At 46.5% G+C, this 143,176-nt stretch overlaps 6 protein-coding genes across 9 annotated transcripts in view; 2 read left to right on the top strand and 4 right to left on the bottom strand.

Moving 5' to 3' along the window:
• RMND5A (required for meiotic nuclear division 5 homolog A) overlaps nt 1-40,949 on the top strand; it is a 50,772-nt gene extending 9,823 nt beyond the window's left edge. The window contains exons 3-10 of one of the 3 annotated variants that reach the window (XM_080633841.1): nt 1,819-1,953; nt 2,116-2,216; nt 7,472-7,638; nt 8,694-8,859; nt 11,530-11,632; nt 13,796-13,950; nt 15,273-15,359; nt 40,931-40,949. In XM_080633841.1, coding sequence (XP_080489967.1) covers nt 1,819-1,953; nt 2,116-2,216; nt 7,472-7,638; nt 8,694-8,859; nt 11,530-11,632; nt 13,796-13,950; nt 15,273-15,336 — 891 coding nt within the window. In that variant the 3' untranslated portion in view covers nt 15,337-15,359; nt 40,931-40,949. Of the gene's footprint in view, nt 1-1,818; nt 1,954-2,115; nt 2,217-7,471; nt 7,639-8,693; nt 8,860-11,529; nt 11,633-13,795; nt 13,951-15,272; nt 16,874-40,930 lie in introns of those variants that run through there. The other 2 variants (XM_080633840.1, XM_080633839.1) reach the window with 2 other exon arrangements.
• On the bottom strand, nt 17,179-31,501 carry CD8A (CD8 subunit alpha; the record flags this gene model as incomplete). Its single annotated transcript, XM_080638295.1, has 4 exons — nt 30,227-31,501; nt 29,147-29,378; nt 27,002-27,025; nt 17,179-17,264 (listed from the first exon to the last, which is right to left on the bottom strand). Exons 1-4 carry the CDS (start codon nt 30,782-30,784, stop codon nt 17,179-17,181), a joined length of 900 nt encoding a protein of 299 aa, XP_080494421.1. The 5' UTR covers nt 30,785-31,501.
• A 3,244-nt stretch (nt 40,950-44,193) lies between the features above and the next one.
• On the bottom strand, nt 44,194-49,697 carry CD8B (CD8 subunit beta; the record flags this gene model as incomplete). Its single annotated transcript, XM_080638284.1, has 5 exons — nt 44,194-44,234; nt 44,346-44,435; nt 44,840-44,935; nt 46,634-46,984; nt 49,616-49,697. The coding sequence occupies 5 exons, from the start codon at nt 49,695-49,697 to the stop codon at nt 44,194-44,196; spliced, it is 660 nt and encodes a 219-aa protein (XP_080494410.1).
• Nucleotides 49,698-75,148: 25,451 nt separating this feature from the next.
• KRCC1 (lysine rich coiled-coil 1) lies at nt 75,149-92,972 on the bottom strand (the record flags this gene model as incomplete). The annotated part of the gene is made up of 7 exons (XM_080638274.1): nt 75,149-75,950; nt 77,406-77,505; nt 78,992-79,240; nt 79,937-80,108; nt 80,198-80,284; nt 81,922-82,028; nt 92,933-92,972. The coding sequence occupies 7 exons, from the start codon at nt 92,970-92,972 to the stop codon at nt 75,149-75,151; spliced, it is 1,557 nt and encodes a 518-aa protein (XP_080494400.1).
• Nucleotides 92,973-97,025: 4,053 nt separating this feature from the next.
• On the top strand, nt 97,026-125,372 carry SMYD1 (SET and MYND domain containing 1; the record flags this gene model as incomplete). Of its 2 annotated transcripts, XM_080632570.1 has the most annotated exons (10): nt 97,026-97,162; nt 107,930-108,106; nt 108,740-108,953; nt 110,693-110,823; nt 112,630-112,668; nt 115,467-115,659; nt 119,904-119,996; nt 121,923-122,086; nt 123,604-123,772; nt 125,214-125,372. In XM_080632570.1, 10 exons carry the CDS (start codon nt 97,026-97,028, stop codon nt 125,370-125,372), a joined length of 1,476 nt encoding a protein of 491 aa, XP_080488696.1. The 2 variants fall into 2 exon arrangements, with proteins under 2 accessions (XP_080488696.1, XP_080488697.1); XM_080632571.1 differs by lacking the exon at nt 112,630-112,668.
• Nucleotides 125,373-128,585: 3,213 nt separating this feature from the next.
• FABP1 (fatty acid binding protein 1) lies at nt 128,586-133,130 on the bottom strand (the record flags this gene model as incomplete). Its single annotated transcript, XM_080638265.1, has 3 exons — nt 128,586-128,705; nt 131,449-131,621; nt 133,064-133,130. The coding sequence occupies 3 exons, from the start codon at nt 133,128-133,130 to the stop codon at nt 128,586-128,588; spliced, it is 360 nt and encodes a 119-aa protein (XP_080494391.1).
• Between the last annotated feature and the right edge of the window lie 10,046 nt (nt 133,131-143,176).

Here is a 143,176-nt window from a genome sequence, read left to right as displayed (position 1 = left end):
TGAAGATGGTTAAGGTGTGGGTTCAGCTCTGATGGTTGGTAACTACCCAGAAGAATGCAGTTTCTTCTTAGGGGATTATGTTAGCTAGGACTTTAAATTGCATTAACAATGACTTAAAGGTCGATTATTTTTAGATTACTGATGATCCTCACCAGGAACTGAAGTAATAAAAAGCAACTTCATGTGTTGTTAATACTGCCTCTGCTATTTCTTTAATGCATTGTCAGTGGATTTATGTTACCTGATAGTGGTGTTTGGACAGTGATACCAGAATCAGCAATGGTGGCAAACCTTAAAGGCTTCAAAGGGTTGGCGCAAATAAGAACAGTGTTATTTAGTCATCAAGGTGCTTAAGTTTCTTTAAGATATAGCTTAAAGGTGAACAGCATGACAAAGAGTTTACAGGTTAAGACACCCAAGTGAAGATGTTAAATGTGAGACCTGAGTCAATGGCAGTAATCTAAGTGCTCATCTTGCTTCCACCATCTCTGAAAGGTAAAGAGACAATTTGCTAGCCTGAAGTTGCTGTTTTACTGACAGTTTGACCTGAAGGGAGTGGTGCTTTTGAAGCCACATGTGCAGGATGATGCCCCTTTCTCATGGTGCCACAGAGCAGCATCGAAGTGGGTGTGAAGGTGGCTGACGAAGGAAATTAATGAGTGGCAAATAGAAGGAAGGTGCCACGTGAAGCTGAGGAGGAAGGTAGCTAGTACCAGCTTTGTTGTGTTTGCTCTGTGGGCTTTGGCAGGAGGAGGTGTTTGTGCTGGGTCAGTGTTCCTGCCCTGGGCAGGACTGTCAGTCTCACGTTGCTGAGGCACTGCTGTTCTACTAAACTTCTGATTTCTGACGTTCCCTCTTGGAAGAGAACCACATTCATCAGATCAAGCAGCAAGTGACACACTGACTTCTAGACCACATTTCTTTTACAAGAGATTTGTTTTAGGCAATGGATGAGGATTTTCATTCAAATTAACCTGCCTGCCCTTACCATAAAACATGTTGGCAGTTTAAATCCTGGTTCGTATCTTGCATTAGGCTAAGTGTTGCTCTCCTGCTGCCAAGAGGCACAGTGCCAAGCAGTGCCAAGTGTTACTGTAGTCACTGTGACAATATTTTTACCTATTCCTGGAATATGTCCATAGGCCACTGGCCTAAAAATACATGGCAGTAGGATCATCGGGGTTAGATCTGCTAAAGATCTCTCAGATCTTCAAAGCTCATCCCATTGCCTGGATGCTGAGATCTTCAGAGATTTGAATGTCATTGTTGTTTGGGGGTGGGGAGAAGTGACATTTTCCTTTGCCAGCGTTGCCTACCCCCCCCAGCTATGTAAAAGAATTCTTGAGTTAAAGCTTCTCCTTCTAATTTGGTGCACTGTAGTGACAGTGATACATTGATAGTGCTATTTCCATTGCAGTGTAGGCGATTTTGTTTTCTGTTCCCTCTGCATTTTCAGTTTTCCCATATGGAAAAAGCCCTTTTCTGCAGATACTTCCTTCAAAAATGCATCATAGTCTGGAAACCCCTTTCTTAATTAATTACATTTCTAATTTGCTACACTTGTACTTTGTCAGTGTAATTCCTTATAGTGAATAAGATTCAGACTTGAAACAAGCAAACCAAAGGATTTCTTCTTCTGTATACAGGAGATAGTGAAGCAGCTGATAGGTTTCACTTTGAACAGGAGGGGATTGAGGGCTAACTGAGTAAAAGGCAGAGAAAGCACCAGGGCGGAGACATCAGTGTCCTGCATAATGAACGAAGAATTCCCTGGGGTGATTTGTTCCAGCTCATTAACTGTTGATTTGTGTGTTTCAGAACTTTGACTCGGACATCAGCAGCGTGGGGATAGATGGGTGCTGGCAGGCTGACAGCCAGCAGATCCTCAACGAGGTGATGGTGGAGCACTTCTTCAGGCAGGGGATGTTGGATGTAGCAGAGGAGCTTTGTCAGGTAACCATCAGTGTAGATATTGAATGTTATCAACCCTGGAAAACTATGCTTTGTCTTAGTGTCCTTATTTGAATGTTCCAGATGAATATTTAAACTGTCAGGAAAACAGTTTAATCCCATCGGGTTGTGTGGTTTAACTAAAAACTGCCTCTGTTTTTTCAGGAATCTGGTCTATCAATAGATCAAAGCCAAAAAGAACCATTTGTGGAGTTAAATCGAATATTGGAAGCATTAAAAGTCAGAGTTTTGAGACCTGCACTAGAGTGAGTCTCCTCAGATCTTGGTTTTCTATCTTTTTTTTTTTGAATGCTGTAACAAATCCTTAGTGTTTTACTTTAAACACTGTCTTTTAGTATATTTTGATGTGTTCCCCTGTATCTTTTGAATGGTCCAGTTATTGAGTAAACTCCTTCCTTCCTTTGTCCCCTCTTTGTCCCTCCCCATAGGCAGTGCTTAACTAAGGGTGTCTGTCTTAGATTAAAGATTATCTTGAAACATTTCTGATGATGTTTTAAGGTTTCAGGAAGACACATGACTTGGAGGAACAGTTGTCTGCCATGGTGGTACTTAGCCTTATATTAAGTGAGCCTTATATTAAAAGGTCCAATTATGAAGGATATCAGGGCTTAGTAAAGGTGTTGGGTACCACCAGGTCTTTGTGGCTTCACTTTGGGGTGAGCACAGCTTGACTCAGGATCAAAGTTCTCACTTTTTCTCAAGTCACTCTCCCTTTCCAGATAAAGGACCACAGGGTGGGAAGAGGGAATGAAAGGACAGGGGGGTACTTCGCAGGCTGCTGCTGCCAGGTTGATGCTGATGAACGCTGGGTGAGATGTGCGCTGCTGCTGGGAGCCTGGACTGATGGAGAGATCTATTAGTGAGGTTTCTTCTGAACAAAACAGTTCAGTTAATGCAAGTCAGTGGTAATGCTGAACTCTGAGATGAACACCAAGTCTGGGAGTATCTGAGTAACCTTAGACCAGGTAGTTTCTTGAACTTAGTAGACTTTACAATCATTAGACATGGAAACTGGTGCAGAAAGTGACAGTAAGGGGGGAAAGGTGGTGAAATGTCTCATGGGCTACTATTTGATGATTTATAGCAGTGGGTAAATAACTGTGCAGTATCATTCCAGAATTGCTTGTGTTTTAAAAGAAAGAAAAACCCAAATAAACCCTGAGCTGGTTGGTTGGTTGGTTTTTTCCATGTTGTGAGAGCTTTGGTAAGCTTGGGTTAGTCTTGGAAGTAAGGAAAAAAACAACATGAAAACCCAAAACAAGGAAAAAAAACCCTAAACCAAACCAACTCTGTAGTGACCTTTTAAAAATAGAAACAAAGAAACCAAAGCAAATTCATAATCTGTGTTTCATTCCAGAGCATTAATTCATATTCATAAGATCCCCTTTTACATTATTCAGTTAAGCACATCTTCACATTAACAAATACTGTATTTTCCCTTTTAACTTGAACCAACACAGGTATGTGAGTTCAGAGCTTACTGGCATCTAAACCAAGTGCAGAGATACTGTGATATTTGGACCGTGGTGTTCATAAACTAAATCCTGGATTATGCCTCTGGGTCATACAAAGCTTGACCTAAATAGTTGGTCTTTGAATTGGCTTTTGAAGCTCAGGTGGTTGATCGCTGTTGAATTAGCTGATTGAAGGGAAGCAACACTGCAATGCCTGGTGTTACAGGTGAAACAGGGTTTACTGTCAGCTACACCATGTAGTTCTTGCGGTTTAAGTAATAACACAGCTGTTGTGAAGGATCCTCTGAGGATCAGTAACTTGCTGTTATGGCCATTCACTTGAAGTCACTAAATTCATTTAGCACTAGTTTGCCAGGCCTTATGCCTCACTTGTTGCTACTTAGTCGTGTCTTGTGGTTCCTGCAATGTGTTAAATGCTTTTCAAACGATGGAGAAGGCATGGTCCTTCTTCAGTGGAACTCTTATTCCAAAGACAGCTGAACAGGCAGAGAATAGGGTGTATTGTCAGCACAGTTTGTATGCTGGGCTCCTTTCCCCATCCCATCTCATTTCTGTTTCTAATGTTCATTGTGTTTAAACTCCTCAGTGCTGAAGCTGCTTCTCTTTGCTTGCTGCTGGGCACAGAGGGTCCTTATTTATAGAATCATATACTGACAGAATGGTTTTGGTTGGAAGGGACCTTAAAGCTCATCCAGTTCCAACCCCCTGCCATGGGCAGGGACACCTTCCACTAGAGCAGCTTGCTCCAAGCCCCTGTGTCCAACCTGGCCTTGAACACTGCCAGGGATAGGACAGCTACAGCTTTTCTGGGCATATACTGATGCTTATGTAAAATTGTGTAATTATGTAAAATTATAGTGATGCTTATGTAAAACCCATGGTTGTTAGTGAGGAGGACCAAAATGTGACAAAACTATACAGCTTAGATAGTTAACTGATGTCTTAAATGCCTGGTTATTCCACAGAACTGCTGATGCTTGTATTCTCTCACTATTTCACAGCAGATTTGGCATTCAGGAAGAGGGATAGAAACTGCTCCTGGAGGGATAGAAGCTGCTCCGGGAGGGATGGCCTCTGATAGTGTGCTGTTAGGGCAGAAAGCTAATAAATGTCTAAAGCTAGCATCAGTAAATACAGCTTCAGGGTGCATGAAAGCAGTCCCAAATCAGCCCATTCTAGGGTAGCCTAGTGCTGGTCGAGGCAAAGCAGGAAGTGATGTTACTTAGGGATAACGAATTACAGGCTTATGACCCAGGAAGGGGAGTGTAGCTGGGTTCAGCCATGCAGAAGGTTGGGATGAAAACAATAACCAGTCTCTCTGGCTCTGCTGGTGCTCAGCTTAACTCAGTGTTGGAAACCCAAGCAAACATGGGTGGCTCCTGGTCACTGCCATCTAAAAGGAGGTGTCAGATTAATGGCTTTGTGAAAAGACTTTCAAAAGCCTCCCGTGGTAATAGAGAGAAGTTGCCATTCATATCTGACTTCTAGTTGCCCAGTCTGGCCCTGCACCCTAAGCTGTGTAATCCTTTTATCTCTGCAGGATCCCATTAAATTCCAGGGACTTTTTTCACTGTAATTTAATGATGGGGAGGGAAATCCATAGGTTCTTCCTGGGCAGATTCTGGCTCTTCTGGGCCCAGGTGGGTTTCCATGTGGAGGTTTGGTGGGAATGACTTGCAGGTTCAAAGCTGTTGATTGTATTCTCCTGAAGAAGAGATACTTTCTTCTATTGTGTCTGGAAAACAGCAATGTGCACAGGTCCAGGAATTTGCTGGGACCTTTGGGATATGGTTTAAACCTAATTTAATCTTTGTGATTTCATTCTAACTAAATCCCGTGTGGAAGCTAGAATCCGAGAACCGTTTGTGTTAGAAGGGATCTTAAAGCTCATCCAGTTCCAACCCCTGCCACAGGCAGGGACACCTTCCACTAGAGCAGCTTGCTCCAAGCCCCTGTGTCCAACCTGGCCTTGAACACTGCCAGGGATGGGGCAGCCACAGGTTCTCTGGGCACCCTGTGCCAGCGCCTCAGCACCCTCACAGGATACTGTAAACCTTAAAAAATCAATATGTATTTGAGTCTCAGAAGTGAAACCACTCTGGAAGTGTTAGTTTGAGGGGAGGTAGGAACATGGGTGTTGTGATTCCCAATGATTTAATGGTGGTAGGGAGTATGTGGGTTGAATGTTTTAGATGTCACTTGTTGGTTTTCTATCCTTCCATCGGAAATAGGAGCAGCGCATCCTAGACCCAGCACCTCAGACCATGCTTCTGTGGCTGTATGCTTCTGATACAAATCTGTGCTGCCACTCAAAGACCTAAAAATGGCAATCCTGCCTAAAAGCTAATCTAGAAAAATAGACTTGATCTCAGCAAGATGAAGTGTCGTGTCATGTGGCTGCGACTATTGGCAGGGAGAGGATGGATGCTGGTTTGATGCAATACAGATTAATATCTCATTAATGGGACTCTGAACTAGTCTTGCTGTTTATAGAGAACGGCCTTTTTGTCTTTCAGCTGCTTATTGGTCTGTGTTTTCTAACTCCACTTTTCTGATGGGACTGAGCTTTATTGCTGCTATCTCCAGTTTAAGCTGCAGACACTGATCACAACAAACCCACCCATGGTTAGCGAGTGTGTCCCTCCCTCCTGATGGAGGTGACAGTCTTTGAGGCTGCTCATCGGAAACTGCTTGAGATTAGGAGGACTTGTTCTTAGTTCAAAGGCTACACTTTTTACTGTGCCCTGCTGAAAGGTAACTGCTGTCATGACAAAGCCTTTACCAGAGTCAGGCTCCTGACCTTTTCACCACAACAAATTAGATACTTGCTCATTGACACTGCATCTTAATGCACAAGGCTAACATACATTGAAAGGTTTCCCAGCACTCTTAAGAATGCTCAATTCTAGTGTTGGTTGAAAAGAACAGAAGCCTCACATAGCCCTTCTTTTTAAGGAACAGAGATTACCTCACTTCCTTGCTAAAAAGTGAAAAGCTCTTTGCTTAATGGGGTCCCCACAGTGAAAATAGTACAACTAATGAACACTAATGAGAAACAGATGTACTTGAAGAACGTTGAAACTTAGTTCTTAAGAAAAAGATTGGATTGATTTAGGCCTGATTAAATTGCATTAAGAAAACAAAACAAAACAACACACCCCTCCCCCCCCCCCAAAAACACATCCAAGAAAGGGATGGATAAAATCTAAATAATAACTTTTAGTGAAATGCTTTGAAAATTCCAGCTCATTTTACTTGGTGTGTGTTTAAGAATTCTTCATTGTTATTTGGGAGCCAAATATTAGTGTTGTCATGGTGAATGAGACCCAGAAAGTGAGAAATAGTTTTATTGTCCCAGTTGAAAATAACACAGAAAGCAAAGTTTAAGTAGGGTAAAGCATGAGATTTAAACTGATTTTGCTTTCTTTTACCCTATCCCCTGTTCTAATGTTTTCACTGAATCTCCATAGACACACGTTCCCTCTCCAGGGCAACATATGCATACATAGGAACATAGTGGCTTAGGGAAAGTGTTTGGTGAATGAGGATATTGGAAAAGGCTTGGTCAGGCTTCTTCAACATGCAGCTGAAGACTATCTGTAACTAGATACAGAGTGGTATTAATTCAAATACAGTAGAATCTAAGTATTTCTTCCTGATATCATGCCTAATTCAGGCTTTCCTTCCAGCCAGTGAGTGTTGAATCATGGAATGGTTTGGGTTGGAAGGAACCTTAAAGCTTATCCAGTTCTAACCGCCTGCCATGGGCAGGGACACCTTCCACTAGAGCAGCTTGCTCCAAGCCCCTGTGTCCAACCTGGCCTTGAACACTGCCAGGGATGGGGCAGCCACAGCTTCTCTGGGCACCCTGTGCCAGCACCTCAGCACCTTCACAGGGAAGAGCTTCTGCCTAAGAGCTCATCTCAATCTCCCCTCTGGCAGAAATAGATGGTTGCTAATTGTAATGATTTCGTACATTGTGGGCTGACAATTACTCTTGTGTGTCATTGTACCTCTTCTTCTAGGTGGGCCGTATCCAACAGAGAAATGCTCATGGCACAGAATAGTTCGTTGGAATTTAAACTACACAGATTGTATTTCATTAGTTTATTGATGGGTGGAACAGCAAATCAAAGAGAAGCCCTTCAGTATGCAAAAAACTTCCAGCCATTCGCCCTAAATCATCAGAAAGGTGAGGTTTTGGTCACATTAAGGGGATTAAAAGCACTTGGATGTGCACTTCATAGCGAAATATAAATCATGCTCCTAAAGTGTTTTACTCCGTTTTGTATTTATCTTGTGTAACTTGAATCTTTACAATTTAAATTAATTCCTTCTTTTTTTTCTTAAAAGAGGGCAGAAAACTATATTTTCTGCACGTTTGCTTTAATTTAAGGTTTGTGACTCTTTAAATAATGCATACATTACATCCAGAATGGGCCTGCTGCCAGGGTAAAGTGTTAAAAATGCACAGAAATGTTCTTGGAATAGTCATCTGCTATTTTCTGCTGCGTGGGGTAATACAAAGAGAAATGAAACTTGGAAGCTGGGGAATATGGGAGTTAGGTGAATCCTCTCCACTTGAATCCATTAAAGCTTATTTTTTCGCGTACTGTGTGTGACAAAGCTTTACAATAAAGGTGAACCTCTTTGAAACAGGTGGTAAGCAGCATGTTGTGCATGTAGAGGGAAGATAAGATACCCCCCCTCACACACATAGTGGGCTGGAGCTCTTGTAGCTGTAGACATCAGTCATTGTATTTTGGAGAGGCGAGGATGTTATGGATATTGAATCAATTATTGATTTGGTTTATGTCATAGAAGCACAGAATGGTTTGGGTTGGAAAGCACCCTAAGGCCTTAAGTTCCAACCCCCTGCCATGGGCAGGGACACCTCACACCAGACCATGTCACCCAAAGCTCTGTCCAACCTGGCCTTGAATGCTGCCAGGGATGGAGCATTTACCACCTCTCTGGGCAGCCTGTTCCAGTGCTTCACCACCCTCACAGTAGAGAGCTTCTTCCTTATATCTCACCTGAACTTCTCCTGTTTCATTTTAAACCTATCACTCCTTGTCCTATCACTCCAGTCCCTAATGAAGAGTCCCTCTCCAGCATCCTTGTAAGCCCCCTTCGGGTACTGGAAGGCTGCTTCCAATGTGCCTGTTTTCCATGGAACAGCTGAAGCTGTAGCCACTAGCTTTTATTTGTAGTACAAACTAACTGAGTGTTCCTGGTCCCTGTCAGATATTCAGGTTTTGATGGGCAGCCTGGTATACCTGCGGCAAGGAATAGAGAACTCTCCGTACGTTCATCTATTAGATGCCAACCAGTGGGCGGACATCTGTGACATCTTTACAAGAGATGCCTGTGCTCTTCTGGGTCTCTCAGTTGAATCACCTCTCAGTGTTAGGTATGCTGCTTTTCACTTGCTTTTCACATCAGGTACAAAGTGTTCCGGGGTTTATTTCTTGTTCAGGACAAAAGAAATGGCTTCTGAGGAGTAGTCTCATGTTAAATTAAGTGTATAGTTACATTTAGCTCTAGCAAGATCTGCAAAGATTACAAATCAGAGGTTCTCGTGTGCTGGGCTTTTTCTCCTGCACTGTCGCAGCTCAGGAGGAAGCATTCATGGATGGAATTTGGCTTCTGTAACTCAGACATCAGTGTGAAGGATGAGGGTGGCAATCAGCCAGTTATTCCCACAGCAAATGTGTGAAAACTGTCCCTGCTGTTTAACTGCAAAACCCCTCAACACTGTGTCTGTGATTCTGTCAGCATTTGTTCATCACGGTTTTAAATCCCCACGTTACTTTACCTGTTTTTCCCTTCAGAAGAATGCGTAAGAGTGATATTGTGATTTGAGCTGCTAAAAGTCCCATATTGTTTGCTAGACCCATTTGCAAAGAAGAAAGAGGCACTTCCAAGCTTGGGAGCTAATCTGACAAAATGCAGATCTGTAGGAGGCAGTTGGAACTGTGGAGTAAACCTCCTAACCTAATCTCCTTCTCGCTTCTCTGAAGGGAAGAGATTAGCTGCTCTTTAGCCTTTGGATGTCAATTCCTCCAATACAACAGCCAGATATTAAATAGAAAATAAATTACATGTATGTTTCTGGCTAGATTTGGTATTAGCAGAAGCTTCACTGCTTCTTCGTGGTTTTTTTGGGAGGGGTTTGTTTTGGCTTTTTATGATTCTATAGTTAACTGTTTGCATGTTATTACTTACGTGCTTAGTTTAAAGTGCTTCAATTGTCAAGCTTTCTGCTTCTCCTTTGTGCACCTCTGTCACACAGCAGAAGCAGCAAAGGGAGCACTATCAGATTGTCTTTCCACAATAAACATTCCAGGTTTCAATTTGAGGGTTTTATAGATACAGAGAACTTCTGCCTCTGGCTTCTGGCGTTCATCTTCTTCCTGTTGCAGCCAGACAAACAGCAGTGTTTTACATATGAAATGCTCCCACACTGATGCTGTAATGCAGTTTTCAGTGCAGATGGCCAGGAGAGTTTTGGTGAAGTGGAAAATCCCTGTTATTGATGTTGGGGTTGGTTGGACGTTTGCTCTGTGTGTGAAATTGATTGCACTGAAATGTATTTACTGCATAGGTGGTACCAGTACTCTTGTCATAAACAAGACTGTTTTCAGCTGGTGTGACTTTTGAGTGCTGCAAATCCTTTAGAAAGAAAACCAGCTTGAAGTGAAATCCCTCCTATAAAACATAAGAACATGAGCAGTGGTCACTTCTTTCAGGCTGATTGGTTTCTCCAGTATTTATCTAATCCTGCACAGGCCTCATGGGCTGATTTACTGCATGGACTCAGTGGGAAAACTTGTTATACTGAGGGGGTCGTGGTTCAGGATCTTGACAGACTACAGAACACCATTTGAATTCACTATTCACTTGAGTTGTTACAATCTTCAGGGGCTCTTCCAGAACCATTGCTGTGAAACCAGTGTTTTCTGTCTGAAACCCATGTTTCACACAGAGCCATTAAAGCAGTAATGTTTTTATTTCTACAAATACCATTTGTCCAAGCTTTCCACAGGCTTAACACAAGTTACGCTCAGAGCTGAAATAACCAAAAAGCAAAGTGTAAGGGTTAAAATGGCCAGTTGAAGGTGAGGGATGTGACCTCTATTAATATTAGGCAAGAGATCCATAGGTTTCAGGCACATCCCTCACAAGTAAACTAGCTAGAATGTTCCTGCAGAAACATAAAGCGAAGTATCTGGAGGGGCAGAGTGGAGAGGAAGGTCATGACTTGTGGAGACAATAAAACCAGGCCTGTAGTGCTGTTGTTAGACTTAAATCCATCATACATGTGTTAATTTGTGGAAACTCAGTGTCAGTTTCTTCTGTAATACAGTGAAGCATTTCAAAATCATGTGGTGAGTGCTGGTAATGGGTAAATCCCAGAGCAGCTCAACTGTTGGGACAGATGACTTTGGACACTTGTATAGTGCCATTCCTGTCACAGGCTGTGGTTTCCTTCCTTCACTTGCCTTCCTCTGTTTTATCTACATGTGCTTTCTTGCTTTAAGGGGAAGGTGGAAAAACACGTTTCTTTACATGGTAATTACATATAATTAAAGGATTATGGGTTGTGTGTATGTGTGGGTTATACGGAAACTCTTAGGCTGCATGTGCTCTTCCGTGGTTGGGAGCAAGTATCTGCATAAGCTAACATGATGTTTTCTTCCTTTACAGCTGAAAATCAAAGTAGGTGCTATAGAAAATCATAGAATCAACTGAGTTGGAAAAGACCTTTAAGATCATCAAGTCCAGTCTTTACCTCAGGACTGCCAAGTTCACCACTAAAATCAGTTCATTATAAGACTCAAAGCTGGCATTAACTCTTGTTTTCAATCTGGAATGTGGACCCTAGTCTAAGATGCAGGGTAACTGATAACCTGCCCCCAAAATCTTGCTTGTTATACTTGAAGGGAGCTTAAAAGTACAGACAAGAACTGAATGTAGTAGTACAACAACACTCTTGTGTTCCATTTAGCCTTTAAAGTAGAAATATGAAAGTACTGGTTTCCTGACAGGCACCTTATGTTAACATCTCCTCTCTCTGCAGTTTTTCAGCAGGTTGTGTAGCATTACCAGCTCTAATTAATATCAAGGCAGTTATTGAACAAAGGCAGTGCACTGGTGTTTGGAACCAGAAGGATGAACTACCGGTGAGTTGATGCTGAGCTGTCCCAGGACAGGTTTCTAATGGTGAATGCTGTTTTCAGAGGGTTTTTGTGCTGAATGTTAAGGGATGTTATACATGGCCACCACCTCCAGCAGCTCTGCATGTTGGGGCTTCCTGCGATACAGAGACCAGGGGTCTCCATCCCAGGCTGATGGATGTCACTGCTGCTTTGCCCTTCATAGCTGGAACAAGTAGCTAAGCTGAGCCTGAATGGCAGACAAGCGCCCACACACACGCACAAAGGACACTGATACAACCAGCTGCACAAGCTGCCACAGACAAGGCACTGCCTTCAGCAGCACCCACATACAGGACTTGCATAAAACATAAGTATAGACAGCCAAGATCCCTTCCTCCCTTTTGGCCGGTAGAGATTGAAATTCACTGATGAAAGCACATGTGCACCACTCCACATTCACAAACAAATGCATATTCATGAGCCCTCAAATACTGGCATGGCCTTTTCAGCCCCTTTTATACCCCTTTCTGGCCATTCCTCCCCAGTGTCTTTTCCCTGCGCTTTCCTCCTGCAGTATAGTCCTGCTGACCCACTCTCCTCCAAGACCTTGGTTTGTGTTCTTGCCCATTGCAAAGTCTGGGTTTGGTTGCAGTTTCTTGATGTCCAGCGAGGTTGTTTCTTGTTACTGTCTCTGTTGTGTTGTCTGTCAGGTTTGTGTCTCTGGGTTTTGTTTTTTGCTCCCCCCTTCACTTGTTATCCCCTTGCACATTAAAAAGGTCTTTGATCAGATTACCTTTGATCAACACCTTCCACTTAGCCTTGTGCTGGATGTATGAGATGTTTCTGTATAACTGGAAATGCATCCCACTGAGAAACATTAACTTCTTTAGCTACCTTGAGCTCTGCCCACGGGTTGCTTTACACTGACTCTTTATCAGGCAGATAGGAGATGAGATGAAAGAATTAGTGCTGTGTCTGGGGACACAGGAGCTGAACTGGGATCCAGTGCACTATGCTTCCAGCACAACTCATTTATATCAGTTGAAATGAAGTTCAGTTGCTACAAACCCCCAGTTTCCCTTTATAAGCTCTTATCAGGTGTGTGCAGCTCTCCAGTGTCCTGCTCCTGATTTGGAGAGAAAACCTATTTCGTGCGAACTGGGCATGAACTGAGTTAGCCTCTTTGATTGTAGCTGGAAGAGATTCATTTATAGTGTAAGTGCATGTGTGGAATTTCTCCCAGTGATGTTTTCTGTAGTGCTTGAGAGCATAACCTCCAGTTGTGACAGATTCATGCCCTACTCTGCAGACAGGAATGATCAGCTAGGGAGCATTTGGGAGAAGATTGCTGTCAGATGCAGATCAGTTAATAATACATACGTGCCTCCTTGCATTTTCTAAGCATAAGGGTCTCTAGCGTGTACTACTGAGGCAGAATGGGGACGAGAAGCCTTATTTTCATTGTGCAAAGACATAGATTAAGTAGCATGAAAAAATTATGTTAGATTTTGTTGAAGGTTAAACCTGTCAGAACTGAACACTGGTCAGAGCCAGGAGCTTCAGGTAGAGAAGCTGTGATTTTTGCAGTTCTCAATCCCTGAAGTCACAGACTCATTATTTGCTGTGAGATGTCCCTTTCTGAAATCGTTTTGTGTTTGTCCTCTTGTCATTATGGCAAGAGTTACACTGTACCAGTGGTGGCACTGCAAATAAAGGGTACATTTCATTGTTGGCATTACATGTAGGTGTTGGGAGAGTCTTTCAAGAAGCTGTGTAACATTAACATCATCAATCCATGGATTTTTGTCTTTTATTCCCCCCACCTTATATGACATCTGTCATCTAAACCTCTGTGGAAATCACTGGCTAGAAAACACACAAAGTCTTGCTCTGGGTCATCAGTTTGGTTTTCCTGCCAGGGCATAGATCTGCACTAAAATACACACTTGTCTCTTGGCAGAATCCTCTCCTTTGTTGGGGATGGGGAGAAGCAACAGAAATCACCATTTTAAGATCACAGTGAAGTGTATTTTTGGCTGGGAAATTGTCAGGCATCCACACAATGGATCGTGCTGCTTTCACAGCTGAGTTGTGAAATCTGTTAAGTAAGGGCCATGTCCTAAAGGGATAATTGTCTGGAAATGTGGTTTTCCCCAAGATAAATTGTTCTGTTAATTTCTTTCACAGATTGAAGTGGACCTTGGGAAAAAGTGCTGGTATCATTCAATATTTGCCTGTCCCATTCTTCGTCAGCAAACGACAGATAATAACCCGCCTATGAAATTAGTCTGTGGTCATATTATATCAAGAGATGCTTTGAATAAAATGTTTAATGGCAGCAAGTAAGTACAATTCTTTTGTTTCAAGCCACATATACAGACAAGGACACATCTTAAGACTGGAGTACTGTGTTTTGGGAAAACTGAGTCCATCATTGGTGGACTTGTTAATCTTGGAGAATAACTTAAAAGCTAGATGAGCCAGGTTGATGCACTGGAAAAAAGCCTAATAAACCCTCTGATGTTGTAGCAATTGAGGTTCTGTGAAGGAATGCAATGAGCACAGTCATTTTCCAAGTTGTAAGTACCATTGTGTTGTCTTAAACTCAAAATGAAGGCTTTTACACACACAGATTTTCCTTGGGAGCAAGGTTAATAATGTGTGAAATAGCCCCTAAAAGATAAAATGAAACCTCTGGGGAAATAAGTCTTTGTAATTGAACAGGTAGTTGAGTTATCACTGTGGAAATAATCCTTCTTAGATATCAGTGAGGTGCCTACAGGCCTTTGGGAAGGAGGAAATGGGAGGGAGAGATCTATACGGATTTCCTTGAGGAAGAACCAGTGGTAATTTGGATTGAAGACAAGCAGCTTCCGTGGAGGTGGTCAGCTTCATTTAGAGCCAGAAGTTGTGAATTCCAGTGTGCACATAAGTGATGCTGTGAATGAAAATGTTGAGTGATGTTTGCACTCTTTGCCCTGTCAGAAAAGCCTTTGTGAGTGACTTTAGCCATTTGAAGCCACTGAACTTGCTGCTGTGTTATTCCTGTCTCTAATCACTCATCCCTGGTGCTGTCATTGATCAGCTTTAGTGACAGCACAGCTCTGACAGTATTAACTCAGGCAGGGGGGTGAAAGGCCCAAACTTAGAGATGGGGAATAATGGATCAATGCTAGAAGAAATGTTGTAAGCAGATGGAATTGTATCAGTGGAGAACTCAGCAGGGGGAGGCCAGGCTGACCTCTTCAGCTGTAGCCTGCGAGAGCTGGTCTAAGTGAGTTGTAAAATCACACAGCATTTTGGGAACCAGACAAACACTACTCTGGATGCTGAGGAAGTCAAAGTGAAAGCTGGCAGGCTATTTAAAATGCAACAGACGAATTCAGAAGTAGAAATAATGGATGAAGACTCATTTCTTGGTATTCAGTAATTCAGGAGTGGGTGGGTGAAAGGTGAGAAAGTGCCATTAGAAGAAAAAGCATGCTAAGGGCTCTCTGAGCTAAAGGTGACTTTTAATGGAGTCAAGTAAAGCGTTACGGCTTCAGAGTACATTTGTTTCATGCTACAGGGGAAAAAGAGGAAGGACTATCACTGCAAACTCGATACCTTTCATGCTTAGTTATCACCCACTGCCACAATTCTAACACGTTGTCTTTGTCCCCAGATTAAAATGCCCCTATTGTCCTATGGAACAGAGCCCTGGAGATGCCAAACAGATATTTTTCTGAAGAGAAGCTTCTTTATGCAGTTTGTAAGTGACACTCTGGATTTCAGGTGCATTTCAGGAGAGTTCAAACACGCTCGTTCCCTTTTATGCAGCAGACTGAGGACTCCTGTGTTTGTATAAGCTAATGCTACAGAAACTTTGCCAACATTTAGTATATACATACCAAGTGGAAATGCTACAGAAATATTATTACCATAGGGCTTTACTGTACTCTTGGTCTCCATACCTGATCAAGTTACTACACCAGCAGTTGTCATTCAATGCAGGTTTTTGTACTTAATGATATGGTGACTTTTTACTTTTTAAAAGCAGAAATCGATCCACCCCCATGTGTTGACTATTCCTCCTGCTTTTATTCTGTCATTCTACTGGTAACCGTCACCTTAGGGAATGTTTGTGGGCAAAGTTTTCTTTCCCGTAACGTGTATATAATTAAAGGTAAATACTGCAGCAGAAAAACCCCACCAAGTTTGATAAATTGAACAGTGGTTCTAAAAGTAATTTGTATTTTTTTGTCTGACAAAGCTGTGATATATTCTGAGCTTTTTCCTTTCAAACATTTTTCAACTTTTACATAGAATGCAAAGTAAATGTGCATATGTATAAAATATATAAAATCTATAGCCCCCAGGGGCTACATGGTAAAATCCATCACTAATTTATAAGGGTGATGCGTGGCTAAGTTACTACTGGAGCAGAGAGGGAATAGGAAATCCTGTTCCTTTTGGTTTCATGGTGGAGAAGTGTTTGTGTAAGAGAACATTCAATAAACCCTGAAATGGAAATGCTTTTAGTCGATGCCATTTGCTCTCTGGCCTTTGTAGTCATGTTCTTTGAACTTTGTATTCAGGATTAGGCTATAAATGTCATGTTGCTGTATAGTTTACTAGTCATTAGAGTGTACTATTTATAAACAGTTATCAAAACCAAATAAATCGTACAAGTATTCATTGTTGACTGGGAGAGAAGCATGTTCTGATGCAACCTACTGATCACGACTGCACTTGGCAGAACTGGGCCCTACTGCACATCTTAGGAGGTAGCAAGTTTTCTGTAGCTTGAGAACACTTTGCTTCTAGCCTTGTCTTTGTAGTAGAATATGACTGCCATTGCCACTTCTTCTGCTGAATTTGTCATCTTGTCTAGCTAAATTTGTACTCATAACCCAGACGTAGATCCTGGCAGTTAAATCTTTTTGAGTGTGCATATCTTTGTATTTATTGCACTGTCCTATAGTAGGGCGAGCAGCCTTGTGGCATGCAAAGCTACATGTAAAATTCTCTTTCTGTACTGTGTAGTTCAAAAAGGCAACCCAAGCTTATATGGTTGAGTCCTGACACGCTGATTGAATGCACTTAGCACAATGCACTACAGAGAAGACCGTCTTTGATGAGAAAATCTACACCTTTTGAATTTGGTTGTCACCTGATGTGAGAGACTGAGTCGGACTCTATTGGATCAGTGACAATGGACAACCCTAAAGAGACATTGAGAGGAGCAAGTCAAGGCACACAAATTTGAAACTTGAAATGTGTTTGATACATGGGGGGCGGGGGGGGGGGAGGGGGAAGACCAATACAGGTGTGTGATTTTTCTGCAGAACTGAAATTGTATTCACACGAGGTTCCAAACAGCCGCGTTACCAAGTGGTAAAAGCAACAATAAACGGGTGAGGAGATTATTTTCCATGTAGGTTTCCTAGTTGTGCTGAAATAACTCTTAACCTTTTGAGTCAAATTCCTTAATGCTTTGGAGTTTTATGAAATGCCGTATGAAGTATCTAAAAAACCCTTATAATACACTCTCCCCCTTGTCCCAAATCACCCTCTGCATCTGTAAGTGCTTACACCATCTGTAAGTGCTGCATCTCTTGTTCCGTTAACGCTGCTGGTATTTTGGCATCGGTGGATTGTGATGATAGTGTCATTGCTGAGAGTACAAGAATGGCACGGTTATTAAATGCCAATAGGGTACAAATTCAACCTCTACATAATAGAATGTTCTTAATACAGATTGGTCCTGTTTTCGTTTTTGAACAGTGCATGTTGCAGAGCCGTATCTAACTCAAACCCTCAGCTGTTTTCACGTAATTGCATCTCTTTTGCTAGCTCTTACTTAAATAATTGCTTGCAGTTTCGAAGCTCCACCGACAGAGGATGCTAGCGGTTTGGTGTAGAGCGCTTATGTGCTTACGGCGGTGGAATATGGGGCTGGGTGTTCCTGAAACACATCCGTGTTTTCGTTGTTACGGCTATCCAGTTTGCCCTTTGAGGTGGTGCAGCTTGTGTCCTACCACTGCCTGATACGATTCTGGTAACTAGAGAAAGTTTTCAGGGAGAAAAGTGAATAGTACTCTGAGGTTTGTGTACTGAAACTACAGTAAGCACCTGATACACATACATTTTCTCTAACAGGGTTTGGGAATATCCATAGTAAAAAATAATTTGCTTTTAAAAACTACAGTGGTATCTGAGGACTGGCTCTATTACACTTTTGGACCAGATTGTAAAGCCTTTAAGTAGTCCCTTAGTGCCTTTTCAAGAGGCTGCTGTATAATAAGAGACTGTGGACATTTATACCTGTATCCAGATCACTGTGTCGCTTCTGCATACTGCATTAGGCTTGCAACTGTAAAGCATGTCAGAACAGCAGCTCTGCAGCAACAAGTGCACCAGTATTAATGCAGGTGGGCCTTAAGCCAGGAATCTTTTCACCATGCTCATATAAAAGGTTTAATTTAGCTTATGGATATTCCAGAAGTAATGGATGTTTATGATCAGGGTTCCTGTAGCAGCACAGCACCTCAGTAGTGTTAGTTCTGTGTCTGTTAATACACTGAGTTTTAATTTTGTTGAATCTCTCGGGAAGGAAATCTGTTGTATGTTCTTGTGGGGTTTCAAGTTATCAAACATAATCAAACACTACAAACAGATAGTAGGAAGTGAAAGGAGTACCTGACCTTTTTGATCTCAAAGGGTGTTGCTGACTTCTGTAGTACTATGCCTGTCATCTACCACAGAGCTCATACCCTCACCTCCCATTTCTCTGTGAGCGGCTGCTCTGTGAAGTTCTTTTGAATCAGGTGAAGCCTTTTCCTGCAGTGATTTCAGCACTGCATGGTTCAGGTAGTCATGGCTGAGGAGCCAGTCTTCTCTCCGAGAAAGTAGCATTTCTCTACTGAAACACTATTGATTGTTGCCTCTCTTAAATCAACTTAATTAATGTGTGCAGAAGCTGTGGTGTAAGCTCTGTGTTACAAGTAAAGAGTTAGAGCTTCTCATCCCTGCCAGCTCACACCTGCCTCCATCCTGTTGCTTTTCTTCTTAACATTTTACAGGATGGCTGCTGCTCGATAAGGTTGAAGCTGTTTGTGACTCCTCAGAGCCATCTCGCCAGGCTTCACCCAGTAAGTTTGGGTTAGATTGTCCTTGCAAGGTTTGTTTGCCTCCTGCAGGATACTGTGTTCCTTTCGGTGCTTATCACTGCAGAGGTTGATTTGTCTCTGAAGGAGAAAAAAACCACGCTCCTTAATCTGTCCAAATTCTTGTACTTTTCCTTTTGTGAAATGGACACTGCAGTGTAGGGAAAGGAAGAATGAAAAATGAGAGAGGAGCAGCAACGGTCTGTACTGAGTAAAGCTGTAGTGTTACTATTCTGAATTTAATTCAAGCCCTAACATATATAAAGGAAGAGTGATTTACAGAAAGCATACGTATGAGGGAAGAGTGACTTAATATTCCTTATGACTTCATGTGTGCATTGAATTCACAGTCCTATAGGGAAATGTGGAAACTGAAGTTGTTTACAGCCTACCATAAGCTCTTACTGAGTCCTGCTGGGCCTATTTGCAGCAACTGGTGTTTTCAGATCATACTGACTTGTAGCAGTTGTTACAAGACTGCTGTATCTGTGTATTCACATGCAAAAGCCCTGGTAGTGTTGTCCAGTTCCTGTTCCTATTCCTATTGTTCCTATTCCACTTTAGAACAAAGAATTTGTCACATTCTAGAGGGTTAATTTGAATGTAACTGAATGCACAAGTTCCAGCACAGACTGGAACAGACACTCAGCGCTGAAACTGGTGTGTGCTGTGACCTGGACTGGAGTGAGCAGAGCTTACCTGAACTCAGCCTTTGAAATGGATATCCCCTCTTCTCCAGCGTCATTCATCTGCCTCAGGCTTATTTTCAGACTTGGTGACACTGTTCTTGGTTTCCTCCTTATCGCTGTGGGGTTTCCTTTACTTTGGCTAAAGAAACAAAAGGGATGGGAGGATGCAAAGAGTATCTCAATTCAAGTCTTAAGCATCATCCACGAGGCATTTTCATGTTGGAGGAGGAACTAAATAAACACAAACAGCTATTTTGTCTGACATTTCTCCCCCACTTCAGAACAGAAAGTAAATTCCAGTATTTTCCAAGGTTTCTAAATTACTCAGGAGGTTTTCAATAACGTGGAGCACAATCAGATGTGATAGCTCTCCCGTGACAAAAATCACATGTATTTGATTTGCTCAGCTCAGGATGGGGATCCAGTGGTGGATAGGTCATGCTGACCCTGTCACATAGATTTGATTTCAGATGAATCAGAAGAAGAAACCTGGTTACAGGAAGGCTGTTTTCACTGTCTGGTTACTGTTCTGCCAGAGATTACTGTGATTCTATAATGCTTTCCTCACCTTACACTGCTTTTCTGTGCTGAGTGCTGTAGAAACAGCAGCCAGGGGATGGCTTCTGAGCACTTGCACTACATGCACCCCAGCATTAGTCTGAGGAGTCTGGGTTGAGCTTAGCTGCATTCACTGTGCCAGCTCATCTGTCAAGGGAAATACAGGCTTGGACAAAGTGACTTTAACCAACCCTTCCAGTAACTGGCTCTTTTTGGGATGATTTTGGCTGTTATTTATCTGGAGCTTACTTGACTCATCAAAATGCTTTATCACTCAAAGTACTTCAGCATGTGAAGAATAAGAAGCATGTGTCTGACGAGGCTGACAAATTCTGTGTTGTGAGGGGATCTCATGCCTCCCTCAGCTTCACAGGGCTTTCAGTGACTACCTTGTACCCTTTGTTCTTTGTTAGTTGAGGTTATGCTTAAACTGTAAATCAGCTCCTGCTCTTCCTATCGCTAAGTGTTAACTCCAAGGTTTTTGCCTTTAGTCCATTGGCTTCTGAGAGGTTTGAGCTGCTCCAGTGGTGTTTTCAACTCTGAATCAGGTAACTGTCAACCTCTGAACAAACTTAATCCCTTCCACTTCTCTTTGAAAGTCAGTCTATAGCTCATGCTCTTGTCTTGTATTAACCTGTAACAGCTTCCAGCTTTTGCCTCTGCAAAGTCACCTCACTTTGACCTAAAACCTCCTCCCCATGCTGTTAGCAAAAAGCTGTCTGATCTGCAGGGCCTGTCCAGCAACACCTTCTGCATGGGAGAAACAAGCACCCTTGAGCTGCTTCTCTGAACTCCAGCTCAGCCAGTCCTCTTGTTAACCAGTGCAAGCAGCAGGCCAAACATTGCTGCTCAGCCACAAACCCAGCCAGGTTTGCTCTGAACTTGTTTGATGTGCTTGAAGCATCTACGTGCCTTCTCGCTTGATGCTGTGTTAGTCATTCGCCTCTGCAGCAGGGCTGGAGGTGCTTTTGGCTCCTGCCCTTCTCAATGCTGCATTGGTATTTGCATCTGGTTAGTAAGGTTTTAGTGTAAAAGGTGTGGTTTGGGTTTTGCCTTCTTTTGGTAGTTTATTAATAGGGGTGCAAAGGTAAATGTCTTGTGCAAAGAACCTAGGTCTTACTAAGCTGATTGTAAAGAATGTTGTTCTCAGCTCTGCGTGTAAATGGAGGATTGACCTTTCTGAGCTGTAGGTTTAGCTCTGAGGTGCAGCGCTGGCTGCAGCTGACTGAACTGGAAGATGAATCAGTTGTGGGACTGCTTGGAAGGAAATGCTGGTGAAGGAAACTCAGTCTTGCTCTGGAGAGCTGTGCTGTGTCTGCTGGAGGTTCCTTGGTGAAGTCAGGCTGGTGGCTTAAAGCAAACTCCTGGGTGCCTCTGCCCATGAATTGTTCCTCAGTTTTGGGGTATTCAACATGAAGCTCGGGACAGTGACTAAAGAAGAGCAAGTGTTTATTCTGGTGCCTGCTCCAAGCTGTTGCTCCTGGTTCCCTCAGCCTTCTGACCTTCTGCAGAGGTAACTTCGCTGAAGGCAAATCCCAGCAGTTCAGTCCAGCCTATTTGGTGTATTTCCAAAGCACATTTAAATTGCAGTGGTTCATACATAGAAAAGCCCATGTAAGAAGAGATAAGTGAACAACTTTTACCCCTGTGTATCTTGGGACAGACAGCAGTCCATGGACAGGTACTTGTATCTTTCCAGGTCTGCAGGTGGAGAGCTGGATATGATTTTAGAATTAATTCCTTAATAGGTTTATGCTCATGATATCTGTTACAATGGTACAGAGGGATAATATTTCTACTGGTACCTTATATGCAGTTTGGGTGAGCCATCCCTTTAGTTATCTCAGATCCAAGACCTGTCCATCTTAGAGCTAAGAACCAAAATCAGAGACCACCAAGATGTGTGTTTTAAAGAGATCCGAAGACCTGAATGAAGATAAAGAAGATGCTGCCTGGCTGATAGCAAGTAAGAAGCTGAGAGCTGCTAATAGAGTTGAGTGATCAGTCGTGTATTTTGAATAGCTTGATTACCCCCAGTAAAAGCCCTTGTCACTTACAGCTGTGATGACACTGTCCAGATGTTGGCAGGCGGGACAATTTGCACTGTGTCTCTTACGTGCGCTTCCTTTGTACGTAAAACACACCTTCAAAAAAGGGAATGTGCTGTGTGGGCAGTACTAGTGCAGTGCAAGTCCTTTCTGTGCAGTGCTGAAACTGCTGAGAGCTTGCTGGAGTCATGAATTAACGAGTGAAGGCTCGTTAGTGTCGAAGAGATTTCCTTTTCTGTTTCTTTTAAGGCATCTGGCTGTGACCCAGCAGCTGTTAGTTGCTGCAAGGAGTGGTGTGATGGTCAGAACCACTTCTGCTAGGTTTCTGCTCAGTGTTTATACAGTTAATCTAATTGAGTTCAGTTTGCTATAGAAAGTGCATTTTGAGGGAAGTGCTTCCCATGCACTATGTGTGTCCTGTTGTGGGGAAACAGCAATAGGTGGATGCAGTGAGATTGTTTCACCTTCTTCCCACAAAAGCATTTAAAAGAGTTGGAGTGGGGTGGGAAGTTCCCTGTAGAAGTGTGGAGGTGATCTCTTGGCAGAGGATTTAGGTCTGGGGGTTAGTACCAGATCAGGAGGAGCATTGCCTGATAGCCTGGGTTACGGGAACGTGACAGGATGTAGACCAAAGCTGTAGTGTAATGTGAAAAGCTCAGTGTAAAGTGATGGAGAACAGTGAGGAAAGAGAATGATGCAGTGATGCTCCTGCCTCCTGTAAACCGTTCTGCAGAAGCACTTTAGGAGTTAAAGCTTTGTAAGTGAAAACTTTTAGCTCAAAGTAAGTCAGGAGACTTGGGACAAGCTAATAATAAACTTGATGCTTATAGGAGAGAGAGGAAAGGTATGAGCTGTTCATCTGCATGGTTAAAGAGGGTGCTAGGATGAGATTGGACTGATTTAAGTAACTATAGCATATTAAAATGAAGGTAAAGGTTGCACCCAGCCTGCTTAGGAGCAGGTTGATGAGTAGGTCTGCTTCACGCTGTCACACTGCCGCTGCACACTGGTGAGGAGCTGACTGCAATGGGGCAGAGCCTGGCACCACCTGTGCAGTGAGCCCCTCTCTTCTCCCCCGCTGAGCCCCTGGGGCTTGAACGAGCTCACCCTTATTAGATTGAATGAATCTCAGTGTTTCTTAGTGCCTGTGAACTCGGTCATTGCAGTGTTAAGGCTTTTCTGTTACTTCCTACTGATGTAGGTCCATAGAATCATAGAATAGTTAGGGGTGGAAAGGACCGTTGTCCTTCAGTGCTTGCCTGCTGCTGTTTAAAACACCTGGTCCCTGATGTTGAATTAGATATTACAGGAACCTAAGTTTAGAAGAGCTTTGTTTTCCTCTGCATTTCTCTCCTTCCCAGCTCTTTGCAGAGGAGGAGACTAGCAAAGGGTTTCTTGCATTCTTTGCCTTTCCCACCAGGCTTTTATCAGCCCCTTGGCATGAACACCTGAGAACCTCCAGAGCCTTTATCTCCTCTGCCTTCATAGCAGCTCCCTGCGATGGGGGAGTGTTATGGGGCCCCTTTGCAAGTCCCTGGGAAGATACTTTAGATCGTTTTAGGCTGTGATAAGCTGGAAGCTGAGCTCTGGCATCCTAAAGCTCAGGCTGGTGCATAAATCACAGCATCAAACCCGCATTTACTTCCTTCACAAAGGATTTTAGCTTTTCTGAGGCTGGGAAGCAAAGAAAGAAAGAAACATCACTGAGTGTGACTAGAAACTGTGTTTTATTGCTTTGTGTCTCGGTTCATGATTTGCAAGTGTAGTGAGAAGATATTTACATCGTATACAGAGCTGTAAAATCCAGAACTCATTGCAGTCAGTCAGCGTGTCCCAGGTCAGGATGCTAAAAGTCCTCCTTGACCAAAGTGAAGTGAACCACTCAACCATTCCTTCCCACCAGGATTCAGGCAGAACTGCTGCTGGAGTCCATGGCAGTGGGGCTCGCAGCAGAGCAAGGACAGCAGCAGAGGAAGCAGCAAACCTTAGCCCCCAGGACTGTATAAACCCCAAAAGTGAAGTCCTTTAATCCGTAACTGCCTTCTCAGTGCAGTTTGAGGTGTCCCTGCCCATGGCAGGGGGTCAGAACTGGATGATCTTAAGGTCCTTTCCAACCTAAATCATTCTGTGAGATGAAACAGGCGAACTCCCAGGACATACACGGCGTTTATTTCTACCTCATTTTGTAGCAAATTCAATTTGGAAAGAACTATCACAGCCCCTTGAAAGAGAGGTCCAGCAGATATCCTTACTTCTCGTCAGCTTCTCACTGATGCACAACAGCATCAGGATTGACCTGTTCCTTTTGCCTGAGCCACAGAGCTCCATCGCTGCGAATAGAGATGGTGTTTGGCTTTGGGAGTTAATTTGACAGCCTCATGTTGTGGAAGGAGCTGTGCTTTAGTGTGCAGTTCACAGCAGTGCCTGCTTGCTGCCCTTGTGTCTCTGCTCCATCTTCTCTTCAACTTAAGGCAGAGTGCATGAGAAGTAGCATTGTGGATAATGCAGGTGATGGGCTCATGCGGTGCCAGCTCCAGGAGATGGTGCGGATGCTCATGCATGTGGTCCTGGTGTGCCACGTTTTGCGTTGGGCTTCCCTTTTGCAGGTCTAGAGAGGGGAAAAGGGGTTGATTTGCTCTGATGTGAAAGGAGCAAGAAGGTGTTCAACGTACGGCTGCTGCTGAGCTCCTTAACCTTGGTCTGCAGCCTGGGACCTCCAAGAGCAGGCTGTGAAGTGCTGCTAAATCCTCCTGCCTGGCAAACATTTCAACTAGATACAGGCAATAGAAGGAGTTTAGGTCCTCCTTATCCTATTTAATGAAGATAATTAATTGTTACACTAATTAAGAAAGGCTTTTTAAGTACCCTTCTGACTTGTGCACTGTCCTCTCAGTGAGCCTTTCTCCGCACTCAGAAGTGAATGAAGAAGAGCTCAGGGCTCTTCTTGGAGTTAGGGAAGCCGCTCTCAATCCATAAGGACTTTTGCTTGTTGCAACCCAGTTCCCTGCAGAGGAGTTTTAGGGGAGGGTTTCTACACAACCAGTGCGCTCCCAAAATGCTTGGAGTCGCTGGGCTCCAGCAACTGATGGTTTGCTGCTGCTTTAATGAGCTGGGGAATTGGCACCGGTTTGCACTGCAGATTAATTTGTGGGGGGAAAGCGAATCCTTCAGCTGCCAGCAGGAATCCCAGGCCGGCCCCTGAGGCGCTCTTTAATTGAGTGAATTGCGCTATTAACTTCCCAAGAGCTTCATTTCAATAACTGGGAGCTGCTCGGAGCAGCAGGAATTCCCTCTCTAAATAAAAGCTTAAATCTGCTGCAATTGCTTAAACCAGAACTGTGTCACTTCAGTGCTGCTGAAGCAAAGCTGCCCTTGAGGGGATGATTTCCTGAGGCACTTGTAACCCGACTGCCCCATCGGTGCGACACTGAGCTCTGCAGAGTGGTTTTCGCCCTTAGGAGCAAAGCATCTTTGCACAGGGCTGGTAACAGGGATTGATGTAGGTGAAGAATGCAAACATCGCCCTCAAAGGGGCTGCAAGAACAGCTCTTTGTTAGCATTTAGCCCTTGGAAAGCCAGGCAGGGATCTGAAGAGGGCTGGGTGGAATAAATATCCATCATAAACAGGATAGGCTGGTCCCTTCTTCAGCCAGGTGAAAGCAAACACAGATCTATGGCTGCAGCTGTATTCTGATATAAGATTGCACCCGAGGGGCAAAGGCGTTGCTGCTCAGTGCCTCTCTCCTTGAACACTGTTGTTATTATTCTATACCAAGCTATTGTATTATTATTCCAAACCATTCCAAGGTTATTCCAGCAGTGATTTCTGATGTGTTCTGCCTTTCAGAAATGAAGATTGTAGGGATCCGATTTCTGTTAATTCAGGGGGAGGGGGGTTCTTTCTGAACGTACTAATTTGGGCAACTAAACCCCGTATTTTTTAATATGAATCCCATAAATGTATAACAACTGACTGTATCCAATTTAAAAGATGCTTGATTTACACAGAATAAGGCTTCAGAGATGTGAATCAAACCTTCTTGCAACCCAGCTTTTCCAGCCGTGAACCCAGCCAGAGCAGGAGCAGGGATGTTGGTGCTGGAGCACTCCCTTGCCACCAGCCCTGGGTTGGGTGCACTTGGCACCAGACCTGGTTTTGTGCAGAGCAGGGGGTCGATGTGCAGGAGCAAAATGTGAATTCCTCATGGGCAAAAGGGTTTATTTGCATCCAAACAGGCAAATTGCAGCTCTGATTCTGATTGATAGGGTGTTCCTGCTGACTCAGGGGAGGCAGAGGGAGAGCATAAAGAAAGGGTTCCTGTCTGCCCTAGGGAATGGGTTAACTGTAAAGCTATACACATCTGCACTGCTGTCATCTAAGAAAGTCATCTAAGGCTTTGTCAGCCCCTCTGCTGCTGTTCCTTAATGCCTGTTGGGGAAATAGAGGCACAAAGCCATGGTGATGGTGGTCCAAAATAGTGCAGAGGGGGATGTGGGATGCAATAACTTGTATCTAATCTAATCCATGGCTCCAATGATGGTTCTGAATGAACACTCTGGGTAGGGGAAGGAGTGAAATACCATCACCCCAGGCTCAGGTCGGAGGCACATAGGAGCACATTGTGCACAGGGAGCACACAAGTGTGGTTCGTTACAAGCATCAAGCGATGCACAAAGGCTGCCACAAACCCCTCATGTCTTTCTGTTTAGTGTCTATTGCAGAGTCAGTGCTCAGGGATTTGGATTACTTAAGATTAAAGGAGCAGACGTGGGAGAGGAGAAAATTACCTCTCTTTTTTGTCTTTGATTCACTACACATCCCCCTCCCATCCGCCGTACATCGGATGAAGAATGTTTAGGTCGGATTTTGGCACCTGCCTGCTTTATCCCTTGCGGATGAGAGGCTGCCAAGTTTCAAACACCCACCCCCGTCACTTACTAACCTTTTACATCTGCATCTTCGTCTCCTGGTTTCTAAAATGAAGAAGAAAATGTGTCAGTTCAAAGACACCAAATCACAGCTCAGCAAAGAAACGCTGCAGTGAGGTAGGGCTGGTGTTCCCCAGCAGGTTGCTATCTTCAGGACATATAAAGGTGGTTAAACCCAGCTTATTTTGGAGGAAAGCCATGCAAGGAAGCTGTGCTGCAGCTCACATTCCCCTCAGGTTTTCACATGAGTCACAGTAGCAGCATCAGCCTGGGAACACTGACAGGGAATTAGATTTCCTTGCTGTCTCTAGCAGCTTTGGCATGTTGCTGAAAACCCATTGGCATCAATTAATTCCTAGTGGGGATGATGCCAACTCTTCCCATTTTAGCATTTAGGTGGTTACTTTGAGATGCGTTCAGCAAAATACAATGCCTGGACATTCATTTTAGTATAAGGGGGAAATCTGCCCTTGAGGGCTGGGGCTGCAGCAATGAGCTGCAGCTCATGGGTTTTCACTGGGCATTCACATCAGCATTAAAAGGCAGGAATAAATCACTGAGTGGTGTTTGTAGCTTAACTGGGGAACCCTGGTGAGTGCAGAGGGGATTGGCACCAGCTCCAGGCACTCTGCTGCAGCATCAGCCATTTCCCCCAAGGAGATGTTTTGCTGTGGCTCATCAATGTTTTCTTCCTGCATTCCTTGCTATTGCTGCAGGCCCTGATGCTGAGCAGTTTGCAGGGGTAAAGGATGCTAAAAAACAAATTTTCAGCCTTCCAATACCTGAAGGGGCTACAGGAAACCTGGAGAGGGGCTTTGGACAAGGGCCTGTAGGGACAGGCCAAGGGGAATGGCTTTAACCTGCCAGAGGGGAGACTGAGATGAGCTCTTAGGCAGAAGCTCTTCCCTGTGAGGGTGGTGAGGCGCTGGCACAGGGTGCCCAGAGAAGCTGTGGCTGCCCCATCCCTGGCAGTGTTCAAGGCCAGGTTGAACACAGGGGCTTGGAGCAAGCTGCTCTAGTGGAAGGTGTCCCTGCCCATGGCAGGGGTTGGAGCTGGATGAGCTTTGAGGTCTCTTCAACCCAAACCAGTCTGGGGTTCTATGATATTCTATGATATTTCAACTGGCTTGGCTGGTAAATTCATCTCATATCAGCTCCAGGCTGTGGGGAGAGTGAGGATCCATTTAGGTTCTTTGACAGCAAACCCATGGTGTTCCAGGCAAATGAACTGGGCTGGTTTAATGGAATCAGTGCAGCCTCTGGGGTACCTCAAAGTTGAACTGATTTCAGTGAGCACTAAACTGATTTCAATACATTTGCACTCGCTGCTTGCTCAGGTTAGTGAAAGATGAACTTTCAGCACAGGACTTTTGCCTACCCAGAGATTCTGTGTTATGGCTTTAACTGCAGCAGCCTCTGAACCCGTGGGATTAAGTAGCTCATTTGGTTACAGCTCAAGCTGCTAGCAACAGTCCTGGCATTTGAATTCACAAGTTGTGTGCCCAGAGCATGTTTATTCTGTCAAAGTGTTTCAGGTTCTGATACTTTTATCCTCTGATACACCAATATAAGGATGGAAGAGCCAATACAGTTTGGTAGAGTGACGTTTTCTCTACTTATAATCTATTTTTCTTCCTTAAAGATCTTTTCTAACCTATATCATAGAATCATAGAATCACAGAATGGTTTGGATTGGAAAGGACCTTAAAGATATATCCAGTTCCAACCCTCTGCCACGGGCAGGGACACCTCACACTAGACCATGTCACCCAAGGCTCTGTCCAATCTGGCCTTGAACGTTGCCAGGGATGGAGCATTTACCACTTCTTTGGGCACCCTGTGCCAGTGCCTCATCACCCTCACAGTAAAGAACTTCTTCCTTATATCTGACCTGAACTTCCCCTGTTTTAGTTTAAACCCATCACCCCTTGCCCTGTTGCCCCAGTCCCTATGATTCTATGGCTCTAAATTGATAATTATTTCCCAGCCTAAGCCTACTGATGAGTACAATGCAGTGATTTTAGCAGTGGTCCTTCTCTCGGGCTGACTCTCCTGGTTATCTGGTGCCTATGTAAAGGGGATGGTTGGAAGATCTCTTCCCCTGAAGGTCAGGGCTGCGGTTTCAGGCTGAAGGAATGTCTGCAGAGGGTTATGGGTGACTCTTACGTTGGCACAGCATGACGGTGACTGCCAGGGCGAGCAGGAGCAGGAAGCAGGCGGCTGTCATGGGAACCCAGATGAAGATGTCACATAGCAAATCCAGCCCTTTCTCCTTGCTGGTCTCTGCAGGAATAGAGAAAGGGAAAGGTCCACTGTGTGCTGGTGGAGCCAGGGGACCTGCCTGGTGTTCAGTGAGGCTGGTGGTGAAGCAGAGGGCTCCCCCTGGCCCCCCAGTGACCTCCACAAGTGCATCAGTTACTGCTGATCATTTACATCAGCATCAAAAGGCAGAAGTAAACCCGTGAGTGCTGTTTGTAGGTTAACTGGGGAGTCCTGGTGACTTCAGAGGGAATTGGCACAGCAATTCCTGGGAGGACGTGTAGCCAAAGGTGTTCTTGTGTCCCCTACTGAGTCCAAACCCATCCCCAAACCTCTCTCCACCTCTTTCCAGTGTGCCCAGGCATGAGACCCACTCATGCTTTTACATCGTTTCCTACATAGGATGAAACGCTGGAGTTCAATCCTTCCAACTCTGCTAAAGCTCCATGGGTTTTCACACTCCCCACGTCCCAAAATGCCTCCAGGGTCCCCCTCGGTATCAATGGACCAGAGCCCAGCTCTTCCCCTCTCCCTTCATGCAGCAGAGTTACCTGAATCCCAGGTCTTCGGGCAGGGGTCCCTTTCGGTGATGTTGGGTGCTGGGGTGCTCGTTGATGGTAGGGTTTTGGGTGCCACTGTGGAGGTGACTGTAAGTGAAAATGGATGTAGAACACGGTGAATAGCTCCCTGCTGCCCTTGTGCTCTCCTACCCCAGGCCATGCCCCCCTGGCCACAGGGCTCAGGTCTGAGGGGACCTCATAGAGCCCACATTGGGTTGTGACTCCCCCAAGACCCAGTAAGGAGCTGCAGTCTCCTTATTTCTTGCTCTCTGCCAAGGGGGTGGTGATGGACTTATCCCTTAAGAGCCACAAATGGGATGGAGAAGCAGGGATGGGGAGAGGTGATGCTGTGTCTGCCCCATCACCTTTGCTTTTGGCCATGAGAAGGCAGGCAGGGAGCTTCTGGCTACACTGGGCAAGCAAGCACGGACAATGGGGTTTGTGGGAGAGGTGACTGGTTACAACAGGCAGGGACAGGAGGTGCTGGGCATTTTGGCAAGGTTGGGTTGAGGTGCTGCTGACCTGGGAGGAAGATGGGCTGGCCAGGGCTGAAGTAAAGGGCTTGGTTGGTGTTCATGAGGCAGAAATAGTTCCCCTCGTCCTGTGGTGTGAAAGACTTCACTACCAACCAGTAGAACCTGCTGTCTTTCCCTGCCTGAAAGTATTTGGAGGTCCTCATACTATTCTCCCCAAAGGTGGTCCGGGAAAAGGAATTGATGAAGACAATGAAGCGAAGGTTCCCAGCCTTGTCCTGGTGGACCCAGAATACGCCACTGCCCATGTTGTTGCTCTCACACTGCAGCACCAGCCGCTCTCCCATCCGGGGCTGTGTGATGCTATGGATCTTCATCGTATACTTCTGGCCATGGATCCTAGGGCAGCCTGTGGGAGAGGAATCCTTATGGGAACCGCTCAGGAAGAGCCATGTTCCCTCTGGACAAACCTCGTTCCTTCTCCATGAGGTCAAATGCAAAGGGAGGACCATGCTGCCTGGATGAATTGAAGGTTTTATTGGAGTCCTTGCTGGGATTGTGCATGGAGGGTGCTCAGTAATCAGCCACTCGGGCTTTAAAGGTGGGTGCTGCCCTTAAAGCCTTTCAGCTGCCTTCTCAGGGATGTTACCCCTTCCCAGCTTACCCAAACTGACTCCTTAAAAACACTGACTGCTAAATCCCCCTGTTTCCCATTCCCTCTCCCCTCCAGAACCACTTCTCCAAATGGGCTCCCTTCCCAGCACAAATGATGCTACAGCCACCCGTCCATACGTGCCGCCTTCACCTCCACCGAGCCAACCTCAAAGCCACTCTTTTGGGTTTGTTTTTTATGTTCCCTTTAATCATTTAGCCCTATTTCCTGGATTCAGGGGCAGGGATTTACCTGCCCATCCCGGTGAAGGTGATGCACAACCCCATAGCGTCCATACTTACAGAGCCCCAGTGCAAGCAGCAGGAGCAACGCAGGAGCCCCGGTCATCTTCTCCTTGGTGCAGTGGAGCAGAGATGACCTGTCTTGCTTGACTTGGGTAGGCTGTGCTGCTCTTTGGGAAGGATGTGATGTCACCAGGACTCCCTTGGGTGATGTTCAGCATCTGCAGCAAATTGAGGAGAACATAAGATTGCTGAAGGAATCCAGTTCTAATCCAGAATTCGGGCTCATTTATCGTTATCAGTTCTTAACGGTGCCGCAAGGATTTTGCCTCGATGACTCCCCTAGAGATCCAGACTGATGATGCTCATGTTTGAGATAGGATCAGCCCCTGCAGCCGTTTGGGGGTTCAGAGCAGCTCCAGCTCCACACAAGTGATGGACAAGCCCAATGTGTTGGCTGCAGGCCTCAGGTTGCAGGGATTCTGCTGCCTTCACTTGTGCGCACCCAAAGCATCTCATGTGGATGGCAGAGCACACCCTGTTTCACCGCCACATGGGTGTTTCATGGCAAGTGTTGTTTACCCCTGAGCACACGTGTGGCTGCCCCGCAGCTGAGCTCTTCAAGTGCTGCTGGGTTGTTCTCTTTGCAACCCCTCTCTGCAGTTGCTCTGCAGCAGCCGCTTAGCGTGAGGCAGGTGGTCTGTGATGTGAAACCCATCGAGAAAGCCCCATGCCCTCGGGTTGTGCTTTGACATCTTGTGGTTTGCTTCTGGAACCACAGGGTCTTCCGCCCTGCCAGCAAACCCCGGCGTGCTCCAATGGGGAGGGCCCTTGCTGCTGCCTCCAGTGACCACTCGCGCATGGGTATGGGTGATGCTTCCTTGAACTGTGATGCTGGTGGGCTGGTGCGTTATAGATCTTCTGACTGGCATCTCTCGGCTTTCCTGTTGGTTGCTTTTCTGTGGGAGGTGTTTTTCTATGACTCCGTTTCAAAGAAACCCCCCTTTTTCCTTGGTTATGTCAGGAATCAGGTGCTGCTGATGCTGATGCCATTGCTATTGTGGCTGCTGCTTGATGATGAATGAAGGAAAATGGTTTAGGAGCTGGCTTTATTCCATTGGGTTTCAAAGCGTGCTGTTGAGTGAGGAAAGCTGCTGTTAGGCCCTGCTGGGATGTGCGAAATTCATACTGAGGCTGTGAGACTTGTGCTGTCTGCCTGAAATAGAGCAGGTTTTGCAAGGGAAGGATAAAATAGGTTTTATCGGTTAAATGCCATTACGGGGATCTGGATCTCACAATCCCGTCAAGGAAATGTCAGTCTTGAGCTCTGTGTCTCGTCTGAGCACCCCAGCCATCTCCAGATGGGACATTAAGTGGTGATACTTGCATAGGCTCCTCCTGGTTTCAGTAGGCAGCTCTTTCTCCTTATCCTAAGTAGAATTCATCTTCCCTTTATAACGGGATAAGCTGCTCTTGGGAATTCTCTGTCTCCGTAAGCTGATGGAGGAATATATACAAGGAACTGAAATCATGGCCTGCCTTGTAGATGACTGCCCTATAAGACATAATGTCTTATGTTTTCTGAGATGCAGAAGTGAGCTGGTTCCTGCCATCCATCAGGGTTGTTGTGTGGGTGCCTCCCAACTTTGTCACTATTACACCTCAGTGACAACAAGTGGAATTTCAGAAGCCATTTCCAAAGTACAAGCTGAGACCAAAGTAGGAAAATTCCTCATTCCCATTGTTCAGTATAGTTCAAATGGGAGTGAGTTTGCTGGCAAAAGAGGGTGGTTCAGGTGTTTGTCAGGACCAGGTTCTCACTCTGATGTAGGGTGTGGATGCTTAACTACAGCGCATAGTGTGTGTCCTGGGAGATGTAGTGATGGATGTGCTATTAGTAGGGACATCTTACTTCTCTCTTGTCTCTGATTCACAGCGAATGTTATTATGAATCTCAATGGTCTTAAAGGTTTTTTCCAGCCTGTTTGATTCTATGATTCTATGAATCAGTGCAGGGTAACAAACCGGAGCCCAGAGATTCCTCTCCTGGGTGTAGAGGTGTCCTTGATCTTGGTCCTCATGGCTTGAGCTGGTTTCCATGCAAGGCCACCATTCCCTTTGTTACATTCAGACTCTATGTGACCATTCTCCTTTTTCTCTTCATACCTGTATTTGCTGAAGCACTTTGTGACTCACCACTGCATGAATGGTGCCACCAGCCCCTGTCTCTTGTGACTTCTGCCCATTGTGCTGGGGAGTCACAGGAGATGGCTTCAGGAGGAGCTATTCCCTTCTGCTGCCTGCAATAGACTGCTTATGAATACATCCTTTAAAGGCAAGACAAAAGCTTCTTGTCAGCAGAGAGATACAGCTGCAGGGGGGCTGCCACACGTCTTTCTTCTGCATGGACACTCCCTGCTGGCCACAGGGATCCAGGCAAGTGTAGCTCCAATGGAGACATCTGTATATGACCGGACAAGACCACCTCTTTCCTGTCCCTCCATCTCATGTCTCTGAAATGATAAATGAATTGGGGCAAGGATCATTTGTTTATAGAATCATAGAGTAGTTTGGGTTGGAAAGGACCTGAAGATCATCCAGTTCCAATCCCCTGCCATGGGCAGGGACACCTCACACTAAACCATGCCACCCAAGGCCTCATCCAACCTGGCCTTGGACACCGCCAAGGATGGAGCATTCACAACCTCCCTGGGCAACCCATTCCAGTGCCTCACCACCCTCACAGCAAAGAATTTCTTCCTTATATCCAATCTAAACTTCCCCTGTTTCAGTTTGAACCCGTTACCCCTTGTCCTATCACTACAGTCCCTAATGAAGAGTCAAGAGCTTCTGGTTTTTGTGTTTAGCTATGGCTCAGCATGAAGCTGTTCCTATTTCATGGAGTAATAAGGAAAGCTAAAACAGTTGCACAAGCAGGACCTCCAGGAAAAGCTCTCATTTAAAACCAACGCTTGTATAAAGGATTTACATCAGTGATGTAAGTTTTATAGTGATCACCTGGTCCAAAACTGGGAGGAGGAAGTGGCCAATCTAATCAGTTAACAAATGTCTTTCTGGCTTGGGGTTTTGTCCTCTAGATGGTATTTTGCAATAGACTTGTCATTGTTAGACTGGGGGCCTAAGTCAGACCAGTGAAACAACAGCATTAATAACATGTTATTAGTGTATATTAATGTAACATATATTAATGTATATTAATATAACTTATTCTATTGTGGTGCCACAGTTATGACAAAGGAAGAAGGAGAAACTCAACCAGTTGCTTCTGCAGAGCATCATATAAGACGTCAGGGGACCAGAGAGGTTGGTTGGCCAGTAGGATGTAGCTCCTTTGTCTTTTCTCAAACCTAGCTATTTTACTCATAGCTAAGGTTGCCGGGCTCTGATTGCTGGTGAACTCCAACCTAAGTTGCTTTTGACAGAGGTTTATCCTTATATATTAAGACCAGCCTAGGGCTGTATTTAATGAATGTCAAATAATTAAGCAAAAGGAGTCAGGAGAAAGGAGAGAAGAGACAAAATCACGCAGGGAACAGACTGACAAGGGTGTTTGAAGCCATTTTTATTGGAGCTTGGCAGGAGGTGAGTTCAGGATTCACTTTCTCTATGGTTGCTTGAACAGAGAAGACAGGGAAATGAGAGGGAGCTCAGGGCATCAGAGCTGAAGGAGATGCTGAGTTTCACGTATGGTTGATTTCTCAGTCATTTTGTGTAAGGATCTCAGTGACTTCTTCATGGTGGTAAGAAACTCCTCAGCTTCTGAGCATTGGTAATACCAGACATCACATGGAAGCCTCAGAATTCCATGACTGGCAGCAGGAGCACATCTCAGGACATGGGAATCACACTGCAATCAATGGCTGGTAGACATAAAAGGAGCATCAAAATGACCATCTATCAGTTCCTTTGTTCTGTTGCCCATGGTATCTCCTCACAGTGCTTCAGGAGGGCTTCCCATTGCAAAGCACTGATGCAGCATTGCTGATGATGAGGAGATGCTGCTTGGTCCCTGCAAGTGATCAGTGATGGGACTGACCCCGGACTGTGCGTGCTTCAGCAGTGCTGCTTCTTCCTCTCGTTACCCTTTAGAAGATCTCCTTCATGAGAAGGAATGGAAAGTTCTAATGAACAGTTCAAAATCTCATTCCAATTCACACAATCTTGTTTCAGAGGGGAAAAAGAACCTTGAGACCGAAGCACACAACTTTTCCGGTGTGAAATGAAGCTGTGGTTTATGAGCAACTTGCTGCTCCCCTCTTTGCAAAGCTGCACCACCAAAGGGCTTTGTAGAATGTCAAGTGCAACTGTCACACACCAGATGCTATCTTTCCACTGTAGCTGTTTCCAACTCGGTGGCCAACGCTGCCCTTTCTTCTGTGTGTTCTCACACACCTCAATGTACAGTGTGCTGACCACAAACACTCCTGTGCCTTCATCTCTCCATGGTGTAGACCTTTACTCTGGTCACTGGGTTGGGAATCTCCCTAAGCTCCGTGCTTGGTGGTACCCCAGCTTTGAGTTGATAAGGATGTGCAATGAGTTTTCCTTGCACAGGCTTCCCACACTTGATGCTGTGAACTGCACAAGGATCTCTCTGGACAAGGTGAATGTGAAATGATGCATGCAGGGAAAAGCCGTCCTTAGTCTATAAACTGAGGAGTAATGGCTGTTCCACTGCTGCTCTGACTCTTTACATCCTGCATGAAGATGACTTGGAGCATATGTTTTGGTAACACCAGTGTCATTTGAAGCTTGTTGCTCAGGGCAGGAATACACAATCCCAGCCTCAGGAATATTCTGTCTCAATTTCTTTGAAGAGACTGATAGGAAATATCCCAACTTGGATTTTGCATTCGGTGCTGATGTTAAGGCAGAATGTGAAGCTCTGGAGCTGGGTGTCAGCACAGCCCAGCACCTCTCCTTGGTACCCAACAAGTTTGCCTTGTGCTTATGCTGGACAGTGATTGCACCTTAAGCTTTGCTGAGGAACAACAGAGGTTCTGCCTGTGACCCTGCATGCAGGGCCCCCAGCAGCATCTCCTCCCATGGTGGTACCCAAAGTGATGTCAGATGTGGTGGGTTTCTGACATGGGCCATGCTGCAGTGTGGAACAGCAGTGCATACCCATCATCTCCCATGATGCCCTGCCTGTACCCAAAGACATCTGCCCTACACATGGGCTTTGTGTTGTATTTTGTGCTGCCTGCATGGCTCCAGCTCTCTGCACTGGGAGGGAACAACAGGATATGTGGTGGGCAAGATCGCACACATAGCTCTGGGGACAGAGTTGTCTCTTAAGCCACAGCCTTCCTCCCTGCACAGCCTCATGACGGGAGGGTGATGTACCCCGTGTTTTGGTACCCAACCTCTGACTGGATGTTTTAACAACAAGCAGAGAAGAACAGCAGGAAAACCAATGTGGCTGGCACTTTGGGCAGGGTAAGGCTTGCTCCATTGTGCTTGTAGGGTGGAGGAAGGTGTGGGGTGGGATGGGACATGGGGCTGACTGCAGCAAGCAGAGTGCTGGTGGTTGGCACCAGTTCGTGGGCTCAGTGCTTTGCTTTGGGTGCATCCAAATCAGGCAATTTTTTGGTGTTCCCTTGAAAAAGTCAATGCTGTAAAGCCTGGCCTGCAGGCACCCAAGGTTTCTGCAGGATTGGGTTTTCTGCTGCGTGACGCAGAGGCTCAGTCTGGTTTGGGTAAGATGAAATTTAGCTCTTCTTTACTGCCCAACCCAAAAATAGCCAATAGGGTAGAGGAGACAAGCTTATGGGTCCCTGCATCAGCCTAAGGGCTCCTGAACCCTCTGAAGAGCTTTTTGGAGAGGATGGAGAGGGCTTGGAGCAGGTTTCCTTCTCATATTGACTTCCAGCTGCTTTCTGTGAGTGACTCGTCTTAGGGCTTTTTGGGTTTTCATGTTAAATGGACTGAAGTTGGCTGTGTGAGATCCCCATTGCAACAGCACACAGACACGTTGTGCTTGGCAATGAGTTCTGTGCTGATGCCATCACTGGGATATTTTCGGAGTGTTTCACAACTGGTTTCACTTTATTAACAAGATCAGAAAGTGCGAATAGGAATAGTGATGTTCTGCCTGGAAGTGATGCAGTCCCCTTCATACGCTTGTTTATCTTAAAGCCTAGATGAGAAGCTGAATCTTAGCAGGGGAGGAATATTTAACCTCCTATTGCAAACATTTAAGGCATTGGAAGAGCTTTGTTTCATGTAAAAGGAGCCCTGGTGTATAAACTGCAGGGAAGCTTTCCCATAGCAAGGTGGTAGAGAAGCAAAATGCTTTGCACAAACAGATGTGTAACTTGCTCTGATGCGTGTTCCAGGTAAATGAATGCTGGAGTAACCAATGCATGTATGTACTTCCACAGAAGCTGCAGCACTGAGTGCACACAATGTACACACACTGATAGGCACAAATAGCTTTCACTCCAGCAAATAATATTTCATTCAATAACCAGAAATAATATCCAATAACATGAATAATAATATAAAGGAAACAATGTCTGGTTTATATGGAGCAGAAATGGAACCTGTTACTGTTTCTGATTTAGGGAATGAAATGCAGTAAGGGATGTATGGGCAAGAAGTACTTGTGCTGCCTGAGGGTAGCTTTTTGTTCCCCAGTGGGTTTTTTCTATAGGTGTCTGTCAATCCATGTAACTGTCAACATCATATATGGATATTATATAGACAGTAACACATAGATATAACTATATAATTATGTAATACATAACACAATATATGAAATAATATATGATATGGTCATTTATAATATATTTCAATATATGTAGATATATATTTAAATCTAACACAGTTATTTAGAATACATATACCTATAATATAAATTTTTATATTTTAATATTAAAATATAATAATCATAGTTGTAATACATAATAATATAAAATTAATTAATGTAATGATAATAATATAAGCAATGTAGTATTAATAACAACAAATTAACATATGTAATTATATAATTATATAATATCATTAAATAGTCTAATAATATAATTATAATGATAAATACATAATATACAATTATATCACAATGTATTTTATATTTTTTATAAACATGTATATTTATTATATATTTATTATATATTTATTATATATTACTATATACAAACATTTATACATTTATCGTAAACATATATATGCTTACATGTAACATAATACATAACTATTTTAATATATACTATAGTCAACTATAATATATAATTAATATAAAATAATAAAATAATAATAATAGATAGTTAGAAAACCAGTTGCTATAACCGTCAATCTGTATGATGCAATGTTGCTACATTTAAGGCTCCTGTTAGTTGCTTGGTAGCCCAAAGAGCAGGGTACCCCGGTGAGCTGGTGTGCACTGAGGGTGCAGGAGGGCTTTTGCGTGTTGGATGCTTCTGAAAGACGGCAAAGAGACTTGCCCATGCCCCTGCTCATGGGTCGGGCTGTGTCTGTGCGCTAAAGGGATTCAGGAGAAGAAGTGAGAATTGGGCTTTTTTTGCAGTTTCTGCGACTTACCTGGTTTTATGTGGTGGGAGAAAAAGACATTTAGAGCTCCCATTTAACAGGCCTGGGCTGAATGTCCTGCTGGGAATCCATTTTTCCTGCCAGGAGGATGTATTCAATAAGCAGCTGTTGTGCACGGAGCTGTTCTGGCCCAGGATTAATCAGAAGGACTTTAAACAGCACCCATGGATATAGGCAGGAAGAGCGGGGTAACAAGAACTTACGGAGTTCAACAAGGACAAGTGCCAGGTCCTGCACCTGAGTAAACCCAATCCTGGAGTGCAGCAAAGGCTGCGATCTGCCCTGGGAGCAGCTCTGTGGAAAGGGACCTCTGGGTCCTGGTGGACAGCAGCTCAGCAAGAGTGAACACCACGGCTGTGGCAGAGAAACCCAATGGGATGCCAGGGAACATCAACAAGGGCATGACCAGCAGAGATAAAGATGTGATTATCCCACTGTACTCAGTGCTCATCAGGCCACAGCTAGGATACTGTGGTCAGTTTTGGTCCCCACTGTACAAAACAGATGTGGACAGGCTGGAGAGGGTCCAGAAAAGGGCCACAAAGATGATCCAAGGACTGGGAAGCCGTGGGAAAGGCTGAGAGAGCTGGGACTGTTCAGCCTTGGAAAAGATGGCTCAGGGGAGACCTTGTCACCGTGTTCCAGTATTTAAAGGGTGGCTTCAAAGAAGATGGAGACTGCCTGTTTGTGAGGAGCCCCATGGAAAAGGTGAGAGGTGATGAGCACAAGTTATTCCCAGGGAGATTCTGACTGGACACAAGAGGAAAATTATTCACAGTGAGAATGATCAGCCATTGGGATGATGCCCCCAGGGAAGTGGTGACTCCCCAGCACTGAAGATTTGGCTGGACAAGGTCCTGGGACATCTGATCTAGGTCATGCGTTGCCTAGAAAGGTTGGACCAGATGATCCTTGAGGTCCTTTCCAACCTGGGATTCCATGATTCTATGATGTGTATCTCCTTTCCCTTTGCACAGCTTTCAAGTTCCATCACTTAATAGAGATGTTACTCGTCCTTTCTCCATTAGTGTGCCCAATTCAGCTGTGTTTATGACCCTGCAAAATGACTCTTTATATATTTAGGAGCTTTGAAATCAGATTCAACTTCTTTTGTGTCGCTATTGTGTTTTCAATTTAATGCTTTCAGCTGAACCTGATTTGATTTACTTCTGTGTCTTATAAATTCAAAGAAGTAGATATATAATAAAACAAGGAATAGCCACATAAAGATGACTGGGCAGCTTAAAAGAATAAAGAGAAATGGAGCACAGCCAATATTAGATCAGCATCTGACACGTTCTGGTAAGAATGGCAGGGTTTTAAGATCTATGTGCAGAAGTTCTACATGAAGACTACTTACTGCAGTGCCTGAAATACCTTTATTCCTGCTCTGCTCTCTGTCCTTTTAATATCTTAATGCTTTCAAGGTATGCATGCACTGTTACTGAAAGAATAAGCGCAGTATTTTTTTAATACAGAATACATAGAATGTAGAAAAGATAGAATATGTGTGTATATATATGAATATGTATGGATTATATATCTATATAATATGTATATATGTCGAATATGTTCTAGATAGGGTATAGAATATATGTAGAATATAAGTGTAGAATATATGTATAGACTATAAACCATTAAGATAATAAAACAATAACAGCAATGGATCATTGAAACGTGTAATTTTGACCTCTTTTAGAACTCCTTGCCTAATGAGGGACTGTAGTGACAGGACAAGGGGTAACGGGTTAAAACTGAAACAGGGGAAGTTTAGATTGGATCTAAGGAAGAAATTCTTTACTGAGAGGGTGGTGAGGCACTGGAATGGGTTGCCCAGGGAGGTTGTGAATGCTCCATCCCTGGCGGTGTTCAAGGCCAGGTTGGACAGAGCCTTGGGTGCCATGGTTTAGTGTGAGGTGTCCCTGCCCATGGCAGGGGGGTTGGAACTGGGTGATCTTCAGGTCCTTTCCAACCCTAACTATTCTGTGATTCTATGATCCACGGGGCTGGGTACAACACAGGTAATGTTTTGTACTTAGGATCTGGAAAACCCTCCTTGTTCTATTCAAAACCCTCTTGTCTTTGTCCGGTTTTTGGGTCTGTCTCCTTCTGTCCTGTAAGATGACAGCAATTATTTATGCTGGTGTGAGGGTTTGGGGTCATGGATGAAATCCCAGTGTTTTCCTTCCTAGGTATGGATGTTCCCTGCTGCGGGGAGGAAGATGACAGTGGGGGACAGGAGACGGCTGGTCCATCCTCAGAAGGAAACAAGGAATAAATCAGGGCCTCTCGTTTGCCAGGCCACTGTGGCTGGGTAGCATTATGATGGGCAGTTCTGTTACTTGCATCTCTCCTTCCATGGATCCAGGCACCAAGCCATTAGCAGAGATGCACAGAAATATATTCCCATTAGTTTCCATGATGGAATCATCCCTTTTCCCCCATAACTCAGCACCCTTGGCTTTTGGCTGGTATCACCATCGTGCTCTCAGCACAATGACAAGGTAGGAAAGAAAACCAGAGAAGCTGCAGGTATCAAGGGACCAGGTCATTTTCTCAGACATAAAAGCATCTCTTTATTAGTGTTCCTGTTTCTTATGTGTGCTCTGGGAGAAGTCTATGAAATGGAGGTGATCTTTTCCACTGGCTCTCATAGCTGTGAAACTGCTGCTAAAAATCTCTCCGAGGTTTAATGCTGAAACACCCTATTGATGGGTATAGGAATTAGTACAATTTATTGCATCATTTCCATTGGTAAAGTGCCCAAACCTGCGTACCAACAGGACTGCGGACATCCCTGACCTCTCCAGTTCTGACTGCACACAAATGATGTGGAATTTGGGGCTTTTAAGGGTTTTTTCTTTCAAATTCCAAAGGAACAACAAAGTCAAATTGGGGAATTTGAACATTGAGCAAACTCTTCCTGCCTGTTACAGTTATCCAGAGAGCTGAGGGGTAAATTCCCATCCCTTGAATGGGTGTTACTGGAGTTGAGTGGCTGAAGTCTATCAAGGCAAGATGGTGCTGTCCCGGGAGGGGGGGGGGTTTGGTGGGGTTGGACACTGTGGGGATGTCCTGAGCATGGGGATGGAGGGAGAAGGAGTGAACCAGGCAGGGTTATCCCTAAGGCTGCGCGCCTTCCCATGGGAGAGGAGGATTGGGCTGGCACAGCCTGCCTTTTGCTACCCTGGCTGCTTGGCCATGGGAGGGCATCTCCTGTGCCGAGAGGTGAAGCGGGTATGGACATTAAGGTCAGGATGCCTCAAGCATGAGAAATAGAGCTGGGATATCAAAAGTAGCTGCAGGCAGAGGGAAAACTCTGGGTTTGAAAGAATAAACCTTTGCCCATGGGGAGTTCCAAAGGGGTTTCCTCGTATCTGTCCTGTGCAAAACACATACCATAGAAATCATCTGCTCCCGGGGTGAAGCTCTGTGTCCTGAGCACTTGCAAGGTAGAACAATGGTGGGTTTGGCTCATTTGAGCCTTCACAGAGGCTAAAATGTGCTGCTGGTATGGTGTGTCAGAGCAGAGATTCTGCAGGACCCCCACTGCAGCATCTCTGGTGGGATGGGGTCTGGAGTGGCCTGAGAGCCTGGTGAGCATCACAGGCTGGGGAAGCTGGCTCGGTGTGGTCCATTGATGGCTTTTTCACTGCATCACTTGGGGGAAATCCATCCTAGGAGCTGGGTTTGAGACCAAGCCCTCCAGAGAAACCTGTATTAACGTGGAAGCAGCATGTCCCAGCAGCTGGGAGGGGAGGGAGGGAGGCCAGAGGGATGCTGCTGTGCCACTGTGATGCTTTTCACCTGCACAAGCTCTTCCCATGCCTGTGTTTGCCCTGGCCCTGGGGTCTCTGGAGCCACATCAGCCCTTGTCTTGTGGGCAGCTGTAAGGACACGTGCAGTGTGCAGGACAGGAGACCCCAGCAGTAAAGAGAAGCTGCTGGCTTTCCCAGCCACACTGTGCTATCTTCCGCTTGCACTCGCTGTAGCTGATGCAGCCTTGCACTGGTGCCTGTGGCTGAGCAGAGGTGTGTTTGCATCTGAGAGCACGTGTTCCCTCCCTGCGCTCAGCACCATGCTGAACTTCCAGCCCCATGTAAGTCTTGCAGACCTGAGCAGTGGCTGAGCCTTGTTAACATCCCTGGGGGGACCTACCCTGCTTCTGGCAGCACTCAGGGCTGAGCATCCATGGGTAGCACTCAGGACTCAGCACACACAGGCATCACTCAGGGTTTAGGACACAGGGGTGCTGCTTGGGGCTCAGCACAACCGGGGTTCAGCACCCACGGGTATTGCTCAGGGCTCAGCACACACAGGCATCACTTGGGGCTCCGCACACATGGGCATCACTCAGGGTTTAGGACACACAGGTACTGCTTGGGGCTCAGCACAGTCAGGATTCAGCACACAAGGGTGTTGCTCAGGGCTCAGCACCCACGGGTATTGCTCAGGGCTCAGCACACACAGGCATCACTTGGGGCTCAGCATACATGGGCATCAGTCAGGGCTCAGCACACACGGGCATCACTCAGGGTTTAGGACATACGGATACTGCTTGGGGCTCAGTACAATCAGGGCTCAGCACACATGGGTATTGCTCAGGGCTCAGCACACATGGGCATCACTCGGAGCAATCCCTGCTGGCTGCGCCAAGCTACTGGGCTCAGGGCCAGCCCCCGGCTCCCTCTGTTTGTTCCCAGAGGTGCTATTGGCCTTCAGGCTGTGCCAGGTGCTTGTCCTTGCACACATGGCTTTGTCTGCCTCTGCTCTCCCACTCCTGCCTGTTTGCAGTCTCCCATGGGACAAGACTCCCTCCCAGACCTGCTCCCCCCGGAGCCTTTGCTCTGCTTTAACCCTTGCTTGGGCAGAGGCCATGGTTTCTTGCCCTCTCTGCATCCATGTTCCCACTGAGCAGGGCCACAAGACACCAGCTTATAGAGCAAAACGGCGAAGAGATATATTCCCTGTTGCTAACAAGCATGTCTGTACAGAGCCTTTACAAGCTGCGCAGAGAGCTGCCCTCCATCTGCCAGTCGCTCTCAAAGTGTTCATTACCAAAGTCCTATCAACCAGCATTAGCAGGAGCAAAGCAAAAGCACCTTCATGCTGTCCTATAGATGAACATAGAGGAGAGACAAGGAGCTCACAGCATCTTTCCAGCCCACCTGAATCCCTTTGGTACAGCAGCCCCGGTACTCCCAGTGCAGAGCCAGCCGTGGTGTTTGCCCTGCTCAGCATCCTTTGAGAAGTGCTCAGCACACTGCAGAACCCAGCCTGGTCCCTTTGCAGCCGTTGTGTTAAGGAAACCTGTTAAAGTCATGGTCTGTCACAGGGAATAAATGTCTGTCTGGTAGCACAAGCCTATGTCTGTCTCCTGTAACATCCTTCCTGGGTCATGTCCAGGCAGGGGGGTCTGTAGCTTCTTTCTGTCTGCCCAAGGAGCTGGTGGGATTTACTGCCTGTGGATGCGAAGCCACAGCTTCCGCTTCATACCTGGGGAGAGATGGTATCAGTCAGCTCCAGGACCTGCTCCCAGCTCCCCATCCTGCTCCTGGGCTGTCCCAGGGCCTGACACCCCTCGTGGTCCCCTGGCAGGATGCTTACGGTGGAAGCGATGGGCAATGGGGACCAGGCTCAGCAGGAGGATCAGGATGGTGATGGCCAGCGGGACCCAGACCAGGGGGCTGCAGGCACCTGGAGGGAAGGAGAGGACTCAGCACCATCAGCTCTGAGGGATGGAGCATGAAAGGGAGGAAAGCAAGCCAGGTCCTTAGAGGAGGGGTTGGGGACATGACCGTCACCCTGGGGTATCCCTTGGAGGATGCATTACACCCGAGGGCATTGCAGGGAACTCAGAGGTGAGTCATGGTACCTAAACTGAAACACATCCAGGCCCCTAAACACTTGCATATCCCAGGGGAACACTCCTAAAGGCAGAGGTCAGCTCCATCCAGAGTGATGGGTTTAGATAGATCCAGATGCCCACCCCCACAGGGTAACACTGCGATTGCCCCCACCCCAGGACAAGCTGCATGTGAACCCTGGGGACCTCAGGAGCTCAGCACACCCCTTTTGCACTGACCCGGTGTCATTCATACCTTTCCTGATGGGAGCTTTGCTTTTGGTCACGCACAGCAGGGGCTTTGTGGCGAGTGGGGCTTGAGTGCTCTCTGAAGGCAGAGGAAAAGCATCAACTGGTGGGTAAGGAGGAGAAGAGGATGGTCAGTAGGACACTGAGTGCGGTAGGGAGCAGGCCAGAGGGGCTGCAGATTTGGGCTTTTCAACCTGGCCCCATCCAGCGACCCCTGCAAAGGGCTGGAGGGGCCAGGAGCTCGACCTGAACCTTTCAGTGGCCACAGAAGTTACCAAGAGCTTGTAAAAGCATCAGTGAAACGACGTACAGGGCAATGAGGGGCAGGAGGCTGAGGCAGAGGAGAAGCTTGCACTGAGCTCCATTTACTGCCAGCAGCACTGGGGGTTTTAAGGGATCCCTGGATCTTTTCTTATCCAGATCCCTCTAATCTTAGCTCCAAATTCGATTGTTTATTTCTTTCCTGATACAACAAGGGCAGGATTTCTTATGGTGCATCTGAATTACAAGGGGGCACGTTCACCTCTTTGTAAAGGTGGTCAGGAAAACACCCAGGAATACTGCATTAAAGTACCCCAATTAAATGAAATTAAAATGGCATTAAACCTGACTGCTCAAGCTGCACAATTTGCAGTGATTCAAACCTAATTTGTTCTGGCTGAAATTCCTATGGGAACCACTGTTCTTTTACATAGAAAGATGAGGCATTGGGTGCCTGGGATTTATCTGGACTTTTCCCTTACATTATAACAGATTTCAACAAAAGGAACTTACAAACAACCTGTTTTATCATGAGGACTAAAAGGAGGAAAAGCAAAGCCTGATCCTCCCAGAGCACCTGCTGCTGTTTGGGTTTTAATTAGAGCGTCCTTGATGGTGCTGAGTTTCAACCCTGTTTTTCACGCTCTGCTTTGCACTGATATGGGCTCGGCTGATGAAAACCAGTTCTCCTTTATCTGAAAACGGCTTTTCTTTGATCCAGCAAGGATCCAGAAGGGGTTTCTCAGCCAGCTCGAGGTGCAGGGTGTGCTTGTGACAAAAACAACCCAGAAAGTCTGGGACTCTGGGGCTGCATCTTGGTTAAATAAGTGATTTGTCTTCCTAAAAGCCTGGAAGGAAAGGGCTGAATCCTGCTTCAAACACATTAGTTTTTATACATTTTATACTCCTGCTCTGTGGTCAAGGGGAAAATGGGCTGAAAAGGGCTGCATCCTGACCCAGGGTCTGTAAAGCATCATTACCCCCCCCATGCTATCTGTAGACAGCTCTGATTCATGGTCAGAGCTCCCCGGCAACAGTGGCTTTGAGGAATAAATCCCATTTCAATGCTTTATGTGAAGGAGAGGTTTGAAACCTGCAGCCAGAGCCACCCCAGCAATGCGAGGGATGATGTCCTCAGGCCTTAATGCTGCTCTTGTCACTTGGATGGGTAGGGAAGAAACAGGGCACGCATCAAACCTCTCATCCAAAGTACCACAGGGGATGGAGAAAGCCCAGGGCATGGGGGTATCAGGGGATGAGGGTCTTCCCATGGGAATCCTAAAACACTAGGACGACCACAGTGCTCAAGGCATGACCACAGCAGAGCAACTGCTGGTGGCAAAAGGACTATTACGTGCAGCTGACCTAAAACGTAGCTATTATTACATGTGTTTTCTGCCTTATCCAGTCTCATAGGCCTCTTCAAACCCCAGAGCCCCATCCTTGCACCTCAAGATTGGGAAGGGTCCACTGCCACGCATCACCCCTTGCGCTTGCTCATCACAGGGGTATGTTTTGGAACCTCAGGGGTGATGCTTACCCACAGTGAGCCGTGTCCCAGTGCCCAGGAGGAGCTGGGAGGACTGGGAGATGGAGCAGTAATAGATCCCATTGTCCGAGGCATGGAGGTGGCTGATGCGCAGGCTGTAGGAGGTGCGGGTACTTGCTCCCTGGGCACTGAACTTCTCCTGGCTCATGTTTGTGCCATAGGTGGCTTTGCCCATTAGGCTGGAAAACATCAAGAACTCGAAGTTTTGCCTCTCCTGGCTCCAGCGGTACCAGTACACCCCGGCATGCTCCCTCTGCAGCTCACACAGCAGTTGTGTTTCATTGCCAGCTTGGGCTGTAATGTGCTTTGGAGACTGGGTTAAAAGGAGATTTGCACAGAAACCTAAGAGAAAAAGGGACAGGAATGAGGCGTTCTTATTTGCTTCTCATTATTTTTCTTCCATGCTAAGGACAGATGTTCTTTGTGGGATCAAGGAGATCAGGTAGTTACAGACCAGGCGATCACACAACTGAGAAACAGGAGCACTTTTATCAGGATGCTCCAATATTATTTCAGAGGCCTTTTTGGGTTCTCCAGCTGTTTTTTGGTCAGGCCTAGTTAAACAGGTAGTGTACCTGTACTTAAACAGGTAGTATATCTGTAGTTAGACAAGTAGTATACTTGTACTTAAATAGGTAGTATATCTGTAGTTAGACAGGTAGTAGACATGTATTTAAACAGACAGTATACCCACTAAACACTCATCTAGGGTGGAGGCTTAATGCCATGTATGGGGATGGAGGGGTGATTTTAGGGTGTCCTCAGGACTATATGTACAGGGCAGAGCATCCCCACCTACTCCTATGGATACCCCTCTCCCCTCCTTGTCTCTCCCATTTTTCAGAGAGGATTCACCTCTCTTTCAACAGATTTTGTTTGAGCCATTTAACTTATTTGCCACATTTTTGTTCTAACAGATGCAACACAGGTAAACTTCATCTCAGGGGCAGAAAAAGACCCCAAACCATGCAAAACACCTCAAAATGAGCCAATTTGATACTAATTTTCAGATTACATTAGTTTCATATGAATTTCAGGAGCCGGGGAGGGGGAATGAGGGGTGGCGGTGGGATTGAAAGCTTGGGTTTGGCATCGCATCGCCCTGTTTGGGTTTTGAAGCTCCTTTGCTATTATCTGAGTTGTGTTTGGCACAGGCAGATGTGAGCTGTGCCTCTGTGAGAGCCAGGATGTGTCCTTGTGGGAAGGATAACAGCGGCTTGGGATCCTTTCTGTTAAGCAAACAGGCCTACGAAGCTGCAGATAACTCCGAGACCGGGTGAAAAACAGCCCTCTGAAGATAAGGATGCTCCCGCTTCCCCTGCCTGTTTCCCAGACGTGTTTTGAAGCTGTGCTAAAAGCTCAATAAAATACGTTTTTGGGCCTTTTTTACCTTAAAACATCCTTATTCCTTCAAAATCCCAAAGCTGCTTCCAGTAGCTGTTGCAAACAACCTCATGCAGCCTTCAAACCCGGGTTTGCATGACCTGTGTTTGAAGCCCAGGGGCCTGATGTCCCCCATGGGGACAGGCAAAGAAGAGGGCTCTGGTGACTGACAAAGGTCCAGAGCCTTCCTCTGTCCCCACACCAATGACTGCATCACTGCTGGTGCACTGCAGAGACAAGCAGGCTTCAGCCCTAATATTCCAATGCCAAATTCAAGGCAGCATTGATGCAGCCGCAGCATTTCACCACATCCTTTGGTGCTGTGACAGTATAAATGTCTCCTTATTACTAAAATGCATAATCTTCAGGTTTTGGAGTGTAATCCTGGTGAACTTTGCTCTGGCAAACACACGGATGAGAAGGGATCCTGGCAAAGGCTCAGCTCAGCTCTAAGTCAATGGTCAAGCTCCAGCGGGGTGAGCTGGGACAGAGCCAGAGCAGAAAAGCTCATCCTCTGCCACAATTTCATCCCCTAAACCCCCCCGTTCCCTTTCCCAGTGTATATTCTGTCAGGAGACCCCAGGGAATTGGGGTGGGATGGGTTTGTTTCCATGAGTTTAGCTATGCGAGCTTGAAAATGATCCCTTTTTCCTTTGCATGTGCAGAGCAAACCGATTTATAGTGCCTTTCTCAGTGGGGACCCCACTGTATAGATCTATAGGATATTACTACCCGTATGCAAGTGCCTCAGGCTGTTTGCTGCCTGATTAGCTGTGTAATGACCATCACACAATGTGAACAAACAGCCTGCGGTCCTGACAGCCTCTAGCCTTCTTTGGACCCGTGTTGGGCAGCATTTTAAGGGACCAACTTGAACTGTTACTTGACTATATATATTAAATGTGTGTTTCAAGCTTTCAATACTTTCTACCTGAGAACTGATGGCAAAAAATTGTCCCTTAAAGCACAATTCTATCACTTCGCCGTGACACCGGCTATAAATTCAGTTCAAACCTCCTGCAACCTGTCTGCAATAGGCAGAAGGCAGCATGGTTTTATAACACCCATTCCAGCTTGGCCCTTGGGAAACATTCAATCCCTGGATAGATTTAGAGGAAAATTTGATGGGATGCTTATTGTCTTCATGTTACAGTGGTAGCGTAGATAGGTGCTGCTTTGACTTCTCCATCAGCAGCATCCCACAGCCCATCTGCACTAAGAGGGTGCAGGAAAAACGAATTTGGTGGTGTCTATACCATTATATATTGCACTTGGAATAGAGTAGAGTAGAGCAGAGAGCAGACTATTTCAGTTGGAAGGGATCTACAATGATCATTGAGCCCAGCTGCTGACCACTTCAGGCCCCTGCTTCTGCACTGACCAGAAGCTAAACCATGTTGTTAAGGGCATTGTACAAAATCATGCAATGATAGGCAATTAATATAGGTAATAATATCCTGCAATCTATCCTATACTTGAACATCCATCATGCAGATGCTGTGTAAAATCCCATGTGCTAAAGCAGGGTGGAGGAGAGGCTCCAGCACGATTTTAGATGCCCTTAACCCTTAAGAGATGCGTCCCTCTTACCTGGGATCTGGAGGCAGATGCAGAGATGGAGCCACAGCCGGGCCGTGGTGGTGGAGCCAGTGATGGAGGGGTTTTGTGCCATCTCCCCTCCTCACGCAGGGTCCCCTCTTAGTGGTAGGGCTTTACCCCAAGGGGTTCTTCCTCTTCTTGATGCAGATGTCTCACCAGCAGCTACCAAAGAGCATCTGCGGCAGCACCCAGAGCTTCAGCGTGGTCCTTGCTTCTGCGCTGAGCCCCACATCCAGGTGTGCATCAGGGCAGCAGCCCCAAGCACCGTTCCAGCTCAGAATCCCCCTAAATCCACTTTAGGAATAAAACTAAGGAGAACTCACTGATTTTTAATTATGATTACTTCGTATTTCATCACTTTTCCCCTCCTTTATATCTAGCTTCGTGCAATTGAGAAATGACAAATGTAGGAGCTTAGTGCTAAAAATGAAAGCAGGAAGGGATGAGTTTTTGCTGTTTTCTTCCCCACTGAAATCAAAAAGCACTCAAAATAAGGAAAAGATGCAATCTGAGCTGTGCAGTTGTTTTCTTCAGCAGAATCTTTAGCACAAGGTGTTATTCTCTGGGCCTGGAAAGTGATGAACACCGAAGTAGGTTGCCATAAAGGCAGAGGCACGAGGCTTTAAAGCCAAAACCAAGAAACCTCTGACAAATTTAGTGGCTGAAAATCTGGCTTCGAAATGCATTCAGCAGGAAGAGGTTTGAAGCACTTGGGCTTTAGGGTTTGAAGAGTGGAATACGTGATGTGAAACGACAGGGTGAGCTGGTGGCAGAAGCCTCCCAGTATTCCCATGCCTGGGGAACAAAGTAGAAATGATTTATTATATGTATTTATTCACTGTTCCCCTTATATCAAACAAGCAGGGTCTGGTTTTCCCTTAAGCCCCCTGCCTCCTTGTGCAGATACAGAATCACACAGGATCCCAGACTGGTTTGTGTTGGAAGAGACCTTAAAGCTCATCCAGTTTCAACCCTGTGCCATGGGCAGGGACACCTTCCACTAGAGCAGGTTGCTCTCATGGTCCTCACAAAGCCTCAGCATCTCCCCATAGCTGGATCCTGAGCAACGGGGGGGGGGGGGGGTTATCCCTGAGGACTCTCATGTGGGGGCACCAGGAAACCTCCCTCGGGGTTTGAGCAAGCAGGTGAATAGGAAAAGGCGATGTTGCACCTTGTACAGTGTGAGGTTTTGGTCTGTGTTGTATCAGATCTCCCCGTGCTGCTCTAACGCATCCCCTCCCCATTTCAGGTTAAATAGTTTCCTGCCCGAAGCAGGCTGCTAGCCGGAAAGCCTTGCCACAAAGGGCTCAGCTGAATCCCTCCTTAACTCTTTCCTGGCAGGAGAAAGCACTTTGGGTGACTTCAAACACATTTCAGTGCTTAAAAGCTCCTGTTTTCAGAGCTGAGGCCCTGGCATGGGGTGCAGCAACCCCTGCCTCTCCCCTCCTCACCTCCTGCTCGCCTTTCCCCTTTAGTATCACATCACTCCCAAACTGGGACCTCTCCAGAATGGGGTATAAAGACCTCTTTTTGGGGGGTGCATATGCTTAACATGAGAATTGCTACTCCGAGTGTATTTTCCCTTTAGCCCCACAGTGTAGCTGTGAGCTGAGCCTGATGTCCCTGGTTGCAGCAATGGCTGCATCCCCCTTTTCTCACTGCTGCTTTCACCTTGAGCATCTTCTGGCCTCCTGGCCAGGTCCAAAGTGCACATAGAGGTGGCTTTCATCACTGTTAAAAGCTTGGACATGGGGCACGTTACACTAGGCTGCTGCAGGGCTGGTGACACTGGGGTTTCTAAGCAGATATTTTGTCTTTGGAGGATTCCCCAGCACGTTACAGCAGCTTTGGAGATGCTTCCCTACACTGCTTTTACCCCTAGGGTTTCTCCTATGGAAAGGAAAGGGAATATTTGCAATGTAAAAGCATCGTTTGTGTGCTGAAACAGGGCTTAGTTCTTAGTTTTGCTTTGAAGATGTTGTTTCTATGCAGTTGAGCCGTTTCCCAGTGTCCAGACTGTTCTCAGGGCTCAGTGTCGCTCCTAACAGAAAACATTCCAGAGGTGGGATCCCCTTGTCTGGCAGCTTTATCACCAACAAATATAAACCATGGAGGGAACGTGCAGGAGAGCAGCTGCTGTTTATAACATCCCCGCATTGTCTGGGGCTGCTGTCCTGGGAAGAAGACAGGGGAGTAAAACCCGGTGTCAGTTGAACTGATCCGTTAGCACAAACAAGGTTTGTTGATGACCTTGCTGGGGTACAGCGGCTCCTAACCAGGAGTGTTTGGCTCATGGCTGGTCCAAGGGGGGGGAATCGATGAATATTGGTGTATTTGAGTTATTCAGATGCACAGTTTCTAAGGGGGATTTAATCTTTTTATGAAATTAAAGACAACGACCCCAGACCCCAGCCCAGCCACCTCCCTGCCCCATCTCGGTGATTGCCCTATGGCCCATCCCACGGGGAAACAGCCCCTCTCCTTTTTGTCAGCCTGCATCCACTGCACTAATCCTGACACTAATTCCCCATCCTTTTGCCAACTTCATTACAGTTACGGCTGTTTATTGTCTCCCCTATAATGAGTTTCTTGCAGCAAAGTGTTTGGTTTTGGGAGGCTGGAGCAAAGCACTGGGGTGGAAGAAAGGGGCTTACAGAGAACAAGCAGGACCTGGCTGGAGCTTCATTGCTGTTGCAGCAGGGGTAATTGCAGCTGTAAATGCCAGGCTGGAGAAACAGCTCCCAATACATAAGGGAAAATCCAGTCCCTCTGTGCTTTTGGGGCTGCAAAAGGTGATTTTGGGGACTGGGGAAGGCTGCTCGGCCTCAGGCCCGGTCCAGCACAGCCAGTACTGCAATAACTGGAAATAAGGGCCCTTTGGGGATAACAGGATGCTGGTGGAAACTCCTCAGGACTCAAGAAGCCACATTTTTCAACATGATTTATTCCAGGGAAGGATTCTGCAGTATTTCATTAGGGAGAAAAGCAGTGATGAAACCGGAGCATTTCACTGGGTTAGTGTGACAGCAGGTAGAACAATCAAGTGGGTCAAGTTCTCTGTTCTGAACTGCTCTAAGATATGGTTTGTAGGGCAAGGCTGGGGGCTCCGGCTGCCTTCTGCAGGTGCGGATTTGCAGCTGTAATTCAGCTGAGGCAATATCACAACTGAGGCCCCTGACACATCGTGGGGTACCCCCAAGGTACACAGCAGTGTGTGGAGAGCCGGTTTGTGGCATGGAAAAATGCTGCCTTTGAATTCCATGTGCCCAAATGGATCTGAATGAGGAATTGTGTGATTTTCCTGCCGTTTCCTCTCACCTCTGTGCTTGGGGGGGGAGGTTTAGGGGGAACCATGTGTGTTACAGATGTCAAGCGTGATCCCTAAGTGTGATCTCCCCCCAAAACCCAGGTGCTAATGGGGTGCACAACAAGTGGTCGGGGGGGGGGGGGATATTGGGGGCAATGGGGAGGATGGATGCTAAGGGGACAAGCTCCAGCTCTCCCTCTTGAGGGCACTTGGTGCAAACAGAAGTTAGCATAAGCGAGCGCGGCTAATCCTGGCCCCCCCAGAACAGATAAGGGGCAGAGCACCTGCTTCCCTAATCAGTGCCCAAAAAGGATGAAGAAAAACAAGGATAGCGTCCTTGGGAAGACAGGGGGAGAGATGAAACACGTGCAGGGGGGAGACCCGCCATAGAAGTAAACATAGGCATTATCAGCCCCCCAAACCGACCTGCCACGGCTATAAAAACCAGCAGGCTGAGACCCTGCAACCACCTTAACCTTAAAGGTGCTTCAACTGACTGGAACTCTGCCTCGCCTCTCTCTAGATCCCCGGGACTGCCAGGATCCATCCAAGGATTGGTGAGATCTTATTATTGGGGTCCTATACACCTCTGCTCCTCTTCACCCCTTCCCACGTCCCTTCCCCTTCCCCTCCCGGGGACCCCGGTGGGTCGCGGTGGCCACTGCCATTCGTCCCTACCTTCCCTTTCCCCTGCTACCAGGTTTTGCATCCCCCCCTTGCTTTTGGGTGGCTTTTGGCTGGCTTTTGGGTTGTGGAGCTGCAGCTTTCCTCTGCGGGTGGGTTGGTGGCGTTTGTTAGGGTAGTTTTCCACTGAGAAGGAGCCGTCTCACATCTTGTCCCCATCACTATGATGACCGATATCGTTAGCAATTGGAAGCTGGAGCAGTTTGTGCTCCAGAAGTGTCTCCCTCCGGTTTGGTCCCCAGGGTCCTTCCAGGGCCCGGAGGCATACCAGCAGCTCTGCCAGCAGTGGGAGAGCTGGTCGGAGGAGTCCAAAAAGCCCAAACCTACAAACAAATGCAAGAAGCGAGCGGCTCTGCAGGGGTTGTTGATGGTGGGCAGGGAGCTGTCTAAGTTGTTGAAGGAGGCTCTTGAGAACGTGCAGACTTTGGAGCAGGCTAAGGGCGAGCTCAAAGTGCAGGTGGACAACCTGCGTGCGGAGGTGCAGGGTCTGTGCGGGGACTCCCTGCGGAGCGCGGTGGAGATCACCCGGCTGGAGAGCAAGCTGGGGTATGAGAAGCTGAAAACGGAGGAGCTGGAGAAGGAGGTTGGCAAATGGATAGGGGAGACCCACGATGCGCAGAGCGCGGTGCGGGCGGTCCTGCAGGATGTCCAGCGGGACCGCGGCACCGGTCCCGATCACAAAGTGTGCCATGCCAAGATCCAGGAGCTGCAGGCAGAGCTGGGGGTGTCGAGGGGTATTGTGGCTGCCATCCAAGGCAAGAGGGGCCGGTTTGGGAATAGCCAGGGAGAGGACTGCCTGGATCCGCACCCGCCCCACTATGACTATGAGGATGATGTGTGGGGTGCCAATGGCCCCACCAGGCCATCCCCTTATGCTCCTTTGCGGGAGGAGATGTGTCAGATGCAAGGAGGGGAGGTGGAGGCTTCCAAAACTAAAAAGAGCCCCCCCGATGAGCCAGCCAGCCATGGGCCTCTGCAGGCCATAGACACCAACAGGGCTGTGCTCTGGTTCACCCCCGAGCAGCTCAAGACAGTGGGGAAGATGCTGGGGCCACTGACAAAGGAGACAGCGGTCAACTGGCTGTCCAGGGCCCAGCGGCTGCCCCGGTGCCAGAGTGGCAACTTAGTGAGTGACCTGATAGACGTGGTGAGGAAGTGCATGAAACCGGATGATTTCGCTGCTCTGCCAGGGGATGTGCAGATGGGAAACGTCCAGGACATCGGGGATGTCCAGTTGGCCGTGCTCAAGGTGTTCTACCCAGAGATTAACCCCTTAGTGCTGTTCCACCAGGAGAAGCAAAGCCCCGAAGAGCGGCCCGATGCTTATGTCAACCGTAAAAAGATGCTCTATCAGATGGCCGGGCTGCCCGGGTCAAAGGATTCCCCCATTGATTTTGACAGGCCTGAGTTCAAGGAGCCATTGGTGGTGGGGTTGACCCCCCCATTGCGGGTGATTGCTGGGGGGGATGCAGCTAGAAAGCCGTTGGTGGAGCTGGAGCAGATCCTGACCCAGAACTTTGAGCTGCAGAAGCAGGCGTTCCCGGGGTACATGCCGGGGGCGAAGAAAGGGAAAACCTCAGCCACGTCCTACCAAAACGCAGGGATGAGAAAAATGCAAGGGGACAACCGGAAGGATCCCGATGGCAAGGGCGGTCCAGGGAAGGAGAACCAGCAAGGGCTGAGGTTTCAGAAGTCCAACCCTTGGCGCGCCGAGCTGCGGAAGCGCTTGATAAAGTATGAGAAGCAGGAGGACATCGATGGCTTGCCGGATGCGGAGCTCTTCCGTAAACTGGCCCTGCACGAGGCCAAAAAGCACACCAGCTCCCACCCCATCGACCCGGGGTCTAAGGTTCAGCAATAGGGCTGCCAGGCACCCGCATCGCCCCTCTTTGTGGCACCGATTAAGACCGATGCGTGGGGGCGCCTGATAGTTGATATAACTATTGGAGGAGGGGTGCTTGGACAAGTGATGAGAATTGATACTGGTGCCGCTTATTCCATTTTGAATCTGGCCCCTGGCGAAGCCAGGATCTTCCAAACCTGTGAAATTATTGAACTGATAGGGCCCAATGGGCAAAAATCCTCAGTGGCCTTCACAGGGCCTGTACCCTTTGAAATTGGCACTGCCAAAGGGTCTGAGAAATTTGGGAAAATGGAAATGAAAGGGACAAAAACGGGTGTTTTGGCCATCTCCACCCTGACAAAGATGGGGGTGATGGTGGATTTGGCAAACCAAGTGCTGTTGCACTGCCCCCAAAGCGATGTGCCCATCATCCCGGCAAGCCATAGGGTGATGTCAGTGAAAGCCCCTGAGCTCCTGGTCCACCCTGAGTGGGAGCCCCGAGTAAAACGGGTCACAGAGCAGTTCCCCCGGGTCTGGGCAAGGAGCAAGCTGGATTGTGGGCAGATTGATGCTGTTGTAGCAGTGAAAGGGCCGGATCCCCCTCCTCAGCCGCAGCCCTGGTACCCGGCTGAGGCTGAGGCCAGCCTGTGGGGCACGGTCAAAACCTTGCTGGAGCAGGGGGTGTTGGTGGAGCTGGAGAGCACCAGCAATGCCCCAGTGTGGCCCTTGAGGAAAGCTGATGGGAAAACATGGAAGCTGACAGTCGACTTCAGTGCCCTGCACTGTGTCACCCCGCTGCAGACCTCCGCGGTGGCCAAGTACCCCGGCATCATGTCAGCCATCTCCCGGGGATCCGAGTGGTTCTCGGTGCTCAGCCTCACCAGCCCATCCTTCGCCATCCCCCTGCATCCCGAATGCTGGCATAAGTTTGCCTTCACCATCCGAGGACGGCAATTTGCCTTCACCAGGGTGCCCCCGGGCTTCCAGAACACCTCTGCCATCTGCCACACACACGTGGTGAGGATGTGGGAGAAGCTCAGCCATCGGGACAGCGTGATGTCCTGTGCTGGTGACATCCTCATCCATACCCGGACAAAGGAGGAGAACCTGGAGGTGCTGGCGGAGGTGCTGGAGGCTGTGCAGAAGACAGGCTTCAAGATCAGCCCCATGAAAGCCCAGCTATGCTGGAAGGAGGTTTCCTACCTGGGGGTGACCCTAGGGGAGGAAGGGCGCTCGCTGGAGAAGCAGAGGGTCCAGCTAATACAGAAGGTGTCGGCGCCAGCCGATGCCACCACCCTGAGGTCCTTCCTGGCTCTCCTAAGGTTCTGCAGGGAGTTTGTTGAGGGTTATGCAGAGAAAGCTGCCCCCCTTTGCCACCTGCTGAAGAAGGACACCCCCTGGGAATGGGGGCCAGAGCAGGATGAGGCGGTGAAGTCCTTAAAGGAGAGCGTGGCACAAGCCCCTGTGCTGGCGCGTCCCTGTGGGGACAGACCCTATGTCCTACAGCTGGCCAGCACGGGGAGGGGGCTGCAGGCTACCTTGGGCCAGCAGCAAGGTGCCCATCTCCTCCCTGTTGCCCACGCATCGCGCCTGCTGACGCCCGCTGAGCAGCAGTTCAGTGAATACGAGAGGGAGGTTTTAGCCTTGATCTGGGCTCTGCAGCACTGGGAGTACTTGGTGGGCTCAGCTCCAGTGCTGCTGAGGACCTCTCATGCCCCGGTGAGGTATCTGTTGTCGGAGAAGGGGGATGAGGATCCCCTGTGCTGCCCTAGAATGGCCAACTGGGTGCTGGCATTGACCGAGAAGAGGGTCCCTGGGTATCCCTCACCCGGTGCCTACAGGGTGGTGATCAGTGGAGAGAGGGATGCAGAGGAACCAGGGGGTCTCCTGGTTGAGCCCAGGCCGCGCCGGGCACCCCTGTTTGAGAGCAGCCTCAGCCTGCAGGAGGCCAAGGACAGAGGCTACGTTGTGTGGTTTGTAGACGGGTCCAACTACTACGAGCAAGGGGTGCCCTACACAGGCTACGCTGCGGTCAACCAGGGTACCGGGGAGGTGGTGAAGGGGAAGTGCCTGCCTCACTCCATCCAGGCTGCTGAGCTGGTGGCCGTGACGGCCGCCCTTGAGAACACAGCAGCAGACCAGCCCCTGGCTGTGTTCTCGGACTCGGGATGGATGGTGAGAGCAGCACTCAAGTGGTTGCCGCTCTGGAGGGAGAGGGACATGCAGTCTGCTGATGGCAAGCCTGTCACCTATGCCAAAAAGCTGCTGTACCTCGCGAGGCTGGCGGAGCAGAGAGCGCACCCAACCCAGATCATTAAAGTGAAGGGGCACAAGAAGGGAACAGAGGAGGCCAAGTGGAACAAGGAGGCAGATGCTAAAGCCAAGCAAGGTGCAAAGGAAGGGCTGATGTGGAAGACCAGCAAGCCCATGGAGAATACCGCCATGTTGGTGGCTCCCAGCAGACCCTGGGAGAGGGTGGACCTGCCAGGCTTGCAGGCACAAGACCCCAGCATCTGGGAGTTAGCACAGGGCAGGGTGTATAAAGGGTGCAAGGTGTGGAAGGATGTCTCTGGTCTGGTGCTGGCAAGGAGGGAAGGGGCAGACTTCCCAGTCTGGGTGGTGCCTGAGCTGGTCCGGACAGAGCTGGTGGCCCTGGCTCATGAGCAAGGGCATTTGGGGACAGACAAGACCATGGTGAGGCTGCAGAGCGCTGGGTGGTGGCCTGAGATGAGAGAGGATGTGGAGAGGTACGTCAGCAACTGCTTGACTTGCGCGGCCAACAATCCTGACATCAAAAAGACCAAGGCCCTCCTGGGTCATCAGAGGGTTTCTGGGCCGTGGAGCAAGTTGCAGATGGAGTTTATTGGTCCTTTGCCCCAAACAGCCCAAGGCAATAGGTATTGCTTAGTGATCAGTGATACCTTCACCAACTGGGTGGAAGCATTTCCAGCTCGAAACAACACACCCAGCACAACCGCTAATATCCTGGTAGAGCACATCTTATCACGCTGGGGAGTCCCAAAGGAGATTGACTCGGACCATGGCCAGCGCTTCATCACAGAAGTCACAAACGGAGTGTGCCAGGCCCTGGGCATCAAGCAGAAGCTTCACATCACAGGCCACTTCCAGAAGCCTGGCTCGGCAGAGGCACCCAACCAACCCCTGAAGACAGCGCTGAGGAAGCTGGTGAACCAAAGGAAAGACTGGGATCAGAAGCTCCCACTGGTCCTGCTGGCCTTACGGGGGACAATGGCATCTCAAGCACCTTCTCCCCAGAAGCTGCCTCCTGCAGGAGACCAGAAGCTGCTGGGACACTGGTGGCAAAGAGGGGAGCCACCGGATGAAGTGCAGCCCCGTGTGCTGATGGACAAGTGGGTCCAGGACATACTGAGGACGCTGTTGGCTACGTACCACCAGCTCGCCTCGGGGCAGGACACCAACATCCCCAAGATGGATAAGCAGCTGGGAGCGTTGCTGCGCCCCATGGAGTGGAACACAGGGGACCTGGTAATGTATCGGGAGGTTAGAGAGAAGAACCAGGTGCTGGAACCCCAGTGGATGGGGCCCATTAGGGTGGTGAACAAGGCCAGCCCCTCCATGTACCAGGTAGAAATCAGAAAGGGGACCAAAAGGCAGGAAAAGTGGTTCCATTCTTCACAGTTAAAAGCATGGAAGGGAAACTAACGGGGCTGGAGAGCCCGTCTTGTTTATGTTTTGCAGATAAAGGAAAATGGAAGGCGATTGTGACCAGCGGGAAGGGCGAGCTTCGTGGCGTCACCAGCCCTGTTTGCGCTATGGGGAAAATGCTTTCAAATTTGTGGTTGCAGGATTTGCTTTGCTCTCTGGTATGTGCATAGCCCTGAGCACCCAATGCGCCCAACCAACCCACCAGCATCCCAGGCAAAAAGTCAGTCGTTCCCACTTAGAAAGGCATCTCGACACATGGGTCCAGCACAGGGTTAGGAGATACACGAAAACTGAGACCGATTGGCCCTGGTCTCAAGCTCACATAAAATACACAGGAAGCATGGGATTAAATTCTAACAAAGGCTTAAATCTGTCAACGGTGGTGATGCACGGGTCGGAGGTGTACTTGGAAAACGAATGGAGCTGGGACAGCACAAACAGACTTCCACAGCTGCTGGGGACGGTGGGACAAGACATAAAGGTAGGGTGCAGGGTTATCAATGGATCCACTCACCAGCGAGTAAGTCAGATCTCTGTAACCGAAGTAAAAACTAAGAAGAATCAGAAAAAGAGCTGTGCTGTAGAGAAATGGGACTGTTGGTGCAATTTTACTTTGGTCCAGCCAGTCTTTGTGGTCTGCCTCTGGGCACAAAACAGCGTGGGGCTGTCCTTTAAATTCCAGATTAGCACCATGACACACTCCTTTGCTGCCGTCAAGATCTCCAAGTGCCATTTCTTGGCCTGGCACGCAGCCCCATACACTGAAGTTGGCAACCAGGTAAAATGGGAAATTGAATATTCCCAAGAAAGTGTAACTGACCCAATGCAAATTGATGGCACCATCATGACTGTCACTGCCCCTGATGGCCGCAAGTGGGTCATGCCAGTAAAATGCCTCCGTGAGACCAAAACACTTAACAGATCTGAATTAGGCTCAGAAGCTTCATGGTATAATCAGGATTATGGAATCTGTCCACACCTGGTCATAAACCTCCAGGTATGGTGTCGAGGAAGCCTAAGCATAGACATGTCCCCTGAGCTTGGAGGGAAGTGGTGGATAGGAGGTCCTGATGGATTTAAGAAGGAGTTTACCATCATTGCTGTCTTACGCCCCTTTGTTTCCAAAATAGGCCCTTACGTAGTCAAGCAAAATCACATCCAAGAGCTGTTGACGGGGCCTGTCCGATCACTGAAGAAGGTGGTGTTGTCCCTGTCCACTGTTAACATTTCATCCATCAGACCTCACTGTGCCCCCTTCCTCTCCACGCTCCACACGGGCTGGCTGGCATGGCTCCACAGCCGCTCCATCCAGGGCATCCGGGCCAGGAGAGACCTGCTGGCCACAGCACTGGGAGGAGGGGGTGCTGGGCTGGGGGTCCTCAACACTATGAACGTTGAGGTTTTGACCAACAAGCTGGAGGCTGTCACCTCGGGCGTGCAGGGGCTCCTCAGCCCCTTGAATTCATCCCTGGCCAGCCTTGGGATGGGGCAGTGGCTCGTGTCAGAGGTGTTGCCTACCTGGGAACAAATAAACGAGAAAGACCACCAGATGCTGTTGCGAGTGTTGGGTATTGAACAAAATAATGTCTCTCTTGCTCTTAGCTGCATCCAGGCCCAGATGTGGGTGCAGAGTGTCGTTGCAGGTATCCTGAGAGATGGGGACAACGGTATCCTCCCCACCGAGATCCGGAAGATTGTGTGGGATGCGGCCACAGAGAAGGAGCGGCAGCTCCAAGCCTGGTGGAGGCTTGTCAACTTCACCCACGACCAGGTCCTCAATGCAGTCATCACCTACGTCCTCACTGTGACAGAGGCTCGCTTCGAAAAGGTCTACCCCGTTGTGGCCCTGGGGGTTAACACAAATGGGTCTGTGGTCTACCCCCTGGACCACCGCATGTGGGCGAGGGTGTCTGATGGGAAATGGCAGTCGGTAGATTTGGAAGCCTGTATTTTGGAAAGGGGGCTAGGGTTCATATGTGAAGATGATGCCCTTAAGGCAAGTGACGTTTGCTTTGACACCAGAGAAGGGGTGTGCCACTTTGAGATCAGTCCCCAGAGCAGCAATAAGACCGTGTTGGTGTATGTAGGGAAAGGGTGCGTGTGCTTCAGAACGATGTGTAAATACGTGCAAATCAATGAAGTCTATAACCAGAGTGTGTTTAACGACTCAAATATGTGTGCTTGCAATGTAGCTGTTATTAGAGGCTGTGATTTTGTGTATAAACCACCTGTATTCACTAGCCAGTTGCTAATAAGAAACTACACCTTGTATCGTAGTATAACCCCAACCCCTATCGGTATGGATTTGTCACTTGTAAAAGAGATGTTAGAGCATGCAAATTTACAGCAGCTGCTAGAAAACGCTAAGGCAGAAGCTAGAAAGATCCTAATAACTGTACATCACGATGGTAGGGTTATAAAGCAGGTAATGGAACGAATTAAGAGGGTGGGAGAACATCACTGGTGGGAAATTTTCTTTGGCTGGTCCCCCACTGCCACCAGCATCTTCAATGCGTTGCTGCACCCCGTAGTAGTTATATTGCTAATGCAAATCTGTGTGTGCTTTGCCATGGTAGTGACTTGTTACTGGATGAGGCAGGTGAAACTCTGCATTGGTAAAGAGGTGCAAGGACTGAGGCTGGCCAAACGCCTCCTCCCATAGTCAAGGGCAAGACTGGGTTGGCCTCTGTGTTTGCCACCAAGAAGAACCTTTAGCTCCGCTGTTGGCTGCAACCCAGTAGGCGTTGAGCGGTGGGGACATATGCCATGCCAGACCTTGATGTGAGGGATGGCCTCCTCTGGTATAAGAGGGCCATTCAGGAGGGAAGGGCAGGCCAAGCAGTCTGTGGTTGGCACGAATCGCAGAATGGTAGAGGTTGGAAGGGACCTCTTGAGATGATCAAGTCCAACCCCTCTGCTCAAGCAGGGCCACCTAAAACAGACTGCCCAGCCTGTATCCAGCTGGGTTTTGACTATCTCCACAGATGAAGACTCCACAACCTCTCTGGGCAACTTGCACCAGTGTTTCATCACCCTCACAGTAAAAAAGCAAAAGTTAGCATAAGTAACTCTTATAAGTAATAATAATAATAAGTAACTATTGTGTTTGAACCTCCCATCCTCACATGCTAATGTCAAGATGCTGCTCTTGTGTGATTTAAGACTCCTTAAGCAGAAAAGTGGAAAAGGAAAGCCAAGGACTGTGTCTTTGGAAGTAAAGAGAAGGAAACATCATGCTGGAGCTTGGAAACCACTTGCTGAAGATGGCAGGGGTGTTACCAGCCTCAAAGACTTGGAAAGATGATAAAAGATGAGCAGAATGTAATCATCTTGGACTTAAAGGAGCTGAATCCACATGGACCTTTGCAGCATCTATCTTCAGGTTCCCAAGACTCCCAGTGCATCTGGCCAGCGCATTGGTGAGATCTTGGTTTTGGAGCCTGGACATCACTGCTTTGTTTTGCTTTGCTTAGTTGTGCACATACTCAATAAAGTCTATCTGTTAGAGCCTATCTTGCTGTCTGTTCAATCGCCTCCTACCCTGGCTCATGCCTTTGGCTACACTGGTAGAGAAATTATAGTGAAAAGATGTGGGTTTGGGTTTTTTTTCCCCCTTTTTTAGGCCCAAATCCCTCACTTGCTTTCTGCCTGCAGAATATTCACTGAAACACAAAGATTCCTGCCTTGCGCTGAAGAGTGTGCACAAACCCACTCCCCTCCTTCATTCTGCCTTTTCTGACCTGGATCACCCCCTGCCACTAAATGCAGAAGGAGCTTTAAAATATACAAAGGGGTTCTTAAACAACTTAAAACCATTATGAATTGCAAACACTCGATTAAGCACCTCTTTTCCAGCCCATGGGAATGATCTCGGAGGTGCTGCTCTCTCCTCAGAGAAGGTTTACACAGGCAAAAAGTCCTTTACAATCCAGACTGAAATGGGAACATTAAAGAACTGGGCTTTAACCCAGCAGGAACTGCTGGACTAGTTCAAGAAATGCATTTAAAACCTCACTTTTCACAATCACTGGGCTGGGGAGCACAAAGAAACAGCATATTGCTACGGCATACTTGATTTTAAAGAAAACTTCAATATATGGGTTTGATAAAGACACCTCTCCTTAACAAACACATTATTACTGAGCTTAGGAACATGTGAATGAATAAATCACTGCCTAAACCCACAGAAATCTTTTTCCCCTCTCCAAGCACCATGAAAACACCCCCTTCACCCCTGGGATGGGAGGCTGAACTCTCCCTACAACCCTCCCACCCCCCTGGAAAGGGCTGGGGCTGGTCTCTACACTCTGCTGCTCCATTCATTTCACCCATAACAAAGCCTCATGGAAGACACCTTTTGGTTAAAGCACCTTTCTTACTCACCAACACCTTACATGTCTCATGAGAATCCATTTCCTTGTGAATAATTACCCTTTTATATAAAGCCTTTACCCCTCTAATCTGTTTTGGAAGCCTGTGGGGAAAAATGAACCACAGATAATTCGCATTATCCACTCTTTCACTGCAAACTTGGACCGGCACAGTGTGACACAGCAGGGATTGGCCTCAGGATGATGGTATAGCCACCTATACAACCCACACTGGCTCCAATCAAATGCAGAAGGAATGTGAGCCTGGTTTTATAGAATCATAGAATGGTTTGGGTTGAAAAGGACCTTAAGGTCGTCCAGTTCCAACCCCCTGACATGGGCTAGGCTTGTACTAGATTGTGTTGCTGAGAAAAAGCTCAGACTTTGATTTCCCAGCCCAGACAGGTAACAGCCTTGTGTTTTCATAGAAACATTCAAAAGAGCTTGGAATTTTGGGGATTTCTGCCTTCAAAGCCCTGAAGCCTGTCAAGGTTCATTTCACACCTCCTTAGACAGGGCCAGGCTGGTGGATTCCTGCCTGTCACAGCTGCCTCCCCCAGTGCATCACCAGCATTTTGACCCATGTCACTCTTCAGCATGAGCATTCCCTTTCAGGCTCAATGTTTGGACATGGCTCTCCTTTTTCTCCTCTTTCCTCTTCTCTTCCCTCTTTCTCATCTCTATCCCCTTCCTCCACTGTTAAGGAAGTGCTTCTCATCTTCCTTAACACCAGTTTTCTTGCCAATTGAGCGTGACTGTCACTCCAGATCATCCTTCCAGGCCTTCCAGCTTTGAGCAGGATGTTTCAAAGCTCTTCCTTCACCCAGCACCTACACGGCACCTGCACATTTACAGAGAGAGGATTCATCTGGCTTAGAACCTCTCCATGCTGATGTCCTTTAAACTCGTGCATCTTGTAAGTTCACCCAAGGCATCCTATAAAGCAAAAGCAGTAGCAGGAGGACTGATACGCTGGAGGGTCAATCTCGATGCATCAATGCTGTAGAGCTCCAGTTGTGACCCCTCTGTAAGACACCTTTAGGTTGAGAACAAATATCTTACTCTTATCAGCCCCCTAGTAGAAGTTGTTTCTTCTGCTCCCAAGTGTTCTATTCACCCAAGACAACATCAAGTGATTTACAGAGAAGCTGGATACTAACCCCAACTATTTATAAGCTGTAAAACTGCTATAGACACAACCCAGAGCAGAGCAGTGAGAAGGGGAGAGCAAGAAAGCCCTGGGGATGGAGTGATACAGCCAGAGATGTAGTGCAGTGTGCTATATCCTGCCTGATCAGGATTTATTATGTATGGGCAGGATAGAAAAATGAGTTTTAGGAGGTGGAATATAGAAGAGCATCAGAGCTCAGAGGCAGAATGGGGGGAGTTGGTTTAAGAGCTAAACCAACCTCACCGGGGATGTGGGACAGATTCAGGCTTGGGTTGATTCTTTTCTGCTATGTAGAGTCCCAGAGAATTCAGTGATGTGCCAGCACTCAGCATGAAGGGCTTGATTTATTCCTCAGGAAGCGATCAGATATACATCAATCTGGCTGAGAATTGCTCATGAATAACTCAGTAGGGAGCTCATTTACTCCTAGGAGTGATGGAATGACTGATGTTACATCCCGCAGAGGGAAATGCAGGGAATTCTTATGGGTTCACTTATTTCTTGAAAAATGAAACACATTAGAAACAATTTCTAGCTTCGAGAGAGATTCATCGTTAGCCTGATGTTTGGCAAAGCTAACACAAGACTGGGATTAAGAATTAGGCCTTCCATAGCATAGAGCAAATGCCCTTGTTCCTTCAGCTGCTCTCAGCAGTTTTACCAGTGGATGAGAGTCACAGGTACCTGGAAAGGGACATGAGGTTACTTGGAATAGTGCAGGTTAGAAGATGGGGGGGAAAACAATATGAGGGTGCTGAGGCGCTGGCACAGGGTGCCCAGAGAAGCTGTGGCTGCCCCATCCCTGGCAGTGTTCAAGGCCAGGTTGGACACAGGGGCTTGGAGCACCCTGCTCTAGTGGAAGGTGCCCTTGACTGTGGCAGGGGGTTGGAACCGGAGGAGCTTTAAGGTCCCTTCTAACCCAAACCAGCCTGGGATTCTATGATTTTATAACACCAGTTTATGGGTGTTGTCTCAACCTCTTTTTCCCCATCAACTGGTGCTTCTTGCTGCTTTGAGCATGGTGTGGAAAGATGAAAGGCAGGCTGTGCGCTGGTACACAATAAGACCCCCATTCGCAGCTGCACCACAGGCAGCACCGGCTGTGCTTGGGCTGGGTGACACAACACCCTGACCGCAGGCGCAGCACCAGGTTCAGCACAGCAGCAGTGCTAAGTGAGCACAGGTGCTGTGTGTGGGCTCATTGCTTCATTTGCTGAGCCAGAAAAAAGAAGAATAAAACATGAGATGTAAACAAACCAGAAGGCAGGAGCTGGGCAGCATCAGCTTCTCTGCCAGATTTGAGAGGGATTTCTTTTTAATCATAGAATCATCATGGAATGGTTTGGGTTGGAAGGGACCTTAAAGCTCATCCAGTTCCAATCCCTGCCACAGGCATGGACACCTTCCACTAGAGCAGCTTGCTCCAAGCCCCTGTGTCCAACCTGGCCTTGAACACTGCCAGGGATGGGGCAGCCACAGCTTCTCTGGGCACCCTGTGCCAGCGCCTCAGCACCCTCACAGGGAAGAGCTTCTGCCTAAGAGCTCATCTCAGTCTCCCCTCTGGCAGGTTAAAGCCATTCCCCTTGTCCTGTCCCTACAGGCCCTTGTCCCAAGCCCCTCTCCAGGTTTCCTGCAGCCCCTTTAGGCACTGGAGCTGCTCTAAGGTCTCCCCTTCAGGAGCCTTCTCTTCTCCAGGCTGACTCAGCCCAGCTCTCTCAGCCTGGCTCCATAGGAAAGGTGCAACAAAGCTCCTTCCATACAATCCATACAATCCATACAATCCTCTCATTTTGAGGGTACTTCTAAGGAACCTTGGTTCATGCACAGATGTTGCTGCTGAAGGGAAACCCACTTGAGCCGAGTGCATCCTGAACGGTGCCTTAATCTGCATTTGCTTAAAGCTACAGCATCAAAGCATGTACTTTCCTCTGTGAAGTGGTCAAAAGAGCCAACCCTTGCATGCTGCTGGGAAGTCTCACATCTCAGTGGTCACACAACACCTTCCCTGGGTGACTCATGGCCAGAGTCACAACCAGCTTCTTGGTGTTGCGGCAACACGGGAGTGTAAAGCAAGCCAGGAAGCATTAGTGCGGTGAAGCTGAGCAAGGCAAAGTGATCTATGTTTAAGCACAAGAGATGGATTCAGAAAGGCTGAAGGCAGGTAGGGAAGAACTGAGCTGGTGCAGAGAGCTCACACAGCTTCTCCCATAGTGCTCTTGAGGCACAGACTTCATTTACACATGAACTCAAATAAATATAGAGATATAGACTTCAGAGGTTTGATTAACACTCTGAGGAGGACCTGTACATATACACCATGGTACATTGATGTGTTATGTACCACTGACATATCACTGACACGAGGGAGTGAAGAGAAGTAGAAATCATCATTTCTGCTGACTACAACAGGGAAGGTTTTGCTACTGTGGCTCAGAAATAGCATCAGTAGAGACTGATTTAATGCAATTCCAAAAGAAGCATTTAGAAGGAAGAAGTTTAGCTATGAGCAAGAAGTATCACAGCCAGTACGCTTCTCACACAGCACAGTAGTATCAGTAACTGCGATTCAGCCTGTGGAGCTGAATTTATAAAGTAGAGGGTTTGGAAGCACTTAGCTTTGGGGAAAACAGCTTTATTTCTGCTGTTTGGTAGGTGAGTGCTCAGGACATTGCTGTGAACAGTTTCACTGTGAGTTCTAGGAAATCCTATTTCATTGTAAAGGTTTCTTTCAAGTCTCCCCTCCATCCCACACACAGATTTCCACTTTTCCCCACAGCCTTTGGAGAACCCCCCCCCCAAAATACAATGTCCCATTTATTCCACATTCTCCCTGTTGAGAATCTGGGTTTACTTCAGACTATCATACCTCAAGTACAGAAACAGCAAGGACCTGAGCTGTCAGTGCAAGAGGAAAAGCTCTGGGAGCTGAGGGTCTGTGTTTTTGCCTGGTGTTTGTTGAGCATCAATCCTATGATGAAGCTCGACTGTGAGACAAGTGGTCCTCACCATGCTATACAATGCAGGCTCCTGCAGGCAATCAGGACTCCTAGAGGTGTCAGTCACTTGTGGAAATTGGGATTTATGCCAAATTCTTCCATTCCAAGCAGGAGCGATTGCCAGCAGCAAAGCCAAGCAGGCAGTGTGCTGCAGCACTCTGAAATCAAATCAGAGGTTCCTTAAAGTTAATAGGAATCAATGTGTAACCCTTTGCTCTGCCAGAAATAACCAGCTGAAATAGCACTTCATTGCTCTCAACTGTGAATTGAGCTTTTTGAAATAAAGGACATGAGCTTATTTGGGGATGAGGACCACTGCTGATCTTTTTCCAAAGCTTTCCCACAGATTTATGGCTCTGTGCTTATTTATGGTTTCCTATTTATTCATTTTTTTGTGATAAGAAACAGATACAGATGGAAAGTCACTAGCACATCTGACAAGGCTGTAACCTCCTTCCCTCAGCTCATTTCCACCAGCATATGTGAAGAGCCAGCAGCTGTAACATGTGAGGGTTAAAAAGCTGCAGATGAGATGGAAGAGCTCATCTGCACCACCATGTTCCTGGCAAGATGTGAATCACCAGAGAAGCTTGCGGAAAGGCTGGAAAGAGAATCCAGACCTCCCAGTCCTCACCCTGGTGCTTTCATCTTGGTGTTCTGGCTGATAAATACAACCATTAAGCACCCTGTCAGCTTCTGTGTTGGATGGCAGTGCTGGCCAATAGCTGAAATACCTTGATTTAATTAAACTGTAATAATAAGTACTTCAAACAACTGCTTTACACTGTGCTCTGATTCCACAGGTATGTGGCAAATTTGAGATGCAGCTCAAGGCATTGCACTCAGGTGATTTTCACTGATTTCAGCCTCTTGGTCTCTATAGAAATAGGCTTGGACAAGTTACCAGGTTAGACACTGTCCTGGTTTAGCAGTAGCAGTCATTTTTTCTGCTGGTGCAGCACTGTGGTTTTGACTTTCGGCCTGGGAAAAATATTGATAAAGGCGATGTTTTCAGTTGCTGGTCAGAATGTTTACCCTGACCAAGGACTTTGTGAGTCTCATGCTCTGCCAGGGAGGAGGAGAAGCCGGGAGGAAGCAGGGACAGGACACCTGACCCAAACTAACCAAAGAGGTATTCCATACCACAGCACGTCATGCCCAGGATGTAACTGAAAGTACCCGGAACAGCTGGAACACTGGGGGGTGGGGCGAGGTACCGGTTGGTGAGCGGTTGTATTCTCTTGCTTGTTATTTCCTTTATCATTATTATTATTGGTGGTAGCAGTAGTGATTTGTGTTATACCTTAGTTATTAAACTGTTCTTATCTCAACCCATGGGAGCTGCATTCTTTTGATTCTCCTCCCCGTCCCTCCAGAAGCGGAGGGAAGAAAGGTGGGGGGGGGAAGTGGACTTCGTGGTTCTGATTTACGGCCTGGGCTTAAACCACGACAGTTCTTTTTGGCGCCCAACGTGGGGCGGGAAGGGCTGAGATAACAACAGATCTGACCAAGGCACAATGCTGATTTATGGGCTCTCAAAGTTGTTCTTTTTGATACCACAGTTTCTGTATGTCGTAGCTTGCTTGGAGCCGGTATTTGCTGTGTTAGTGTTTATCAAGTGTGGGCCTTGGGCTAAGGTTCTTGTTTCATTGTACTTTATGGTAATGGCTTGCGATAGGGGGGGGCTCCGGCAGCAGGGCAGAATGGACGTGGCCGTGGACTTGTACGTGGCCGTCCCGCTGCTCTTCACTGTCCTGGCCCTCGTCCTCGCCTCCGTCTTTGTGAGGCTGCGGGGAGCTGAGGGGGAGCGGCCCCGGGAGCAGGCGGCGGCCGAAGCGGCCCGGGAGAGCGGCCCCGGGGACCAAGCGGCGGCGGGAGCGGGGCCAGAGGCCGGGAAGGAGGCGGCTGCCGAGGAGGGGAAGGAGGCAGCTGCCGAGCAGCGGGAGGAGGCGGCGGAGGAGCCGAGCCCCACAGTCGAGCCCAGCCCCGCGGCGGCCGAGAGCATCCTCCAGCAGCAGCCCACCAAGCCCCGTGAGCCCGAGCTGCAGGAGGATGCAGGAGACCTTGCAGCACTTTCCAGCAAGGCAGAGGAGGAAGATCTGGACTCAGAAAAAGAGAAGCTGGTGGTGAGAAAGCCTTCAAGCACAGGAGCTACACCAGCCCCAGTGACAAGCACAGCAGCAGCATTTGAGAGTTCTGAAGGTTTTGAATGGCTTTTGGGTACCCTTGGGACCTGCCTGCTGATTGTGATGGGGATCACCATGTTGGCACACACACAGAGTGTGTTCTACCCACGGCCATTTTGTCTGATCCCAAGAGTTAAGCAGAGTCAGGTTTGGGTCTTGTCTGGGTTTAGACAATACAGGGGGACCGAGAGGTTTTCCCCAAGGCTGGACAGTCATGAGTGTCACGGTGTGTGGGACAGCATGGGCGAGTATCTAATCCACTGGGCCCCTCCAGTGCTTTGGAAGCATCGGAGATGGAAGGCAGCTGTGTGGAGTCCCCGACAAGTTGCAGAAACTGCTGCAGGGGAGGGTGAATTATTTTGAGCCTGATGGGCCCATGACACTTCAGGCCATCAGGGCAGAGATGCAACATAGAGATGGACTCATGATCGAGGGGTGGACTTTGCAATGGGCCTCTCCTGCTCTGAAAGACTGTTACAAGTGATGGTATATTGAAAATGCGGGATCTGAGCATGACGTGAATGGTATGGAATAAGGGGTGGATACTGTCCTGGTTTAGCAGTAGCAGTCATTTTTTCTGCTGGTGCAGCACTGTGGTTTTGACTTTCGGCCTGGGAAAAATATTGATAAAGCCGATGTTTTCAGTTGCTGGTCAGAATGTTTACCCTGACCAAGGACTTTGTGAGTCTCATGCTCTGCCAGGGAGGAGGAGAAGCCGGGAGGAAGCAGGGACAGGACACCTGACCCAAACTAACCAAAGAGGTATTCCATACCACAGCACGTCATGCCTAGGATGTAACTGAAAGTACCCGGAACAGCTGGAACACTGGGGGGTGGGGCGAGGTACCGGTTGGTGAGCGGTTGTATTCTCTTCCTTGTTATTTCCTTTATCATTATTATTATTGGTGGTAGCAGTAGTGATTTGTGTTATACCTTAGTTATTAAACTGTTCTTATCTCAACCCGTGGGAGTTGCATCCTTTTGATTCTCCTCCCCGTCCCTCCAGAAGCGGAGGGAAGAAAGGTGGGGGGGGGAAGTGGACTTCGTGGTTCTGATTTACGGCCTGGGCTTAAACCACGACAGACACGATACGGAGATGCATCAAAAGGAGCGTGACCAGAAGGTCAAAGGAGGTGATCCTGCCCCTCTGCTCTGCTCTTGTGAGACCCCACCTGGAGCATTGTGTGCAGTTCTGGTGTCCTCAACATAAAAAGGACATGGAACTGTTGGAACAAGTCCAGAGGAGGCCACGAGGATGATCAGGGGACTGGAGCACCTCCCATATGAAGACAGGCTGAGAAAGTTGGGGCTGTTCAGCCTGGAGAAGAGAAGGCTGCGTGAAGACCTCAGAGCAGCCTTCCAGTATCTGAAGGGGGGCTATAAGGGTGCTGGAGATGGACCCTTTATTAGGGACTGTAGTGATAGGACAAGAGGGAAACTGGCAGCAGCAGTCAGCTTCAGTTGTATGATTCTGTGATTCAGGGGCACAGCATGGGCAGGACAAATCTGCCAGAGTCCCCTTCTCCACCCTTTGTAGATAAAAAAGAGCCATTGGAAGAATAAAGTACCTGATCCAGGCGACCTGGTGAAGCAGGGACAGACAAACTTGTGATGCAGGAGCCTTCATTTAAGCTCAGCAGTTGTAACAGCAGTTTAGCCACAATCAAACCTGTAACAGCAGTTTTAGCCTTGGTTTTGTGCCCTGCTGCATGTACACAGCTTTAACTTGCCTTTGTGATATACAGCTGTTCTTTCATAAAGCCAAGCAGCACACAGGTTTACTGAAAGAGGAGACACATCACATTTAGTGTTTCACAGAGGAATTCTTATACCTGCATAAACCACCATTGACTCCAAGGGGTCTTCAGGCAGATCTGCAAGTCTTTCTGCTCAGAAAGATCTGTGGCTGAATTTGTTTCCCCAATCAGGACTGTAATGCTTTGGCAGTTTTAATGGGAGGAACAGATGAGCAGAATTAGCTTTATTACAGTCAGTGTGGATCCCTTTGCTAGTGAGGAATGGAAAAAGACGCATTTACACTAAAGGGTAAGTAATATCATTAATCTCTGTGCCTAGCATTGTAAAACGCATAGCATGTAGATAACTATTGGTACAGATGTGAAAGGTTTGGAACAAGGCAATCAGGAAACACAGGAACAATAATTGTTATTTATGGCCTTAGAAAATTGGCTATCACATATCTAAATGAGAGCTGTAAGTCATTTCTGCTAGATGAGAACCTGCTATGGCTCATTTAGAGCATTTACATGAGAGATTAATCATTTTTTAATCAAAATGTGGCAAGAACACTTCTTCAGGGATCTTATCTTTCATGTTTGATACCAGGAAACTTTGTTTAGAGCTATTCAACTTAGTTTGTGCAACCACTTTCCAGTAGGTGGGTGAGGAAGGTATGGAGTTCAAGCACGGATTTGGGAATGATCACTGAGAAAACCAAAACCATCTCTTTGCTCTGTCAACTCATGCTTTTACTATGTTTTCAGAGGCATTAATTTCCTGACTTCCAAAAGTGCAACTTGAGAAACAAGTAAATTGGTACTTCCCTTCCTGGTGCATAAGTGGAGTACTACGTTGCGGCCTTTCCATCTGCTGGAGGTCTGTTTTCTTAAATTGACTTCCTAAGGCAAGGAGGTGTATGTGACCGTATGGAGCAGGGTTCCCCTACCAATGAAGACACTGGCCATATTTGTACAAGCCTATTTGACAGAGTGGCAGAAATAGCAAAGAGATCTTACAATGCCTTCAACTAGATGTTTCGAGAGCAGAGAAAGTCATTATTTGTCTTACATGGGAGCAAGCTGCAGTGCTGCTCATGTTATGCTCACTGCAAAGAGTAGATACAGGAGAGCACTTGAAAACCTCCCCAGTTACACTGTAGGACAATACAGGCAGCCTGCAGTTGGCAGCTTACAATAGCTCACAACCATCATCAGTAGCATAAATAAATGATGTTTGCCCAATAATGAGAAAAGCGGTTATTAATGTTTGACCTGAAACTTCCTCATCAGATGAACAAACACTAAGGAAAGCCATGGAAACTATCCTTGGAAAGATACAGAAAGGCATGTAACTCTTGAGTGAGGAAAAAGAGCACTGAAGAAAGCAGAGGCATCATCAGCCTCAAACAAAGACAAGGAGAGATTAGGAAATGGGACCAGAACAAGGACCCTATGTACACTTAAAACTTAATGCTGAATCTCCATGGAGCTTTGAGTTCAGGTTCCTGAGACTCCTGAGAAATGAATTGTTATTGGCACCTACATGCTCCTGCTCAGCGCTGTTCAGCTGTACCTGTATCTAGTTCAACTTGTCTGTTAGAGGACGGACTGAGTTACTTGATGGCTCAGATGTGAACTACTCAGATTTATAACTTTACCAGCAGCAGGAAAATCTAAATCCAAGATTGCAATCGACCACAAAACACAAATCCTGAAAAAAATGAAGCAGACTACATTGTTTTCAATGCTTTTCTGCCTACTTCTTATACTTGCAAAACCAAAACTAAGACAAATCAGACAGGCTTGAGGGCCCTGGTCTCTGCTCCATCCCACACCACAACAACCCACAACAGAAAGTTTCAGTTGGGCAGCGTTACTCTGAGCAGCAGCTCAGCACAGGTGCCTCTACAAACAGATTAACCCAGGGGAAAGTGCAGCCTGAGCAGTGCAAAAGAAGGGCGTGACGGCTTTGAGATCCCACATCAAGGCTTAGAAAACCTTCCTTAGAACCTGCAGGCAGTAAGAGAGATGTTAAATGGTGTCTTATGAAATTGCTTTAAAATGATCACTTGTCGGAACTTAACTGTATTTACTCAGTCCAGCGGCTTTCAGTAAGACATCACACAGGCTTCAAATCCTCTACACAATCCCAGCTCAACAGCGCAGAGATCATGTAATTCTCTTCTTGGGCATCCTGCCTGTCCCTGGCTCTGTAGACACTGCTGCATTTCCAGTGTCCGTGGCTTACTGAAGGTCTCATCTGAGAGTCCTGGGAGCAACACAAGAGCCTGAACCCCATCATCTCAGTTTCTCAATTAATTGCATATATGTAGGACATCAGTGCTTATGCCACAATGGCATAAATCCATGAATGAAGGTGTGGTGTCATGACATTTAAAATGGGAATACAAAGCTGTTCCTGGTTTTTCAGGATATGGTTTGGATCACAAACCTTGGGTCACAAATGTTCCATTCCTTCTGTACATCACTTTGAGTGAATGAATCAGAACATAGCCTTGTAGAATCATAGAAACATAAAATCATAGAATAGTTAGGGTTGGAAAGGACCTTAAGATCACCCAGTTCCATCCCCCCTGCCATGAGCAGGGACACCTCACACTAGACCATGCCACCCAAGGCTTTGTCCAGCCTGGCCTTGAACACTGCCAGGAATGGAGCATTCACTATTTCGTTGGGCAATCCCATTCCAGTGCCTCACCACCCTCACAGTGAAGAACTTCTTCATTATATCTAACCTAAACTTTCCCTGTTTAAGCTTGAACCCATCACCCCTTGTCCTATCGCTACAGTCCCTGATGAAGAGTCCCTCCCCAGCATCCTTGTAGGCCCCCTTCAGACACTGGAAGCTGCTATGAGGCCTCCATGCAGCTTCTCTTCTCCAGGCTGAACAGCCCCAACTTTCTTAGCCTGTCTTCACTGGCCTCATGTTTGCACCTTTTCTGTGTTTCCTAAATTAAACTAAAAATGAGGAATACAATCAGAAAAAATTACTAGACAATGTACATCTGACAATCATTTGCATGTTTAATGGGCTCATTTTCCATTCACAACTGGGTGACAAGCCAAAACAATACCAACACCCCAAAGACCCAACAGCAAGTAAGATCTGGAACCAAAAGCCTTTCACATTCTCCTTCTGGCACAGAAATGGTGACAGACATGGCTGGGAACACTGTAGTGAACAATAACAGACACCTCAACAGTAGGCACCATTAACAGCAGAAATAACCTACATATGGTGAAATTCCAACAGTATTCTCTAAACTACTGCCCTGTATTTTGTGGTATATTCCAGGACAGATTACAAGCTTTTAAACTCACATAACTGCAATGGCTACTGTATATGTAAGATTAAAACTGACTTCTAACTACTGCCACAACATTTCAGAAGACAGGATTGTTCTCACTCCCAGATTAGAACAAAACCTTTTGTTTTAAAACCCCAAAAACCTGATATTATGGTATCAAACGGGTGAGTCTACAAACAGAATCAACTTCTTAAAGCTAAGCAAAACCTTTATCAATATCCCAAAGGTTCACCCCAAAGTAGCTCCTCTTCTATTTTGCCCTCCCTTTGTGGCTTCTCTTTATCCTCCTCGGGATTTTTGCTGGTTTTTTCAGCAGGGCTCTCTTTAAGTATTTTGTCTTTATAAGGTCTTGATTTCTTCTTACTCACTAAGCCCATCTCAATTTTCATTTTCTTTTGTTTCTCATTCAACTTCTCCTTTTCTTTTCCAACATCTGCACCTTCACTACTTTTCTTTCTTTTCCACTTTGAGGCTTCTTTCTCATACTTCACCTCTTCACTGATGGATTCTTCCTCCTCCTTGAAACATTTTATCTGAGATTTCTGTTCTTTTCTGTAGGAATTGGTGGAAGTTTCAGCAAGTGTAAGGCTGTACCAGTCTATAGGCTCTGCAGCCAACAGACTGAAGCTCTTATCACTGATGATGGCCACCTCAGATTGCTCTTCTTTACAGTATCCCTTGTTATAGCAACAATTAGGTGTCATTTCTAGTGTGTGCTCACATGCTGATGGCCAACTTGGTGATCTCTTTTCCCCAGTATTTGCAGGTGACTGGGTGTTTGAGATAAGGCTGGAATGTCCTTGTTGACACTTGGAGTTTGAAGTTATAAACTCATCAAGGTCACCTTCACCTTCAATGTTTGTATCTTGACTCCATTTCTCTTCTACTTTTACTAAACACCCCCTTGGCTCTTGCCCTTTAGCCTCCTGAACTTCAATGCAATCCATTAATTCATCTTGCCAGAAGTCACGGGTTTTGTTTGGTTTCTGCATGAGATTAGCCAGCTTTGTTTCTCTGCATAAATTGGACAGAAAGTCTTAGTTATTAATACTGACTGATTTCACTGGCATCTGTTGAGTTAAAATAAACAGGTCACATTTCCAGAGATAGAAAAAGAACATATTCCAAGTGTGCTGTTCTGTGTAACCACATGAACCCTGTTACACTCAATTGTATCTGTAAAGCTGAAGTTCCGGGGTTCAAATTCTACTCTTTGTGAAAACTAAAAATCCAGAATAACTTCCTGAACATCAAATGAGTTTCTTGTGAGCTGAGATGCTGCAGGAATAAGATGCTTTTCAAATGACTGTATACATTTTAAAACTACCCCTAAACCCCCAAATTTAATATTCTCTCTTATGAGCTGATCTCCAATTAGCTGCAGATAAGAAGCAATTACATTAAATACTGGCAAGTAATGAAGTTACTAATTTCTTTATGAGATCCATCCTATTGAACTGTCTCAGTACACTGATTTCAGGCAAGCTGCGTGACTCCACAGAAGCAACCAACCTGGATGGCTAAAACCCCAACAAGGTAAATGTGGTCCCGAAGGCAAAACTACTTTTCAGTTTATATTCTATTCTCTCTTTCCTCAGGCTGGAAGATAAAGTGTTAGATGACAAAGAGATTCCCTGAAGGGCAGCTCCAAAGACCCATACCTTAAATGTATTTTGTTCTGCCTTAATTCACCAGCTTTATACATTCATTTTGTTAAACTGTAGACCTGTAGCAGTTTCCTATCTTTTCTGTCTTTGGAGACTCTAATCCTGTTCACTAAGCAAATGTTTGAAGTCATATCACTTCTACATCAGTGTCTTGTGATTATATTATTATTGTGCCTTCACTTAAAACATGTCTTATCAAAATATTTATCTTGTAAGCAGTTTTGATATTTAGCCTACAAACGCAGTTCTTAGTTCACCACAATATCCATTCTGCAATTAACAGTCTACAAGCCCTCTTCTGGGTAAAAGGGAAAACACAAGAGCTATCATCTATCCCATAAATTATCTCATGCCAAATGTAAGACACATGTTCATGAATTTTGAAAACAACACAACTGATAGAGACTTGGTGCTCTTCAGGATTATGGTCTTCTTTGCCCTGCCAATAGGAAACTCTAAGATCAGATCATTTCCTTTTAGACTGAGCACTGAAGATGCTGTACGAAAATAGGTGCTGCTATCCCCAGACAGCAAAATAAGTGGGGAAACTCTACAGGTTTCAGGACTTTTCCTGTGGGTTGTCACTGAAGATGCAACTGGGAGAACTCTAACACTGAATGTCAGCGACAAGTATGATGCTTAAATGGACAGTGCACCTTAAAACCAGTAAACCAACCTACCCCAATAGCAACAACCCCCCCCCCCAAGCTAATCAAAGTCATTTAACAGCAAACAACAGGACTAATGGAAAAGTCTGAAGCGAAAAACTTCTAGTATAGTAACAAAAGACTTATTGACTTACGTAATCCTGTGCTTCTTTCCTTGCAGGTGGGACTGGTATGTTTCTATAGATGTAAGAGTGACATGACATACGGAGCAAATGTAATAACCAACTCCAATTGCTGCAAAGAAGGAACATGTAAGTTTGAGAGACTGCAACTGAATAGCAAAATTCAAAGCATATCACAATCCCATCCCATGCAAAAGTCCTAACATAATGACATAAACAGTGTTTATGGACAGATATAGTCTCTGCTGCAGTTTTACACTAGAATAATAACTTATGAAGGGAGCTGGTAAGGTGTCCAGCTGCAATGTAACCATGGTTTAAACACTACCAGAGAGTATATTTTTGATGACTGAAGTGATCCAACATAATGCCAGCAGCTGCTGTCAAGTGCTGATGAGAAGGAACTGTATTGAAAAATTCAATACTATTGTAAATACCTGACCCAAAGCAAGCACCAACAGATACCAGCCCAGTCAGTCCAGAATTAACTAAAATGAGATCAGTTTAAACACTACCTGTTCAAATGTTCATGCAGCTTTGGTTCAACTCTGAGAAGAGGGAACTGTCCATACAGTACACTATGAATATGATACATGGAGCCTCAGGCAAATATAACATAAGATCAGATGAGGAAACACCTTGTGCTTTCTAGGTTGTCATTTTCTCCTACAGGCTATGCCAACCATAGACCTATGTATTCTGAAATCAGAGAGAAACGCTTTTCCCCATGCAAACCTAAGAGCTCCATCCATTAGCAGCATTAATTCCAATGGGCTATTGCTTTGCACCAAAGCATATAATTTAAATTATAGCATGACTTAATGAGAACTGTTAACAATGACTTTTGACTATCAGGTAGGCATTTTAATTCCTTACTAAAGAAAGCATTGACAGTTCTGTTGCATAGGACCATATGATGCCCTCTCAGAATTAATGGAAGCTGCACAGCAACAGCCCTGGCTTTGGACACAGTTCTTGAGCTGCAGACAGCCCTAATGGGAGGCTGGGGAACAATGATTGTTCAGGAAATAGATTTCCTTATGTGTGAAGACTGAAACAAATCTGACAAGCAGTTCCATGAATAAAAGATTAAGGGAAGACATGACACCAGTTTTCAATTATTTAAAGAATGAGACAAAAAAGAAACAAATGATTCAATTCCTGTGCCTGCTTCTTGTTCTGTGCATAGTGAAGAAATACACTGTGGTCAGAGAAAGCTGAGTTCAATGTTAGTAGGAGGTTTTAACATTGAGAAGAGCAGGGACATGTTCCTTAGGGAGGCTGTGGAGTTATCAGCATAAATGGTTTTTAAGAACAAGGTGGATGAACATCTTAAGAATGACACAGACAAAACTGATCCTGGCCTTGGATTTAAGGGACAGGGGTATTGTCTGTAACCCTCTGAATTTGATTACAGAACTCAGAGACAGAACTTTAACAGCTCACAGACCAAATAGAAAGGAAAAAATGAACTTGTTCTCTAGCACAGGAGAAGCCTATCATTTCCTTGCACACATCAGAGTAGTTCCTTGCACAAATCAAAAGTGAGAACCCAAAATACACTCAGAGATTGCAACACTTGCTCACATTCTGCTTACCACTTGTGTTGGATTCTGCAGGGACAGCTTTGTCTCCCAGCTCCTCCAATAGCTTTTTCCGTGCTTCGCTTCTTCTGTGTTTCTTACCATTATAATGCTGCTGGGCTATAACTGGATTATTAAAGGAAGCACAGCAGAGCCTGCAGAACTTGTTTGGATCATTGAACTTCAACCTTGTGTTGGAGGGTGATGAAGACTCTTCAGCTCCTGAAGGCTGCAAGGGCTTCTCACCCAATGGCTGCTGTAAAGCTGGAGACATGGAAGCAGAGACAGCACAGGGAAGGCTAAAACAATTCCAAGGAACAAAACAGACCGCAGAACAATCTGCTGCCTGCTGAACTACTTTCAAGAGACTATAAAGTATCTTAGTCCTTGATATGAATGTACAGACTAATACGGAACATAACCCTGGAATATTCAGAACCATTAGATACCTAAAAATCAGCTGTTTGATGACGGGTAACTCTAAGGTCCTTATACAGTCCAAGAAGAGAGATGAACCCTTGCAGAGGGTGATTCAGAGCATATAAACTGTGCTTCACCCTTAAATACAGTTCAGCAACTTTTACAAGACTAACACCAGTTCAGTGTTGCTCATGGACTGTTGTTTTAATTTCTTATCATATTCATTTATGAGAGGAACAACTTGTTGGCACTGCGGTGAATTCTCAGAACAATGATCACCTTCCATTAATAAAAAAAATGAGTAATATTTGCTTTTAGTTTCAGTCAATGAAATGGAATTTGAAAGCAAGGTTCCATGGCTTCAGAGCTGTGCAGGGGAGCATCATTGTTTATTCACCTATGTAGTTACTACAAGACAGCTCCACAACTCTGGCAGCATTGAAAAGCATAGAGACATGGCAAGTGTAGGAAGATACTTCCCTGTATTTGTGTCAGAGAGTGACAGGAAAACACACACAGCGCAAACTCTTTAGTCCTTACCAGGAACAATCTGCATGCCCTGTGTTGGCATGTGGGCTTCCTTGGAGAAATGCTTCACGTTTTTAGCATGGGTCTTTCCCAAGTAGTGAGACAAAGTATCGACTGGGGAAGTAAACAACATGTTGCAGAGACTGCAGTACTTGTACTTGTCTACTACTTTACTCTCATCCATCTGAAAGCAGACAAGGCCAAGCTCCGTTAGAAGCATTCACTGAAGCATACAAGGAAAAACTTTATTTAGCAATGAAGAGGAACAGTTACCTGAAAATCGATACCATCTGTTTTCTTCTGCCTCTTATCTCCATGCGTTTGGAGGTAAATATGAACTTTCTGAGCATGTTTTTTGCCCTGGGAAGAAAAGAATTACTCCTGTTTCAGTAATAAGGATCCACACAAGTGATATATCCAGTGACTGGGATTCTAGTCATCAAAACCTACTTTCAACATTTGCCAAACTGCATTTGTATAAAGCAGAGCCACAAGTGGACAAATGCCAGCTCATGGCACAATACTATACTTTAATCAATAATATAGTACTTAGCTTTACTCAGAGCATTTTGCCTCAAGCAGCCTTTGGAGTCATTTACTTTCAACTCTTTGGGGAATCAAAAATGCTGACATGTCCCCTTACAAACAGGGATGCTAAAATAGGCAAGGAAAGGAAATGAACGCAGCCATGCCACAAAGCCAGTCTGCTGTGCTGCTTTACCACTGAGCCTGGGGGCTTGATATCAAGGCTGTCCCCTGTCCTGACACAGAAGAATGACAGGCAATGACTTACCTGAGAAGTCTAGTCTCCCCAGACAGTCAGTGGAGAGGTTTCCCTGGAAAGCTGAGTTACAGTATCTCCAGCTTAGAGTCAGCCTGTGGAGTTTCCTGCACCTTTCTACCGAGGATACAACAGTTCAGGTAACTAACATTGGGTGTTAATGTATACTTCCCTCAGAGGCAATTACTTTTTAATTCTTAGATGCTCTTTCAATCCGTAACCTTCAAACTCTTGCACTTGTAATACACCCTCATGCTAACCTATACAGTGGGAACCTACAAAGCAAAAGAATTGCCTTCTCTGATGTGATGCTTTTCAGATGCCTTTTAAGGATAACAGGATAACAATATTATCAAAGAGGAAGGGGTCCTATCATACCTGGCTAGTTAATACAAGCGAGGAAAAGAAAAAGTTACTTATTTTCATCACTTTGATCTATAAGGGTGAATCAGGTAAGTTTACAATTGCATCCATCATCCTCAGCTGGATTTAGATCCAAGAAACAAAGCATCAAACTGAGGGTCTGAACCCTGTCAAGTCCTAACAGCACAACTGCTGCTTAAGTCACATCGAAGTAAGTAAATACAACACCTTGCAAGACCTGAGTTTTAATCATGTGAATAGCAAGAAAGACTCTGACAGCAAGTGACTGTGCAAAGCTTTAAAGCTTTAAAGTGCATCTTTAACTTTTTAAAGACAGAAAAAAGCAAAAATGCCCGTGCCTGCAAACCTGCACACCCTCAAGGCCAAGCTCCAAACTAAAGCATACTTGCCCACGGCTACAGCAATATCCCAAGGCACACAGTTTGTCCAAGAAATGCCTTCAGTGTGGTTCATACAACCTGCCTCAAGCAAACAATGGTGTACAGAGCAGCACATGTATTGCTGGGTGAAGAGTCAGGAGCATGACCTTGATCCTCCATAGCACTGCCCTGTGCTGTACGTATGTCCTGCATCATGTGGTACAGAATTGCTTCAATTCCATATACAGCATGACCTAAATTTGCTCAGTTCCTTCTGAAGTCATGCTACAATAGGCAGCTGATTGCCCTTCACTACCACTGAACCCACAATCTGCACAACATTCAAGTCTGGTTAATGTCTAAAGCCAAGCATAAGCCTTGAGAAACACACTATAAAAAGACTTCTGTAACACTACACAGAAACCCCAAACAAACCAAAGCTCCAGTGCTAGAAGAAATCCTATCCAGCCTACCTTGTAGTGTGATATCCTTTCAGGCTCAAACTGCAGCACTGCCCTGCAAACCTTACAGAAAGCGTCGGTGAAAAGGTTTTTCCTTGTTGCTTCATCTAAAATGTCCTCTAAATGGAAACAGCAAAAGACAAAAATTAGCAAATTAGCCACTTTTTAGGACAAGATATGTTTGCATGTGTTTGCTCACACAAAACATCAAACCCTTCGACATTCATATGCAGCAGCAGATGAAGGAACCAATGTTCACCCACTGAATCAGACAGGCCTCACGGTGGCTTCAAATAAATGCTGTAAAGCCACTGAAACCTTCCTACTTACCAAACTACTGCTCTCACGGGTGCATAATGTATTACTATAAGAGTACCTGGGCTTTAAAAACACAGAGACTCTTCACTGGGTTGTCAATCTGCTTCAAAGAGGCCACAATGTCATAAATACTTGACTAACAGTTTAAAAAGAACAACTTTAGTGGACTGGATCACACAGTCAGTTAAATATGGGAATATTCCTTAAAGAAGAGATTTATAGAAAGTCTGGCAGTAGCTCACTGCATGAGAAAGGCCAGGAGCTCTCAGATGCTTAGGGAGGTTATACAAATGTGCCCTGCAGCAATTTAACTGATTTAGTTATATGGGAAAAGTTGCGCCAATAGCTTGTTCGATTTTCTTTACCCTTTTCCCAGTTAACTCATGGCCTTTCTACACTTTAATTCATACTAACATTGGCCCAGACTTGAAGCTATTCCTGAATAATCATATGTGCAGGCACATTTGAACTTGCTCTAAAAAGCACTTAAAAGTAGTACCAACATCATGTCAGCTGAGAATTAAACACACCCTTCACAGGAGCACAGCTGTGCTAGCAAAACCCTCACAAAGATAAAGCTACATCCCCACTCCTGTTCTTTCTCAACATACTTCAGTTCATTAAAGAGGCCAGTTTAACTTACACAGCTTGAAACACCTCTCTGATACAGTATGCTTTCAAGGAGCAAGTCTACCCATGCTGTACACCACCAAAGCTGCTTCTGTGCTGGCAAACTCTGACTACCTATTTCTTTTTCATCCCTAGAAGGTCACACTAAATCCAGCTAAGCTGGGATTCCACTTCTTGGTATGCCCTGCTCTTAAAAATAAGCCACAGTTGAAAACAAAAATAAAGGAAGCCACGTAACTACTGTTCAACTAAACCATGCTCTTCAAATGAAGCTGAGGTCAAAGAGAAAATATTGGGGAAAGTATTGTGATGTCTTAACTTTATGGGTTTAAACTGAAACAGGGGAAGTTCAGGTCAGATATAAAGTAGTTCTTCACTGGGAGGGTGGTGAGGCACTGGAACAGGTTGCCCAAAGAAGTGGAAAATTCTCCACCCCTGGCAGTGTTCAAGGCCAGGCTGGACAGAACCTTGGGTGGCACGGTTTAGTGTGAGGTGTCCCTGCCCATGGCAGCGGGTTGGAACTTGATGATCTTAAGGTCTCTTCCAACCCAAACCATTCTATGATTCTGTAACTGAGCTTCAGCCTCTCAGTCTACCCAATGGTCCATCCTGGAAGCCATGTATAGAGCAGCTGGCTTTCCATGCTTTGCACACAACCTGGAGCAGAAAGCACTGCTCCCTGTGGTCTCAAGGTTCAGTACCAAAAAGGCATCTAGAAAGCCATAAAGGCAATCAGCCTTCACTATTATTTCTAAAGATTGCTCTCTGGGCCCCTTGCCAAATTAAAGTCCAAGGGAACATTAAAAACCAGAATCAAATACTGTGTATTGTGTTCTGTAACTAATAATGATGCTAAGCTGTGGGATGATCAGTTAACAAATGATTAAGGAAGGACTAGCGTCTACCCAGTCCCCTGGGACAACACATGACTGCCACCTTGGCACAAGCAAAAAGCTTTGCGAAGAGCATGAATTTTGGTACAAGCTGTATACTTTTTATATATATACTGTATACTTTAACCAAGCTGGAATGTAGCTCCAGTGGAAGCCCGAAACAAGGAATGCCAACCATGTGCAACCAGCTGAAAATCTATCAGCAGCTCTATGGGCACTGAGAAAACCCAAGGAATGGCAGACACAGAGATCTTTCTCAGCCTGTGTGCATGGCCAACTCCACTCTGCCTTCCCAAAGTGGAATGTTTAACATACACGTTTTAATAAAGTTGGCTCCGATAAGGCTTCTGGCTGTGATTGCCATGATGACTGGGTATCAAAATGCCACTCTTTGGCATGGTTTACCAATGAAAGAATTCACCTTCTAATAAAACCTTTATTTCATGAGGTACAAAGGCCAGGTGCCTTGTCCTTTAGAGCTTTTGTATTCTGTAGTACGACCCATCCAGAAAAGCTCACTACTCTACAGTTATTGATTCACATAACTTAATCCCTTCAAACAGAGGAGCGAATGATGGACACAATAACTTGACTTGATACACAAGAAAATCCAATGACTCGGTTTTGGGCATTAGATGAAAGTCCATCTTGCACCCAAAGCACATGAATTGCCAATGTCTGTAGCAGAAAAAGCCACTTAGAGAGGAAAATTACACCAGTTTGCTCAAGTGTACTGAGCTGTAAAACCAGCTCCCTAGAGAAAGATAAATGGAACTGGAGTGTAACCAGGCACAAGGCTATGAAATGCTATTATCACACTATTTCAATTTGCATAGCTTCTTACTGTAAAACACATCTCTGTTTCAAAGACAGACTTCTTTATATTACTTAAGGACACTATCCTAAGCATGTTTTCCTTGACTTAGCAGTGAATTCCACAGGCTTCTTGGTGGACAAAACCCAATGAATGCTTGCTACAAAAATACCCTAAAAACATAATAACATGAAAAATAAAGAACATTAGAATGTGAAATTAAACTTGCTTTTTCTTGGCTGACCACTGCAGAGAAAAGCTTGGATTACAGGGAGCAGAAGCCTGGTTGTCCAAGTAACTTTTTGTTGTGCCTCTTGGAGCCATCCTGAACCCTGTTGTGTCCTTGTCCTCAATGGCATTTTGTACTACCTGATGAATTGCACTAAAATATATTCTAGAGATGTTTCAAATATTGCTCTTTATTGTTACAAAAGCCATTTTCATTCCTCAATATTGTGAAAAGGTGACAAGATTTGACTTAAGATTCTTCTTTGGAAACTTATTACATCTTAGCTCTCTTTTCATAATACTGTGTCTTCTATTTCTCATTAAGTCTTTCCATTTTTCACCTCTTGTCTTCCCCCTGCTTTAGCTCGGTCTTTTCTCAAGCTAATGTTATGCTACTCCAGCTGAGTCAGCAGTGATGAATGCAGTTACCATAATCTCAGTGAAGTCTCTTCCAACTTCAGTCTAACACTTGTAGCATTGTTAAACCCAAGAATTGATTTCGCCCCCTACAAGAAAAATAGCTACAAAAATAAAGACACAGAGTTCACAACATTTGTCTTCATTTTGGACCCTTAAAGATTTGCTCTACTCAGTTTTTCTCCATGGTCACAAGATGACTATTAACACGTATCACATGAAACAGGCAGGGTTCCCAAACAATAACTTGGCTGGGGAACACAGACCAGCACCATGAGAATGGGAATGTATTGCGCTTTAATGCAGCTCTTGGCTTTCACATGCTGTTACATTAGCAAATACATGGGAATTCAGCTCCAGCTTTGACAGTACGATACTGCCAAGCACAGCATAACCTCACCTGCTTTCCTTAAGGCAAACAAGGCTAGAACATCCCGATCTACAAGCAGGATACAGCAGCAGCTAGTAAAGTTGGTCAGGAGCACAGCTACCCAGCACTTCTGAGAACGCTGGGTTGCCACTTCTAAAACCCCTGATCTGACAATTTCAGCCTCAAACCACATGAAAACCTGTACATATAACCAGAGCCTTTTGTTTTTTATTTTCTGTATGGTTAGTGGATTTTTAGGCGCATACATATGCCTTGGATAATGTATTTCTACCCAGTCTTCTGATAAACTGCATGGAGACAGGTTCAGGGATAAACTGATGTGTCTCTCATTTAAATCCCAATCAGGCAGCAAGTTGTAAATGGTTTTCAGTTCAGTCAGGGCAACTGCGGGCTCCTTCCCAATGGCAAACACACACATCAACAGCCTTTGCTAAATGACACATCACTGCTCCTTTTCAGAGAAGGGTCACAAACCAGTCTGCCCTTTCTCCTTTTATCTGTGCCTCAAGACCATTTGCAACACACAGAAATGACAGAGCATAGGGAAATCTATGCTACTGCTGCTAGTTCCATAAATATTAAGCTGAACATGAGGCCTTCAGCTTTCAGACTGACATTTTTCCTGGCAACTAGGAAAACTTTTGTAAAAGAAATAGTTCCCCTTACGGTTTGCAACCCTACTACCAGAAACCTTTCAGAGAATCAAGCAAAAGCAGTGGCCTTGCACAACTGCCACAGTGACCTTTTTATGCCTCCAAAATGTTTAAATAGAGGTATCGGTACCATGAATTTGGAGCAACTGTTCGGATCAACTTTCTGTCATGAAATGGTTCACTGTAGAACAGACCAACTGCTGTTTGTCACAAAGGGTCTGCTCCTTAATAAAAGGATGTGGGTAAAAATGTTTTAGAAATATAAGACATGAGATTGCTTTTTATTTTTTTTAAGAAAAGATACAATCATTGATGCTGTGTGATTAAGTCAACCAGTAATTTTCAGTGTGGTTTTCCCTTTACTTTTAGGCTACTCCCCAAAACAGCTGTTTGTTTGTCAACAGCCCACAGTTTGGAGGAATAACAGGTCTCTGGACTATCTGGAGCCATTAATCCAGCCTCCTATTTACTAATCACCCAAGGGCAATATTTTCTCCTGTGATTCTTAGTAGGTCTTAGGTCTGTCCTTTCCTCAGCTGTATTATGAACCCTGTGGTACCTTGCACTGCCACAGACATGCTGTGAGATCTCATGTTCTGTGAAGTCCACTGACATCCTAAGACAAGACATATTATAGCAACAGCAAATATTAACAGCAGTTTATGTATCTCAAAGGATGCACAAAGTGAAGCAGCCCAAAGAGGTTTCTGGCAATCAAAGGATGAATCTGATCCCATCGAAATGCTAAGAAGAGCTTTGCAAGTGACTTTAGCAGGGCTGATTAACCTCAGATAATCACAAATTCCCATTAAAGGAAGTGCAAAGATTTCTCAAAGATTTAACTCCATGTTCACGGAAAGCGTGGAGCAGTGTAACGATTCCCCCTGGCTTCTGGGCTCAGAAATCCCACCAGATTGGAACTTCTCTTCAATAATGGGCTTGTTTTCAGAGTCACCTCAGAGCAACGACTGGTCCTGGGCAGCATAGCTTCTGAAAGCACAGATGATCCACACTTCATTGGTGCTTGCAGATGTTAGCATCATGTAAGGCTGTCACTAAAAGACAGAAGGTCTCATACAGTAGATTAAAATGATTAGCTTTGAGGCTTCAGTAGGCTTGAGGGTGCTCTGTTTACAGGAAGATATATGACTACACAGGGCTGAAAACAAGAGTGCAGTGCTGGATTTACAAGTGTTTAGAAAACCAAGAGTGGTTAAAGCCCCCTTTTAGTGGGTAGAGTACAAGCATTACAAGAGGAGAAAAGAAGCTTCTGCTCTGGTCTAAGGTGGCACCGACCACAGCAAAAGGACGCACACAAACAGAAAGGAGCCAGGATGAGAATGGACAATTGCAGTAATACGAGGCTGCACGTGTTTGCTATGTGTATGTAGAGATTTCTTACTTCAAGGAAATTATCAGCTCACCAACATACCATCTGCCTCACCTGTAGAATTTGCTTTGCTCCATTATCCTTCCTAAGCTCTTAAGAAATACTTCTTTTCAGAGGGAACAGGGCTGAGAAATATACCTGTCAAAGCTGATTAGATGGAATGAGAAATGAGCATTCAAGTACCACCCAGGCACAAAGGGGGAAATCCAGTAATAAAACAGGTAACATTTCCTGTTTCATCATGTATGCCCAGAAGGAAAACATGACAGTATAGACTTCCATGAATGTACTGTCTATAAGCTATCCTTAAAACAGAAGGTATTCACACAAAAAAAGAGAAAATATTATTGTTGCTGGACTGCAAAAACAGAAGAAATCAGAGCCTGGAGACAACGCTTCTCTAAGTGATGACCCATGTTAGAACCAACATAGCCCTAAAGGAAAAACTAGACAAACAGGTGAAGTTTTCCATTTTCTTTTCAAAGAAAGGAATCAAATATCAGTTATTCTTTTCAACTATTAATTCTCAGCAATCACTATAGTATTTCTGTGATTACTTCAGCTCTTTACTGTGATTCAAGAGCTTAAAATCCAGGACACAGAATACGTGCCAGAAAGATTATTTTTATCAAACAAAATGTCTATAAAATGCAAAAAAAAAAAAAAAAAGCAAAACACACACATACATAAGTAATTCTGTATTCTTTCTTGGTTTTGTAACACAATTTATGGTATTCATCCGAGATACTTGGGCATTTTCATAACAGGCTGTTTTACAATCAGAGTCAAATTCCAGATGCACTGCAGAGACTATGCAGCCCTAACAGAGAAGGCAGGCAGAAGTGGGAGGAAGTAAGAGAGGGCAAGGCTGGAAAGATAGATTATGCCTCTGCACAGAGAAATGGGACAAGGTGAATTCATTTGGTTATATGGCAGGGGTTGGAACTAGATGATCTTATGGTCCTTTCCAATCCAAACCATTCCATAATTCTCTGAGTCTATAATGATTTCCTTGCTGTTTCTTGATTCTCTGTTATGATCTTAAAAGCACATCTTCAATCTTCTTTAATGTTAAATCTTCAATGGCACAGCAATTCAATAAAACTCTGATGTAAGAAGACTTAGGGACATTTTAACTTTATTGTACTTGCATATTTTACTACTTGGGAGACGTTCAAGGATGTCTTCTTAACTTTAAACGTTTGCTATCTGCTTTCTTACTTTTGCTAAGTTAATTGTAGAGGAATCTTTGTGGTGTGCCATATAGGAAAGGCAGGGGAAGAAAAAGTCTTCCCTCAGGGCAGTATAAATGTGGTAGGAAAAATACTAACATTAATTAAAATGTCAGAAACCAAGTAATTTCAAAAAGCCTCCTCAGCCCAGGATTTTCTACCACTTGATTAAAAAGGAAATGCTCCAAGCTTCAGTCTATTATTAATGTTTCTTTTCCAATTCTTGAGGGTAGAGAAGACATAAAGCAGAACAATGTAGTAAAGAAAAAAGTCTAGGCTAGACAAATCCCTTAAGGCAAAGGCATAAAGTTTCAAGTAGAAAGTACTAAACCCACAAAATGACAGAGCTAAATTCTGCCCTCAAACAGCACCAGCATTTTAATGAGAAATGGATGGATTCACATGAATCAAGTTCAACAACTGCAAGTCCTCAAGAGCAAATATTGACCCACGTATTTTCTTCATTTTACAAGCCCTTTCCTGTGGTTGGCTCCAAGGCACAAGCAGTGGGGGTGGAGCATCTTACCAGGCTACTACCTGTCAGCCTCACGGTAACTGAGGGTGCATGCTGAAGCCTGTCCCAGCTGCAAAGTAGAATAGGTTAATATACATCATGTGCACTATATTAATTTTCTTTATTCTGCAAGCAAGAAAGGCAAGAACCTGCACACACAGTTACCTTAGCTGACAGGTTGTAACTGCACCAGATGTGCAAACCCTGCTGCTTGTCATCAGGCAATTGTATTACTACTCTGTAACAAGACGAAAGATGAATAAGAGCTTCAGTGCTTACAGAAGATCAGCTGTCCAAAACTATCAGTAAACAGCACCCCTGAGACCCAGTCACTTTTGGTTGTGGTACAGCAGGACAGCACAGTCCCTGTACAGCAGGAATCAGAAAGCAGTCTCAGAAATAACATAAGGTATCCACAGATACCCAGGGAAAGTGCAGGCAAAGATAACAAACTTTAAACCTCTTATCAAATGCGCTGAGCTGCAGTATTACAGCACTGTGTTCCCTATATGAGGGAAGCTGAACCAGAGAGATTTTGATTCCCGCAGTTAGGTGCAAAGATATTTCTCCAAGGAAATGACACTGTAGTAGCACTAAATTTTCATTTTCTCAGTGAGTTTAGGCACCGAATATCCTTTTGAATGATTCTTTGCTTTGTTTTCAAAGCTCAGATGATCAGAAAAAGTGAAATGCCAAACTGGACTTTCTTGGTTGGAAGCAAATGCTGTTAATGCCAGCACTGCATGTTTCCATAAAATAGTTTCATCACTCAAACTAGATTTTCCCCCACAGACTATATAACAAGTGAGCTTACAAGCAGTTATATGCATCTTTTAGTACTACATATTATCACGGATTTGACTAGGACACATGGCTAAGCCTGCACACATGCAGGCGGCCTTTGAAGCGTATAGCTACACTACCAAAAGAGGGATTAAACCCAGTGTTGCTCAAACCTTCTCAAATGTACAAACTAAACCAAAGCAGTGCTAAAAGCCTTGATAAATGGATCTGTGATCTGCTCCGACTCACAACAGCAGCTTAGAACCGATGTGAAAACAATGCTCCCCCTTCTGCCGAAGGTGAGCAAGGAACAAGAGACTGCCTGCTTCTATAGCGCTCTCAAGTCAGCCAGGACACAGAAAGCATTTTAAAGCATTAAGATCGAAACAACCTTCAATAATAAAAATAAGGTGTCCACTTCTTGCAACACAGTTCCCTGATTCTCTTCATTTTTCTCCCTATTGGTCCACGTCTTCTTGTTCTCACACTTCTCTGTCCCTGCTGAGCATCACATTGACCTCTGCTCCCTGCATCCCATCACACCCACCAGAGCTGGGCCAGCCTCTCACAGCTGAAGCAGACTGAGATCAGCTATTCAGCTTCTACCAGCAAAAAAGCTGTACTTTTTTCAAGTGTCAAATCATTTTACTGCAATAAATTGCTCAGGATTTCAGAAAACAAGTCTTTGGGTTTTGCTTTTTGTTTCTGCGAGCATAGTTTTATCAGGCCATACTTTACTTCTTGAAACACACATCAAAATATGAACAGGGTGCAACTGAAGGCCAATTAAGTCTGTGCTGGGTGGTTGGTTCCTTCTGAAAAAGAATCTAATGCATTAGACTTATTTAACACTGTAGGATAAGCTGATAGTTTCCTTGCCAGGCATCAAGTTATTTCTGTTGGATAACAGACCCTTTCCCCTTTCCACTCTGTCATGGTTGAACCTATCTTGGGTCTTAAGAACACCTAAGAAATACACCTCCCACTCTCCACTTTGTAAACTCTCTGAGGCAGGTTAAGACAAGTTACTCACCCTTCTGCCCAGCTCCCTCCTGACATATAAATGCTCCCATACAACTGTATCATAGTAGTTTGTGCAATGTTATTTCTCAGCCTACTCTCAGGGCTGCTTAAGATAGGCTTGTGGAATGTGGGGTGAGAAAAATATAAGCAGTGAATTCATACCCTACTATTCCTCCCCCCCCTCCATTAGTGATGATGTGTAGACTGAAAAAGGAGGAAGAGGGGAAAATTAGTCATTCATAGCATGAGAGCACTATAAACTGAGTCTAGAAGAAGAATGCACAGTTGTAACTAAAGATTACCTACACTTTCACAGGTACCCAGGGTTTTTATCTTGTTGCCACTGAGCCAAAAGTAACCCCTTATGCTAAAAGATACAAACAAAAATCCCCATGGGGTCTGTGTGTGTAGAAAGGAGCATGATCTACAGCCACAGAAAGCCTCCAAAGCCAAAAGTACTGTTAATTTTCTTTACGAAATTGATACCTTCCCTTCCCAACAGGCTATCAAACCATAATATCCAGTCCCACAGCTCTGTTTGGCACAGGTAGGAACTGACAAGCACAAGCAGTAGTCCTTTGTGTCTGGCTCATGACAAAACCTGCACCAGCTGTGCACTAAAAAGAAGGATTTGAACTACCTCTGGACACCAAGAATTTAGGAAACACAACCTCCAGACCCTGAAATTCCCTTGAAATTCCCAAGAGGTCAAAATCTTTCTAAAGTTAAAAGCTTTGCTGTTAACACACCGAAGCCCATTTTGGAGCTCAGGAACATGATGAAATAGGTGTGAAAAATGGAACTGAAAACCTAAACACAGCAAGACTGCATTCCTAACTTGCCCCAAGTATATTCTTTTGAAGAGAATACGTACTTGTGCTGTTTTTTCCCTCCAGAAAGCTGTTTAAAATAGCTGTCAGTGTTCTACAGAGAGTGATTCTTTCCACTGGAGTTATTTCTGTTCAACAGCACTACTAAATGTAACTGACAATGGGGAAACCTCTGTTAAAGGATGTTTCACATACTTAATAAAAAGAAAAAGGCTTATGTTTATGCATTGCTAAATGTGTGGCTTTTCTTTTTTTAACTTGATTTTTATTATACGATTGATAATGCTCATAAACCACTGCGCAAAGCCTTTCAACATGAAGTCGTTTATACTCATACTTGGTGTTCCTGGAAGCTCAACACTCATTTTGGGGCGCTATTTGCTAGATTTCAACAGGTTGATGTCTCTCTCGGGAGAGATTATCAGGGAAGGAGAGGACATGGAAAGCTCCCATCACTTTAAGCTTCACTTCCAGGGCTCCACATCACAGCCGTGGTATATAAGAACAACCTATTTGCCATGTTTAGTTTATGAGGGTAGAGCAAGGCCTCTTTGCACTATAGAATTAAATGTAAGACTGACTTTTACAAGCTGTATACCAAATAGTTTGGGTCTACTGCAGGCACCCCGCTGCTCCTTCCACATGCAAAACACAGACAAGACTCACACTGCAGAGAGTTGGAACTACATTGAAAGTCCCTTCCAACCCAAACTGTTCTGTGATTCTATGACTGCATTTTACTCCTTTGGCACCAAACTCCCATCACTTTTTCACTGCTGGCATCATGAAAACATGCTTTATTTCACAGGGAGAACGGCTCTAACACGCCATTACCTCACTGTGACAGGCCTCTGCCACCACTTCCCCTCACGGCCCCTATGGCTCCGCAGGGCCACGCCTGACTCACCTGTGAGGAGGGCGGGAGCCTCCTCACCCCGCTCCTCCATGGGCCCGCCTGGGAGCCGCCGCCACAGCCGCTCTTCAGGGCCCCTTTCGGGGCTGCGACCTTAACGGCCCGCAGCTGCCGGCCCTCCCGCACCGAGCTCGCCCCGCGGGCCGCCTGCACCCGGCACCGGCCCCTCGGGCTCTATAACCCGCCCCTCGCGGTGGGCACCGTAACCCGGCTGCGCCTGCCCTCAGTGGCTGCCCCGGCTCGGCCTCCCTTCAGGGTCCACAGCCCGCCAGGCTGAGGGGGGGCTTCTTGGAGCTGCCTGGCAGCTGCCTCATGGATGCCCAATAGCTGCTAATAACTGCCAGTATCAGCCTAGTATCTACATCACAACTACTGGTAACTGCCTCATGCTGTTCAATAGCTACTAGTAGCTAACAGTAACAGCCTAGTATATGCCTTACAACTGCTAGTAACTGTCTCATAACTGTTCAATTGCCACTAGTAACTACCAGTATCAGTTTAGTGTATACACCACAACTGCTAGTAACTGCCTCATGCTGTTCAATAGCTACTAGTAGCCAACAGTAACAGCCTAGTATATGCCTTACAACTGCTAGTAACTGTCTCGTAACTGTTCAATTGCCACTAGTGACTACCAGTATCAGTCTAGTATATGTCTCACACCTAGTAACTGCCTCACAGCTGCCCAATAGCTGCTAGTAACTACCAGTAACAGCCTAATATCTGCCTCACAACTACTAACAACTGCCTCAGAACTCCCCAATAGCTACTAGTGACTGCCAGCATCAGCCTAGCATCTGCCTCACAACTACTAGTAACTGCCTCATAACTCCCCCATAGCTACTAGTAATTACCAGTATCAGTCTAATATCTGCATCACAACTATTAGTAACTGCTGCATAACTGCTCGATAGTTACTAGTAATTATCAGTATCAGTCTAGTATCTGCATCACAGCTACTAACTGCCTTGTAAATGCCTCATAACTACTAGTACCTCATAACTGCCCAGTAACTAGTAGTAAAAGCATAGTAGTAACTGTCTAATAACTACTCAATAGCTACTAGTAAGGGTCTAGTAACACTGTAGTAGATGCCCAGCAACTACTAGTAGTCTAGTATCTAGACTAGTATCTAGTGCCTGCCTAGTAACTACTAGTAACTGCCTAATATCTGCCTAGTAACTGAATTCCTCTCTGCCTCCATTACACTCAGGTTCCCCAAATTTTCCCCACTGTCACCCCAAAAAGGGGGTTCATCTGGATCACATTTAATATCTAAAGTTGAATCATAGTGACAGGATGAGTCCCAGGAGCACTTGTCTAGGACAGGGTTTTTCCCTTCTTTTTTCTCTCTAATTCACGACACACCTGAGTACTTCTCCAAAGTTATCAAATTTGATGAAATTGTGCTTTGGCTGATTTTCCAGAGGGCAGTAGAGGGTGCTGTTTGTTCTCTGAGGATGGGGCCACTCGACCCTCCAGCCCAGTATCCAGATAGATCCAACGTGCAGAATACCCTGCTGTTGAAGGGTCACCATTGCTTGGCACTCCAAAACTGGCATATACCTCTCCAGTCGGCTTTGAAATTCAGTGTTTCCAAGGGGTTGAAAGTAAGTTTATTGCTCCAAATCGGTCTTTAAAAAGCAGGAATCCCCGTTATCCAGCCCCTCTCCAACTTTCCTGGTGTTGGGGTTTGGATTTATCTTCAGATTGACAGTTTTACCACTGTATTTATGCACACATCTGGGTCTGAAACCGTGATCTGGTGGTACCAGGGGTGTGATGCAAGCCAGATAGCTGATCTCTTCTGGTATGACTTTGCTGAGCACCCACCACCGTGGTGTTCACAAGGCTGGAAAGGGAGAAATGACACTTTTGTTACACTCTATATCAGTCAAAATGTGGGATTTTGTGATGTGAGGAGTGCATCATACCAAGTACACCATGGATGTCTGCCCATGTGGAGACCTGGTTTCCTGTAACTCTGTCCTAGAAAGACTCAGATCTGTTGGTTTTACTTGGTTAGTTTGAAAATATATAGTCTTTGTTATTCTTTTCTTTTCTTTTCTCTTCTCTTCTCTTCTCTTCTCTTCTCTTCTCTTCTCTTCTCTTCTCTTCTCTTCTCTTCTCTTCTCTTCTCTTCTCTTTTCCCTCTCCTCTCCTCTCCTCTCCTCTCCTCTCCTCTCCTCTCCTCTCCTCTCCTCTCCTCTCCTCTCCTCTCCTCTCCTCCCCTCTCCTCCCCTCTCTTCCCCTCTCCTCCCCTCCCCTCTCCTCTCCTCCCCTCCCTTCTCCTCTCCTCTCCTCTCCTCTCCTCTCCTCTCCTCTCCTCTCCTCTCCTCTCCTCTCCTCTCCTCTCCTCTCCTCTCCTCTCCTCTCCTCTCCTCTCCTCTCCTCTCCTCTCTGTCATGTGAATCAGAAGCAATGTTTAGTGTGGTTAATGACTGACAGCAATACAGCTATACTCCAGACTGTATTTTTTTGAGGGAGAAAAGAAATCAGCATCTAATTTTCAGGTGCCAAAGTACTACTGGCAAACATGCATATCTACAAGACGCTTACACTCAAGGGAGTTAAACAGGGCTGACAGATGAGACCACAGCATCCTGACATCATATATCACACAAGCAGATCCTTGCCATTAAAACTGTAATTGCATGTAGGTGCTAATTGCCTGTAGCAACTTTTCTGCACTGCACAGCGTAAGCACTGGGAGGTTTGTGCTGATGGCTCTGCGACAGCTCTTGCCCTCATCAGGACAAGTGAGGAGTCTGGTTGTTGAGAGAGGATTGCTCATAACCACATGAAGACCTGGATCACCTTGGATTTATGGAGTTGTGGGTTGATAGCGTTTGTGCTTGGCAGTCACAGGCAAACTATAATGCAGGATATTTACTCTGAAGCGCAGTATTGTGCTTCATTTGCAGGCAAGGAAAATTGCCAGAAACTTTTAGCACCAGATACTGAGCAGTTCCCTGTCTTAAAGAGCACAGTGATGCTTCCCTTGCAAGCAATAATGCCTTGTCAAGGTAAAGCAAATGCTTTACCATCCATTGAAGATGCCCTTGGCTGTGAAAGAAATCACCTTTTCTTTCTTTGTGCCTCACTTTTGCTGTTAATCAGACAGATTTTCTGTGGAGCAGAGAGGTTTGGGAAGAGATTTGTAAATGCTGCTATCTGTGCTGTGCTTAGAGGAAATAACATCAGATTTCCTAGGGGTGGGAGGGTGAGATTAACAGGAACCAGCCCTGCAAAGTGCTATTAAATGATAAAGGAATGCTGAATGACAGTCTGGGCTGGGTTTGACATTTATTCTTGTTCATGGAGGTGGGGAGAGCTCTCAAATGCAAAGGTTTAGTGCATCCAAACTGTGTGAGTGCCTAAAATGTCCTGCTTGCTTCTGCAGCCCATGCTGAAATGCTGCTGTCCTTCCAGCTCCTTCTACGCTGCCCCATTCACCGTTTGGGAAATGACTGCCCTTTTGCAGGTTCCATTGGCGACAGATGATGCTGAGGATTTCAAGGCATGTGTTTCACTCTTATCCCTGCCTCTAAACACGCTTTCCATCTCCTAGATGGTAAAAATAAAGCAGCATTGTTTAATTTCTGGAAAAAGCCAGATGACAGTGGAAAGGGGTCGGAAATATGCATACCAGCCCTCCCTGTCCCACTGTCTCAGCTGTTGCTTCCTGAGAGACAGAAGCATGTGGCTGCTAAAAATACCCTGCAAAGAGAATACATTCTCTCTCCAGTGGGAGAGTATAAATTAATCTGAGCCATAACATATACAACTCTTTGTGGCTGGGAGAAACAATTCCAAACGTCATTTTCCAGAGAGGGGTTTCCTAATGAAGCACAAGTCCCAGCCCTGTGCATTCCCTACGTAGTCTGGAGATATTGCGTGGAGGATCTTCGCCTCCTGCCCCTCCTGCTTCCACCCCTTTGTCCTCCTATGGGAAACGGTGTGGCCAGGAGTGGGGGGAGTCCAGCCCCTTTATAAGCGTGATCTAGCAGGACGCTGAAGTTGACAGGAGTAACAGGAGATTTGGCTTGCTCCGAGATACCCACTTCCAAGCCTTGGGGTCCCTGGGATGACCAAAGGGGAAATGGAGTCGGTTGAAGTGTTCACGTCTGAAGGCAAAGGCAGGGGTTTGAAAGCCCAGAAGGAATTCCTGCCCGGGGATGTCATCTTTGCGGAACCAGCCTATGCAGCGGTGGTGTTTGATAGGTAAGAGAAAAAGCACTTTAAAACAAAGACCAGAAGGAATCTTGATGCAGAATTTCATCTGGCTGGGCATGTAAAAGTTTAGAAGGATCTGGACAACATCAGAGGAGGGTGTGAAGGGAGTCAGAAGCACTTCTGTAAACACACAGTCAGAGCTCACAGTGAATGTGCTTCCTAAGGCTCAGATCAGCTTTTTCACTTTCAATATGGTGCAGTCTGTTTCCAGGGTGTGATCTTCAAGGTGCTCAATGCCCTCAGCTTTTACCAAATGTGTTGAAAGTTGTGTGTATTTAGTGCCATACCAAACCAGGGCCATGCTCCGCTCTAGTGAACTGCCAGGAGTTAGTGAAATTCAGGTACAGCAATCCCAAACTGACTTTGCTGAAGCCCTCAATGCATAATGCGTGACAAAATCAAGTTACACTGTGCTCTGCTCACTTGTAGCACCTCCCAGCTGTACACGCAGCTTCATTGCCCATTGCCTTCAAACTAGAAGCTAGTGGGGATCTGAGAGTGATACCGTGTGTGTTAAAGTGATGTTATATTTATAGCTAGCTGAGTTAACTGCAGACAGGTTTCTGCTTTCACTCTTGCACGAGACTGGGTTTAAGTTTTGTGTTCGCACTGGTGCAGCCAGAAACCGAATTCTGGTGCAAATGCATTATTTCTTACTGCTTGTTTCAAGGATGAATAACATTCGGTCAAACTGTGCTGCTGGTGTGGCTGGTAGGTGCCCGCTTCTGCCCTTCAAAGCACTGGAAGATTCACTTAAATACCTTGAAAGCTAAAAGACACAGAGAACTGATTTCTGTCTTGATCTGCCATGGAATGAATCTAGAATAAAGCCTCAGACATGAATGGAATTTGTTCTGCCTTATAATGCACTAACTGAGAACAATTTGCCCCAAACTTTTAAACTGAGGAGCTGGGTGTTTTATTCTGGGCTTAGGATATTTAGGAGCATTCTTCCGAGGTGTCGTGGTGTGTCCTGAGACTGAATTTTTGCCCCAAACTGTCAGTTACTAGTGAATATTCTGCACACTAAATAGGCAGAGAGTGATTCTGCCTGGCTGAGCTTACCCTGATGGAATCAGCTCCTCTAACAACATCTAGAGCGCAAGTAATGCTCATGCTGCTGTTTTAATCCTAGTCATCTTGTAGCAGAAGCTGATTCTGTGCTACTGGGTGAGCTGGCAACAGCAGGGAATTGAGGATTAAATGGGCAGAGCAGGAAATAAGTTTCTTTGTGTCTTTCATTAACTTTTTCACTGTCAGTGGGTGAATGTATTTATGAATCTTTACAACAGCAGCAATGACACTTTTTAGTTGTGATTTTAATTCATCACTGCAAAAGCTCACATTAAAAATGTAATTTTAATTTAAAATGTTAAGTTCTTGAGTTCTTAACCCTGAGTTTAATTACAGGACTTAGTGACAAAACCATCTCTCCTTGATGTGTCCTTTTAGGTCTTGTGTCACTAGCTAGAATCTTACTGTGATACCGTTCACTTTGGAAGTGCATAAGGACAATTATTTCTCCCACATGCCTTATTAAAAGTACTCATTATCTTCTAAACCATTGAAAACATTCTGACTTTTCATTGCTGGTTGGGAGTTGTTTTTTCTTCTATGTGCATTGTTGTGAGCATCACGCATAGAGTAGAGCTGCCCATAGTGAAGAGCTACAATTTCACTGCTCTTACACTGCAGACTGTGTTTTAGGCTTAGGTTTCCAACAGAAAACCTGGGATGGGGAGAGATGGGCTTCCCTCTCTCCCATGGCTGGGTTCATTTAACTCGCAGAGGGCAGGTCCAGACATTGAGCAGTGAGGAGGCAAAGTAAACACATCCCTTCTCTGTGACTTGAAGGGATGGGGATGGCTTCATTCATTCTCATCTCACTGGTTCTTCTTTGTGCTGCTATGCAACCATATTGGACTCTTACCCTCCCGTGACACATTTCATACCAAAGCACTTCATATATATCAGTGGACAAATGAATTCGCAAAATGTCTGAAGCAGGCAGTGCCAACTAAATGCTTGTTGGTTAGTGCTTAGCAAGGGATATAATGGAAACACACATTTTTCTTATGAGAACTGCCCTGATGCTTTTCCTGCACACACACGGCTTTAGTTTTGAAGGTATCTTCTACTGTTGTCCCAGGGTATTCAGTTGCATAAAACCCCATTGACTTGATTGCTATCAGAGTAGCCTGGATCCTTGCAGGACCTGCAGGAACGAATCCCTGCTAGGCCGTAGCACCTGATTTTACCCTGAAAGAAATACTGTTGCCTCTGTATGGATGAACAGTCCATTGAAGAGGCATGTGTTTCTCCTTGCCCACTAACATACATTTATAGGTCCTAAAATTAATGTTGAGTCTACACTATTAAAAAGGGTCTTGCCCTGCATTGGGAAACTCAAAATCCAGCATGTCTCATCCTAATTGAACTCAACATCTTCATTATGGAAAGGGGGTTCATATATGAGCGATTGGTGGGTTTACTTTTTTGGCCCAGGTCCCACCAAATACGTGACCAGATTTTCCAGAGCTCAGCTTTCTTTTATATATAAAGGCTACCACAGAATCATTAGAGTGCAGAGCTGGTCTGTGCTTTGCAGCCCTTTGAAGAACTCAGTCCTTTGGGAAGTGTGGTTCCAGTGTGGATGCTGAGCCCCTCAAATCCTGCCCCTGATTTTGCTGTTGAAATCAAGCTCTCTATGTGATGTATATGGACGTCAGTCATACTGCGGTGGCCACACTGTGCTTCCTGCATGACTGCATGGGATGTGGCAACACAGCAGGTGAAGTGAAGGTCTCTATTTCAGGTTGATAGGAGCAGCTCTGCTCCTACTAACTACTTCTTGGTTTGGCCCTACTACAGGATGGAAAGCAGCTTGCATTTGTGCCAAGGCACAAGGCTGTCAAGAGATGATCATAAAAGCTGATCATTTTTGAGTCAGTGAAGAACATCATTATGAAACGAAATATTTGCATTATCTGCTATAGGTGTTTAAGTTCAGGTGTGTGAGTGAGAACCTCCTTCATACGGCTGTTGTGTAGCAGAAACCTACCTTTCATGCTCTGAGAAACAACCTCTTTGCCCTGACTGTACAGGGATCTAGGGAACCTGAACAATGAATCTTGGTGCCAATGTTACTCACAGCAGAAAGCGTGGATACACTATGCTTTGGGCTTACATGATGCAAAGACCCTTCTCTATATAACGATGTGAGGAGCTGCTGCAGTAATTTGGACCTGAGGCTGTCACCCAAGTTCACTGCATGAAAGCCTGCCTTTCGGTAGGGTTGCTGAGTTTGAGGAGCTGTTGAAAGGGTTTTTTTTGCTAGGAAAAGGAGAAATGTTTTGTTTGACAATCTATAAAATGCCATCATACCCTGAGCAATTCATCAATTCAGCTGCACCAACCTGCAGGGTGATGTCCAGCAAAATGCTTTTAGGCTCAGCTTGCAAATGAAGACACCCAAAACTAAGGTCTGTTGTGTTTGCGTAGAGCTAAAGGCAGGATTCAGTTGCTGTAGGTGTTTAATGTCATTTGAGATGCCCCAGGGTGTCTGAGACATCCTCTTAGGGCTGACAGGTACAAACCAGGATTTATGAGAATCAGACCTCGTCTCAGGCCAGATGTCCCCACAGACCCTAAAATAACACTAAGCTCCTATGTCCTGACAAGTGAATCCAGCCCTAAGAGCCTGTTAGAATCAATGGAGCTCTATAACGTGCACTGACAGACCCCTACCTTTAAGCTGAGTGACTTTCCAGACCCCACCGAGTGTTATGATGGAATCTCTGCTTAGACACTGGGGGTACAGATGAGCACATTAAGGTGTCTAAATCTGCAAGCGAGGGCTTGTACTCTTTAGCACTGTGATGGTCATCTGAGCAGCAGTCTCTTACCCAGTGCCAGAGACCTTTAGTCCAGAAGTACGTAAAACTCAAAGTGAAGCTAAAGAAAGTTCCTACAGGCATCTGCCAGCTCATAGTTTCTTAGATTTTAAGGCCAGGGTATGACTCACAAACTAACCCTGCTCATTGCAGGGGGGTTGGACTAGATGACCTTTAAAGGTCCCTTCCAACCCAAACTATTCTGATTCTACAACCTTTTGCTTTAACACTATGGTTACCCGATCCTGACTCCTACATCAATCCTGTTCTGCCTGAATTAAAGCAGGCTGTTTAGAGAGAATGTGAATACTGATTAAAAGAGGGTGTAGAATTCAGTGTGAAATTTTGCTGTTTGGATAAAGTGCAGACACTCTGATCTGGGTTTGAATCAGCCTTGCTGTTATCAAGTTGAAATAACAATGAGAAAACACCAGTGTCAGGCCTGCTTTGCCCTAAAATAGATGTAGAAGGTCGTAAATATATCTTCTCAAGGGATTCTTTGCCTTTGGTGGGGTCATTTTTCAATTTGCAAAGCCCTTGTGCATTCCCCATTGACGTTATCTCTCACTGAAGCTTTCTCTAGTGCCCTGCTTACATGTGGGGGTTTAATCCTTCCTTCCCTCCTCACTTTCTCTTTGAAGGCTTCCTTTCTTCACCTTTGGGATGATGGCATTTCTGTTGCCTGGGTTCAATGTACAGTATGTGACCTTCTCCTCTGGCACGTCAGTTGGCTCTCAAGCTGTAAGAGTTTACATTTCCTACGGGCGTGGGGATGCCTGATATATCTCCGAGAGCCTTCATCAAGAGCAGGTTTGCTCTTTAACCAGCGGGGTTTGAGAGACAGTAGTCAAGGCAAACAGTGTCATGTGATAGAAAGCCAAGATCACCTGAACATCTACTTGAGGAGTGATCTGCACGTAGCTAACAACAAGAGATCATGCAATAGTTGTGCTCCTTTTTGATGCATGAAGCAGGCCCAAAGCATCTTCCAAGGGAAATGTGGGGATCTCCATGGAGCTGGGATGACCTAGGGGTAAAGAAATGCAGAATTTTCCATTACAGGATGACTCTGAGAAGATTACGGTACATTTTGTGAGCTGATACTGGTAAAAACTGAGAACTGATGCATTCATAGAGTCATAGAATGGTTTGGGTTGGAAAGGACCTTAAGATCATCCAGTTCCAACCCCCTGCCACGGGCAGGGACACCTCACACTAAACCATGTCACCCAAGGCTCATATTCACATTGTTTATATATTTCTAGTGTTTGACCTTTTAAATTCTAATCTCATTTGTTCATAAAAGCTTCAATAAAACCTGGGAGGAAATCTGGCTTTTCTGAAGACAAGCACCCCCATACCTCTAAAAGGAGGCTGAGAAATCTTGTAATGGAAGACTAAAGATAAGAGAGTCTAAAATAAATCCTCCACTCCAACCAGACAAACCAGGATGTGTCATCCCCGACATTTAATGATGAAAGTACTAAGCTCCAGCCCTCTTTTTAAAGGAGCAAAACTGTTCTTGTGTTGACAATTCAACAGTATAGGTACCCTCAGCTACTGAATACTTCCGTTTTCCTTTCAGTGCTGAAATAGATGGTGACTTTCCTTGGGCTGTTGTGTTTTAGGATGTGTTACAGTCTCTGCTTTGAAAGCCAAGTGGACTTTGCCTACATCTTATGCTATTCTTATGCTGTCCTTTGTAGGACATTGAGCAGAGAGATGTCATCCAATAGTAAATATGAAGCAGGTGGACTTAGGTGTAAGTTAGGTCACCTGTATGCATCATCTATAATGTACAGAACAGAATAAACTCATATTAAATAGTTTGTGAGCTTCTCACCATGTCCATTACACATTCAGTGAAATCCTCCTCTATTCCTTTCCCCTATAAGCCATCTCACCTGGCTTTTCCAGAGCAGTGAATGAGACGTGCTGGATGTCAAATGATTGGCCGATCTTTGGGTTGTGCATATCTCAGAGATGAGGGTAATGTATTTCTTGTGGCAGTGTTCAGCCCTCTGTCCTGGCAGGTCCAACAGATCTTAATCCATCTGAATCCAATCCAAGAAGCCACAAGAGCTATTTGTTTCTTCTGTTTTCCCTGAGAGCCATGGTTTAGTTGAAAGCACTCTGTCCCGTCTTGTGTTTGTTGGCTGGCACATCGAATTATTGCTTTTGTGACTGTAGCTACGTCCAGGATTAGTAGTAGTTGTGCGTCTCATCTATGTCATGTCTGAGCTCATGAGCCCCTGGGAGTTCAGCTTGGTTGGTGCTTGGATGAGAGGCTAAGGAAACCTGAGGCTCCCCAGAAAGTCATGTAGTGAGTCAGTCAGTAGTGCCTGTCCTCCAAGTCAGCCCTAAATCCCTGATCAAAGCAGGGCTTTGATGGGCTGGAGACATCTCTGTGCTAACGAAGATGCTGCTTTTGGGCAGGATGGAAAGAAGTATTTCTCACTATGTGTGGAAGACAGCAGAGATCACCCCGGAGGCCATGGTGTAGACAGACACAGCAGAAAGCTGTTGCATTGTCCCTGTGTTAAAGCAAGTGAGGCTGAGCACTGAATCATGAGGGTTCAGACCTCCAGGGCTCCTGGGTAGGTGCCACACCATGAGGCACCTACCCAGGTTTCTCTCCAGAAACCCTCAGTGCTGCCCGGCCATGCAGCACCCTGATCGTATGGGCATGGGCTGCTTTATCTACAGGAAGGGGAAGTCTGCACTACCTGGAGCCATGTCAGGTTGTGTTAAACACTTTCTAGGCCAGGCAGAGAAGGTTTTATAGACTTAGGTTTAACCTTAGGCTGCTCCTCCTGTCCTTGGGGCACCTTACCCATTGCAGAGGGGTGAGAGGGGAGGCTGTGGACCACTGCATCCTTTGGTGTCTTTGGTGTTGTCAGCCTCTAGGATAGGTGATATCAGAGCCTGGTGTAAAGTCCAGGCCTGGGGCCAAGGCAGAGCCCTACTTTGACATCCCCTTTTGGGGTGTCCATCTCTGAGCTCCTCTGAGACAAAAGCAGTTTGCCTAAGGGCACTGGGGGGGTTTAGGTGCTTGCAGGGTCAGGCAGTGCTCAAGCAATGTTCATTGATGATTTAGTCAATAGATTTCGAATACCTCTGACTCCTGGTGTTCTACTGTGCCAGGAGTTGAGCCTGGGCCTCTGGAATCCTGGTAATGCACATTATCAATACATCCAGTCTTCTTTTAAACCATTCCTAAGCATTGAGGATCCCACAAGAGTTTACTGAGAGATGCTCTGTTTCTTATACCTGCCAGTCAGATTACCTGTGAGTAATTGTGGCTGCAGTTTCAATGCCACATGAGCAGTTCCTTTCCTTTCCTGGAACATCTTGTACAGCTTTTTCTGTGCATTTCTGCATCCCCTCAGACATGAGGCCTTTCCAGGCAGTGAGTTCCACCGGGTGGGTTTGCTTTGGAAGCTCTGGACACCCTATGTGATAAACAGCAAAATGTAAAGCCAATGTTGCAGTATCTTTCTGTTCTCAGAGAGCGAGCTGGGAGGGACAAGCCCCCATTTGAGAACCTGGGCTTGCTGTACTGTGTTCCCTTCCAAGCTGCCATTCCTTTCACCAAGGAAACTTCTTTAGCTGCCTCTTTGCTTTCTGACTGCCTCAAAACATGCAGGCAGCAGGAGGGAACCACATTGCCTGTGTGGGATGTATCCTTGTGCTTCCCGGCACGATGCAACCGCACAGGTTTTATCAGCTCTCTGGCTCTCCTTTGCCTTATAAGGAGTGTAATTTCTCTTGCACCTCTCTGCCCCCCTGACTTGACAGCTGACAGAGCACAGCCTCACATTTATCACCAGCTCCCAGCTCTTACATTCAACATAATGGAGCTGGATGCATCCCCCTTCCTAGAGATGCGCTCCCCCCTACCCCATCCCGTGTGCTTGCCCTGTGTTGGGCTCCCTCTGACATTGCTCACTGTCATTTTCCAAACCTTATGTTTGCACATGGTTTTGTCTGCTGCAGGTCGTCCTGCTTTGCATCAATGGTCCTCTTCATCCTGCAGGAGCCAAGGTGCAGGGTGGATTGTGTCAGCAGCTCACACAGTACTGCCAGGGGAATGACAGTGCGTTTTCATTGTACTGTGATAGATATAAATATGCATGCATATGTTTATAAATGTATATCTGTGTAGTGAGAGGCAGTCTTGGGGCTGTGGGGCTGATTTCCACTTGTGGCACATCCTCCTCATTTGAGCCTTGTGCCTCAGTTTCCCCACTATGGGCTGTGGGCAATGATAATGTCCACATTATAGGGCAATTCCTTTGGTAATGAAGCCTTCTATGGTCAGCGAGATCTTTGCAATGAGGAGAACCTTTCTCCTGGGACCAGTAGCGTCTAAGTGATGGGAATTCAAGTTTTCCTGTACTCTTGGGCCTGGCTGGAGGCAGAGATAAAGTGGGCAGTTGCCTGGAGAAGCAGACAGCTTAGGACACCAAATCAGGCAGTGAAAAGCCTCCTCTAGGAGCAAGGGGAAAGCCTCAAAGTTGTTTGGGCAGGAGCCCAGAGTGTTTCCCCCTCCTTCCCGGTGAATTAAGTCCTAGAAGCAAACAGCAGGACATCTGAAAGGGGCACGTGGGAGAGGTTTCCCTTTGATCTGGAACCCTGGGTACCCTCAGAGGGAGGACATGAGGTTAGACTTCTTCATCAGCATCCTCTGCTGCATTCCTACCCTGGCCTTCATTATAGTCTTATAGTCACATGCATAAAACTCTGGGATGCTGCTTGGAAACCTGGTTTGGAGTCCTGCAAAGAAGAAGCCTTCTCCTTTTGAAAGGTGTTTCCAAGTTACCCCATGACCTAACTCACAGCTGAACCACAGAGCCAGGGGCAGGAATAGCCAATGAGCATCACCTACTACAGCTGGCACCAGAGAAACACACATCAGGCTTCTGGATTTGGAGCAGAAATCTGCATCACCAACCCATCTGCAGGAAGGCTTTAGGTAAATTAAAGAGCACATGGCTAAAGATGATGCCAGCTTTAGGGAGGACTTCATGACCTCAAAGCAGATCCTTACATCGGGCACTGTGCTCATTACCTTTAGTGTTTAACATCCCCATAGGCGGCATATTCTGCATCATTGATCGGCCCTAAGTCATTGATGTTCTCTGCTCAGCAACATACCAGCCTTGTGAAGATGAAAGATCCCCTGGATTTAGTTATACAATCTTTTGGTGGTCATAAATGCAAGTGCTGCTCCCTAAACTGGACATTACAGCCAGCCCACTCCATCGCCAATCCCAGCCAGTGCTCCTGCCAGCTCTTCAGAGTTCATCTTTCCTCTATCTTCATCTGTTTGGTGTTTCTTGTCCATCCCGGAGCAGATGAAAACCCACTTGTCCCTCGGCACTCATCCCTAGGGATCTGCTGAGCGGATGGAAGCCTCAGACCTTCACTGATCCACGCTGACCATCTGTCTGGAGTCACTGGGACCAGGAGAGCCCCAAACCCACCCAGCCTGGGGCTCTGTGCTGATGTCTCCTGATGGTGGACAGCAGGAGATGTGCCACAGTTGAAGGAAGGAGGGGAAGGCACAAAACACTCTATGGTGAGAAGATCTGCCTTGAAGGAGGGTGGTCTTTTGGCTTCCTCATATAATTTCCTACACAAAGCCACAATTGCCAAGTGAGTGTCTCCAGAACAGCTAAACCTCTGGCCCAATGGCACAAAGAAGTGACAAGCAAAGCTGCTTTTTAATCCATGGAAACATCTTGGTTTCAAGCAGCACATAACCAGGGTTTCGCTATGCAGTCACTTTGATCTATCAGTCTTCTTCACTGTGATAGACCTCTGGTCTGCTCACTAGCTGGGCCCTTCTGATGGATATATTTATTCCTACAGCATGCGTGTGCCAAAGGAAAGCTCAGGACTGCAGCTAGGATGGCTCAGAGCCATGCTTCTGCTTGGTTCTTCTCACCCAGTGTTTTCCCAAGTCTCTTGGGCATGGTGGTGGTCATAGCTCTGTTTTGTGACCTGGTCCCTGTGGGGCCCAGGAAAGCCTTAATACTTGTGGGGTGTTCACTTGAGCCAAATCCAGAGGCTTTGCAGGCAGGTGAAGCTCTCAGGCTGGCTCTTTGCCTTCACATTCCTCCTTGTGCTCGCCTAAGCCGCAGACTCATGTGGCATCTGCTTTCTGCTCTGCAAAGGGCTGGTTGGTGCTTCAGCATGGAACAAATGAGAACAGGCTAAGAATCCTATTAACAGTGCTGAGAAGGAGCAGATGAGCTGCAGACAAGAGGGCTGAGAGCTGGGGAATGCTTTATTGCTGTCCTCCTTTAAACAATATATTTGTCTCTTTGACGTAGCCAGACAGAAGAGCAACAGCACCGGGCAAGTGCGTAAGGATTAACTTCAGAGCAGCCTTCCAGTATCCGAAGGGGGCCTAAAAGGATGCTTGGGTGGGAATCTTCATCAGGGACTGTAGCAATAGGATAAAGGGTGATGGGTTCAACTTAAACAGGGGAAGTTCAGGTTAGATATAAGGAAGAAGTTATTTACTGTGAGGGTGGTGAGGCACTGGAATAGGGTGCCCAGAGAAGCGGTAAATGCTCCATCCCTGGCAGTGTTCAAGGCCAAGTTAGACAGAGCCTTGGGTGACATGGTCTAGTGTGAGGTGTCCCTGCCCATGGCAGGGGGTTGGAACTGGATGATCTTCAGGTGGTTTCCAACCCAAACCATTCCATGATTCTGTGCTTCTATAACCTGGTGGGATGTTTCTTCATCCTTAATGGCCGTGGGCAGTGCAGCGATGCAAAGCTGGCAGGAGCCCTGCTGTGTGGAGCTGGCCCTTCACTGAGCTATGAGCTAATGGGTCCTTCTGTCCTTCCAGCCTGACGCACGTCGTCTGTCATACCTGCTTCAAGAGGCAGGAGAGGCTCCACCGCTGCGGCCAGTGCAAGTTTGCCCACTACTGCGACCGGACCTGCCAGAGAGCGGCTTGGCTCAACCACAAAAATGAGTGCTCTGCCATCAAGAAGCATGGCAAGGCACCCACTGAGAACATCAGGTGAGAGCTGGAGCCCCAGGGACTGAACCTGGGGACAGGACAGGATGGCAAGGAAGTGCTGGGTGGCCAGGGTTAGAAGATGAGTGGGAGATGGTTTGGGAAAGGACAGGAGCATCCCTGAGCTGAGGGGATGCAGACCTGGAGGAGCATCTGGGGTGTGAGAGGGTCATGCTTCTGCTTTCTTGGTTTTGATGATGGACCGCAAAAACTACTGCAGTTGACTGTGGGGAGGCAAACCTGCCTGGGGTGGTTTAGGAGGTGTGGAAAAGTGGGGAGTATGTGGGAAAGTAGAAGAGGAGACGGGATCTTCCCCACTTGTTTGTCTATAGGATACGTTGATTTAGCTCTGTCAGAAGAAAATGAGAGGAATCCCTAAGGAAATGAGAGCCATTGTGGAGGGCTGGGAACCTATGTTCTGCAGTTGAGAACATAGATGCTGGGGCAAAACCCTGCATGTCCCTTTCCTGCAAAAGCCTGTGGATAGTTCCCAGCCATCAGCCATGCGATGCTGAGCCTGTCTTGGTCTGCCTGCATGCAATTTCCCACCCATGAAGTGGATTTCAATGGTCCTTTGATCCATCTCCTTGCAGCGGGTGGTGGTGGTGCTAACACGTAGGTCTCTCTTCTGGCCAGGCTGGCTGCCCGCATCATGTGGAAGATAGAGAGGGAAGGCAGCGGGCTATCAGAGGGCTGCCTGGTCTCCATTGATGACCTGCAGAACCATGTGGACAACTTTGGTGAGGAGGAGAAGAAGGAGCTCCATGCTGATGTGCAGAGCTTCCTCGAGTTTTGGCCATCCCAGAGCCAGCAGTTCGGCATGCAGTACATCTCTCATGTATTTGGAGTGGTATGTTGGAGAGGAGAGGAGGAGAGCAAAGGGGGGCTGCTTTTAATGCAGAGAAAATCTGTGTTGAGGATGTCTGAGCTCATCCCTCTGTTGCCCTTAATAGGCCACAGCTATTGGGATAACTGAGACCAGCATTTGCTGCATGTGGTTTGGATACTGCCCATTCCCCATCTGCATCACTTCTGCACTGACACTGGGAAACTGAGGCATGGCAAGAGCAAGGTCTGAAACACTTGATCTGTCTGAAGAGGCAGGCAAGTTGCTTGCTCAACTGTAGGTGCTGCACTGTCATCACAGGTCACACTGGGCATCCCTGTGCACCTGGCAGTTATGTATTTATATGTATCTGTGCACCTGCATCAAATACATATAAATGCATATTTAAATATATTTTAGTAAATATACTTGCAATATATTTTAATATAGCAGATCTGTTTTAGTATAAACGTTGATGTCTATTGTGTATTGTGTGCATTTGTTTTTTCCATGCATATTGTAAATGCATGTTTTATAGATATAATAAAAATAGGTAAAATGTGCTAAATATATTTAATAATACCCATTACTAACTTCTTAACTGCAAACTTCTATTCTCAGTGTAGCCAAGAGGGAAATGATCAGAAGCCAGTTCAGGCTGAGCTGCTCTGCCTCAGCCCTGGTACAAGTCAGTGTACCCTGGGCTGCACTAAACCCCTCAGCTAGCACATTGCCAAAAGGACCAGGGTGAGCTGAGACAAGACACGTGGTTTGCTGGCACCTCTGCTGATGGCTGGTGTGGCGGAGAAGTTGGCTTTGCATGGGGAGGGGACACAGCATCCTTTGGTACCTACCGTGCAAAGAAAAGATCTCCCTGCAGGTCAATAGGTGCAGGGAGATCTGTCTGCTAGTGACTGGCACAGCTTGCTCGTGCATAACTAAGGAAGTACGGATGAAGTACAGAATCAGTTAAGAAAGCAAATAAAACTATTAACAGAGTAAAATAATTAGCAGCCAAGTTAATTATTTACCTTAATTATACCCCATTAAATGCTACCACATTTTGCCTTTGCAAACACTTCATTTGTAGTGTCCATGACTAAAACCTGTTCCATTCATATGTGGTGATAATGCACCCTATAGAAAAGTGTAATAATTCATTCCTGGTATAAATGTCAAGCAAAAGTAGTCATTCTGAAAATGATTTGGGTCTCAAACAGTAGTAGTTGGTTTTTATAAGCTCTGTGGGCCACCCAGCAAACATGACCAGGTTGAATGCAGCTCTTAAGGTTAATTTCTAACTGATACCTGTTTCAATAAGCGTGAACTTTGCTTTCTGCCAGGCCTCTGCTTGAATGGCCTCAAATTCATTTTCCTGTGACCTTTCTCTGCATTGTTTGTAGGAAGTGGATCTAAGGCAACCAACGCATGGTCAGCACAAAGTAATCGTAGACATCCCAAATGAATATTAGCAGCAAATACTCTAACATTTACTCAGCTCTGCTCTGGGTTGGTCCATCTGAATGAGTCTATAGAAGAATAGAATTGCTTCTATTCTGATGTTCTATCCCAACTAAAGATTTTGTTCCTACAACTACCTTCTGCAATGATCTCGTAGGCACTCCGTCCTCCTTAAAGTTTGGAGATGGGATGCTGGAGATATACCTGTTCTAAAGCATCAGTGGGAATTGAGAAATCCTTAATGTAGCCGAGTTCAGCTTTTCCTCCTTTAATGCTTCTTCCTTCCTATGTTTTGGGACTAGATCAGCTGCAATGGCTTCACCCTCAGTGACCAAAGAGGACTGCAGGCTGTTGGTGTGGGAATCTTCCCCAACCTCTGCCAGGTCAACCATGACTGCTGGCCCAACTGCACTGTCATCTTCAACAATGGCAAGTGAGTGGATTTCTTTCCTCAGGCACAGTGGGGATGCATCTTAACAAGCAACTCAGCAGACTTGGCTAACTCTGCAGTGTCAGATCCCATTCTTGTTTCCTCCTCTAGCTCAGAAAAAGGTATATCAGGATTTTCTTTTTAAAGAGGAGCTGTTATCTCTCTCATTATTGTCCAATGCACTAAACAAATACACAAGATTTGATTCCCAATCCAGTGAACTGGATTTTTCCCTGATTTCTGTGAGGTTTGAAACCAGACTTAAGATAGGCAGATAAAGTACTAAAGATAGGCAGATAAAGCCTAGATCACCCCTTATATTAAGGCTTTATTTAAGGAACAGTTATGGTTAATAAATTATTAAAGATTGTATCAGGTCCACAGTCCAAGAGTTTTTCATAACCAAAGCTTGCAATTAGCTGTGTATCACTATCTGCTGATGTGTTTATAACCATTCCTAGCACAACCGTCATCTTTGTGAGTGTTCCATCCTTATTAATCACTGATTAGCTCTTTAGCAATGGGATCTTAATGACAATTGTGACTGTTTTCCTCAAACCGAGTCACTTGAGAGTGCAGGATGCCCAAAGCTGCAGGGCATTCTCCATTCCCACCCAAGTGCTGTAAGAAAACTTCTGTGGGATATATGAGATGGAAAGAGATTAAGTGGGAAATGCAGCAATGTTTCAACAGAGCTGGGAGTGGAGGCTGCTGCTCTCAGAGCTTGGGGCAGCCCATAGGATGGATGTTCTGCCCTTCCCAGACTCCAGGTACAAACTGCAGCTGATCCATCAAGTTGCATCACATGCAAGACATTAACTGTCAGGGATCTGATTGCCGAAAGCTGCACAGCCACAGTATTTCATCCAGATTTTCCACTAAGGTTGTACATATTCCCATGTTCACCAACCTTTAGTGTTATAAGTTAACCCCTCAGCCTCCCCTTCTTGAACTAACACACTGCTTGTGCACTCCAGTTATCGCTGCTGGTTTTACCTGATAAAACTACACAAGCGTTTATCAAGCGGCTGATAAACGAGCAAAGCGAAAACAAAGCTGCATTAGGATGACTTATGTTGGGAAACAGGGTCTGATCCAAAGTCAGCTTGGAGTCTGTGCTCTGATAGCCAATTGCTCTGGATCAGATCCTTAGTGGGATGATGAAGAGCCTCTCCAGCCAGCCTGGGAAGTGGAGGAGGAACTATCAGTGATAAGTCTGAATTTCTGGGTGGTAAGTAGAGGAATGGCATTTTGCTCGCCTGGCAGCTTGTCGAAGCTCCCACATGTATCCTGTTACTGACTTTAAACTTGACCATCTGGTTACTGGCAAAGTGAGTTATGAAGGTTTCTTGCCTTCCTGTGCAAGCCTGATGATAAGCCCCTGTTGTGTCTATCAAGGCACAATACCAGATTTGCAGACCCACTAAACTCATCACACAGAGCATAGTCCTTGCTATCCCAGTCTGATTTCCATTTCAAGCTGTGTTTTAGAGAGCAGTACTGATGTCAGTGGAGATATTTCTGTGCAGAACTACCCCTGTAAACCTCAGAAGTGGGGTTTTGCACAACCCCTGGCCAAAACCCCTCCTAAAATCACAGCGTGGGACAATTCTCCATGGCCCAGTGACGGGCAATTCAGTGATGGCTGCTGCATAGCAGAAGTGAAGCTCTCATTCAATGAAGCATGAGCCAGGCACAGGGAACCCCTTGTCTCCTGTCAGGATGATGTCCTGATGCCCTACACTGTGTACCCATATTTTTGATGTACTTGCACCTGTGTAAATTGCAGATGTTTGTTTTGTCTTTCAGTCATGAGGCTGTAAGATCAATGTTCCACACACAAATGAGGTGGGTTGGTCTCGAAAGCATCGTCCTCTCCCCTTGCCCTGTACCCCTCATGTCCTGTGTTTAATGGAAAAGCTGCAAACAGCCTGAGGGTGTTCACTTCTCCCCCATGTAAAGCCCCACTAAACCCAAACCTCACTTAACTCTGCATTTTGTAGTACATTAAAACCATAGTGGTAATCCTGTGACTGTCTCCCCTATGGTGAATTCCCCCTCTGCCTTCCCACCCTTCTCCCTTGGCTTCCTCCCTGTCAGTATTTCCCCTCTCCACTTCTCATTTCTCCTCCCCTGACTACGGCAAGAGCGTGAAAGTCAGAACAAGGTCTTGCTAATCTTGTACAGCCCAAAATAAACCCTTGCGTGTTAGGAGATGAGAAATGGTTGCATTACTGACATACTAAATAGTCCACGTTTCTTCCGTGACAAGTGGTGCCTGTTCAATCCGTTGCCTACAGTAGCAGTACGATGAGATGTAGGTTTCAATCTTCTTTTATCATAATACCTGATTAATGTTGCACCTTTTAATGATGCCACTGTTACCTGATCCAAACTAAAGAAATCACAAAACTATGTGCAAAGAAAGAAAAGTTCTCTGCTTAGCTCACTGCACGTGGTATATTTTAGTTAGCCCTGTTAAAGGGACACTGCTGCCTTTAAACATTCATTTCAAGCAAATGTATCTTTCCTCAAATAAGACACGAAATACTTTTGAAGTGCTGTTTTTCACCACTGACACTTTCTTGGTGCACTATAGGTAGGATAAAAAGGGGCAAATGAGTTTCAGTTTAGAGCTGCTATTTTGGGGCAATTTGAGTTTTGAGCTATCAGTCAGGCACACTATGTCTGTGTGTGTCTCTCAAGGTCCTTAGTGCTTGGGCAGGCACTGGGGAAAGAGCACAGCACGAGCTCGGTGGGGTGCTCTTGGCTGACAGTGTCTCTTTAACTATAGCATTTAAAATATGCCATGTGTTTCCAGGCTTATCCCAAATGCTGTCAATCTCCTCCACACAAGGGGTGGCTGCTTAAAATATACCTGCAGTGCTTAGGCTATCAGGGGCATCATAAAAGTCAGAGGCTTGATTCTGCTTCTCTGGTTGCATGACTCACTTTAACGAGGATCCCGTCGAGTGTGAACAGGAATGTGTGTATGTATCAACCTTTCTGATGGGAATTGCTCTTTTCCATGCACTTTATCCTTGAGTAGCAGGTTGCTTCTTTCTCCAGCTGTCGTTTTCCTGTGGTTGTGACATAACTTAAGAGCTGTCCTTCACGACGATGGCATGCTTAGTGATAAGTTTTGTATGAAATATGCTGTTGGTATGATCTAACACCCACAGAAGGGTAAGACCAGCCTCAGAGAGTAGTTTTCACAGCAGCTTTAGCACAGCTGAAGAGCTCTGAGTTAAGCCCTTGGAGCTAAGAGCTTGTAATAGGAATGAAAAGGGAATGAAAAGGGAATTACAAGAGAATTACCAATTCCTATGCAGAAATGTGATCATGCAGAAATATGGTCACACAGAAAAAGTCGTGTCCTTCCAAAAAAAGGCTTATGTTTAATGCATGTGGTGAGACCTTTGAGTCCTATGCCACTTATGCCTTCGGTGAGACATTCACTCGGTTCCATCTAAAGCATCTCATGTTTGAGTGGGCGACAGCAGCTCCCCTGAGGTACATCTCATAGAAGTTGTGTACATCAAACACACTGCTGAGCTCAGCAGGAGGAAGATCAAGTCATGCTGTCCACAGTGAGGGAGTCCCAGGGCTGATGGACCACGTAGTAGGGTGGGAGATCAGACCATGGGACTGCCTTCATTTTGATAACCTGTAAGTATTCCTACCTGCAAAAATCTGTGTAACCAACTAATGGGTCTGAGCAGAGAGCCCAAAATCACCGGTCTCAAGTGCAGTGAATTATTTCTAACCATGGGTAGAGTCACTAGTAGATGGGGGAGTAGATGGACACAGAAGTAACACCTCACAGTTGTATTTGATGGAGTTTTTTCCCAGTATGGCCAAATTGCTGAGAGATGGCCCAAAGTAACTCAGAGTGGAACAGCAAGTATCCACATTTTTTAAGACCTTTGCAGGGAATGACATGAGAGAAAGTTAGGTGTAAAGGTCTGTCCTTCCAAAAGCCTGTCATCAAGGGCTTGGCATGGATTTTGGCTTAGTAACACAAATTGGCAATTGAGTTGTGGTTTATAGTAGCATCAGATCAAATGAGCTATTCAAAAATAGATGATTTCCAGGGAATTGCTTATAAGCTTTTATGTAGAGAAGCATGAACAGGGTGAATGCATCTCTTATACAGCACCTAGAGGGAATTTGTCTTAACTTTTGAGAGTGAAAACGATCCCGAAGGCAGCACAGCCTGGGATCTGGGAGTCTGGCCAGGAATGTGCAAAGCTGTACTTAAAAAAAGACCTGGAGTCCAAACTCAGCATTTTACAAGGCTTGTTGGGTATTACTGATCGTAGGGATTTCTTCTGCTGATCTCCTGCAGAAGTTTATGTCTATGTTCAGTTCAGTAATGGACCATAATCTGTTTATAGCTCAGATCATTACGTATCCCTGCCAGAGACTTGCAGAGGGGCAGGAGAAACTGGTGCGACCACGTTTTTCCTCTGCATTCAGTTCACCTAACTGCTGTCCATCTCTGCATTGCCTCCTTGAAGAGCTAAAGCACACCTAAGGGCAAGAGCTCTGCAAGGCTGGGGCAGGACTTGTCCCAGACAACTCTGTGGTTGCACCTTTGCTTCAGTTGCTTCTCCCAGTGCACATCTCATCTCCTTTGCACTCAGGATCGAGCTGCGGGCACTGAGCAAGATTTCTCCAGGGGATGAGCTGTCTGTTTCCTATGTGGATTTCCTCAACGTGAGCGAGGAGCGGCGGAAGCAGCTCAAGAAGCAGTATTACTTCGACTGCGCCTGTGAGCACTGCAAGAAGCAGATCAAGGATGACCTGATGCTCGCGGTGAAGCAGGGAGAAAGCAAGGTATGGGTTGTCTTGCTGTGTCCAAACCCAGAGGTGGCTGTGTCTCTGTGTGTCTCTGTGGCCGTGGTCCCTCAGCCCAGGGGCACACTCAATAGGAACAGAGTCAGATTTTGGTAGAAGCCTGCCTAGTGCCAATGTAAAAAGTGAGAATGGAACTGAACCTCCATGGAGCACAACACCAGTTCAAACCCACCATGCACAGACAAGCCTGGAAAAGAGAAGGCTGCGTGGAGACCTCAGAGCAGCCTTCCAGTATCTGAAGGGAACCTACAAGGATGCTGGAGAGGGACTCTTCATCAGGGACTTTAGTGAGGACAAGTGGTTATGGATTTAAACTTGAACAAGGGAAGTTCAGGTTAGATATAAGGAAGAAGTTCTTTACTGTGGGGGTGGTGAGGCACTGGCACAGGTTGCCCAAAGAAGTGGTGAATGCTCCATTCCTGGCAGTGTTCAAGGCCAGGCTGAACAGAGCCTTGAGTGACATGGTTAGTCACTCATGGTTAGTGGGAGACATCCCTGCCCATGGCAAGGGGTTGGAACTGGGTGATCTTAAGGTGCTTTCCAACCCAACCATTCTCTGATTCTATAATCCCTGTTATCAACGTAAGTGCAGTTTTTAATTTAAAAAAGCCCACAAAAGTTGCCTTTGGCTCTAACTTAAAGTCCATCACTGGGCAGAATGTTAAAATATTAGAAATTAGGTGTAGAGCTGAGAAAAATGCTGGTTTAGATTTTGGGGTGTTTTTTTAGGATCTCAAGAGGAATCCGAGCTTTGAACAGCAGGAGGGAAAATGTGTTGCAGGTGATTCATGGTGTTAGGGCTAAACAGCACTACTGAAGCTGTATGGTTCGTAACACATGTAGCATCACAGGAAGGTGGGAACCCTCAGCTTTCAGTCCCTCCTTGCAAAAGCCTGTCACAGGTTCAGGTGCCATCACTTGACATTTGTGCATGGTTGCTGTGGGCAGACTGTGAAGAATTGACATGTTTGACTGTTCATTTTTAGGTAAGTTGTGTTTTCCTTCGAGGTCTCACAAGTCATGGAGTGGGAGGCTGTAAGTCTGTGCCTTGCTGGTGGCAGTGGGATGTGTTGCTTGGCCACCAACTCCAGTTTATGAGCATCCTGGTAGCTCCAAGAGTTACTTTTTGGTTCCTTTTGGAACCATCCTTGGCCCAAGGATATAATTGCTGGTATTTTTTTGTCCACTGTGGCAGTGTTACCTTAGGGGATTTCTACTCCTGGAGGCTTTATGAAGTGTATAAGGGCAGGCAAAGCAAGGCAGGGTAATTTAGTCTACTATCAAGTCATTGATCTGCATGATTGAGTAGTCACATAATGAATCAGAGAGTACTGCTTAGGGGCTGCTGTGGGGCAGGATCAAACAGCAAAGGTGGGATGAGGAACCATCACCTCACACCAGTACTGCCAGCAGGAGAGGAGTGCAAAAGCCCTAGCCTCCAGCTCAACAGTTACCAGAAAGCCAAGCTCAGTCCCGTGTGCTTTCTCTCATACAGGTGTCAGTCAGGATGGATATAGAATAATAGACTAGAATCATAGTATAGTTAGGGTTGAAAGGACCTTAAGATCATCCAGTTCCAACCCCTCTGCCATCGGCAGGGATGTCTCACACTAAGGCTCTGTCCAGCCTGGCCTTGAACACCGCCAGGGATGGAGCATTCACAACTTCCCTGGGCAACCCATTCCAGTGCCTCACCACTCTTACAGTAAAGAATTTCTTCCTTATATCTAACCTGAACTTCCCGTGTTTAAGTTTTAACCCGTTACCCCTTGTCCTATAACTACAGTCACCTTCCCCAGGCTGAACAGCCCCAACTTTCTCAGCCTGTCTCCATACAGGAGGTGCTCTACTCCCCTGATCATCCTCGTGGCCTCCTCTGGACTTGTTCCAACAGTTCCATGTCCTTTTTATGTTGAGGACACCAGAACTGCACACAATGCTCCAAGTGAGGTCGCACAAGAGCAGAGGGGCAGGATCACCTCCTTCGACCTGCTGGTCACGCTCCTCTTGATGCAGCCCAGGATACGGTTGCTTTCTGGGCTGCGAGCGCACACTGAAGCCGGCTCATGTTCAGTTTCTCAATATATGTTGCAGAGTGTAAGTCTTTACTTGATAAAGGTTTGGAGAAACAGGATCAAATGGATATCAGGAAGCTCCCATAGGAGACAGAACATGGGACTAGAGGAGACTATTTTCTGGTCAGGTTCCCTTTTAGTACAGAAGACCCTGCTATATAATCCTAATGCTAAATGATCAAGCTTCATTTTACAGCTAACTCTGACTACTGAAATGCCTCACTTGCAATGTAAAGCTGGTCCAGAGCTCAGTCTTATGATGCAGAAGCACTTTTATCTGACTTTCTGTACAAGTATTTTCTAACACCTCCTCCAATGTATGGCATAAAGCTCTCACAGAACACTTGCTATCAAGTCCGACTGAGCTCTGAGATGCACCATCCCCTTTTTGTGAGCATTAGAGCTGCTCTGCAGCATGCAGTGGGAAGACAGGCACTCTTGGGCAAATGTTCTCCACCATCTGAAGTGCTCATGCAGGAAAAGCCTATATTTATGCAAGGTGCATGATTTCAGCTATTAAAAATACACTCCCTGCACAGACAGTGAGTATCCAGGCTGACTTCATCTGCAGAGCATGGCTGTATCGCATTGTCTGAATCCAGGCTCATGTGCCTGAGAGCAGCAACACTCACAGCTGCATGGAAACAATGCGGGATTGACAGCTTACATCCTCAACAGCCGCTCTGACCTCTGGGCCTTCATCCCTTCCAAATGGAATCATGGAATCATGGAATCATAGAATCAACTAGGCTGAAAAAGACCTTTAAGATCCAGTCAAACTTTTACACCAGCACTGCCAAGACCACCACTAACCCATGTCACTGAGGGCCTCATCTACACAGTGTGTGAACACTTCAAGGGATAGTGATTCCATCACTGCCCTGGGCAGCCTGTTCCAATGCCTGGCCACCCTCTGTGAAGAAATTGTTCCTAATCTCCAGTCTAGAACCCTCCTGGTGCAGGTTGAGCCTGTTTCCTCTTGTGGTATCACTTGTAACTTGGGAGAACGTTCCCGTTGTTTATAATGGCAACAGACTTAGGGACCTAGTAAGAGCAAAAGAGGATCTTTATTAGACAAAGCCACAATGAAAATGCTGTTTAAAGTACCTGTTCTGGGAGTCTTTACTCACACAGCATAGCAATGTGATTTGCACTGATGTTAACATTGCCTTTGAGTGTGCTCTGTGCTCTAGGACACCCTGTGTGCTACCCAAACAGCTGCCAAAATCTGGTTAGCTATGACAGCTTCAGTCTAATAATATAGAATAACACATCATGACACAGACGTATGTACCCATAAATGGATGGGGGGGGAGGGTATATGGCTCTGAAAAGCTACTGGTTTTCCTTTCATGCTAAACTTTCAAGAGGTTATCCCATATAGCTGAATTTCACAGATTCCTCAAAAATCTGTTTGACCAGATGTGTTAAAAGGCCAACAGGACAGTCCTATGATCCTGCCTCCAAATCTCTGCATCCTTTGCTGCAACACTGGGTCTCTGCGTTTGATGCGCACCCAAAGGTGCTTCCTGAGCTGCTGGGTCCTTCCTGTGCTCTGGCTCTATTGCATGTCTGCAGATGAGGCTCTTCCTGCAAGCCTTTGGAATCAGTCCTGGGCTGATTTCAGATTTCCTACTTACAAAACCAAAGGTCATTGTAGCAAGAAAAGTCTGAAAATGCAAATCTGAAAGGCTTAGAAAAGAGGAAGATGAATGATGGAGCTGGTTATCATAATGTTACATTTCAGCATTGAAATTGAGCTCCTGATACACACCAACTGATGGCTTTCACAGCCTCCTTGGCATCTTGAGAGACATCCGAGGTCCAAGATGAATTCTGTCCCTTTTCCAGGGGAGAGAAGTAGGGGAAAGAGTTGAGGAACGCAGTTATGCATGTCAGATATGCGTGGACATTATCATGACAAGAAGCATGGTAATATGCTCTTGCAGGACCATTTCAGCCTTATCTTGGAGGGATCTGAGAGGCACACTGATATACACAACCAGTGACAGGAAGGTGATGCGGGAAGCGTCCTGCTGAGCTGCACTGGGCTCCCAGACTGTGGACCAAGCATCCCTTAAACCAGGATATTTTGGCAGGTGTCAGGCAGTGCATTTTCCTCACTGGCTTTCCTAACATTGTCCCCAGCCCTCTGCAGAGACAGTGAAGGAAGTGGTCCAGTTCTCCAAGGACACGCTGGAGAAGATCAACAAGGCCCGCATAGAGGGACTTTACCACGAGGTGAGTCCTGGTGCTTTTGTTCTCTTGCTTTATATGCACTGCCAGGGAAAGCAGGTCTTGCTGCTCTATGTCATTGATTTAAGGATGAAACAAACCTCCACTGCTGCAACCTGAACATCCCCATGTGCTTCCTGCCCTCTTGTCAGCTCAAATTGCAAAAGCTGACGCTGGTTTCTGTTCTATGTAAAGCACAACTGTGCCTGAGACAGCATCCCAGGCTGATTGATTTATATTGTAGTGATGATGCAAGGAGACTCAAGTGACTTCCAGCACCTCCATTTGACACAGGTGTTAAACCAAGTGCCTTCCAGGCAAAAACCATGAGTTAAAGGGTGAGTGTAACGAGTCAGCTCTGTTAGGTGGCCTCATAAAAAGAAGGACAGTGGTCTGGGAGAGAGACAGGACACTCATGACACTTGCCACGTCGAGCTGTGGGTGATGTTTCACAGAATCACAGGATCCCAAGGGTTGGAAGGGACCTCAAAAGATCATCTAGTCCAACCCCCCTGCAAGAGCAGGGTAACCTAGAGTACATCACACAGGAACTTGTCCAGCCGGGCCTTGAATATCTCCAACGTAGGAGACTCCACAACCCCCCTGGGCAACCTGTTCCAGTGCTCTGTCACTCTCACAGTAAAGAAGTTTTTCCTGATGCTCACATGGAACCTCCTATGCTCCAGTTTACACCCATTACCCCTTGTCCTATCACTGGACATCACTGAGAAAAGCCTGGGTCCATCATTCTGACACTCACCCTTTACATATTTGTAGACATTGATGAGGTCACCCCTCAGTCTCCTCTTCTCCAAGCTAAAGAGACCCAGCTCCCTCAGCCTTTCCTCATAAGGGAGATGCTCCACTCCCTTCATCATCTTTGTGGCTCTGCGCTGGACTCTCTCCAGCAGGTCCCTGTCCTTCTTGAACTGAGGGGCCCAGAACTGGACACAATATTCCAGATGCTGCCTCACCAAGGCAGAGTAGAGGGGGAGGAGGACCTCTCTTGACCTACTGACCACCCCCCTTCTAATACACCCCAGGATGCCATTGGCCTTCTTGCCCACAAGGGCACAGTGCTGGCTCATGGTCATCCTCCCATCCACTAGGACGCCCAGGTCCCTCTCCCCTACACTACTTTCCAGCAGGTCAACCCCCAACCTGTACTGGTACATGGGGTTGTTCTTCCCCAGATGCAGGACTCTACACTTGCCCTTGTTGAATTTCATCAAGTTTCTCCCTACCCAACTCTCCAGCCTGTCCAGGTCTCGCTGGATGGCAGCACAGCCTTCTGGTGTGTCAGCCATTGCTCCCAGCTTAGTGTCATCAGCAAACTTGCTGAGGGTACATTCAGTTCCCTCATCCAGGTCGTTGATGAAAATATCAAACAGCACTGGTCCCAGCACCGACCCCTGACAGACTCCACTAGTCACAGACCTCCAGCCAGATTCTGCCTCACTGACCACAACTCTCTGCCTTCTTCCTTTCAACCAGTTTCCCTGTGTTGATGTCCTTTTCACCTCCTGGCTCCTGCATCTTGCTCATCTGTTGGGTGATGAGGACGGGTATGTGGTGTGGGAGACTCACATCCCACCCAAAGCAGAGGCCCCAAGGACAAAGGGTGTCCTTTGTCCTTTCTCCCTCTTTTGCTTACCCAGGAAATATTTAATTGTTCTTTTCAGAGAAGAGAACAAGAGAAAGGCTTTTTCTTCACCAGTTTTATGAATGTAACCCTGAAAGGCAAAGCTTTGAGCACGAATCACTTTGATAGATTGCTGTTTCAACAAATCAAAGCATATGCATTCTTCCCCAACCTTCACAGGGGCTGACTTGGCCTCTAGGAGTGGTATGGACCATGCAACCCACAGGGCTTTGGTGTGACAGCTTTGAGGCTAAAGTTGCCCTTCATCTCCCTGCTTCCTCTGGGTGCAGGTTGTGAAGATGTGCCGAGAGTGCCTGAAGAAACAGGAGCCTGTGCTGGGGGACACGAACATCTACCTCCTGAGGATCCTCAGCATTGCCTCCGAGGTGCTCTCCTACCTCCAGATGTTTGAGGAAGCAGCTGACTATGCCAAGAAGATGGTGGATGGCTACATGTATGTCTGTGCCCTGGTTTTGGCAGCTTCCTGTGGTTATACAACGCTAAGCAGCGTGTTATAGGAATGAATTTCTTAGTCTCCTCCCATTAGGGCAACAGTTCTGGCATTCACAGTAGGACCTGATTATATCACTAGATGGAGGAAGACCCCTTCTTAAATAGACAAGAGCTCCCAAACACCTTCATTTACTAAACTGTAATTGACAAATGGTTTTGGAACATCTTCTGTTTTGTCTTGGAAGCATCTCAGGGCTGCCCTGGTAGCAAGACATGAGCCTGGGTGCAGGACAGAGGTTGCCACTGCCGGGGATGGTCTGTTCCCCTGCACCCTGCAGGAAGGAGAAGTTGCAGAGAAAACAGAAGCTGTTTCACATGGCTGTCACTAAAGATATCCCTTCACTCTTGAATAATACATGGATTTTTGGCTTGGCTCATTAGTATACCCAGGTCCTGTGGCACAAGCTCACTGAGAATAAAGAAATTCAGGCTTAGTTCAAGTAGATCCAGAGAAAACCTTGCAATAAAAGTGATGTGCTTTATTATTACTGAGATTTTACTACAGGACTGATGAGTATTAGATAGGGAAAAAATATAAATTAAAAAATAATGGAAACTATAGGGAAAAGAGAAAAGTCCATTTCATCATCTTATTCACCTTCTTACTGAAAGCATCTCGTACCCATTACTTGTCATTTTAGTCAGTTCTACCCCAAAAGGCCTGTGATACTTTGTTCTGTTTCAGAGGGGTGACAGAGTCACCTCCCTGGCTTGCAGGCCTGACAAGCCACTTCATGTCCCAGCACTGGCACCAAGCTAATTGAATGCCAGAGGAAATTGCTTCCCTCCCAGTTCCCTTCTTTGCTTTAAGACCTGCCAGTTCAGTATGCCAAATAAGCCCTTGAAGGCAGGTTTGCAGGTAAGTCCAAGCAGCTTCTAACTCTGCCTCAGCTTCTAAAGTGGGATGTAGAGGGCAGGTTTCATTTTTCCCACCCCAGGTACTGACCATAGGGGAGTGATCTGACAGTCCCCAGAGGAAAAGATGCATCTCCAGGCATGAAATGGGTATTTCTGTAGGTTTGGAACCACCTATTTCTCTCCTCACTTCGAATGAGAAGCTGCTGGTTGTTGCATAATCATTTTAGGGACTGCATTGAGTGACCGAAGTGAAGTTGGTGCCATTTGGGCTGTAGATCTAGGTTTTGGTCAGATCTAGGTTTTGTTTCTGCCGAAATAATATGGAATGAAAGAGCTTGGCATTCTCCAGCCTAGGTTCCAGCTTCCCTGTTTGCAGGTTGTTCACCCTCTTCCACAACAGCTCATGTCCTCATATAACTTGTGCCCTCATGTAACTCGTGCCTGTCCCTTTCTAAGCAGGGCAGCACAATTCAGTGGCACCAAATGCAATAGGCTCTTCACTTGAGTAAACCGTGAGCTCTTTTTGGCAAACACATGTCCCTGACAAACATTTGGGAACCCGGATCTTTCATGAACTCACATTATTCAATGTTTTTCCAGGAAAATATACCATCCCAACAACGCGCAGCTGGGGATGGCCGTGATGCGGGCAGGAGTCACCCACTGGCATGCTGGCCTCATTGAGGCTGGGCATGGCTTGATCTGTAAAGCCTATGCCATTCTCCTGATAACCCATGGACCTTCCCACCCAATTACCAAAGACCTGGAGGTAGGTGTCATCTTTATGTTATCTCTGCTGTCTATCTGGGCAAAATTACATTCAAGCTATATGAACGACTCATCCATAACAGCTGAGAGATGCATCAACACCAGCCACTTCTTACTAACGCTGTGGTTTTCTTTAGATTGTGTCACAGTTTGATGAGAAATATGTGTCTGTTTTCACCCCTGAAAAATAGCTTTAATCCTACACCAGGACATACATTAAAAATGACCACTGAGCCTCTGAATCTCCTTTGAAACTGCTGTGCCCAAGGACAGAGCCTCCCATTCTTCAAACAACCTGATTTCACTGCTCTCAGGTGGATGGCATTGCAATCTGACTATATCAAAGTACATATGGTAGAGGTTCCCAGTTTAACAACTGATTTTCTTTATCAGTGTCCATTCTTCTTTATTTACCACTCCCCGGTCCTTCTAAGCTGCAATGTATTTTTCCTTCAAATGACTGGTAGGTGTATTTGCTAGCTTAGGTCAAGAGCTGCAGATCCCAGGGAATTGCATCTGCTCAGATATGAGGAACTGTTTGTGATTGCAGCTGGGGATCTATCATTTCCTCAGCCTTTAACTCACCCAATGTGACCTGTTTGCTCTATAGCATTCTCTTTTATTAGCCAAAAAATTACACAATACCAAATGAAATCTTTTATTGGTGTCTTAGTCACCATTATAATGGAGTTATTACCTTCATTAGAGCAATTTTATATCACCAGAAAAATGAGTACCTAGTACCTAAAGCCAACCTGTCTTTTGACTGTTTCCCTATGTACACCTCCATTTGTGTACTTATTTCCCTTCCCACTGGAAGACAGTGGATGTATGGCACTTATCTCTATGCTCCTAAACCAAGGGTTGAATAAACTCAGACAGGTATAAAAAGATTTCCTAAAATCCCTTCTGAGCCTCTGCTCTGATGCAGCACTAGGAATGACTCTGCTTATGGTGAATCCAGAGGGTGCAAATGTGTTTGAAGAGGGGCTGAGCATCCTCCTCCTCCACCACATGAGGTGCCTCCCACTCCGGTGCTTAGTCACACCAAGGGTCAGCCCCATGATATGAATGGGAAGCACATTCACTCTTTGGCTTGGCACAGCATCACCTCTAGGTCCTGCATCATGTTTGGGACCGTAAGGCTTCCCAGCAGCATGTGGAATAGCTGGGTGCAGGTACCTTCACATTACACAGACAACCAGGCTGGAGAATGGATATCTGTGTCCATTTAGCTTTGGTCCCATTGGTGGGACATTTGCAGTAAGCGGCTTCAGTCATTACATGGCCTACAACATAGAATCATAGAACAGTTTGGGTTGGAAAGGACCTTAAGATCATCCAGTTCCAACTGCCCTGGATGGTCCCCATTTTTAGGCAGTGTATTATTCAGTTGCTTCGAGATCCCCTGATCACAGATCGTTACCTCCTGTGTCCCTCAGGTCATGCGTGTCCAGACGGAGATGGAGCTGCGCATGTTCCAGCAGAATGAGTTCATGTACTACAAGATGAGGGAAGCTGCCCTCAAAAACCAAAAGATTCAAGTCATGCCTGAACCCAGCAATGAGACCTCACCAGGCCTCTTCCACAAGAAGGAATAAACCCTGAGCTTGACACAGATTTCATGCCCGTGGCACAACATCACCTGTGGCACCTCCAATCACTGGGAATGTGATATGTGATATATCCATGAGTATCGTTTCCAGTGGCACCAGTCTGACAGCATGGGCTGCTGGGAGAGAGTCCTGAAACATCTTCTGAGGGCTCAAAGCAGAAGAGATCTTAGCAGAAACAACATCTTTTTTCTACCATTAGCATTAAAAATCAAAGCAAAACCCCCTGTTATAAAATGATTTACATTCTCATTGGAGGCCTGTTTCTCTCTGCACAAGTCCTGATCCTGAAATCCTTGGTTAAATTTTAATGGATTCTTTCCTAAGTGTTTTGGGTTTTTTTTTCCCATTGCTTCCTTGTGATAACATCATTTCTTTCCGTGATGTCCATGGGTGGTTGCCCGAGGGATGGTATAAGTAGAAAGGTGATTCTAAAATGTGTCTTGTATGCCTGTGGGCAGTGAGTGTAAACTGAATAAGACCCACAGATGGTGTTTTGTGTAAAGTGGTGTTTTTCTGATGAAGAACTGCTGACAAATCCATCTATAGCTGATATTGGTGCCACATCAAACTGTGGGCACTTTGTAAGTGAGACTTGGTGGAATTCCTACATCAGGATAAATTAATAAGGGTATATGAGTCTCCTTAGCTAAAAGCCAGGAAAGGACTGCAGTGATGGCAGGGGATGGACAGGGGATGACTCCATGCCAGAAGCCAGTTACACTGGTGCGGTGCACTGTCTGTGTTCATCGCTCTAGCTGAAGAAGCAGTGAGCTGGGGACTCCAATGCGTTCCAGCGCTGCCTTTCAGCTTAGACAGGTGTTTAATCCTTTTTGCACTAGGCAAAATATGGATAGTCCATGGATCAGCTGCCAATGGACATATTGCCAATGGGCAACCAATGGAGCGAAGGAATAGTCTAAGGGCAATGCTTAGATTTCCAGATAAAAAGGTCTTTGCTGCCTGCCCATCTATCTCAAAATCCAACTTGTTGGCTCCACACCTTCAGTGGCAGCCAAGAGATGGAAAGGGATGAGTTTGTTCAAGAATCCCCTACCTGTTCCTCAGCAGAACAGCAAGAAAACAGACCCAGGGCTTTTCCTTTGTGAAATGCCTCAGTGATTTTACTGATGTTTCTGCAGATCTAAGATAAATTTGCTGGAGACAGCATCTGCTTTTTAGGTGTGGTTGAGCTAAGTCCTTCCATTTGTCCATGAGATGCCATCTGATGTCCCGTGTGACAATCTGTATTGGTTCAGTTCCCAGTGTGAGAATCAGTCATAGAATCACAGGCTGGTTTGGGTTGGAAGGGACCTTAAAGCTCATCCAGTTCCAACCCTGCCACAGGCAGGGATCCCTTCCCCTAGAGCAGCTTGCTCCAAGCCCCTGTGTCCAACCAGGCCTTGAACACTGCCAGGGATGGGGCAGCCACAGCTTCTCTGGGCACCCTGTGCCAGTGCCTCAGCACCCTCATAGGGAAGAGCTTCTGCCTAAGAGCTCATCTCAGTCTCCCCTCTGGCAGGTTAAAGCCATTCCCCCTTGCCCTATGTCACCCTGAAACACAAAGATTGAGGAGAGAGGAGTCATGGGAGAGATGCAACAGAGGACAAATTGGTCCTTTAATGGCACGTATTGGGGTTGCAGGAGGAGGTGAGGAAGCACTTGTGTTTTCCTAGCATCCTGATTAGCTTTGAGCTGTTGTAAGAACATATTCCCAGCTAAGTATACCACACAAGCCATGCACCCATTTCCCAGTGGCAATTCCCAGTCATCATCCAAGCACAGCTGAGAAGAAAGAGTTTCTTCTCCTTCATGCATCAGAAAACCACATCTCCATCCAACCTGCAGCACCAAGTAAGAGTTTCTGGGATGACTTTGATGCTTCTTCTGTGTCTACCCTGTGAACAACCAGTGTCCATCCCCACCAGGAGAAAAATAACCTGTATTTCTCCCTGGAAGAAGTGTTCAATTCCAGTTCAACCCAACTTATCAGGTGTGGTTTGGGGTGAGAGACACTTGGATATCTGAAAACTGTCTGGTGAGAAGGGATGGGGAGGTGATGGGGATGGAGGGTCCAGATCATGTTGCAGAGGTGTTAGGATGGAGATGGCAGTTTGGACACTTGAACTGCCTCCATGCTGGTTGCTTTTCCAAGGCATTTTTCCAGGCAGGACCACCAACATTTCCTTGAGCCCATCTAACCTGCCCCAACCTTTGGCGCTGCCATTCATCTTGTTGTCACTTTATCCATGTTTGTAAGGAAAGGGAACAGAGCCCTTTCCCTGCCCAGGGCTCCTCCATCCACTCAGACAGGGCAGTTGTGGGTGCATGACCCACCGGGACATTCCCAGCAGGATGCTGGCACCAGGAAGAGTGCCCATCATCATGGAGCACATCTCAGCGGGTCACTCAATGGCTCTGAGCCTATGCCCTTGTCAAGGTGTATTCACCAACATCAGCACAGCCTCGTCTCAGCCTGTTGCCTGATTTCCACCAGGGCTCGTGTGAGTTTCAGAGTGTTGCATCTCTTTGCACTGACAGTGAAGAGGTTGATGATAATGAAAAGGCCTTTAATACAAATTTTACTTTAATGGACACATTTTACACAGTAAAATGATCGGTTTATGTGGGGTTTCTAGATTCTCTTGCTGACCCTTTTGCAGGTGATGTCTCCCTTGCTCAAAGTCTGAAAAACAGATGGAGAGTGTCAGCTTTTCATAGAATCATTGGAAACAACGCGTAAGGATCATCATGGTGCTTGCCTCCAAACTCTACTTGGAAAAGGTCTGTTCTTACAAATCAATCAGGACTGGTTCCCAGTCTATCACCTATAAACTGAATTATTAAAGCTTTGGATTTCAGATTTCTTCATGAGTACCCCAAAGCAGGTAAGGATAAACTGGCATCCCTCAACTGGGATCAGTCTGCTGCACCTCTCCTTTAAAAGTGCCAGGTCCCCACACATACCTCTGCCTCTGGGTGGGTGAAAATGTGCCCTCATTACATGTAACTTTGTTAAGCAATGGATACTGGCACCTTGAAGAGTACTTTTCAGATCAGACTATAATGAAAAACTGCCTTCAGTGCCTGGCCAACTGATAACTTTGGCTGCAGAGCCTCAGTGCTCATCTCCACTCCTCCCTAATATCTCTATATGCTTTCCAGGGCCAGACACTAAAGGCATCGGCATGCACCATTATATCAGCCATTGTCCTCTTCTACACTTACAAGAGTGATGGTGTCTCCGTTGAGTTCAGTGACGAATTTGATCTCTTTCAGGTTTGCAATCAGTCTGTTGTTACCTTCCATCTGAACAACAGTCTGGTAAGAGGAGACAGAGGAGTTCATGTTATTGCTGGGGACCATCTCAGTTCCAACCCAAAACTATGACTCTATGATTCTGTCCTGCTCCTTCTGCACTGAGCTGCCACCATCCCTACGGCAAACTGCCTGGGGAAAGCTACTCCCAGGTGATTTTGGCTTTCCTGAGAGGAGGAGGAGAGAGGGTTGTGCTGGTGGTGGCTACAATGCAACAAGGGTGAGGATCTTTACTTTGGGATGTGGTTTTGGCATCATACCTACTTCTCTCCCCTTCTAATTGCGAATCACTCATGTACCGTTATATGCCAGAGCAGATATCCTTGGCATCCCTTAGCATCACACAAACACATGAGCTTTGGGGTGGAACAAGGAAGGATCTTCACCCTGCCGAAGCTGCCCTGATGCTGATGCTCCTCCTCTAATATTTTCATCAACGACCTGGATGAGGGAACTGAATGTACCCTCAGCAAGTTTGCTGATGACACTAAGCTGGGAGGAGTGGCTGACACGCCAGAAGGCTGTGCTGCCATCCAGCGAGACCTGGACAGGCTGGAGAGTTGGGCAGGGAGAAACTTGATGAAATTCAACAAGGGCAAGTGTAGAGTCCTGCATCTGGGGAAGAACAACCCCATGTACCAGTACAGGTTGGGGGTTGAAATGCTGGAAAGTAGTGAAGGGGAAAGGGACCTGGGGGTCCTGATGGATGGCAGGATGACCATGAGCCAACACTGTGCCCTTGTGGGCAAGAAGGCCAATGGCATCCTGGGGTGTATTAGAAGGGGGGTGGTCAGTAGGTCAAGAGAGGTCCTCCTCCCCCTCTACTCTGCCCTGGTGAGGCAGCATCTGGAATATTGTGTCCAGTTCTGGGCCCCTCAGTTCAAGAAGGACAGGGACCTGCTGGAGAGAGTCCAGCACAGGGCAACTAAGATGATGAAGGGAGTGGAGCATCTCCCTTATGAGGAAAGGCTGAGGGAGCTGGGTCTCTTTAGCTTGGAGAAGAGGAGACTGAGGGGTGACCTCATCAATGTCTACAAATATGTAAAGGGTGAGTGTCAGGATGATGGACCCAGGCTTTTCTCAGTGATGTCCAGTGATAGGACAAGGGGTAATGGGCGTAAACTGGAGCATAAGAGGTTCCATGTGAACATCAGGAAAAACTTCTTTACTGTGAGAGTGACAGAGCACTGGAACAGGTTGCCCAGGGGGGTTGTGGAGTCTCCTACGTTGGAGATATTCAAGGCCCGGCTGGACAAGTTCCTGTGTGATGTACTCTAGGTTACCCTGCTCTTGCAGGGGGGTTGGACTAGATGATCTTTTGAGGTCCCTTCCAACCCTTGGGATCCTGTGATTCTGTGATTCATGCAGCACCCAGACTAGAGGAGCTGCACACCCCCAAGGAGAAAACTGGGACATGTCATCTCCTGTCCATCATCCACCTATCGCAGCAACCTCCTTTGGGATGGGGTGCCAGGGAGCTGGGTAACAGCATGGCAATGGGGGGAGTCTTGATCGAGGTGGGAAACTATTTAAGGAGCTTTAAGAGACTCACTCATGGTTGGAAAACTCTTGGAGGGACAGGCTGGGTCTATAGCCCTCAGGAGCTGCGCATGTAAAAGCACCAGCACCTCCAGAGCAGCAGTCATTGATCGCTGAAATGACTCAGATAAATAACCTAGCAAAACCATTTCTGTTCCTCTGCCTGTCCAGCTATAAGGGTTGTTCATTTGCCCTTGAGCTGCTGATTGATGGGGGGTGAAACTCTTCTAATAGCTGTTTCCCCCTAGTTTATGCACAAGGGACTTCAATGATGCTGGAAGTTGTGATACGGTACACAAAGCAGGTACGGCTCTCAGAGACCACTGGGGCACTTCCTTGGTGATCATCCCTCCTGATTTCATCTATTCCTGCAATATCATCTCCTCTTGAGGTAGAAGTGAGAGGCAATAACGCTGTCAGCGCTGTCTTGATGTTTTCGGAGCCATTGCAAACTAATGAATGGGAGCTGGCCTGATTTCGAGGATGATAACTCCTCACCTTGCCAAATCCTCTCACCCAGTGTCAGCAGAAGCAGTGCAAAAAGCTAGCAGAGACCAGTCACTGGGACATCAAGGGAGAGATTTATTGGTTTATGATCTCTTGGCTGACTTTCCTGCACTACCCTTAAGTCAACAAAAAGGTGGGGGTATATTTTGTGTTGCAACATGACAGAAAGCCAGCCCTTTTCACTTTGAATCTTGCAGACCTTTTGCTGTCAGAAAAAACCCAAAAGCACAGTACAAATGGGTTGTTAAAGCGCTGACTTCCAAACTGGCAAGAGAAGTAGAAATGCGAGAAACTGAATTTAGAAAGGCAAGGGTTCATCTGCAGAAGCGCTGCCTGGGCAGCTTGCGATGGAAAAGCAAAGGGGTGGCAACTTCAGAGTCTCAGGCTCTGACATTCTCAGGAAGGTGGCTCAGAAATGTGCTGTCGCTTTCAGCAATGAGTCCCTAAGAGGCTTGCTGAGGACCTGCAGGGAGCAGGGCAGTGGTGTCACATCTGCAGACCTGGTTCCAGCAATTAGCCCCTTCCCATCAGATGAAATCTGTGAGAGACAGAACCAGACTGCGGAACCACTCAGGTGTTCTCCCTGTGTCAGCTTTAACACCCATAATCTGGTCACTCCCTTTGCTCAAGTGCAGAGGGAATGGCTGGAAAGGGTACTTAATGTCCCTGAGCCCTGGCAGAGGAGGAGCTCATCACCCACCTTGACTTTCTCCCCCGACAGCAACTCCAGCTCGCACTCCTCCCCGATGGTGAACTCTTGGTGCATCACTTTGGAGCCGGCGGTCACTGTGATTTTGAACTTCTTCCCATCCTGCACGATTTCTGAGATGCTCTTGATGTCCTTTCCTTTCTGGATCTCTTCATCGGGAAGCCCTGCCCAAGAACAAGAGACATTAAATCAGCCTTGGAGCCATCAGTAAGCACATTGCTGCTGCTGAATCATAGAATCACAGAATGGTTTGGGTTGGAAAGGACCTTAAGATCATCCAGTTCCAAATCCCCCTGAGTGAATGAATGAATGTGGCAGGATTTGGGGATGCACAGCTGGAGGGATTTCTATTCCAGTGTGGAAAAACCTTGCAATGATGATGATTGCCAAAGATCACATATCCCTGAGTCTGCTGGGGAAGAAGAATAACAAATGCTGTCATCCTGATGTGTGGGAACTAAGACATCTCCCTTGCCTCACTGACCTGGCCGGGAGCAGAACAGATACCTCCCTGCCTAAGCATCAGGTAGAAAGAATCCTGATTTTCTTCATTCCTCTGGCAAACAGAGAAAATGGAATAAATAGAGGCAGGATAAGAGAACCAAGTGGGTTTTTATTCAGTGTCCCTCAGAACCAGTTCACTAAAGTCTTCTCCAAACACCTGAATCTGATCTGACAGGTAGAGCCCCTCCAGCACGGAACTGTGCAGAAATAGCACAGTCCCCTGATTCCCTGTGGGAACACATTTCCTGGCATGGACACGGATGGAAATGTAGTCAGCCACATTCAGCATTAAGCATTTAAAAACCCCAACTATTTTTGTCTCTTCATCAATCTCTTCATCAGAGTCAGCGATAGGACAAGGGGTGATGGATTCAAACTGAAACAGGGAAGTTCAGGTTGGAGATAAGGAAGAAGTTCTTCCCTGTGAGGGTGCTGAGGCACTGGCACAGGGTGCCCAGAGAAGTGGTGATTGCTCCTTCACTGGCAGTGTTTAAGGCCAAGTTGGATGGGGCTTGGAGCAAGCTGCTCTAATGGAAGGTGTCCCTGCCCATGGCAGGGGTTGGACCTGGATGAGCTTTAAGGTCCCTTCCAACCCAGACCATTTGATGGTGATTCTATGCTTTTTCTGATGAATGGTGGAATCTGGTGCTTTGCAGCATCGCAGAGCAGCAGCATGATGGGCTGAGCAATGTCCTGCTGGCCTTCAAATATAGAATCATAGAATCATATAAGAGTTAGGGTTGGAAAGGAAATATCACAGCTTGATGGAGCAGATCTGCAGTCTCCCTGACCCACCCAGGTCCTGCTGGGTTATCCCATGCATGCAGCATTCTGCCGTGGCTGCAGACCCTGCTAGGACCATTTTCCTCTAAGCCATGTATTTCACCCAGAATCCTTTGGCCTTCGGCCACCAGCCAGGGAGATGCTTTCTTTTCTATCTTGAGATCACATCTCCATGCACACTCATTAAAAAACACCCCAACAAGTGCAAGAAGACAGTCAGAAATAGGAAATCTGAGAGATGTTTTCAATCTGCATCATCAGTGCATCAGTTGGAATCCCAAACACCAGTGGGACCTGCAGAGGCAAAGCAGGCACTTACCCATGGCTTTCATAAAGGGCTCAAAGTTTTCCTGGGACTGGAGCTCATACTTTCCAGTGAAGCTCATGATGGAAAGGCTCTCTGTGCTCCCAACACAAGAGAAGGTGCCTTGCTGGTGATCAGAGCTTGGTTTTATAAGGTCCTTTTGCCTTAAGGGCTGGTCAGAGGTAAGATGATGTAATTGTTTTATGGCCATGTTCAAACATTAACATAAAACTGGGCAATGGTCAGTAATAAATTGTTGTACATTTGACGGACCTCGATTTACAACGTGGGGGCAGGGAAAATCCTATGAGCCCGTTTTATGGAGGCAGCAACGTGGCATCCACAAACAAATGGGGAATAAAGTGTTCAAAGAGATTGATTATCAGAGGAACAAGCCAGATGATCTATCAGCTGGCAGCCTGGGAGCACACCTCTGGAAGGGGAGAAAGTGATGGAAGATTAGGGTTATGGCTCCAGGGGGTTTCTATTCATGAATATGTTGGGTCTTTAGCACTGGCATGAAGAGTAGTGGCTGCACACTGGCTTGCCCCGTGGTCCACTGTAGCAGTGGGTTTTGGTGTAACCCAGATGTAGCAGTAGTCACAAAGTCACCATTACAACCCTAGGATGGTTTGGGTTGGAAAGGTCCTTAAGATCATCCAGTTCCAACCCCCTGCCATGGGCAGGGGCACCTCACACTAGACCATGTTGCCCAAGACTCCGTCCAACCTGGCCTTGAACACTGCCAGGGATGGAGCATTTACCACTCATCACTGTCTCCTAAGGAACAAACATGACTCCAAATCAAACCCTGGGCTTCACCTGCTCGATCCTGAAGACTGCAGTTTGATTCAGACTCCATCACTAATGGCCTTGCCTCAAAGAAAGGGGTTTCATGTGGATTAGATGGACTGGTGCTGTTAGTGACCTGCTGAGGCTATTGCCAGGAGCCACCACTATAACCCCCCTTCCCTCTCCTTTCCCTACAGAAGCCACAGTTGGTTGTGTACAGAAGGAGCATTCTGGCCCTCAGAGCCATGTTTCTGCCAAAGGCCACATCATCAAAACAGGGCCAGCAGCATCCTCCAAGCTGAGCCTCATTCCTTCCTCCAAAGCAGGGCTCAGAGCTGGGCTCCTCTCCAGTGTGGTCCCCTTGGCTGAGCATCCTGGGTTGCTGCACCACTTCTGAGCACCCATTCTCTGGGTCTGGACTCCCAGGCTGTGCTTCTCCCTCCCATCTCATCCTCTGCTCCAATGAATTCCTTCTCCCTCCAGAAGTCACCAGCTCAGGGATTTTTCCCCTTTTCACTCACATTCCTCCTCCTCTTGGCAATTCTTCCATTCTACCTTCTCACAGCACCTTTGGCCTTCTGAAATCATGGATAAGTGCAAACAAACCTCTGTCTCCTTCCAGTCTGGAGATGCTATCAGAGCCCTCTGCAGCCACGCATCCTGCTCCTGCAGGGTCAGTGCTGCCACTTCATCTCTCTGTGCTGCACAGTGATGCTTCCTGGGCTTCACTCAGACTCAGTTTCTGGTTAATTAGTATTAATTAATCTCCTGATGAGGCAGGAGAGGGACAACCTCTGCTGGAGGGTATCCATAGGGAACATCACTCCTCCGCACCATGGAGGGGGCCAGGCCGGCTCAGAGGCACACATGGAGGGTGGGTTGATTCAGCAGTTTCACAAACATCCCTTTTATCCCTCACATTCCAGCAGGAATGACAACACCTTGGGAACTGCATGCCATGTTTTCCCTGTGAATGACCTGGGGTCATGTGGGGCCACACATCCCATTTCAGTGTCTTCTTCATAGGCATAGAGGTGACTGACCTCTAAGGCTGGGTCCTGGCAGCATATGGAGCTGGCAGCTCCCTGCCCCTCACCGTGTCCTCTGGCCATGAGCCATTTGGAAGCACACGTGTGCCTCCCAAGCATTCCTGCCCTGGATCTTGGGCTGCTCCTCAATGCAGTTCAGGTCCCTTCTCTTCACATGATGGACAATGAGGCTCAGACTTGAAACAACACCTGAATATTGTTCTATCACCTTAAGCTCATCCAGTTCCAACCCCTGCCGTGGGCAGGGATGTCTCCCACTAAACCATGTCACTCAAGGCTCTGTTCAGCCTGGCCTTGAACACTGCCAGGAATGGAGCATTCACAACTTCTTTGGGCAACCCATTCCAGTGCCTCACCAGCCTCACAGTAAAGAATTTCTTCCTTATATCTAACCTGAACTTCCCCTGTTTCAGTTTGAACCCATCACCCCTTGTCCTGTCACTACAGTCCCTGGTGAAGAGTCCCTCGCCAGCATCGTTGTAGGCCCCCTTCAGATACTGGAAGGCTGCTGTGAGGTCTCCATGCAGCTTCTCTTCTCCAGGATGAACAGCCCCACACACATCTGAGACCAAAGATGCTTTCTGCAGGTATCCTCTTCTACTTATAGATATGACATGTCTATGTTCCCAGCTTTGGTGGGTCAGATAAATGTGGACTATGGATCACTGCTGGCAAATTTAGAAATGCAATCAACTGATTTTTGATCAATGATCAAAGATAAAACCTCTTTGGTTTGTCTGTTCTGTTGGACTCATGTTCTTTTACATCCCACAGTAAAGAAATGAAGTTCTTAGAAGAAGCTCTCACAGAATGAAATTTGGCCAAGGTAATGATTATCTAGGCAGGCCTGATGAGCAAACAGTGGGTGAGACAACCTTAATCTCAATAGCAAAGTTCAGAATACTTGTATGCGTCCCCACCAGGACCTCTTCAAACGTGACATCCATTTATGTTTCTAGGAAGAAGAACATCTATCTGATTTGCATTAACAGGAGGCCATGTTAATTGAACATTTGGTTAAAACTAAATACCTACCCCAAAACATGGACCTGGTTTGTAGAAAGAGAAAAGAGGAAGGTCCTGTGGGAAGCCAGCAAGTACTCTTGTGTTTAAGTTGCTTTGGAAATAAAGTGTAGGATCATTTCTGCTTTGGATGCTTTACATCCCAAGGTGATGAATCAGGGAAATGCTGGTTGGGAGGGACCTCCGAATGCTTCTGGTTCAACCTCTGGCTCAAAGAAAGATCATCATCAACACCAGGTCAGCTCAGCCATGGCTTTGGCCATATCTCAAACCCCACCTCCTCTACCTCTCTGGGTACCCATCTTGGGGCTGTACCCCACCTCTTGAAGGAGATGCTCAGTCCAAACCTCCCAAAGTGCACTCACGTTATTGCATCTGCCATTATCAAGAAGTGTTTGGCCCCACCATCTGTGCAGCCACCTGTGGAGCAGTTGGAGGCTGTTATGACCTTCCCTCAACCCTTCCCTGGGATTCCTGGTCCCAGCTCCCACTTTCACTCAGTGTCTGCCAGCGCACTGGGAAACCACCCTCCTGCATGCACTGCTTCCTGACAACTTGGATGTTATGTTGGGGAACAGGATTTTGAGTCTCAGGGTTCCTGCAGCAAAAATCCTTCTCTGCATCCTCACGCCAGAGGGAAGGGATGCCATCCAGAGGGACCTTGACACGCTTGTGAGGTGGGCTGATGCCAACCTGATGAAGTTTAACCATGCCAAGTGCAAGGTCCTACACCTGGGTGGGAGCAATCCCAGGCACAGCTACAGGTTGGGCAGAGAAGAGATTCAGAGCAGCCCTGCACAGAAGGACTTGGGGGTGTTGGTCGATGAGAAAATGAACATGAGCCAGCTTCAGTGTGCGCTCGCAGCCCAGAAAGCCAACCATATCCTGGGCTGCATCAAGAGGAGCGTGACCAGCAGGTCGAAGGAGGTGATCCTGCCCCTCTACTCTGCTCTCGGGAGACCTCACTTGGAGCATTGTGTGCAGTTCTGGTGTCCTCAACATAAAAAGGACATGGAACTGTTGGAACAAGTCCAGAGGAGGCCACGAGGATGATCAGGGGACTGGAGCACCTCCTGTATGAAGACAGGCTGAGAAAGTTGGGGCTGTTCAGCCTGGAGAAGAGAAGGCTGCGTGGAGACCTCAGAGCAGCCTTCCAGTATCTGAAGGGGGCCTACAAGGATGCTGGGGAGGGACTCTTCATCAGGGACTGTAGTGACAGGACAAGGGGTAATGGGTTCAAACTGAAACAGGGGAAGTTTAGATTGGATCTAAGGAAGAAATTCTTTACTGTGAGGGTGGTGAGGCACTGGAATGGGTTGCCCAGGGAGGTTGTGAACGCTCCATCCCTGGCGGTGTTCAAGGCCAGGTTGGACAAAGCCTTGGGTGCCATGGTTTAGTGTGAGGTGTCCCTGCCCATGGCAGGGGGTTGGAACTGGATGATCTTAAGGTCCTTTCCAACCCTAACTATTCTATGATTCTACGAAGTAGAACTCTTAAGTTCTGAACCATGAAAGGGACTTGTCCCATCTCTGGAAGTGTTCAAGGCCAGGTTGAATGGGGCTTGGAACAGCCTGGTCTAGTGGAAGGTGTTCCACCAGTGACTTCCCAGACCTTGTGAAGCCTTTGATTTCACTTTAGTGCTTTGGGAAGCTGAGGCAGGGCTCTACACTAAGGTATTCTTAACCCAAATGTGACAGGCTACAAGCCGAGGTTTTTGCTGATTCAGTCATGGATTTCTCTAATACAGATCCAGCTGAACACCCCAGAGCCCCTATGCAGTTATTTTCAGAGCTTGGTTGCATCCTTGCCAATCACAGATCCCCAGGTGGACTTCTTCTGTCTAAACCCATATTATTGCTTGGTTCATCCCTCTTTCTGCTGTCCTTGTACCTGGGAACTTGGTCTCCTGCCCAGGGTTCACATCTTTGGTCAGGTTACTTTTAACCTTGAGGAACAAAGGTTTCTTCAGCAGGCCAAATGATGGCATTGCTTGGAAAGGTTGGATGGGATGGGGAAAGATGATGCTTATGCTGCGATCTCCCTGATCCTCTTGGTTTAACCATGTTTTCACTGTGCTGCATTGCTAAGACAGTACTGAAACGAAATTCAACACCTTTCCCATTTTATTTCTTTGTTTGAAGTGGCCATGGCAGTCTCCTGGCTGCCTCCAAGCTGTAACTTCCAAGCCGCAGACAGGCAAGCGCCAGTTCATGTTGGCTTAGATTAGATATTCCATTATCAGAGCCTTGATAAGAGTGCCGAAATCAGCCGCTTGTCCAGAGAGCTGCTGCTTGATAAAGCTTCCCATGAATGCTGAAATCCTGCAGAGGAATCAGCCCTTGTCATCTGATTACAAAGGTCCGAAAAGGAGCAAAGGCTTAGTACTGTCTCTTCAAGGGCAAGGCAATGGTTTCACTGATAGCATGACACCTATCACTGCCTTATCTTTGCTCACCAATGATCATATGGAGAGCAGAACCTGCAAAAGAGCTGTCCTTTACTGATGGGGTCTTGTCCTATTGCAGGACTAAAGCTGCTGGCTGTGCCGTGTTCTTGCCTGAAACACATGTGCTGTGGTGCTGTTGCCTCTTTCCAGGCACATGGAGTTTTGCCCATGTCCTAAGAGGGGTTGTTCTCTCCTTGCAGCTTTGATGGGATGATGTCTTCCATGCCACTGTCCAGCTTATGGAGCTGGAAATGGTGCTCATTGCTTATGGAACTAGTTTGAGCCAGGGCAGGGAAAGAAATGGAGCCATTTTCAGTTAATGTGCTTGAATAAAGGGAGGTCTGGAAGAGCTCCACAAAGCACAGCACTGAACATCTAGCCAATGAAAACGGGTTTCATCTCACCCTACCACATGGCTTCAGTGCAGAAGTCTCCATCTGATCCGGGTGCGTGGATACGCAGTGGGGATACGTAAACCTTCGTGTGACCAAGTGTAGACTTGCATGATGGGATGCAAAGAGCAGCAGCCTCCAAGAGGCCAGATGAACTCAAGTCCTGGCTGTCACCTCTCCAGCAGGCCCGTGCTCTCCCCAGTCTTCATTTATCAATCACTGCAGCTCACTTAATAACTGCTATATTAGCTAAGTGGCTAATTAGTCAAGGAGAGCTTCTCAGGCTCATACAGACATGAGGAGGAGCCTGTGCGTCTGCGTGCCCTGATGTTTGCACGTGAGTCCTGATGCACAACCCATCTCACCACACACACACTGTATAAATGTCTTGTTCAATGTAATGGCTTTTCATAAATGTAATATCACTGCCAAAGCAGCTGACTTGTTGTGCCAGACCCATGATATCCAGTGGAGCCTCAGGGGTGATCATCACTCTTCTACGTTCACCACTCCAGACTGAATGTGAGGATGCTCTGTGCCATAGACCACTGTTCCTCTCTCTTTGAGCCAAATATACAACCACAGTTTGTATTTAAACATAAGGGAAAGTCTGAACAAAACCCCCAAGAGTTTCCCTGCCAGATGGTGCTCTTTGGCTGGGGAAAGCAATGGCACAGGAGCAAAGCAGAGGCAGGACACTGCTCTGAGGTTGTATGAGGTCTGAGAGCATCTGAGATTTCAGCAGGTTCATGGCCAGGGGGATGCTCCAATGGGAAACAAGGCCAGAGCTGTGGACAAAGTCTAAATTGCCATTGTGCGTGTCCCACTTGATGCTGCTGTTGTGTTTGCTTGAGTTCAAGCACCTCCCGGAGCACAGGTATCCCTGCTTTCCATATAATGGAGCACATAGACACTGACTGACCTTCCCAAAGTCACCTGGAGAAGGTGATAAAGCAAATGAGCTGTAACTGCTCAGCCTCCACATCCTCTTCCTTACTGAGTCCCTAACGGATGGTCACAGAGCCCATATCCTATGGGATTGCAAACGCTGAGATAAAATTTATTGCTGATGTTTAATGCAAACTTTGAGGCAGCAGGAGCAGATTGCACAACCTAGTCCACGTAATAGAGTCTTCAACGTCCTAACAGAGGAGCCAGCACTGCACTGTCCCATCCTCATGCTCCCTTTCTGCTCTGCCTTTACAAGTGTGTCCTGCACTTTGGTCTCCAAGACCCAAACCACAACAGGGATGTCCTTGAGGTTGTTGTGAAACACCTTGGGGTGAGGAAAGAGCATTGAACCCAGCCGATGTGCTGGCAGCTCCTTGCCCTGCAAAATCACCACAAGCGGAGGCGGAGAAGCGTGTGTGTGCATTTGTAGGTGAGAAAAGGTGCTGTCCCACGTAGAACTATCTCAGGTCAGCTGAGATACTGATAACTTAATCCAATCTAGAAAGAGGGGGAAAGAACCACATTCGCTGTAACAAAGCGGCAGTTCTGTGCATGTTAATTCATTTACAACTGTACATTTCTGCTCCTTGACATGAGGCTCAGACAAATGATTCTGGGTGCATGTTTGCCTGTGCAGACGCAGACATCCTCAGCTCCCTTCCTGCTATAGATCTCTGAACCTCACCTACCTGAGGGTCTGCCTCTGAGAAAGGCAGAGCTGAAATACTTTGATTTCTGGCCCAACCCCTACAGTTTGTACCTTGAATCTCTCTGGTTTCCCTGTAAAAGTTCATACTTCTGCACATGAGAGGGCAGGAGACAGATCTTCTTCAGCAACCCCTTGTTTTCTCCCAGACAACATAACACACTTCCCACTGGAAGCAGTCTGTATGGGGTGGTAAATGGCATTGCAAAACCCCAGACATCCATATTGCTTACTGGACCTGCCTGGCATCGCTTGGCTCCTTTATAGGTCTGAAAGCTTTTGTTTGTGCATGGTTTTCAGACAACTCATGGGCAGAGACAGGACTGGGAAATATGAGGAGATTTTTGTGCTGATCAAGCTTACGGATGCTTTTGCACTAAACTGGGTGCGTTCTTGTCCTGGGGTCTTTCCATGTGCTCTTTTCTGAGTCTCTCCACAGAGTTAGGCTCTAGAGACACCCAGGGATGAGAGACCCTGCTGGAAGAAGGGCGACAGACCCTAGGGAGAAGATGGGGTGAGCATAAGCAATCTCTTTCCCACCCTGACAAGCTTTTGCATTGGCTCACCCCGCTCCATAGCCTAGGACAGCCCCCGTGCCTCCTCTTCCTCGGCTCCCAATCGGGGCTCTTCGCAGAGCTGTTTCCTGGCTGTTGCCTGAAATCCCGGTGGGATGCTGCGCATCCATGGCCGGAAAGTAGGAGGGCGGGAGGGGAGGGAGGGCCGATGGAAGGACAACATTCCTCGGTGGATGCGGGGAGCTGCCGCCATCTAGTGACAAGGGGATGCACTGGTGGCGCTGCCAGAGCCTGCGGTCCCCATGGAATCAGAGAATCAAATAGGCTGGAAAAGCCCTTTAAGCTCATCCGGTCCAACCGTTCCCCAGCGCTGCCAAGGCCACCACTAACCCATGGCACTGAGGCCTCGTCTCCACCGTGTGCGAACACTTGCAGGGACGGTGCCTGCAGCCCTGCCCTGGGCAGCCTGTGCCAATGCCTGAGCACCCTTTGGGGAAGGAATTGCTCCTCAGCTCCATCTAAACCTGCCCTGGTGCAGCTTGAGGCCGGTTCCTCTTGTCCCATCCCTTGCTCCTTGGGAGCAGAGCCCAGCCCCTCCTGGCTCCATCCTCCTGTCAGGCACTTGTAGGGAGCGATCAGGTCCCCCCTGAGCCTTCTCTTCTCCAGACTGAACCCCCCAGGTCCCTCAGCCATTCCCCATCACACTGTGCTCCAGGCCCTGCACCAGCTTTGTGCCCTTCTTTGGACCCATCCCTGGGGAGGCTGTGCTGGGTGTGTGCAGAGGGAACCTATACCCAATGCACTGCTTGTGCCTGGGGCATACAGAGCTGGGCAGTGCTGGAGAGGATAGAAGGCTGCTCAGCAAACAGAGAGCTTGAGTGTTTCAGTGCTCTCCTTTGAGTGCCGCAATGCTCTGGGTGAGACCTGAAATATGGGGGTGAGTTGTGCAGGAATAAAGGCTTCTCACTGCTGTATGTGCCCTTCTGCTTCCTTGGTCCTTACCACGCCTTTTGTGCGGGGAGAGGCTGAGGAAATTCCACCTGGAGGGATGAAAACTGATGCAGTACAACAAAAAGAGTTGGCAAAGTCTGAGAGCAGCCTTAGCCGGGGTTTGCAAATACAGCCGATTCCTGACACGTGGGTCCAAAGAGTCAGAACTGCTCAGGAAGAGACAAGGTCCAAAGTGTAAGTGCGAATCCCAGCAGGCATATGGAGGCATTGAGTAAGACCAGGTTAATTAAAGGCTATTACATTTTCCAGCTCTGGATCTGTTGCTGCAGTGGATGAGCCCTGACAGGCTGGTGTGCAGCAGCAGCACGGGGCCTCTATTCCCCTCCTGCCTTTTACAGATCCAGATAATATTAAAGCAATAGCCCTTTAAACTCCAATGCATGGCAGTTGCAGGGCTAAACATGGGAAAAGCCCTCCCAGTGAATAGCACTGCCATCCCAGTACATGCCCTACGTGCTCTCCCTGTGCTCTGTACTCACCCAGAGCTGCCACATAAGCAATCCCTAGCATCAAAGCACCAATCAATGACCTCATTAGCAAGGGCTATCACTGCTGATAGGCGCAGGATATAGATAAAGCTGGGGCAACAGCCCTGCTACCATTTCCTTCTGTCAATGCAAAGCAACAAGTGACCTGATTTAACCCCCTTTCTTATTGCAGCGCTCCCGTATGCACCCCGCAGGGTTCTAATGTTAAAGGGCTCCTAAGTTTCATTATAAGCTCTTCACATGAAATAAATACATAGCACATAATGTACACATTGAAAGAGTTAGATATGTGGTAAATGAATGTCCAGAGGCATAAAGTCTCATGGTGGTGGGAGTAGGTGGGATGCGCTGTGTAACCCTTATGGAGACAATCAGATGCTCATTGGCGATATTAAATTATTACATTAGTAATAAAAACTATCAGCTTGTGCAGCTTTCCCCATGGATTTGATCCTTTCCTTGTTCGAGCCTAAATTTGAGCTGGGTTCAAAGCCTGCTTTGCCTCTGCATGGGAAGAGACTGCTGCAAGCGAAGAAGATCCTCACTTCACCTTGGCACGCTGTCATGGGAGAGGTTAGAGGAGGCAAAGTCCTGTATCCTGCAGCTTTCAGTATATTTCTAGTTGATTCTATTCATTTCTATGTATTTTCTTGTATTTCACTGTTTCTTTTCCAGGGATGCTACTTGAAGAGTATTGTGTCAGCAGCCACTGGAGCATGATGTGGAGCTAAGGCTCCATTCTGGGGACATTGCCC

This window comes from Psittacula echo (assembly GCF_963264785.1).
Source record: "Psittacula echo genome assembly, chromosome: 1".
NCBI lineage: Eukaryota > Metazoa > Chordata > Aves > Psittaciformes > Psittacidae > Psittacula > Psittacula echo.
Note: the sequence above shows the minus strand (reverse complement) of the source record. Positions and strands in the feature narration are given on the sequence as shown.